This window comes from Tursiops truncatus, chromosome 2 (assembly GCF_011762595.2).
Source record: "Tursiops truncatus isolate mTurTru1 chromosome 2, mTurTru1.mat.Y, whole genome shotgun sequence".
NCBI classification, from domain to species: domain Eukaryota; kingdom Metazoa; phylum Chordata; class Mammalia; order Artiodactyla; family Delphinidae; genus Tursiops; species Tursiops truncatus.
In genome coordinates, this window is record NC_047035.1 from 56372719 (window position 1) to 56516897 (window position 144179).

A 144179-nucleotide genomic window follows, 5' to 3' on the forward strand; every position below is an offset into this window, starting at 1 on the left:
TTAAATTGTCTTTTAAACACTAATTTAACTATGTCAAGATTCTGATATTCAGGTTTTCATATTATTCTAGCTCTTGTATTTTTTAAAATATTTTAACTTTGACCCAAAATATGTATAGGAGGGAATTTAGTTAATCTGTTTAATGTAACTTCCTTGAGAGAGGGCCTTTTCTGATTTTTGGTTTTTCTCTAATCTTGTCATATTGTGATAAGGTGATATCATCTACACGTACAACTTTTCTTTATTCATTTTAGTTTACAGCCTAATATATGATCAATTTTCATGAATATTCCTTTGCCACTAAAAAGTTTTATTCTTTTTTTCATTTGTGTTATCGATGTCTGCCTATTTATTTTGTGATTTAGCTTCTTTATATTCTTACTTAAATATCTTTAATTTTTTAGTTCATCTGTCATTTACTGAGAGGAAATTGAAGTCTACTATTATAGTATTTGTCTACTCCAACTCCTGCATTTTTTGCTTTTTAATATTTGTTATTATTAACCTGAAAACATATTAATTAATTATATATTTTTAATAAACTGTTCTCCTAAGCATCATAAAGTAATAAACACCTTTCTGAGTCAGAAGCTCTCAGTGTATGGCCCAACAGTCTGTGTTTTAATACTCTTCTGGCAATTTCAATGTAAAATAAAGTTTGCAAATCACAGCCTTAAGGAATTGCCCTTGTTGGCATGGTTAAAATTGGCCCCCTGCCTTATCCAAATTCAAGCTTAGAGTTAATGGCAAATACCCAATGTACAGCAAAAGTAGATTGTCTTCAATCTGGAGAGCATCCCCAAAGTGCACACACTATCTACTGCTTATAATCCAATGGTTCAACCTTATACGGTCATATCTAGTTAACTAAAGGGAGACTTACTGATATGGACTGAATGTTTGTATCCCCTCCAGATTCATATGGGAAGCCCTAACTCCCAATGTGATGGTATTTGGAGATGGGCTTTTGTGAGGTAATTAGAGTTAGATGAGGTCATAAGGATGGCGCCCTGACCCCATGGATTAATGTTCTTTCAAGAAGAGACACTAGAGAGCTTGCTCTTTTTCCATGTGCACAAAGAAGAGCTCACGTAAAGACATAGTGAGGATGTGGCCATCTGCCAGCTAGGAAGAGATTCCTCACCAGGAACTGATTCAGCTCTGCCTTGATTTTTTTTTTTTTTTAAATACGTCTTTACTGGAGTATAATTGCTTCACAATACCGTGTTAGTTTCTGTTGCACAACAAAGCAAAGCAGCCATATGCATACACATGTCCATATATCCCCTCCCTTTTGAGCTTCCCTCCCATCCTCCCTATCCCACCCCTCTAGGTCATCTCAAATCACCGAGCTGATCTCCCTGTGCTATGCTGCTGCTTCCCACCAGCCAACTATTTCACATTTGGTAGTGTATATACATCGATGCTACTCTCACTTCGCCCCAGCTTTGCCCTCCCACCCCATGTCCTCAAGTCCATTCTCTATGTCTACCTCTTTATTCCTGCTCTGCAACTAGGTTCATCTGCCTTGATCTTAACTTCCCAGTCTTCAGAATTGTGAGAAAATTTTGTTATTTAAATCACCCAACCTGTGATATTTTGGTATGGCAAACTGAGTTAACCAATAGACTTAGAAACGTAGAATCTGGTTAGACTTGTGGCTAGGCAGAGTCACTGTGTGTGACTACACACCTTGGCCAACATTGCATATAATCTGTAGTCTTAAAATTAACACTATTCAAGTTATACACCACAGTTGCCCTGTGGTAGGAATAAGATGATAACTGATCTGAGGAAACAACTAGTGGTCCACAACAATTAGTTACGGTATATTTTAGTGTCTTTTTTCTTCTAAATATGCAAACATATTCATATATATGTACATATATACACACACACATGCACATATGTTCTTGACTTTATAGATCTAAATAATACCTTTCAAACTAAAGAGTAATGGTGAGGAAAGCAACATGGACAGTTTTCTGACCTCATTTCCCATCAATCTCCAGCTTGTTCACTCTGCTCCAGGCATACCAGCCCCTTGTGGCTTCTCAAGGAGTTCAGGGATGCACCTACCTTAGGATTTTTGTTTTCCTTGGTTTCATTGTCAGAATGCCACTCTTGCAATTATCTGCTTGGAAAATTCACTCACTTCCTTGGTGTCTATGCTCCTGTCTCACCTACTTCATCACACTGCCAGCCAACCTTATCCTGATATATTGACCTTGTTTTATATATTACTTCTTGCTTTCTTACATAGTACATCATTTATATATTTATTATCTTTCCAGCTTCTCTCTGTCTTATCAACTCCATCACAATAAGGGTATTTGTCAGTTTTGTTTCCTGATGTATCTTAAGTTGCTCAAACAATGCCTGTCATAGGATCTCAGCAATTGTCTGGTAAATAAAATATTTGTTGAGTGAAATAAATTCACTTTTTTCTGAGCTCATTCACTCATACATTTAAAATCTCTATGACTTTACTATTTTTTCTTGAGTTCTTATGTTTCTGCTTTATGCTGGTGATTCATAGGGATGGTGACTGTATTAAGCATATGATTTTACTTCTCCATTTTCATCAACATGTAACAAAATATTTTTAGTAACTATTTTTTGTCTATTTTCTTAAAAGTTGTCTTCCCTTGTAATATCTTTGTACTGCCTGTCTGAACACTCATTGTCGAAGGAGGGGAACATTCCTTAGGTTATATATTTGTAGGAATTCCACGTAGGAAAATGATTAGAATCAATAGTATCAAGGTTACTTGTTATTTATTTATTTATTTTTGCCTCAGGATTTTGAAGGTAAATTTGTTTATCATTTCGTCTCACCAGTCAAAGAGGATAACAACTCTACCCCTCTGACATGGAGACAGGCTTCAGCCTGAATACGTGGCCTTCCTGCATGATTCCTTTGCCTCCTGTTTCTAAGACGCAAACTGGTTCCAGAGAAGTTCATGATGCTATATGCCATTGTCTTTCCCTGATAAACAAAAGAGATTCACTGTAGATTTGGCCATCACCTTTAAAAAGCCTATTTTTCTGATTACTTCTGAGATTGATTGCCATAATTCTTTCTGTTTCCTAGAACAATCACTACTATTTGAAGCTTATTGCATTTGGCTGTGTTTCTACTCACTTTTTAATATTTTTTCAGGGCCATTTAGCTGTGTCTGAATTTTTCTGTAAATGAAAGTTACATCTCTATTTCTCATTTTCTTATTACTTTTACACGTTTTCTGAGGAAAAACTGCTTTCTTCAAATCATAGTATTTCTAGCTTCCTGAGTTGAAAAATATAATTCATTTAATCTAAAACTTTCTTATTCTTTTTTCTAAGCACCTGTATTTAATTGTTTTTATTTAAGTACTGCTTTAGTGGCATCCTATAATATTGATACACAACAAACAGATTTTAAATCAGTTCTAAATAGTGTATTAGTTTTCTATTTGCTGCAGTAACACGTTACCATAAACTGGATGGCTTAAAACAACACAGATTTATTCTCTTACATTTCTGGATGTCAGAAATCCCATACCTTTCTCACTAGGTTAAGATCAATTGTCTGCAAAATTTTATTCCCTTTTGGAGGCTGTAGGGGAAAATTCCTTTCCTTGCTTTTTCCAGCTTCCAGAAGCTACCCATATTCCTTGGGTTTTGGCCTCCTTCCTACATTTTTAAAGCCAGCAAAATAGCATCCCTGTTTCCATTGTCACATCTCTTTCACTGACTCTGACTCCTTTTCTGCCACCCTCTTCCATTATTAAGGACACTTATGATTACATTGGGGCCACCTAGGTAATCCAGGATAATGTCCATATTTTAAGGTCAGCTGTTTAGCAAACTTAATTTTATTGGCAACCTTAATTCCCCTTTGCCATGTAATTTAAAGTAGTCACAAGTTATGAACTTTAGGAATTAGGCATTGTGGAGAGGAGGGGCAGCATTATTCTGCCTAGAACAATAATTTATTGTTTTAGTTGGACTTGACATATCATGCATGTCTTTAGGCATATACTTTCAGTTTATAAGCATATAGTATTTTGCTGAATACAAAATTTAAAAACTCAAAATTAATGCAAAAAGTTCATAATGAACAACTGTAAAGTGAAAAGTATAAAAATTTGAAATAAGGACAGAGGGTTTGTTTTATTACCTCAAATTATTGTGCATTAGTAACAATCTTTTCAATAATCCTGTACTTCTGGATTTATGAGGGTTGACAATGACTAGAGAATGGATTGGGCAGCATGGGGCTTTGTATATCATAATGTTTTCTGATTAGCCAGTATTAGTTCACTTTTTCCTCTTGGTCAAACTGTAGAGAACATTTTGCTAAGTGTATATCAGGGCACCCTTTTTCCTTTTGCCTCAGGCACTAATAAGGCTTGACATGGTCCTGTCCTGCTATCTCACCCCCAGGCCTGAGTGGGGGCTATGTGTTGCAATGTCTGTTTGCTTTTTAGTCCTCTTTCAAAAATGAGAAGAACCTTCTCATACCACTTTTATCCTACCCTCCATCCCTTGATTTCAAAAAATGAGAGTAGATCTTATTTCTTATCCTCACTAAATTTCTGCATGCTTCTGTAATGAAAGCAAAGCAGAAGTGGCTTTAGCACTGATCACTGTGGTATATTCTGATGTCTGGAAATATACATCTTGATTTGGAGCCCATCTCTGTCATTTAATTTTCTATTTTTATAAACTTTATGAACCATTTCTATATGTTTGGAAGAGGAGACACATGAAGAATGAGGACTTACTGAGTTACTTTGATCAATAGTCCATATTTTTAACACGTGGTGAAACTGCATTCTAGATAGATTATAGTTTTTGTAATGAAGATGCCAGTGATGATATATCATGTCACATCTTTTACTTCTCATACATGTTTTTACTTAGGCTTCTGCTTACTAGAAGCTAATTAGAAATTACAAAGAAATAATACTAAAGCACATGTAACTAGGGCAATTTGCTATATCTCTGACTGTCCTTCTATTAGCAAGAATTGAATACTTTTACAAGGTTATTTTCCCCCTTGTGGTAGTTGATCTGATTATACAAACCTATAAAGGAAAATGTTATTTATTAGGTGTACATTTCTTTCTACTTTCCTCCTGCAGTGTGGTTCCTGAAGTAGAGCAACACTGGCATAGCTTTTCTATTATAAGAAACTATTCATATATTTGGTTCTTTTCTCAGTTTGTTGTAAAAGACTGAAAAGTAGCTTCTTCCATTTCAAATATTTTCCTTAAATTGAAAAAGTTAAAATGACAATGTTTATCTTAGTTGTGCCTTAAATTAATATTTAACAGTTCATTAAATGCAAAATAGTTTGAAACATATATCATGCATATATATGAAAATCTTTTAGTGTAAGTTCATGGAAAATATGTTTACTTTTGTTATTTTTAAGTTTAGAAAAAGTGATAGTCTGAAGAAACAAGGCAATTTCTAAGTGATGTATAGTCTAAAAATACCATTTTGGCCATTTTGGTAAATGTAGCTTGGTGTTTAATTTTTTGTTTTAAGACAAGAAAGATTGTCTAAGTTTATAGACATTAAGAATGCCAATTTCCTACAAAGAAAACTGAAGGAAAGTTATTAAATTTTAAATAAGAATAGAAAAAAATATGATTAGCACTGTTAATATTCATTTTTACCCGTCATATTATGACAGCTGTGATCCTTAAAAGCACTTCACCATGGATTGTGGTACTGCATGTTTTTTAGGTTAAGCTATAACTCAAGTGCAGTTAGCATTCTAAAGAATACACATTTTCATCAGAGAGTCCATATTCTGCAGGACGTGCTTCTGTTTTTTTTACCATGATCAGTGCTTTCTTAATTAGCATGGTGAATTTGAGAAATGGGTTTTAATGGTGCAAATAGTGAACTGTTAATGAGCATGTTGAATATTAGAAATGAGCTCTCATTTGTAAAGTCAGTGAAAAATGCAGTTTGGGTAGATTATTTTAGAGATACTCCCTGCCCTTGGCTGAACAGACGATACAGCAGTAAAACCTATCCCTATTACCCTTATAGATGATATCCTAGGCTAACCTCTGAATGGCCCTGTGCCAGCCTTGAACTTGATAATTCTAGATGCCTGATTCTTGTTAAGAGAGTAGTGAAACTCTGCCTTTGGAATTTTGGTGTGTCTGCTTTGAGTGAACATTTACATAGGTAGTTCTCTAAATACCTGAAAGGACAGGAAGCTGGGACTTGGTTGAGGTTTAATGAAGAGGTTGCAGGAAGTACTTTAGTGATTGCCTGCTAGTAAATGTTCAATTAATTAAATGTATGATTATTGGCAGAATAGTCTGAGACTCACTTTCACTAAAAATTTTTAGAGGGAAATAGCTAATTCTAAAGATCCTCAAAAATTTTCTGTGGCTGTAATATTAGCACACACACAAAAAAGTAAAGTTGTGTAAGACAATATTGGCTCAGGTCAGTTCACTATGTGACAACTTTTATTTATTTCATAAACATATATTCATTATTTATCATTAGTACGAAAGGCTGAGAATAGGTTGAGGTAGATAAACCTGACAAAGTTTAAAAGAAAACATAAACTTTTTCAAATGTTGATCATGAAAGTAGATGTATTCCATTTGCCTTTAGGCATATGTATCAATGTGTATTATTTTAGAACCTGTTTGATACAAAATAAAAACAAGCATTAATTATTAATGATGATGCAGTTACATAAAACTTTCATCCCTGTGTCATAAGTTTTATGTAGTAATATTGACCTACAATGTTAATTTTGATTTTTCATGGCTAATATTGTATGCTTTTAATTATACTTTTAGCATTTGTTTACAAACAATTGATAACAAAAAACTGGTCTTTCAGAAAAATTGAGAAAACTTTTGAAATGTTGAAAATGAAATTTGGAAATTTAAAATCTTGATTCACTTATCATAGACCCTGCTTCATATGTCATCTGAATATATGTGGTTCTGTTATTCTTGCAATTTGATTTGATCTATACTATTCTCTTCTTCAACCTCATTATTCAAGAGCATATCAACTTGACATATAATTATTACCCTAATCCAACTGGTAAGTGCAAAATCTTTGCACAGTGCTTTTCATTTAATGAACACGTAGATACATTGTGTGAGTCGCATTAAAAACCAAATGTTTATCCCATTGTAAAATTTTAAGTTTGTCTACAGAAATTTAAGAACAGCTTTAATCCATATTCCTGTTCGTTCTTTCTACTGTTTTTCCTATCATTAAGAAAAATTTAAAAATTTATTTAAGGACATGTTCTAACAATTCCTTTATGAACATAATTTCAATGGAATCTCCTCAAATTAAAAGATCATTTTCTCATTAAGTCATTAGCTAAATGCAGGTATTTTCTGGAAACACACTAAGTAAAAGAAACAAAAACAAGACTGGCAACAAGGCTGGAATAAGTCCTTGCCTTCCCAAATTCTACCCTTTGAATATGTGAAGTTAATTTAACCTATTTAACATATTATGTATCTGGAAAATGGCTATAGTTGTAAGTTTTAAATGATATAATGCATATGAAGCATTAAGGACATTGTTTGGCATTCAAGTAGAGCCCTCAATATCCATTATCTGTTTCTTTTAGGCATTTTACTGTTACATCAAAACCTCTTCCTCTATATGTATTTATTTGTATTTATCCCTGAGTGAAAGACCCCAGGAGGGTACACTGTGAGCATATTGACTTTGATAATGTTCAAATTATTATCTTTACTGAGGTATAATTTACATACTTCCGACTCACTTATTAGTATACAATGTTGAGTTTTGACAGGTTCACATATTTGTATAACTATCACCACAAAGAAGATATTGAACCCTGCATCATCCCCAGAAATTCTCCATGTCTCTTTGTAATCAATACCTCCCCATCCAATTGCAGTCCCTAAAAACACTATTCTGTTTTCTATTCCTATAGTTATGACATTGCCATGAGGCCACATACATACAAATGTGTAGTATGTAGCCTTTTGAATCTGCTTCTTTCATTTAGTGAAATAAATTTGAGATTATCTGTACTGTGCATAGCACTAGTTGTTACTTTTATTACTGAGGAGTATTTTCCTGTGTGAGAAAAACAAATTTTGTCTCTTCACCAGTTGGAAGACTTTAGGTAGTTTCCCATCATTAATGATCATGAATAAACCTGTTATACATATGTAACAAGTTGAACATAAGTTTTAATACCATGACAGCAGTTTGAGAGAAAGAGGGAAAAATGTGTGTTTCATTCTGCTTTATTGTCTTTGTTATGTAAGAACTCTGAGAATATTTCAGTGGGTTACTCATATTAAGGAAGAGAAGTCTCAAAATCAAGGCATCACAGCCTATGCATTCATTTCTTTTGATTCAAATATTTAAAGAATAAGGAGGGCAGGAACAGTTGAATATTTGACAAACTGAACCAAATGGAATTAAAAAGAACTGAATTATCTTTCTGCACATTTTAATTAATTCATAACTACTGATTTTATTAGGAGACATATGTTGATGTAAGTATCACCAAACCATCACTCGTGAAGATCATTGCCTGCCATTTTTCACAAGAAGTTTCAACCTTATACATAAAATGTTTACACATAACAGACAGAACCAGCATTACCACAATATACATCAGTATTTATAGTCACAATACGGACATAAATGTCAACATCTATCAAATAATGATAATTAGATATCTATGTGAATATCATTTTGCTTGTATTTCCTTCTATTATTAGACATTCTAAATAATCAGCTAATTATAAAATAATAAATGGGACAGACAGAATGCCCCCAATTTCTCCTAGTTATAAATTAAGGAAAATACAGTCACGATAATGCTGTATACTAACAGAAAAGAAATAGCTGTTCATGAATAGTATCATATTCTGCCAGTGGGCTAGGAAGGCAATGGGATTACAGTATTAGATAGCTAAAACTTCTACTCTGATGAAAGACAGTTCAGAAATATTACCTCTGTTATAAAACTTCAAATTCTGTTAGATTTCTTATGGTTCAGGTTTTATGATAGGAAAAAATAATATGAACTGTAATATACTTTTGACTTTGGGAAGAGAAAGAAGGTAGAACATGGCACAGAGTAAAAGTGGCTTTCATATTTCTTCAGAGAAGCTGTACGCTATGAAAATCTGTGATATAAAGGACTAGATGATAAAGAACCCAGCTTTTATTAAAAGGAAGTAAAACTATTTCAAAGGTTTGGAGCAATCCAAAAAATATTAAATTTGATTTGAGAATTTTTTCATGTCCTTCCTATAGTACGCTTTACCACTTCTTAAATAACTGCAAGAGGTGAGTTGAGTCATTTTCTTTCTTTTTTCCTTTGATGAGGTTACTGTCCACAGCTTGACAAAGTTCAAACCTTGCCACTGTCAAGAGAAGGGCAAAACTTAAGCACTAATGGAGCTGCTCCTCTTGCCAACATGGAGAAGGCTCTGGTAAACAAAATATCCCTGCAAGGGATCTCCCAAAAGCCAATTGGTTGGCGTTATGCTTGTATTTCTCCCACAAAATTGGCAATTGAAATGCAGATTGAAAAAAAAAATAGTCCTAAAAGTCACCATCAACTTAAAAGCTGTTTTAAATATCCTTTTCAAATTATATAACGTATCATAAAGTTCTAAGTCTCATATACCCGGAACATTTAGCAAAACAGAAATCACTTTGCCAAGAAAAGCTTTTCTCAGTTTGTTCTGAATACGAAAAAGGAATATTTTAAGATGAAATTCTAAGGAGACAGTAAGTTATAATTTAAAGTGAAGTTTCATTTAACTCTTTATTAGTCTCATCTGATGGCATGGGATTAACTTGGATGTGATAAGGTATGATAGATTGCACCTGAAACTGTTCCTAATCTTAAATCTTAAAATGCAAGGAAGGGGATATTAATTCAGTTTTACCAAAGTTAGAAATTTTAACATGCTAAACATTTAAATTCATCATAATTCAAATACTAAAATACAAAACAAAGTTATGAACATGTATTTTGTAAAAAAATGTATGTTCAACTTTAGTACTGTACTCAACACACATAAACCTCAGGCATTTGAAGAAAGAAGTAGCTATATCACTTTCTAAGTAATAGTTAAAATTGTTTTTCAAATGCACACATTTGAAAACCATAGTTGTAATACATTACAGTAATTTTCTCTTATCACCAGTCCATGAATCCACAATGTTCCCTAAATATATTTGTGTGTTTCAATTCATTTAAGAGCATATTTCCTTTATGACCATAATGTTCTTATTTTTACTTTAAGTATCCTTAAACTATAATATTTTGGACCACAGCTGTCATCTAGTTTATAGTTTCTTATTATTTTGCTTATACATAAGAAACACCATATACTGGTATTGAATATAAAGTGCATTATCCCCATGAAACAGCATCCAAGAAACATTGGAGAAATGGGCCTCAACATAAGGTTACTGTTTGCTGATGTTTATCTCAAATTGTGTACCCCATTGATAATCCTCATTTTTCTGTCCTTGTCTCAAACCTAGGCCCTAACTTTTGCTGATTTAAGTTCTCCTGAATTCTGGAGTTGTAGTGGATAATATCTCTTTTCCACTGATTTTTCCTGGACATGATATCTTTACATGATAGCTAGTTATGACAGCTTAACCACCTGTTTGGCTCTGTCCTGTTGGACTTCTAGGTAAATTTTTTCAGGACTCTAGTGACAACAGATGGCAATGTCAGGGGAAAGCTGTGGAGAGGATATTTGGCACTAAATTGATTAATCTTTGGGATTTTGCTTAATTCAGCTCAATTTCCCCAAACTTAAGTAAAACAAACAGAAAAAACCCTTTAATTACAGTTGATTTATGGAGCTTGATGCACAAGTGAAACAGTAACATTTAAGATTTTTGTGTTCTGATTTGTTGAGAAGTATATGTTGTTCTTTAAAGAGATGGATTAAAAATTGTTCTATAATAAATCTACATTCCAGAAGGCCCCTATTCAGATTTATACTGTGTTATTAATATGATATCCAGAATGTTCCCTTAAAGCATTATCTGAGCTGTATTAATGTACAGATCTGTCAATTAAACTGTTACAAATACTAAAAACTAAAACCTAGGATATTTTTTTTGCCTTTTGTAAAGTCTCTATTTTAGTAAAATAAATTGATTTAAAAGTTAGTGAATATTTTTGAAATTCTATTTGGGAAAATATTTACATAAAGGATAGCCAATATAAGGCAATAGTTTTATAACAGTTCTAAAGATATATGTTTAATAAAACCACTGCAATGTTTGACCTGTAGTTTGCTGTAACAGTAACTGTATAACTCTGAGTATCTGTAAATTCTGAATCATTGTATTAAATTTTGTTCTCCTTCATACATAATTTAATCACAATAAGGAATATTAGGGCAGCTTGGGGCTACAGGAAATTCAAGCAAACTAATAAATTTGATATTTCATGAAGATTCGTATTGTAACAATTTGCAGGGCAAGATAAATAGAAGTTGAAAGAGACAGAGGAGATAAGTAGACAAGATATGCTCTTATCACACAAATCCAGAAATAAATTGATAGCATTTTAATTTTGACTTCGATTTCAGTATTTTCACATAACAATATACTGACTCTCCACATTTTTCTCCATAGTTTTCATGAATCAGACTTCTGCTTAGGACCTCTCTAATTTTCTTGCTCACTGTTTAAGTTCAGAATTGCTTACAGCTCATGTTTCCTTCCTTTACTTTAAAATTCTCCTCCAGGCTATTTTTTTGGTAAAAAGTCAACACCACTTATGTCTTAACTCCATAATTGCCAAGTTTTATTCTTACATTCTGAATATAGTAGTTCCTTCTCAAATCACAAAAGAGAAAGGCTTTGAATGTTGCATTTCTTGTGGACTTGGGTAATCATGCTTAATGATGAAGACCCAAAATGACAGCCCAAAGCAGGCTATCTCTCTATAGCATAATGGAAAGTACAATACAATACAATATTTTTTATTTTACATTAGATTCAGATTGGACATTTGATTATAGATTTTAGTGGCACTTAAAACATTAAAGGAGCCATGTGAGGAAAAGTGTATTAATCTACATAGAAATACAAAACTAGACACTGCCCTCTCTATGACTTATAGAACCAAGAGTGGGCACATGTACCTCAAAAAGGTTGATCATGTTCTCCCAAGTCAGGATTTATAATTGGGATTCAAAGATGTTAGTCAGATTCTATGGGTCACAAACGAGAGAGTTGTGAACTCTGGAGGTGTAGGATGGCTATCTTCTGCCACAAACCCAGAAAAAAGAAACCTTTTTGAAGAAATAAAAAAATAAAGAAGGCATATAAACAAAACAGGAGGTGGAGGGTGGGATATGTCATAGAGGTGTAGAGGGAGTGAGGAATTTTGGGACTTAACTTTTTTTTTTTACAAGTTTCTGTTTTCAGATCTTAATTTTTTCTGACTGTGTCTCCTCACTTAGGGTTCCATAGAATATCCTTGCCTCCTTTTGATAAATTATACCTTTCCTATTTTTCCTGCTTACATTCGTGTAGTTATAAACTTGAAACCAAAAGATCCTTGATTAAAGCCTCAGGCTGTCAGACACACAGATGCCAGCAGAGGCCATTGTTCCTGGGATGGCCAGGTGCTATACAGTCCAGAAAAATGAATCAACCAGGAAGTTCAGTTTCCAGCTTCAAGGCAGGAAAATTGAATGCTGTGAGCCATGAGCAAAGCTAAGGCTAAGATTCAGGGCGAACAAATCAGGTTGGAGTCCAAAGGGAAGAATCCCAGAGAATTTCTGAAGTGGCTTATTTTACAGGGTTACTGTGAAGTCGGGGAAACAATATACATAAAAGTGCTTTCTCCAGAATAAAGGATTATCTAGTTCAGTAGTTTTAGGGCACAGATTCTACAAACTCCTTGAGTTTAAAGCTTGGTTCTGCTGCTTTCTGGCTGGATGACCTGTAATCAGTTAAATTCTCTTTGTCTTAGTTCCTTTAATCTGAAAATTGGAAATGAGAAAGATCTTTCCTATTTCATAGGATTACTTTGTTGATCAAATGAGTTAGTACATGTAAAGCACTTAGAACAGCTCCGGGGACTTGGTAAGTGCTGTTGAGTCTATGTAAGTGTTTGCTGTTATTATTAGTGTTTGTAGAACTACATTGCTGGCCTTCTCTGACACACAGACGTTTTGATACTTGATATATAAATAACTATGGCATTCTATACAGAGGCTTTAGGTGCTTGACCGGGCACAAACACAGTTACTCCTCAAAAGAATAATACCAACAATTACAAACTTCTGTTTAAAGTAAAACAGCCAGTTATAGTTTCTTCCCTGAATGTGGTTTATGTGACTGCTGTTTGTTAAAGATGATAACTGACACACTGAGAAATGTAAAGATAGAAAATATTGTGATTCTTACAAAAACATCTTCAGCAAACTATGTTCCCAGTTTCTTTCCAGCAGAGCATTGTGTGGTGTGTGAGTTTAAACTTAATGAAGTGGTTGAATCCCTTTGTATTTACCTTTGACATCAGACCTTCATATTACATTAGATAGTTGTCCAAGACGGGTAAAGAATGTCTGGAACATTTTTATGGCAGTTATTTAGCCATTCTTGGCTAACACTGCCTTATGTAACTAATGACACAAATATACGTACATTAAATCAGAACCTCCAACATATAAATGAATCTTTTAATTTAGCAGTAATTTTCTTTAAGGCAATATCAAGGTAATCTTTGTTATAAAAATAATAAATAAAAATTTCCTTTGTTATACCGGTTTGTGAGAAAGTACAAGTCTACCATCCTTCGATCACAGTGATGGAAGAAGAATTACTGCTTTCTTTTCTCCGTAGGTCTGGTAATAGCACCTCAGTATATAGTTGACTCTCACTGTTCATGGTAGCTACATTCTATAATGTCACCATGAACACTGAATTAGCAAATACTGAACTACTGTACTTAGGGAAAATACTGGGTTAGATTCTTGTAAGCCTCTGGTCACAACATTTTCATCAACCAAAATTCCACATGTGTTACACAGATTCACTTAACAAAGTCCTAATAAAATAAGCTAGATTCATCAGCATTAAAAATCTGTTCTTCCATGTAACCTTCTTCTATATAACATTTAGCAGGCATTTAAAAAAATCATTTTGTAGTCTCCCTATCTACAGCATCTGCCCAGCCTACAGGTTTATTTTGTGCACAAAGTTGCCTTTTGAAACGTAAGAATCAGCGAGCATTGACCAAGAAGGGGCATTTTTTTGACCTTTGGTAATGTGACTGTGTATTTTTTGGCCTTCAATCCCACGACAGTACTGTTCAGTATACTTTTTTATAGTTGCCATTTCTTGAATTCACAAATTTAGTAGCTTTTCTATCTTTTCCAGAGCTTCATCATGCACTATAGATGTTGCTTTAACACTTTACAAAGTGGATTTATGTACATATTGGTGAATTTTCTCTTTCTGGATGTGCATATTATTGGTTCATTAACATCAAACTCACTAAAACTCATGCCTGAACGAAGCTTGTCTAACACTTGTATTTCTCCCTAGGGCACCCTTGTGTTTAAGAACATTAGATAGCACTTCCTCACTATGTCTGGAAGCCATTATAAAAAGCAAAAGCAAAATTTTCCCTTCTAATGGCAATAATAGCAATAATATACACTATCTGTAGTAAGATATTCATTTAGCTGTCTACAGTACTTGCAAATTATATTCTCAGATGAATTTCTGGCTCAGAGTATTTTAAATTGCAAATGTACCTCCCATGACAAACACAACCACAGCCACAAAATCTCTGTGTATTTCATTTTTCTGTGGAATATTTACAGCTGGCTGGCATAACATATATTTCACTCATTTGCGTGTTATGTGGTTGATATTTTTAAAGTCAGGTTTATGGAAGTATAAATTGCATACTCTTTGTATCTATACCATTCACTGATTTTTGATAAGGTGCACAATTACATAACCACCACCACCATTATAAAAATACAGAATATTTTGATTATTTCAAAACTTACCCTTTGATCCTATTAATCTTACATCAAGTTTCTGGCCACTTCTCAGAAGTTCCTATATAATTTTGACTTTTAATGACTATCATTTAAATGGCATCAAACAGCATTTAGACTTCCTTGTTCATTCTTTCAGCATATTATTTTTTTGAAATTCATGAATATTCTTGCACATATTTACAGTTCACTTGATTTTATTGCTGAATAAAATCCTATTTTATAGATGTATCACATTATATTTATTTGTTCACCAGTTGATGAACATTTGAATTAATCCATTGTTCATTTTTATAAATAAAGCTGCAATAGGCATTCTGTGTAACCAGATATTTTTATTCTTCCCTGGTAGAAAACAGAAAAAAGTAATTGTTGTTTCTTAAATAATTAAAAATAGAATTATCATATTTCCAGCAATTCCACTTCTGGTAGACATATATTGTACATTAAGTACATTAAATTAATGTGCAAATTATATATCTGTATATAACATTTTTTGCAATTTTAATTTTACGCTCTTCAAAACCTTGCCTCTTTCCCGGTGACTAAAGTAGTACTTGCCATATAGTAGATATGTACATTTATTTGTTAAATGAGTAAATGAATTAATATATGAGTTAATGAATGATCTTGCAGTTTCCTAACTTTTTAAATGAACTTCTGTTAATTTATATACACATAATTAGAAAGAGCTTGATTTTCTTGACAAAATGTGTGGATCGTTGAAGATTTAATTTCATTGATTAATACCAGTTACCAATTAATATAACAAATCATTTTTCTTAAATACTTTCTAAAGATAAAATGGAATTAAATAAAACCTTAATCTAGAATTAATTTGCTTTTTTCTATAACTTTTATAAGAAGATTTTTTTTTTTTTTCTAACAAGAATTGGATAAATTTTCATCAGCTTTAGGTTTTTGTAACCTCTGGAGAAGTAACCATGTAACTCCAAAGTACTAGTTTATAAATAAAAAGATTATTTCTCTAGAGTTAATTAAAACGTGAGAAGCGGGCTTCCCAGGTGGTGCAGTGGTTGAGAGTCCGCCTGCCGATGCAGGGGAAACGGGTTCGTGCCCCGGTCCGGGAAGATCCCACATGCCGCGGAGCGGCTGGGCCCGTGAGCCATGCCCACTGAGCTTGCGTGTCCGGAGCCTGTGCTCCGCAACGGGAGAGGCCGCAACAGTGAGAGGCCCGCGTACCGTGGGAAGAAAAAAAAAACAAAAAAAACACGTGAGAAGCTAAAATATAGGAAGTGCAGAATCTGGAACACATGTGATAAAGTCCTCGATGGAACAAACATGAGATGCAGAAGGATACGAAGGAAAAGCAGTGTATATTTTAGTGAAATTGACTCTATTGCCATTGGTTTATAAAACTAGTTCATAATATACTTATCAAAGTCATATTCCAAATTGTAATATGAAAAGTTTAAGATTAACTTTTTCCTTCATATCTCCCTGTCTCATACATCATCTAAGGTAAAATAATTTCTAATATCAAACCTGAACTCCCAAATTTCTTTCCCGTTATACCCCCCATTTTTGAAGAATAATATATACTCACCTTTTGGATTCAATTTCAATTCATATCAATGTAAATATAGTTTCCTTAACATTTTTGGTATCCTGAACCTCCAGAAACCCGACCTATTTCCAGAACTAAATAAGAGAACACAAAGCTACTTGAGTTAAGTAGATAAAAATCATTGGGATATGGATAGTTTGCTCTGTCTAGTCCCCTCTCATTTCTCACCCTCTCAACTCTTGTATTTCTCTGCTACCCATATTAATGTTGACAGCCTCTTCCATCTATTTTGTTACTACCTTTCTTTGCATTTCAAAATACTACACATCTATCTACATAGCTTCGATAGAAAGATGCTTTGAGCATTTGCTTAGCTGAATCTAGTTATGTTAAAAAAAAATACAAACCCTTTTCAGTACTAGCAGTTGAACTATGTATTCCATATGATTTTCTAGTAATATTGGGATTATGACACCATTTTCTGGAAGCAAGACCTTGCTCATATACTTTCCTGAGGAAAAATAAATAGGATACTATAACATAACTGATAGGGAAAAAGACAAAAATATAGTACAGTGCACAAAAAATAGAGAAAAAAAGGGAGAATGTTCTACAGAAAGATGTTAAGAAAAATCAGGAAAAACTCAAACTACTATACATGTTGTAGGGGAGAAAAAGACAGTGAAGAAAGGTGAATAGTATAAGAAATAGCAAGAACTGATCTGTTTTTATTGTAATAAACAAGTTGTTTGGTTATATACAAACTGCCTGTTTCCTTTTCATACATTAGCAGAAAAGCTATAACTCCATATAATTCCTTTATATTATTTTGCATTAATCAGTAATTTTCATTACAAATATGGATAGAGTTCTTCTTAACATAGAAGACATTATATAATTTGTTGCACAATGTTTATAATTCTATTAAGTTTTAAAAGCAAAGACCAATTTAAAAAACCATGTTTAGTAACTTTTATCATATGTATATATGCTATATGGATGTATTCATAATTTATAAACATGAATGAATATAAAGAGAGCGGAATGCTTTCTTCCAATTTATTTACATTGGAACTCCAATAGGAAAATGGTAGCTACTTAGTTTAGAATCTTGCCGCTTTTCCTAGAACCCACTCAGATAAAATAAAATAATGGAGGAAAAGTGTTAATTTTCAATTACCTAAAAAAAATAAATATAAAATTTTAAAAATGAATAAATAACTCCCAGAAAACCATAATTAGCTGCTGTTTAAAAACAGCAGTAGCTTAAAGCAGCAGAGCTATATATGAAGCCACTTGATACAGTTTTGGTGGGAAGAACATAGAAGAATGGTGATTTGAGATACAACCTATTAGGAGCAGATCACTAAAAAACACAGCAAAAAATAACTTTCCAGAAGAAGTCTCCACCTGCAGCAAGAAATACTTTGAGTAGATCTACAGTTAAACTAAGAGCTAAGCACTTGGGGAGATTGAGAAAGAAGAGACATAAGGTACCACAGAGTGTTCAGAGTCATCACTTCAAAGTCATCACTTTAAGGACCAGAGGAGTTAGTTCTCTTTGTGGAGGAAGCTGGTAAAGGAAAGATGTATTATAGGCCTCATGAGAGAAGCCATTCAGAATAAGGTAAGCTTTTCATAGGCGTAAAAGTTGTGACCAGATATAGGTACAATATACCAAAATAATCTGTCAAGGTAATCATAATGGAGTGCGTTCTTGAGCTAAAATACTAGAAAGTCAAACCTTTCACAAGAAGACAGAATATATGTTAGCCATTCTTTTGAAAAAGCATAAACAGAGAAAGTACCAAGCAAATGTCACAAGCTTATGGAAATTGTAACCAAAAATTCCACCATGAAATTAAAACCAACAAACTTATGAAGCAACCAGAGCTATGAAGAAAGCCCACATATCAGACACAGGAACTTAAGGAGATAGTCAAACAATAGGTGACAATGCCACACATAGGAAATAGCAGACCTTAGAATAAAGATGGAAGAAAGAGACAAAGCCTTTTGATTTCATATTTAATTTAATTTATTTATTTTATTTATTTATTTATTTTTTTGCGGTACACGGGCCTCTCACTGTTGTGGCCTTTCCCACTGCAGAACACAGGCTCCGGACGTGCAGGCCCAGTGGCCATGGCTCACGGGCCCAGCCGCTCCGCAGCATGTGGGATCTTCCCGGACCGGGGCACGAACCCGTGTCCCCTGCATTGGCAGGCGGACTGTCAACCACTGCGCCACCAGGGAAGCCCTTATTTTAATTTTTAAAAATTTTTTTTATTGAAGTATAGTTGATTTACAATATTGTGTTAGTTTCAAGTGTACAGCATAGTGATTCAGATATATGTATATATATATATTTTTTCACATTCTTTTCCCTTATTACAAAATATTCAGTATAGTTCTTTGTTATATACTAGGTCCTTGTTTGTTATCTATTTTGTATATAGTAGTTATAAAGTTTTTTTTTAAAATGAAGACTAGATTAGAAGACATAGGAAGAGCACACACAAGAGAAAGCACTATAAGAAACAGAGATAATAGGAATGAGAAAAATGAAGAAAATAAGGTAAAAATAAGAGTTTTTTAAAGTATGTTGGAGAGGACACAAGCATAGGAAATCTGTCTTGTACATAGTTGGAGCCCTTAAAAAACAGAAGAGAACAAATGGAAAAATAAAATATCTAGGGCTTCTGGAAAAGAAGAACAATTATGAAATATTTGGACTACCACGTATCCAGGCATATAAGAAAGATACAGTAATTTACATGGTTTGGTATTGGTACGACAGCAAACAAATAAATCAATGAAATAGAATAGAAAGTCCAGAGAGACCAACGGATATATAGTCACCTTATTTTGTTTTGTTCTTTCTGAGATTTATCAAATTTTAATCTACCTGCAACAAAACTAACCCTTTTAGTGTACACTCTGGGTTTTGATAAGCATATACAGTCTAATAACCAACACAAAATCAAGATATATAGAAGTTCCATCACCCACAAAAATAAACTCATGCCTCTTTGTAGTCAACCCCTGCCCAATTGCCAGTCTCTGGAAAACACTAATCTATTTTTAATCCTTATAATTTTGCCTGTTTCAGAAGTTCTTATAAATAGAACTATATAGTATGTAGCTTTGTGAGTCTGGATTCTTTCACTTAGCATAATGCTTTGAGATTCATTCATGCTGTAGCATGTATTGTCAGTTTATTACTTTTTTAGTGCTAATTAGAATTTCATTGTATGAATGTATCACTGTTTATACATTCACCAGGTGAAGAAAATTTGGATTATTTACAGTTTTATAAATTATATACTAAGACACTATCATTATTAGTTTACATATTTTTATTTGAACGTTTTCCTTTCTCTTCAATAAATACTAGGACTAAGGTGATTATGTTTAACTTAAAAATAAATGATTAAAAACCAAAAAAATAACCAAAGCTGGGGCTTCCCTGGTGGCGCAGTAGTTAAGAATCTGCCTGCCAATGCAGGGTACATGGGTACGATCCCTGGTCTGGGAAGATCCACATGCTGCAGAGCAGTTAAGCCCAGGTGCCACAACTACTGAGTCTTCACTCTAGAGCCTGCAAGCCACAACTACTGAGCCCACATGCCACAACTACTGAAGCCCGCGTGCCTAGAGCCAGTGCTCCGGAACAAGAGAAGCCACTGCAATGAGAAGCCCGCACACCGCAACGAAGAATAGCCCCCACATGCCACAACTAGAGAAAGCCCGCGTGCCGCAACAAAGACCCAATGCAGCCAGAAACAATAAATAAAATAAATTTATTAAAAAAAAAGAATAAAGTTGTTGAAAACAAAAACTGGTAGCCAGTATATATAAAGAAAACTTACAAACCAATGTAAGTGAGCAACTCAGTTTCCGAAAAAAAAAAAAAAAAAAGGCAAATGATTTAAATATAGTCTTCAACAAAGAAAATAATACATATGAAAAGTGAGCACATGTGTAAGTGATCATCATTAATCATTAGAGAAAAATGAAGTAAAACAATAAAATATCACTATACACAGCTATTGGAATTTCTGATGTTAAAAAGACCGAGAGTGTTAAATGATTATGAGGATATCAACAACTTCATCTCTCATACATTGCTGTTTGAAATATAAAGTTGTACAGTCACTTCGGAAAACATTTGGGAAGCTTCTTATATAATTAAACATACACTTACCATATAAATTCTCTTGAATCAATTGATTATACATTTTATATATTTTGAATATATATTTTAAATAATATCATTTATTATAGAAGAAAATATGATGAAGTTATCAGTAATAAATCTGGCAAAATGTGCAAAACCCATGTTTAAGTGATAAATACATAAAGAAGGTAATTTTATTGCTAGAAACTCAAAATTACAAAGTTGTAAATTCCTCTTAAGTTAATCCATAGTTTTAGTGCAATTGTTATCAGTATACCTACAATTTTTTCTAGGTACTAGAATGTGAATTTTAAATAACTCAAGATAAGCTAAAATGCATCTGAGGGAGAAAGCTTTGGAGAAATTGCCCTACCACATATCAAGACTCACTAAAATATTGTAGAATTACAGACATTTGTGGATTCTCACAGAGGAGACAAATTTACCAATTTAATAGAGAACAAACCAAGAGGAATTAACATTTACCAAAACTTTATTTATGACAAATGTATTACAGTTCACTCAGTAGAGAGTTCAGTACATAGTCAGTAAATAACACTGGGGTAATTAGTTTACCATATAGAGGATCTTGCCTGAAAACTAGGCAAAAATTTTTAGATGGATTAAATAATTAAAATTAAAGGTCAAGATTTTAAAGCTCTTAATAGACTATAAGGAAAAATAACATTTTAACTGTAGGTAGGACAATTATTTAAATAAGAAATAAAATATATTATCTATAAAATAAGATAAATTTAAATTCAGATGAAATCAATAATTTCTGCCCATCAAAGATCACCTAAAGTGTGATAAAATGCAAATTAAAATTAGAAAAAGATATTTTTAAGACATAGATTAGCTTTCTGAATTCACAAAGATATACAAATCACTAAGAAAAAAAGAGAGACTTAAATAAAATGCCCATTTAGGGGAAAATGAATGACTAAATTGTGTTATTTTAATAAGATGAAAGTCTGTATAGCACTAAGAAAAAATGGATTCTAGTTATATGAATCAACAGTAATGTTTTTGAAAAACATAATGTCAAGAGAAGAAGGTATTTTTATGACTTCATACATAACACAGAACTCAAAAAACAAGAAAATATAAACAAAATATTGTTTGAAGATATATACACGTGATGAAATTAAAAATATAAAAAGTAAAGTATGGGTTAATCACAACATTCAGATTAGCGGTAAGCTCATGAGTTTGGGGAAATTTAACGGTGAAGTAATGAGGAAAATATGTAGATTAATGATATTTGTGGTATTCCATTTCATGGAGTTATTTTTTTAGATGTTTATTTTATTATTATACTTTATAACTTATATACATTTGTAAAATGATTAAATGGAATGTTTTAAGTATCATGCTGACAGTGTTGACTTCATATCATCCTTAGCTAAAATATCAAGATTCAATATTTACTTGCAGCATGTCATTGCTAACACTAGTAGATTATACAAAATCTGTATTACAAGTAATCTTTTTGATAATGTTGAATGCTTTATCTCACACTTTTGAGATTTCAGTTTAGATTGTCATTATTTATAATCCCATAATATTTCTGAGAAGAGCACATGAAGGAGTTAGCACTATCAGCTCTGTTGGGTTTTTGTGTGTGTGTTTGTTATTTCCCCTTGTGCCAGCATCATCATTACATTCAGACCTCAGTTTCTAAACAGGACTCTGTTTAATCTACTTATCTATCATATGAGAGTAAATATAAGTATTCTAGGTAATAGACCCTATAGTCAATTTAAGCAGTTTTATGGAAAGTGAAGAAACAGGTAAAGGTTCCACTGCAATGTCCAGTTTGTATATCTTTCACGCTACTTTCAGGTCATTTCAAATGTCAGAGCTACCATGGAACCATCTGTTACTATTTATTAATGAGTTAATTTTGATAAAGTTATTGCTTTTCTTATTTCTCAGATAACAGATAAAGATAAAAAAATAAAATCTCCAACATTTTATTCCTACCGCCAAGTGAATCATCTTGAGCACCCTATCTTAGAGGACACTGATGTAGCAGACTAAGCTCTTTTATTTATCAGAATATTTTCATAGGTGATTTTCTCTGTCTTCATTTCTTCTCCTTTCTGACTCCATCTCAGTTTTCAGGACTGAGGATGAATATCAATTCTGTCACAACCTTGCTCAGATTTACCCATCTAGGTATCCACTAAGATAGTAAGTTTTGAGTACCATCTCTGAATAAGCCATCTTCACAGATAATAGAGATATTTTAAATGTTACGAAAGAGCAGTTTTTAGTCTAGTGCATTGGTTGATACCACTTGTCTTTCCAGTAACAGTCGAAGCCTAGCCTTACAGAAAGCTGAGAATTTGGGACATATTCTCACTAATGCATTTTTTTAGCTTATAATAAATATAAATATGTAGGGGAATGGCTTGAGAAAATATTAAACATTAAGCTTTAAATTTCTCTTGAATATTCATAGGAAAGGATTTAAAAGCCAGATTCCTTGAATACTGTTCACACAATAATTTTATTTACATTGTCTCTGAAACATGAGCAAAATATTCCACATACTGTGAGATCCATGTGAGCAGTGACCATGTTCCTTTTACATTCTCATCATTGTAACTGCAAAATCTAAACAGGGCTTCATATATAGAATATTCTCAAATTTTCTTGAATGATTTAGTGAATAAATTATTTGAATAAATGAATTAAAACAATATTCAACTGAAAAGAAACCTGAGCTTGTACAGTATTTACAATAGATAGGGTTAATTAAACAAATAATTTTTTGTGTGAGAAGAATTGAACCACAAATATTTTGAAATCCCCAATAATTTTCTTGCTATAGGGAATACTTTATAAATACAAAATTAATGGAAAACAAAGGGCAGTTTTTAGTAATTTATATACTGCTAGGACTTATACATAAAAGACTCACATAGGAAGTATATACTCTGATGTAGTGGTTTTCACAAATAAAATAGTTATTTTACAGCTTACTATAATAGTCTAATAACAATATTTACCTTTTATAATTTTACATCCTTTCCTAAAATATGATGTTTTCATTTGCTGATTGCCATAAGGCTGCAATTATGGAATCAGAGCTACTGTTTAATTCATAGTCATTAACTGTATCATCACCAAAACCAAATTTGATTCTAGGCAATTAATAAGTTATTGCTGAATTAATTGATTCTATCCAAACAGAAATAAACTATCTTGAATTACTTCATATTCTTCCTGGTCCCTGAAAAGTCTACATTAAATAGATTTTTATTCCTTCTTTTCTTGTGATTTTCTTCCATTCTTTTCTGCTTCTGTTTCAAAATACTCAGCTTACTAACTTCAGCTTGAAATTAATATATTAGAATATTCAACTTTTTTCAGGGATTATTTGTTTTATTCAGGCAATATTCAAGGAATACTATGCATGAGAGTATTCAATGTGCTTAATAGTTCCATTGGGAAGTACCAAGTTAAGGTCTTATTTAAACATTGCAATAATTATATTTTGGTATCTCTGCAGTTAATGGTCACTTTAGAAGTCAGGTCACAATTTTTCTATCATGAAAATAAAATGTAATTGCAAGGAGTAAAATAGCCAAAAAGATGAAACAGTTAGAGCTGGCAGTTAATAGAGATAAATATTCCTTTATACTTTATTCAGCATGAAAGTATTTATCCAGTTCATTAGAAAAATTGTCAATTCTTATGACATAGTAGGATATAGATATGCTTTTCAATTGCTTTTATTTCAAATTAAAAAATCTAAAATTATTGCCATTATTGCAATTTGCCACTCATGAAATAATGCAATTTTTTCTTTTTCTCTCCTTATTTTTATTCTTCCTTTTCTTCCCTCCCTTTCTCTTTTACTCTGAATTACCTCATAGAGTCAGAGAAGTATACCTCATGAAGTCACCTCCTATAGTGACTTGCCTCAAGAAACATCCCATGTTAAATATCTGAAATGATCAAGTAGTTTCTTAAACTTTTCAATGAGTTTCTTAATCAAATATACTTATTAAGTCTTATATTCAAACCAAAGTAAGAAGCGATGAGGATGTTCATTGAATACTTTGTCATCCCAGCATCAATTTTAGCCCACCCATGTTACAGAAGTTTTGAGATCAGATTGTATTAAGCCATACCATTGATTTGAAGCTAGGCACTGGCTTTTCTAAAACATTGATTGTCAGTATGACGCAATACTTCACCACCATCTACCACTTCATCATGAGTGTCAGATTTGGGGTCCCTTTCTTAGAAGAGGTCATGCTTGGCTTAATGCTCTGTTACCATCTTGAAATTCTTAATGCTATTTTAACATAGAGCGTGTATTTTCATCTTGCACTAGGCCTTGAAAATAACATAGCCCCTGAAGATGTTTAGAACGTGTACTCATATTTGGCTTTCACAATGACCAAAGGTTGCTAGTGATGTTCAAAACCCAGAAAGCAGAGATGCTAAATGTTCTGAAATGCACCACTTCAAATGCTAAAAGCATATAGAGAAACACTAGTGTAAACCAATCAGGATAATCCCCGTAGTCTTTGCAAAATTGATTGGGTTGCACAAGAAATGTATGGCTAAACCGACAAGATCGTGGCATATCTTTACCAGATTGACAGAGTCACAGCATGTGCAAGGAATGAATCTTTGTATTTATGCTTAATAATGCTGGGATTTGTTACCTTTTCTCTCTCTCTCAAGCTAAGCAATAAGGTATTTAGCGTCAGTGGCTACACACACACAGAGCAGAGCTTATGAATGGAAGATGACTGAGCTGAGAAGAACAAAGGGGGGAAAAAAAAAGAGGCATGACCCAGATTCAGACACCTAACACCTAACATTTTTTGGTGTAATATGAGCAACTTTAATATATGCTGAATATGTCTTCTGGCTCCCTGTATTCAAATATTCCTTACTATTAGAATTTAATACCAGGAGTACAGTTTTCAAAGAAAGAAACACTAACAGGAAAACTAGCTGATCTGAAGATGTGGAACAGGGAACATTGACATCACCACTGCATAGGGTTAGAACTTTGGCAGTCATGGTTATGTAATGGAGTAATAGTTTGTTACTGTTTCCTGTTGTCCCATACAGTTGCAACCCATGTTGACTCTTTCTGTAACATTAGAGCACTTTGTTGAAGATATTCAAGGTTTGAATTTCCTCTGGCCTTCAATAATTTCTTAGATATAGACCTGAATAAAGTCAGCAAATATGTTTAAATCAATCAGTAGAATAGTCATTCCTCTCGTTAACAATGGCTTAAATCAATAGAAACTTATTTCTCAGTCTCTTAATATCTGATGCAATTTGTGTGACCCTCCTTGACTTATTACTGGATTGTCTGGAACATTTGTTCCCTAAAGACTGTGTGCCAGAGGAAAGAGGAAGGGATGAGGCACACATATATTATGCAAATTTACATAGTGCTAGGATGAAATTTTCTTACAAACATCTTAGAAATATATATCTTTTATTGACTATTTCAACTTCTAGGAGTCTAATGTAGACATTCACTAAATATGTGGAAACAAAAAGATTTATAAATTTTCAGTTATGATATTAATTGAAATAATTATATAAAATCCAAATATTCAGAAACAAGGAAATGATTAAAGAAATTAAGCCCCAAACAATTGCTTTATATAGTTTTTAAAATACTTTACTTTACCTTTAATAATTTATGAAAATGTTTTAAACACATTAATATTTTTCAAAAGGCAAATGGACTTCTAATTAAGATAGCAAAGAAAGTAAGAATGACTCACTCATAAGTAAATCATAAATAAATAAATGATAGGTGGACATATGACTAGAGATAGATAGAAAAATATATCGATGAGGATAGTAATAGGTAGGTAGATAGATAGATAGATTTATCTCTAATTTTTTTCTTTAAATTTTAGAGCTCAATTGATATGAATACAGAATATGGTTTAGTCATCTACCAGAGGCACTGTGAAAATTCTACAACAAATATGCAAAATATGTACAAGAGAAAAGAAGGCTGCTTTTGTAAATACAAATCATACCCTCCAAGGAAAATGGAGATTCCCTAGAAAATAACTGAAGGGGACACACACTATTAAATATCTGACCCTGAGATTTAAGGATTTAAATATTGCTAATATCAGTCCTTACTAATTTTCTATAAATCCATTCATGTATTTCTGGAAATGTTCCCATTATATAACTCTATATCATGCAATTCATTGTATATAAGTCATTAATGTGTATATATTTAAATGTATACGTGTGTTGGTATGTGTATTTTTTCTAAATCCACAGCTCCCACAGTACAGACCTCTTTAAGAGTATTTGATGTTATTTTCAAATAATATTTAACTTAAAAACATCATTATGTCTTGTGTATTTCGGTATGTCTTTTATCTGTATTCATGAAAAAAACTCTTGATTGGCAGCCAACTTTGCTAATGATTACAAATATCTGGTTCTCCTTTTTTTTCCTATGCAGACGGATACTCCCCAGCCCCCTTGACAATTACATGGGGACAACTGATTCTTTCTGACCAAGGAAATATGTTGGACGTAATATGTATCTTTGTCAGTCTTAAACTTTGAAAAATCCCTGTGGGGTACTCTAGGTTCTTCTACTATAAACATAGAGGCTGGACTTCCCTGGTGGCACAGTGTTTAAGAATCCGCCTGCCAATGCAGGGGACACGGGTTCGAGCCCTGGTCTGGTAAGATCCCACATGCTGCAAAGCAGCTAAGCCCGGGCACCACAACAAAGAGTAGCCTGCACTCGCCACAACTAGAGAAAGCCCACGTGCAGCAATGAAGACCCAATGCAGCCAAAAATAAAATTAATTAATTAATTTTTTAAAAAAAGAGGTGACATTTTAAAAAATAAAATAAATAAACATAGAGGCCTTATGGCTGAACATAGATGGCTAAACCATTATCAATACAAAATGCACAATAAGTAATGGTATGAGATTGATTATTTTCTTTTCCAACTACCGTAGAACAGCACAGTAATTCAAAATGATTTTTTAGCACCCACATAATAGTAGGTCAAGCTCTGTCAAAATTGTTTCAAGATTGTCCCTTTCATTTCCCCTCTTTTTCTCCTCCATAGATACTGATCATGTTATTGAAATTATTGTTTGCTCTCCAGTTGTGTCCTCATCTCTCAATCTTTCCTATATACCACTGTCAAAATGAACACTGATGTTAAACTGTTTGTCCCATACTCAAAAACTTTTAGGGCTCCTTATTGACTATAGTATATAATTCAAATCCTCAAGTATTCATGACCTTCTCAGTATGACTCCAACCTACATTTCCATTCTTATAATATTAGCTTTACTTCCTCCATGTCCAGCCATCATAATGTTTATTTGAACCACACAAGAACTGTCATATTATTGGAAATTGCTTTGCACTAATAAAATTTCTAACCTTGTTATTATTTTACCCAAGATGCTCTTGTCTCTCTGCTTTATCAGTTATAATTCTCATATTCAATCAATTGCCACCTCTTTGTTAACTTTCCAAGGCCTCTCCTTCCTCTCTAAAAATCAGTTTAAAGGATGTTCCTGGTAGTCTGTATATTTAAGAGGTGTACATAGTTGAAAGGAGAGCAAAAAGTAAGATTCCATTTTTAGATTATGTTGAAAGATAAAATTTCTGAACTATTTTAAATAATACAGTAGATTACTGAGACAAAGATTAATTTTGTGTATAAATTCAATATGTAGAAAGATATAGAGTGAAGAAATTCTAACAAAAATAAAGACTGTGACCAGACCCTCAATGGTAGGATAAAATAATGGCTTGGATTTATTATATAACAAGAGAAGGCTTTATCATAACTTCCAATATTGTATTACAAAAAATAAGTTAAACATTGAAAATTTAAAGATAAAATTATTTCAGGAGTATATTTATAATGAAAAATACTCTGTATAATATAAGCCTCTCTGAATGGGAGCAATAAGTCTTTATGCTTGAAAGAATCCTTACTACATTAAAAGCTGAGAGATTAAGGGAATATAAATATTTTACTTGTTTTTAACAATCATTTCAGATCCTGTGCTCCTAGGACATTGTTTGTCATAATATGGGAGGTGGCATGAAATATAAAAGAATTTGGCTATAAGAAAAATAAAATTTGGTATAATTTCCAGTTTAGCAGCTTTTTTACTTGGTAATTACCTACCTGTGTTTTTTTTTTTTTTTTCCAAGTACCACATTTCACACCGAGTAGTCCTATAACACTGCAAAATTTCAAGTAGCTTTACTTTTACAACTCTTTATTTCAGAGTCCTTTTTGACTGTCTTAACAGTCCTTACAAGCTTTGTAATGCTTTTAAAGAAAACAAAAACAACAACTTTGGAATCACTTTAAGGAAATTGCTTATTCTTAAAATAATGCAGACCTTTGAATCTGCTCTTTAAAAAAAGAGACAAATATTTTTGATATAATAAAATGCCTACAAAATTGAATGTAGGTTTATATTGTTAGAAAAAATACACTTATGGGCATTTCATCCAAGATAGTGAAAGGAAAGTTCATGGAAAAGTTTTCCAAAATAGAAAACACATTAACAGCTTGCATTGCTCACAGGCACTCGATGACACTTCCTAGAGTATTGCTTTGTAGTCTTTGTCAAAATGTTTGGATACTGGTGAAAATAGTTCAGTTGTTTGTGGGAAAACTTCTTTTGTTCCCATTGAACAAGTTTACACCAGTGAAATAGGTGAAGATAATTGTAATGTAACATAAGAATATTGCTTTCTTACTCTAGTTTATTGATCCAAGGTAATTACATAATGCAGATTCTTAGCTTAAAATATATAAAGTGGCGAAGGTGAATAGAAATGCTAAGATTTCAAAAGTCATTCCCTCTATTTATTTCACATACCTAATGTTGTATAAAGGCGTATCCTTGATTCACAACTAATTTCAGGCACAAGCACCAGTGTATCATAGTTTGAACTAGTAAGAAGAAAACATACATGTCATTAAATTGGTATGTAGAAATGAGATGTTAGAAAAAATATGACCTGTTTTAATACTACATTGATATTTAATTCCTCTATAAGTAGTTAAATGTAGAAATGTCATGCATAGTTTATTTTCAACATAGATATTTCTATGTAATTTCATCCCACTATTGAAAACTGTAAACAGTTATTTCTACTAGGAAAATAATGGTGTTTATTATTTCCATAGGAAAAGCCATATGCTGAATGATATCCAGGGAGCAAAGAAATAAAGACAGTGCTTTGACAATAGTTTAGGCCTGTATTCTCCTTTCTGAAATGACATGATTACACCCTACCTTCTTTAGTTTCAAAATCCTTGGTACATTGCTCAAAACTTTCAATGGTAGACCACAATTTTATTTTCCATCCTCATGACTTGTAATCACAATATACAACATATATTCAAACACAGTGTTTGAATCAAAATAATTTATCTAAACCAATATGTGTTGAGCATCTACTATGTACAGCATACCTGGGAGTACAAAGTAAAGAAGACATCTTTATATATACAGAGACATATCTAATAGACAGACATCTACTCCACCTCCAAATGATTATTATAAAATTATATGTGTTATAATGAAAATATATTTTAAAACCCAGTAGGAGTATAAAAAAACAGTACCCTAAATTAATTGTTGAAATTTATGCAATACTTCACAAAAGAGATAGGATTTAAATTGAGACTTGAAGTAGAAGTGGAAATTTCTGAGGCATAGGAACAGCTAGTGTATTGAGGAGGGATTCCCATGAAGCACAGATGCTTATACAATGACTTGATAGTATCAAAAAGTCCCATATTCTCAAACTGCTGGAGCATGCACTGCACTTGAGGGGCACATTGGAAGGATTAGTCTGGATAGGAAGATTAAAACAAATACATCTACTATTTATTCAATAAACTTTATATTCATGAACACTAATATAATTGACTTCTACTCTTCTCTGGCCAAACTTTCTTAAAACATGCAAAGCTAATTCCTATCTCAAGAACTTTGCATTTGTAATCTGCATCTGAACTGTTCTTACACCAGATTATCATGTCTGGCTCTTTGTCAGTATTCATGTCTCTCACACGACATATCTTCTCTAGCTTCCCACTGACAATCATTTTAAATTACACTAATTTTTTACATTTTCTTAAGAATCTCTTCAACAACAGATATTGTTCAGTGATTTGTGTATGTGTTTATGTCCTCTTCTCTCTAAAATATATGCTTAGTGTTAGCAGATGACTAGTTCACCTCCTTGTCTCCAGTACTTGTCATGTATACTAGGAAGGCAAAAGCTTCCATTGAAGACATCTTGAACAAAATAAAACCAATATTTTCAGTTGAATTTTTAAGAGAATAAAATTTACTTTTTAATAATTTTTATTATAAGAATAAATTAAATGAGAATAAATTTAAAAATTAAACACGTCATTTTTGATCATTCAATAAGTCTTTATTTTTAATCCATAAACAGCATAAAAGGACTTCAGCTAGTGTTTACTAAAATGAACAATGTAATACATAATCATTAAAATATAATAAAATAAAAATATGAATTAATTGAAGATTTTTGAGATACTTTAAAACATTTTAACTAATTTTCAGGGCAAAATTAAAACACAGCTCTAACAAGCTTTTAATTTTCCAATATGTGTTAACATTTTTATTTTATTATATATGAGTAATCATGTCTGATACTATTTTACACATAAAGAATTATCAGGAAATTGAAATTCAGAACAAAAATATATTTTCTTCCTTATGCTGATTTAAATAATAAAATCACAGGAAAACATTTATTCCATGTATGTTCTTTCTTCCATCTATTAACATATGTGTTGATTAGGAAGATTTTACATTTTTTACTTTTAAGTAAGATTTGTGTATATTAAATATGCATGGTAACAGTCTCAAAAATTGTGGTAAGAACTCCTGTAGTTGAAAAAGAAAAAAAAAGAACTCCTGTAGAAATCAATGATCTTTTTTACAATTTACAGAAAGAATAAGAGGCCACGTTTTCCTTGAGTGTTAAACTTAGCTGAAGAAATAAATACAACATCATTATATCAAAATGTCATATAAAATTGTGAGAATAAATTTTAACATGTGTTGAAATATCAGACAAAGAAGATTTATACATTTAAACATCTATTAGGTTAATTCACACAGAAATAATATAAACACTACAAATTCAAAACAGAAAGGAACTACATGAATATGATGGTGGTGATAAATGAGACCTATATACTCAGCATCGTTCTGAAAACTGCTTTTTTACAATAGGCATTTTTACAACACTTCTTTTCTATCTGGGTACAATGAGGGATTTGAGTAATTCAAAAAATCAGAATTCCAAATGCTTCTACTGATAAACCCAATACAGTCCAGCTGATTCTGTATGGTTATAAAAGGGAAATTTGTAACATAACAATGAGTTTTATTAGCATACATTCCTCTGTTTTATCCACCATATACTAAATGATCTAATATGATAGGCAATTATTACAAATCTGCTTTTCCTTTTGTATATCTCACCACAGGGCTTTGAATTTACAATATCTAGGCTCTGGGCAGGATCATGAAGTTATCTTATTCATTCCTTTGCCTTAGATGAATGTTCACTTAGATCATTTCCATGAAAAAGAGAAAGATACGTTATCACATATCTACTCATTGCTTTACCCCTTATTAGCCCCTATCTCAGTTCACTCTTTTTGCTTTATAAACAAAATCCATTACCCACCAATTTCTGATGTTTCTTCTATTTTTCCCATTTAATAAATTCTGTTTTACCCTTTTTATGTGAAAACATTGATAAAAGCAATAAACCCCACACTGTTTCTCTTCTTTTAACTCAAGTTGTCACTGCCATCTTTCATACAAATAATAACTATAGTCATTATGATTCAACAACACTGTCCCATTGTGGTAGTTATAAAAACATTAACAAAGGAAATCATAGATTATTAGATTCATAGTTAGTGTTTAGATAGGTAGAATAGTTATTTTATTTTTCTCCAAATTGATTGATTAGGCACTTTGTAGTTGAATTAGAGCCTAGTCACATTATTTCTCTATAAATGTCATTTTGTTTAGAGAATTATTTTTAAAAGGCTTTTTTTATAATTAAAAATAGACAAAACAACAAAGCAAGCCCTATTATTCTTACAAGTCCTGGAATAAAATAATGTTTAGTAGGGGCTTCCCTGGTGGTGCAGTGGTTGAGAGTCCGCCTGCCGATGCAGGGGACGCGAGTTCATGCCCCCGTCCAGGAAGATCCCACATGCCGCAGAGTGGCTGGGCCCGTGAGCTATGGCCGCTGAGCCTGCGCGTCTGGAGCCTGTGCTCCGGCAACGGGAGAGGCCACAGCAGTGAGAGGCCCGCGTACCGCAAAAAAAAAAAAAAAAAGTGTTTAGCATATAATTACAAATAAATGATTTTTTGTTATAATTTGTATGTATTTTTTCAATATTTACTGATTAATAGTTCAATCAGAAAATTAAAATTATTAAATTAATAAGAATTATTGCCTTTTAAAATGTTTTCAAAATTCCATTGTCAGGTCATTTTCTGTGCTCTTTTCATAAGTCATATTATGCAATAACCCTGTGAGGTAGGTGTTCTTATTATTTTGCAGATGAGGAAACTGAGGAAAAAGAATTAAAGAATTTGCCACAAATCTCCCAATGTACAGGTGACAAAAGCTTGACTCAAACCCAAGTAAACTGTGTACAGAATCTAAACATAAAAACTGGGCAGCAGTGGGGACCACTGGTCAGTTGTAATTTTTAAGCACAATTTTTCTCAAATACTCAAAAAAAATTGGCATTTTTAAGAAAGTGATGACTGTTGTCCTGTGCCATTCTTTCTATAAAAATATGCTTGATCATTAAAGAATTGAGAACATAAACTGGGAGTATAGGCAATTATTGATGAAAAATATGGCAATTACAAATTATAATTTTGAGTTAATTGTCTTTGGTAGTTTTCTTTTTTTTTTTTCACAGCCGTGTGGTCAAGTAAGGCACCTAGGAGACCCCTCCCCACAAAGCGCCCCTGGCTACCTTCCAGCCACACCTTTGGTTGTTTTCTAGTTGAGACAATTATCCATGTTTCTAATGCAGAACTTAGTGTGTATATGTATCACATAATATAAGAGGATTTTCATCAGATTTTCTTAGATTCTAAATAAAACATAATAGCCTTGAAGAATCATGTTTGGTCAAAATTGATTTGAGTACATCTCTGAAATGATCAAGCCAGTTTTGTTTCTGGGAAAATATTAGCTAATTTAGTTATGTAATGGAAAGTGTTGATGGAGTAAAAAGAGAAAACTAAGACATTAAATATTTTATATTTTCCTAAAGGTAAGAAAGAAATTTAGTCTGAGAAAGAATGGTTAAGATAGACTGCAGACAAGTTACATTTTAATTTTTTCGGTATTTAAAGGATAGAAAATCAACTTAAAATTATTAGAAACTATGTTAAGCAGTAGGAAGGACACAGATATTTGCACCTTTAAAATGATCTCTGTAAGTAGCTTGAGATACCTAAAAATCAAATATAGAATAGATATGGAGTTCTTGGTTAGATTTTTGTCTTAACCTTTTCTAATGGAAACAGTTTTTCCCTCCCTCTGGCATGTGTTTTGTCTTGATGAATTAATCTTTTTTCAACAAATACTAGTTCAGTTCCCATAAGATTTTAGGTATAATATTAGGCACTATGATAGTATACATAATTTTTGCTCTCATGGAGCTCACAAACTGGTTGAGAAGTTATAAAAGAGGTAATGACTGACTGCAATAGAAGTATAAAACATACATACATACATAGGTCAGTCTAGAAATATCAAATAAACTTCTTTAGAAGCCATATCTGGCTAAGTTTATAAGTATCTATAGTAGTTAGCCAAGTAAAGATGGAGACTAAGGATAAGTATGCTCCAAAAGGGGAAAAATAGAACTAACCCTCTTTGAGGGACAAGGCACTGATAGTGACTACAAGTAATTTTTATTCCCAGCTCTATTGAAGTATAATTGACATAAAATTGTTTAAACTTTGAGTGTTCACGGTAATCATTTGCTATGCATATACATTGTACAATGATCACCACAATCATGTTAACACATCTGTTACCTCCCATAGTTAATTGTGTCTGTGGCGAGAATTCTTAAGATCTACTCTCTCAGAAAATTTGCAAGTATAAAATACAGTATTAGTAACTATAGTTACTATCTGTTTATTACATCCTCAGAACTTATTCATCTTATAACTGAAATTTTGTACCTTTTGGACAACATCTCCTCATTTCCCACTCTCCCCAGGTCTTGGCAACTACCACTCTATTTCTGTTAAGTTCAACAATTTTTTTCTTAGATTCCATGTATAAGTGATACAATTTTTTTCTTAGATTCCATGTATAAGTGAAGTGTCTGTCTTTATCAGGCTATTTCACTTACATAATGCCCTCCAGGTCCATGCATGTTGTTGCAAATAACAAGATTTTTTCTTTCTCATGGCTAAATAAGATTCTTGTATAGATATAGATATATTGATCTATATACATATATATATATATGTAGAAATATTTATTTATTTATTCATCCAGTGAAGAACATGTAGGTTGTTTCCATATCTTTGCTATTGTGAATAGTACTACAATGAAAGTAAAAGTGCAGATACCTCTTTGAGATACTGATTTTGTTTCCTTTTTTTTAATTTAAAAACTTTATTGGAGTATAATTGCTTTACAATGGTGTATTAGTTTCTGCTTTATAACAAAGTGAATCAGCTAAACATATATATATATATATATATATATATATATATCCCCATATCTACTCCCTCTTGTGTATCCCTCCCACCCACCCTACCCCAACCCTCTAGGTGGTCACAAAGCACCGAGCTGATCTCCCTGTGCTATGCAGCTGCTTCCCACTAGCTATCTATTTTACATTTGGTACTGTATATAAGTCCATGCCACTCTCTCACTTTGTCCAAGCATAGCCTTCCCCCTCCCCATGTCCTCAAGTCTACTCTCTACACCTGTGTCTTTATTCCTGTCCTGCCCCTAGGTTCTTCAGAACCTTTTTCTTCTTATTTTTTTTTTTAAGATTCCATATATATGTGTTAGCATATGATATTTGTTTTTCTCTTTCTGACTTACTTAACTCTGTGTGACAGACTCTAGGTCCATCCACCTCACTACAAATAACTCAATTTCCTATCTTTTTATGGCTGAGACATATTCCATTGTATATATGTGCCACATCTTCTATATATGTGTCCATCTGTCAGTGGACACTTAGGTTGCTTCCATGTCCTGGCTATTGTAAATAGAGCTGCAGTGAACATTGTAGTACATGACTCTTTGAATTATGGTTTTCTCAGGGTATATGTGCAGTAGTGGGATTGCTGCATCATATGTTAGCTCAATTTTAATTCTTAAGGAACCTTCATACTGTTCTCCATGATGGCTGTATCAATTTACATTCTCACCAACAGTGCAAGAGGGTTCCCTTTTCTCCACACCCTTTCCAGAATTTATTGTTTGTAGATTTTTTGATGATGACCATTCTGACTGGTGTGAGGTTGTACCTTGCTGTAGTTTTGACTTGCATTTCTCTAATGATTAGTGATGTTGAGCATCCTTTCATGTGTTTGTTGACAATCTGTATATCTTGTTTGGAGAAACATCTATTTAGGTCTTCTGCCCATTTTTGGATTGGATTGTTTGTTTTTTTGATATTGAGCTGCATGAGCTGCTTGTATATTTTGGAGATTAATCCTTTGTCAGTTGCTTCATTTGCAAACATTTTCTCCCATTCTGAGGGTTTTCTTTTCATCTTCTTTATGGTTTCCTTTGCTGTTCAAAAGGTTTTAAGTTTCATTAGGTCCCATTTGTTTATTTTAGTTTTTATTTTCATTACTCTAGGAGCTGGGTCAAAAAGAATCTTGCTGTGATATATGTCATAGAGTGTTCTGCCTGTTTTCCTCTAAGTGTTTTACAGTGTCTGGCCTTACATTTAGGTCTTTAATCCATTTTGAGTTTATTTTTGTGTATGGTGTTAGGGAGTGTTCTAATTTCATTCATTTACATGTAGCTGTCCAGTTTTCCCAGCACCACTTATTGAAGAGGCTGTCTTTTCTCCATTGTATGTTCTTGCATCCTTTATCAAAAATAAGGTGCCCATTTGTGTATGGGTTTATCTCTGGGCTTTCTGTCCTGTTCCATTGATCTATATTTCTGTTTTAGTGCCAGTACCGTACTGCCTTGATTACTGTAGCTTTGTAGTATAGTCTGAAGTCAGGGAGCCTGATTCCTCCAGCTCCGTTTTTCTTTCTCAAGATTGCTTTGGCTATTCAGGGTCTTATGTGTTTCCATAAAAATTGTGAAATTTTTTGTTCTAGTTCTGTTAAAAATGCCAGTGGTAGATTGATAGGGATTGCATTGAATCTTCAGATTGCTTTGGGTAGTAGAGTCATTTTCACAATGTTGATTCTTCGCATCCAAGACCATGGTATATCTCTCCATTTGTTGTATCATCTTTAATTTCTTTCATCAGTGTCTTATAGTTTCCTGCAGACAGGTCTTTTGTCTCCGTAGGTAGGTTTATTCCTGGATATTTTATTCTTTTTGTTTCAATGGTAAATGGGAGTGTTTTCTTAATTTCACTTTCAGATTTTTCATCATTAGTGTATAGGAATGCAAGAGATTTCAGTGCATTAATTTTGTATCTTGCTACTTTACCAATTCATTGATTAGCTCTAGTAGTTTTCTGGTAGCATCTTTAGGTTTCTATATGTATAGTATCATGTCATCTGCAAACAGTGATAGCTTTACTTCTTCTTTTCCAATTTGGATTTTTTAATTTCTTTTTCTTCTCTGATTGCTGTGGCTAAAACTTCCAAAACTATGTTGGGTAATAGTGGTGAGAGTGGACAACCTTTTCTTGTTCATGATCTTAGAGGAAATGATTTCAGTTTTCCACCCCTGAGAACGATGTTGGCTGTTGGTTTGTAATATATGGCCTTCATAATGTTGAGGTAAGTTCTCTCTATGCCTACTTTCTGGATGGTTTTATCCATAAATGGGTATTGTATTTTGTCAAAAGCTTTACTGCATCTGTTGAGATGATCATATGTTTTTTTCTTTCAGTTTGTTAATATGGTGTATCATATTTATTGATTTGTGTATATTGAAGAATCCTTGCATTCCTCCAGCAAACCGCACTTGATCATGGTGTATGATCCTTTTAATGTGCTGTTGGTTTCTGTTTGCTAGTATTTTGTTGAGGATTTTTGCGTCTATGTTCATCAGTGATATTGACCTGTAGTTTTCTTTCTTTGTGACATCTTTTTATCTGTTTATGGTATCAGTGTGATGGTGGCGTTTTAGAATGAGTTTGGGAGTGTTCCTCACTCTACTATATTTTGGAAGAGTTTGAGAAGGATTGGTGTTATCTCTTCTTTAAATGTTTGATAGAATTCGCCTGTGAAGCCATCTGTTCCTGGGCTTTTGTTTGTTGGAAGATTTTTAATCACAGTCTTAATGTCAGTGCTTGTGATTGGTCTGTTTATATTTTCTGTTTCTTCCTGGTTCAGTCCCGGAAGGTTGTGCTCTACTAAGAATTTGTCCATCTATCCAGGTTTTCTGTTTTATTCGCATACAGTTGCTTGTAGTAATCTCTCATGATCCTTTGTATTTCTGCTGTGTCAGTTGTTACTTCTCCTTTTTCATTTCTAATTCTGTTGATTTGCGTCTTCTCCCTTTTTTTCTTGATGAGTCTGGCTAATGCTCTATCAATTTTGTTTACCTTCACAAAGAACCAGCTTTTACTTTCATTGATCTTTGCTATTGTTTCCTTCATTTCTTTTTCATTTAATTCTGATCTGATATTTATTCTTCCATTCTGCTAACTTTAGGGTTTTTTTGTTCTTCTTTCTCTAATTGCTTTAGGTGTAAGGTTAAGTTGTTTATGTGAGGTGTTTCTTGTTTCTTGAAGTAGGATTGTATTGCTATAAACTTCCCTCCTAGAACTGCTTTTGCTGCATCCCGTAGCTTTTGGGGCATCATGTTTTCATTGTCATTTTTCCTAGGTAATTTTTGATTTCCTCTTTGATTTCTTCAGTGACCTCTTGGTTATTAAGTAGTGTATTGTTTAGCCTCCATATGTTTGTAGTTTTTACAGATTTTTTCCTGTAATAGATATCTAATGCCATAGCGTTGTGGTCAGAAAAGATACTTGATATGATTTCAATTTTCCTAAATTCACCAAGGCTTGATTTGTGACCCAAGGTATGATCTATCCTGGAGAGTGTTCCATGAACCCTTGAGAAGATAGTGTATTCTCCTGTTTTTGGATGGAATGTCCTATAAATATCAATTAAGTCCATCTTGTGTAAAGTATCATTTAAAGCTTGTGTTTCCTTATTTATTTTCATTTTGGATGATATGTCCATTGATGAAAGTGGGGTGTTAGAGTCCCCTACTATGATTGTGTTACAGTTATGGCTTTTAGCATTTGCCTTATATATTGAGGTGCTCCTATGTTGGGTGCATAAATATTTACAATTATCATATCTTCTTCTTGGATTGATCCCTTGATCATTATGTAGTGTCCTTCTTTGTCTCTTATATTAGTCTTTGTTTTAAAGTCTCTTTTGTCTGATATGAGAATTGCTACTCCAGCTTTCTTTTGATTTCCATTTGCATGGAATATCTTTTTCCAGCCCCTCACTTTCAGTCTGTATGTGTCCCTAGGTCTGAAGTGGGTCTCTTGTAGACAGCATATATATGGGTCTTGTTTTTGTATCCATTCATCAGTCTATGTCTTTTGGTTGGAGCATTTAATCCATTTATATTTAAGGCAGTTATCATTATTACCTATTACCTACCATTTCTTTAATTGTTTTGGGTTTGTTATTGTAGGTCTTTTCCTTGTCTTGTGTTTCCTCTCCAGAGAAGTTCCTGTATCATTTGTTGTAAAGCTGGTTTGGTGGTGCTGATTCTCTTAGCTTTTTGCTTGTCTGTAAAGGTTTTGATTTCTCCTTGGAATCTGAATGAGATCCTTGCTGGGTAGGGGAATCTTGATGGTAGGTTTTTCCCTCTCATAACTTTAAATATGTCCTGCCACTCCCTTCTGGCCTGCAGACTTTCTGCTCAAAGATCAGCTGTTAACCTTAGGGGGATTCCCCTGTATATTACTTTTTGTTTTATTTTTTGTTTTTTCATTGCTGCTTTTAATATTTTTTCTTTGTATTTAATGTTTGATAGTTTGATTAATATGTGTCTTGACATGTTTCTCCTTGGATTTATACTCTATGGGACTCTCTGCACTTCCTGGACTTGACTGACTATTTCCTTTCCCATATTAGGGAAGTTTTCAACTATAATCTCTTCAAATATTTTCTCAGTCCCTTTCTTTTTCTCTTCTTCTTCTAGACCCCTATAATTCGAATGTTGGCATATTTAATGTTATCTCAGGAGTCTCTGAGACTGTCCTCATTTCTTTTCATTCTTTTTTCTTTATTCTCCCCTATGGGAGTTATTTCCACTATTTTATCTTCCAGGTCATTGATCCATTCTTCTGTCTCAGTTATTCTGCTATTGATTCCTTCTAGAGAAATTTTAATTTCATTTATTGTTCTGTTCATCATTGTTTGCTCTTTAGTTCTTCTATGGCCTTGTTAAACGTTTCTTGTATTTTCTCCATTCTATTTCCAAGATTTTGGATCATCCTTGCTATCATTACTCTGAATTTTTTTTCAGGTAGACTGCCTATTTCCTCTTTGTGTTTTTGATCTGGTGGGTTTTTACCTTATTTCTTCATCTGCTGTGTGTTTCTCTGTCTTCTCATTTTGCTTGACTTACTGTGTTTGGGGGTCTCCTTTTCGCAGGCTGTAAGTTCATACCTCCTGTTTTTTTTTGGTGTCTGGCCCTGGTGGCTAAGATTGGTTCAGTGTGTTGTGTATGCTTCCTGCTGGAGGGGACTAGTGCATTTTTTCTGGTGGATGAGGCTGGATCTTGTCTTTCTGATGGGCCGGACCGCATCTGGTGGTGTGTTTTCGGGTGTCCGTGACCTTACTATGATTTTAGGCCGCCTCTGTGCTAATGTGTGGGGTTGTGTGCCTGTCTTGCTAGTTGTTTGGCATAGGGTGTCCACCACTGTAGCTTGCTGGTCATTGAGTGGAGCTGGGTCTTAGTGTTGAGATGGAGATCTCTGGGAGAGTTTTCGCCATTTGTTATTATATGGAGCTGGGAGGTCTCTGGTGGACCAATGCCCTGAACTCAGCTCTCCCACCTCAGAGGAACTGGCCTGATGCCCGGCTGGAGTACCAAGACCCTGTCAGCCACACAGCTCAGAAGATAAGGGAGAAAAAAGAAAGAAATAAAGAAAATAAATAAAATAAATTTATTAAAATAAAAAATTATTGAAAACTAAAACATTAAAAATAATTAAATAAAGAAACAAAAAAGAAAGAAAGAAGAGAGCAACCAAACTAAAAAACAAATCCACCAATGATAACAAGTGCTAAAAACTACAGAAAAAAACCCAAAATTCAAAATGGACAGACAGAACCCTAGGATAAATTGTAAAAGCAAAGCTATACAGACAAAATCACACAAAGAAGCATACACATACACACTCACAAAAAGAGAAAAAGGAAAAAAAAAAAAATATATATATATATATATAAATATTTAAAAAAAGGAAGAGAGCAACAAAATCAATAAACAAATCTACGAATGAAAATAAACTCTAAATATTAAACTAAGATAAACATAAAACCAGAAACAAATTAGATTCAGAAAGCACACCCCAAGTCTACAGTTGCTCCCAATGTCCACCTCCTCAATTTTGGGATGATTCTTTGTCTATTCAGCTATTCCACAGATGCAGGGTACATCAAGTTGATTGTGGAGATTTAATCCGCTGCTCCTGAGGCTGCTGGGAGAAATTTCTCCTTCTCTTCTTTGTTCACACAGCTCCTGGGGTTCAGCTTTGAATTGGCCCAGCCTCTGCATGTAGGTCGCCTGAGGGCCTCTCTTCTCGCCCGGACAGGACGGGGTTAAAGGAGCATGTGATTAGGGGGCTCTGGCTCACTCAGGCTGGTGGAGGGAGGGGTATGGAATGTGGGGTGAGCCTGCAGCGGCAGAGGCCAGCATGATGTTGCACCAGCTTGAGGCACACCGTGTGTTCTCCCAGGGAAGTTGTCCCTGGATCCCGGGAACCTGGCAGTGGCAGGCTGCACAGGCTCCCAGGAGGCGAGGTGTGGATAGTGACCTGTGCTTGCACACAGGATTCTTAGTGGCTGCTGCAGCAGCCTTAGCATTTCATGACTGTCTCTGGGGTCCGTGCTGATAGCCACGGCTCTCTGGAGCTCATTTAGATGGTGCTCTGAATCCCCTCTCCTTGCGCACCCTGAAACAATGGTCACTTGCCTCTTAGGGAGTTCCAGACTTTTTCCCGGACTCCCTAACATCTAGCTCTGGCACACTAACCCCCTTCAGGCTGTGTTCATGCAGCCAACCCCAATCCTCTCCCTGGGATCTGACCTCTGAAGCCAGAGCCTTAGCTCCCAGCCCCTACCCGCCCCGGTGGGTGAGAGACAAGCCTCTCAGGCTGGTGAGTGCTAGTCGGCACCTATCCTCTGTGTGGGAATCTCTCTGCTTTGCCCTCTGCACCCGTATTGCTGCGCTGTCCTCTGTGGCTCTAAAGCTTCCCCCCCGCCAACTCCTGTCTCCACCAGTGAAGGGTCTTCCTAGTGTGTGGAAACTTTTGCTCCTTCACAGCTCCCTCCCAGAGGTGCAGATCCCATCCCTATTCTTTTGTTTCTGCTTTTTCTTTTTTCTTTTGCCCTGCCCAGGTACATGAGGAGCTTTTTGCCTTTTGGGAAGTCTGAGGTCTTCTGCCAGCGTCTGTAGGTGTTCTGTAGGAGTTGTTCCACATGTAGATGTATTTCTGGTGTATTTGTGGGGAAGAAGATGATCTCCACGTCTTACTCCTCTGCCATCTTAAAGGTCTCTCTGTTTCCTTTTGAGAAATACCTAGAAGTGGGATTGCTGGATGACATGGTAGTTCTAGTTTCAATTTTCTGAGGATCCTCCATACTGTTTTCCATAATGGTTGTACCAGTTTACATTCCTACCATCAGTGTAAAAGGATTTCTTTTTCCTGGCCCTCACCAACACTTACCTTATGTCTTTTGGATAATAGACATCCTAACATATGTGAGGTAATATCTCATTGTGATTTTGAGTTGCATTTCCCTGATGACTAGTGATACTGAGCTCCTCTTCATGTACCTATTTGCTATTTGTATGCTCTTTGGAGAACTGTTCAGGTACTTTGTCAATTTTTAAATTGGATTATTATTATTATTTTTGCTATGAAGTTCTATGGGTTCCTTATATTTTTTTAATATCAACCCTTTTATATATATGTTTTGCAAATATTTTCTCCCATTCTGTAGGTTGCCTTTGCATTTTCTTCATTGCTTCTTTTGCTCTGCAGAAGCTTTTTAATTTGCTGTAGTCCTACTTGTATATTTTTGTTTTGGCTGCCTATGTTTTTGGAATCATATCCAAAAAATAAATTTTAAAGATCAATTTCAAGGGGCTTTTTCCTTATACTTTTTTTTCCCCTAGGATTTTTATTTTTATTGATTTTTATTGATTTTTATTGTCATATATATGCCTTTAATTTATTTTGAATTAACTTTGTGAATGGTGTAAGATAAGGGTCCAGTTTCATTCTTTTGCATGCTGATATCCAGTTTTCTCATCACATTTATGGAAGAAACTATCCTTTCCTCATTGTGTGTTTTTGGCACTCCTGTCAAAGCCTAGATGACTCTGTATGCGTGGGTTTACTGATGAGCTCTCTATTCTGCTCTATTGGTCTATCTTTTTTTAATGCCAGCACCATACTGTTTTGATTACTATAGCTTTGTAATATAGTTTGAAATCAGGAAGTGCGATGCTTTCAGCTTTTTTCTTCTTTCCTAAGTATACTTTGGCTACTCAGGGTCTTTTGTGGTTCCATATGAGTTTTAGGATTTTTTTCCCATTTATGTGAAAAGTGGCATTGGAACATTGACGGGGATTGCATTGAACTGAATATGTAGATTTCTTTGGGTAGTCTGGACATTTTTACAACATTTATTCTCCCAATCCAAGAACATGGTGTACATTTCCATTTGTGTCTTCTACGATTGTTTTTCATTAATATCTTATAGTTTTCAGCATACAGATTTTTCACCTCTTTGCTTAAATTTACTTCTAAGTATTTTACTGTTTTTGATGCCATTGTAAATGGGTTTGTAATTTAGGCTGACTGAAACATATAGTATAAGAAGAGAAGATGTGAGATGATACAGTAGATGTGAAACATCTGTATCATAGAGGTACTTATAGTCATTACCAAATAGATTCAATTGATATTGAATAAATCAGAAACATTGAAGAATTTTAACAAGGTTTAATAATAATCATTCTTGTATTATATTCCAATCTGGAAGTAGTATGGAAGATAGAATCGTATGAGAAAGTGTTAAAAAGGATTATTCAGGAGTCTGGAAGATCATTTAGGAGGCTCACATGCTAATACTAGTGAGAGAGGATCTAATGTCGCTAATTTGGAAATGGATTGAAAAAGATTAGTTGGATTCCGGTGATAATGAGGTGTAAAAATAAAAGAGAGGTATCATCACCTACACGTTTTTTAAGAGGGATTGAGGAGTCATTTTTAACTACCAGGTTTCTAGATTGGACAAAAGTGTGAATTGTGTTTTCCCCATTCCCATTCTTCCCAATGCTATGTAAGTTTTAATTTGTTCATTTTAGAAATGAACTAAAATGTGGGATATGAAGTGGAAGGTTTAGTAGGCAAATGGAATGTAGATCTGAAGTTTAGAAGAGGAATTGGACTGGGGACATAAACTTCAGAGACAGTCACCCATAGGAGGTTGAATACAAGGGCACTAATAAATTATTCCATGACCAGAGTGAAAGAAATGAGGAACAAAGGGATAATGTCAGAGGCCTTAAATTTAAAGAATAAGTGGGGAAAGAGTAAATCACAGAAGAAGAGAATATGTAGTAACTAGAATAGCAGGGGCACCCCCTCACAAAAATATTTTGAAAACTAAAGTAAAATTATAATGAGAAGGTAGGAATTGACAGTATAAATTGATGCAATGAAGTCAAATGAAATAATAACTGCAAAACTGTTCATTTAATTTAATATAGAGAGGGCTGTTATTCATTTAGGAAAGGCTAAATTTTTTAGTTATATGGAACATTTATTGTAGTAGACAGAGAAATGGAAATAGAAATTATTGTAGTAGAACAGAAATGGAAATGGGTACTTTGGACTATTTTTGCAGAGGAAATGGCTGAAAGTAGTACATGGAGAACACAAGAAGTTATTGGAATTTGAAAGTAGGCTGGTGTAAATACAGACATACTGCGGTTGTGGGAAGCAGGAGAAAGCTGATAATTTCAAATAATCATTATAGAAAATTATGGAGGATGGTAGGTAGGGGCAACATAAAGCTTTCCTAGGTAACCTTAAGGCTCAGCTGAAATAGAAAAGCACGCATGTAGGAGTAATACGGCACTAATATGCAAGGTTGAGTTCATTTATTTATTCTCGTTTCTTCCATGATTACTTAGTATTCTCAGTGCACATTCTAAAGTCAGAGAAAAATGGTAATTTAGTAATGGAAGTATGTTGGGTATGTATGGAGGCAGGAGTTGGAACGGAGCAATCTGCTCCTCATAATATCTAGCTACAATACCAGCTTTTCTTTTGTACTTCAAGTTACTGTTATTAAAACACCAAATAGATAGCTAGGAGCCTTATTTTCAGTCTTGACGGGGAAAATCGGATTTTTAGACAACTTTGTCAGGCAAATATGCAGCTACTCCAACAATCCTATTTTTTCTTCCACAAGAAAATACAAGTAGGTGCAGTAATTAAAAAAAAAAAAAAGTCTCCCAGGTAATTTTGACAAAAGATTTTCATATCTCTTAAAATCCCCACCTGTATTCTAAGAAGGGATGACCATAAAGAAGCAATGGAGACTGGGATTTCAAAGCTATGCAGCAATGGAGACTAACTGGAATTTCTGGAGACTGGAATTTACAAGTTTTTGAGAATCATGCCTAATCTCACAGATTCTGATGAGAATTTTCACCATTCTGGGGATTGAATCACCAACGTTTTCCATACCAAGTAGTCACCTTTTGAATTAAGGAAATTCCTTGGCCAGGGAAAAGATACACACACACATAAACATATATACAGGCATGTGTACAATGCATTTTGCTAACATCATGTTTACTTTTCTCTGTGTAATTATTTGTTTCTTTGAAAGGGTAAAATTCAATGATCATCATTTTTCTTTCTCTATTTTTAAATGTCCTGCTTAAATATTGGACTTTATAACACCATGGAGGTTGAGTAAAATTAAAAAGTAATGCAAATCTGTCTTGTCTATGAAGACTCCTCTGATTTCCCTATTGTTTCTCTATTGTTTCCCCTTCTCACATATGTCACAGCACTCTTTTATACTTCTCTTTTAGTACATCTTATGTTGTATGCTGTAATTACTTGTGAACATGTAGTTGACAGTGTTGTAGGTTATACAGCGTCTTTGTAAACATGGAAATTTGGGGATAAGGTCTATTTTGGGTTTAAAATTTAGAAATAATAGGTAATGAGTCAAACCAAAACATGCAGAATAACATTAGAGACATACAATCCAACAAGTTTGAGATTCTACAGTAAACAAACTATGACAAAAACCTAACTTTAAGAATTGCATTAATCAGAGTGAGAATGTTGATCAGAAATGGAAATACAATAAAAATTATCAAAGTAGTGAGGCAGAGACTAGATTGATAGAAGCACCTCTTAGGGAATAGGAATCTCTGGCCCAAGGGCTCTCTTGATTGGAAATATTACATTTCTGGACATATGTTCATCGAGTTGATTTAGCCAGATACTGGTAAGCGTGTAAATTATAGAGCAAAATCTTCTAATTTTGATTTTATGTTCAGTGAGCAATCTTCTATTTATAACTTAGTTTTCCACACATGATATGATTTCATAGAGAAAATATTTAGAAGAGAAATTTAATTTCTGCTTCTTTGCCAATTATATTTTACTATTCAATTAGTAAATTATTTGTATTTATTATTCTTGTAAGTATGGGTCATATAATCCTGTCCCTGATGACTTCCCAGCAGCATTCTGACAAGCTGTACTTTTATATCTGCAAAAACAAGATGAATGCCCTTGAAATATTTTCGGAGACAATCATTTGGCTTTTCCTAAAAACTCTCTGAAATCATTGTGGGCCATACATTTATTCCAATATCAGTCTCTCTGAATTTGTTTATGTTTCATCTCTTGTAATACAGTTGCCAGCTACTTGAAAGTACAGCTAGTTTCTTATTCACTTTGGATTCATTCATTCTCCTATTCAATAAATATTATTTGAAGGCTTACTATATTCCAGACGTTCTTCTGGATTAGCTGTGAATCAAAACACAACAAAACAAAAATCTTTGCCCTCAAGAGCATACACTATAGTGTATGTCATATACACCAGTGGTCCCCAACCTTTTGGGCACCAGGGACTAGTTTCGTGAAAGACAATTTTTCCACAGACGGGGCGGGAAGGGGAGATGGTTCAGGCAGTAATGCGAGCCATGGGGAGCGAACGGCAGATGAAGCTTAGCTTGCTTGCCTGCCGCTCAGCTTCTGCTGTGTTGCCCGGTTCCTAACAGGTCGTGGAGCGGTTACCGGTTCGCAGCCTGAGGGTTGGGGACTCCTGATATACACTCTATATAATAGACATATTTAACATATAAGTGATTTACTAGGTTAGGAGATGAAAGTAAGAGAAGGAAGACAGTAATTATTTCATTTTATAAGGTGGAAAATCAATAGGTGTTTCCTCTAATTGATGGATCATGGAACAAGAAATTGAGGTGCAAGTATATTATTTAAAATTACAGAGGCATAGAACTTATAGTTTCAGCTCTGACACTTAAAGAGTCACTCTCATTTTTACAACCAGAAAATAAAAATGAACAAATAAAAAGATGAAACTCAGTGGTTTTTCTTGAATTTATCTAATAGCTGATGTTGCAGGACAAACTGCCACCTAAAAATCTGGAGAAACAAAATCTGGAGAAACAGAGGACTTTGTTAGTCACTGCCAAAATCAGCTAACCTGCAGCAGAAGGAACTGGAAATGTGAACTGTTGGGCTTATTTAAATGCTAATTTTGATAATTTGCTGGAGGCTAAGTGTAGAGTGACATAAGACTAAAACATTTTCTAAGAACCACAGTCTAAGGGAGGCCCCCACTTTCACAGAGTTTTACCTCCAAGAACCTCACCAAGTTCTCACAGTGAACAGCCAAGAAATATCCTCTGTTAGCTCTGGCATGGGAGGGGAAATAAATAGTTGAGAAACACAATACACCAAGAGCATTTTCCATTTAAAAAGGACTATGCTTTAGGGGAAAAGACTTTACCAGAGCCTTATCCAACCTGGGATTAGGCACTGTCTTGACTCTAGGCCTTCCCCAACAGGTTTTCTGTCTCACCTAAGGAAAGGGGAGCTAAGAAGCACTGGTAAAAGTCACAGCCCAGGGACACAGGCCCATTAAACACTAAAATTTAATCATAAGCTCACTGAATGCTTTCTTTGCACCACACCTTACCAGCATTCCAGCAAAGCCCCAGTATTATAAAAATAAGATGTAGCTGAAAGAGGTGCATGGCAGATTCTACCTAAGGACAAGTTCTTAAGGAAGCACAAAGACAACAGGAGATACAAGAAAAAGGACATTAGAGGAATTTAAATGCTCTGGCTACAGAAAACATTAAACATAGCTCAACTCCTACCCAAAATAACATAAAACCTCACACTACAGGCCTATTAACTTTAGTCCCTATTATCCAATATTTCCTTTCTGAGTTAAAGCAAAAAATTACAAAGCATACTAAAATGCAAGAAAAAAATTTGAAGAGACAAAGCAAATATTAGAATGAGACCTAGATAAGACACAGATTTTGGGTCTCTGTAAAGTGTAAAATAATCAGGATGAAAATGTTAAGAGCTCTAATGAAAAAAGAGATACTGTGCAAGAACAGATAGGTAATGTAATTGGAGAGATGGGCACTCTGAGAAAGAATCAAAAGGAAAAACTAAAAAATCAGAAACAAGTGTAACAGAAATGAACATCTTTGATGGATCACTGGTAAGATGGACCCAGCTGAATCAGTGAGCTTGCACATAAAGGAATAAAAAGTTCCCAGGTGGAAGGCAAAAAAAAAAAAAAAAAAAAAAAAAAAGAAAAAAAAAGAGCTATGAAGTTACAAAGAAGTTCGTCACCCTGATTTCCATTTAGTCATTCAGCAAACATTTATTAACTACTTATTATGTGTCAGGTCATTTTTCAGCATTTAAGCGAGTTAAAATAGTGACATGGTTGCTACCTTTGAAAATCTTAATTTCTAGAGTGACAGGGAAAAAATAAGTGTAAAATCTACATCTCAGATAGGTCTAAGCACCTCTTAAAAAGAGAAAATATACCTAGTCGTTAAGATCAGGGTAGCTTTTCCTGAAGCATAATAATTAAAATAGCCACGACTGACTCTTTACTATTTATCTGGTACCTATTCTGCATTCTTAGCCCTTACCATGTATTATTAATTCATTCAATACTCACAATCATTTTATGAGGAAAATAGCATGAATTCCCCATGTTACAGATTAAGAAACCAAGGCACAAAATGTTTGAGTAATCCGCCAAAGGCTCCACCAGATTATATGCTGGAGCTGGGATTCTAACTCAGTCTTGGATGTTATGCCCTAGTATCTGTTAAGGAAGTGATGTTTGACCTGATTATCGAAAGGTGCTTTATTGAAAAATAGAGCTTTACTAAGTGGAGTAGAAAGGTTGACCTAGTTCTGGTTTTCTAAACAAGAGGAGACAGTATGTACAAAGGACCTCACAGAGAGGGGAACAGATCAAGCAGAGTTCCTGGGCCATACTAAAGATGTTGTTCTTTATTGAAAGGACAGTGGGGAAATGGTGTGGAGTTTTAAGCATGGAAATTATATCATTACATTTGCATTTGAAATAAAACACTTTTGGTTTTCAGAGGATAAGTGGTGTGGAAGAAGCCACAGGGATGGCTTTGAGAAATGAAGAAATTCATGGTGAGAATTACAGACTGTTACAAAACACAAAAAAGCAAACTTCTCTTCTGGCTTGCCTTCCTATAGTGTACAGACAAGCAACCTAAATACTATTGGGCTAGCCAAAAAGTACCTTCAGTTTTTAAGTAAAAATAAAAGACACATTTTTTCTTTTCACCAAGAGCTTTATTGAACAATGTATTCACCCTTTTTTCCACTACCTTCTGCCATTTTTCAGGCAACTTCATAATTCCGTCATTGCAAAACTTTTTATCTTTTTTAGCAAAGAACTGTTCCAAGTGCCTTTTACAGTCTTCCAAGGAATTGAAATTTTTTCCTTTAAAAGAATTTTGTAAAGACGGAAATAAATGGAAATCCAAAGATGCAATGTCTGGTGAATACAGCGGATGAATCAGAAGTTCTCAACCAAGTTGTAACAGTTTTTGCCAGGTCATCAAAGAAACAGGCGGTCTTGCTTTATCCTGATGGAAGATTATGCGTTTTCTGTTGACTAATTCTGGATGCTTTTCGTCGAGTGCTGCTTTCAGTTGGTCTCATTAAGAACAGTACTTGTTGGAATTCATCATTTGGTTTTCCAGAAGGATCTCATAATAGAGGACTCCCTTCCAACCCCACCATATACACAACATCACCTTCTTTAGGTGAAGACAGGCCTTTGGTGTGCTTGTTGGTGGTTCATTTCTCTTGCCCCACGATCTCTTCCATTCCACATTATTGTACAGTATCCACTTTTGAGCACCTGTCACAATTTGTTTTACAAACGGAACATCTTCATTACGTTTAAGTAGAGAATCACATGCGGAAATACGGTCAAGGATTTTTTCGCTTAACTTATGTAGAACCCAAACATCAAAGCGATTAATATAACCAAGCTGGTGCAAATGATTTTCGACACTTGATTTGGATATTTTGAGTATGTCGGCTATCTTCTGCATGGTATAACATTGATTGTTCTCAATCAATGTGTCAGTTTGATCGCTATCAACTTCAACTGGTCTGTCCAACTCTGGAGCAGCGTCCAGTGAGAAATCTCCAGCACGAAACTTCGCAAACCACTTTTGACCTGTTCGATCAGTCACAACACCTTCTCCATACACTGCACAAACCTTTTTTGAGTTTCAGTTGTTTTTACCTTTCTTGAAATAATAAAGCATAATAGGCTGAAAATGTTGCTTTTTTTCTTTCATCTTTAATATTAAAATGGCTACACAAAAATTCACCAATTTTGGTAAGTCTTTTTTTAAATTCACACTGATGTGACAGCTGTCACATGCAATCTAAGAAATTGTTTCAAATGAAATTAAAGACAAATAAGTGCTACTAGAGCCATCTAACTGAAAAAGACAAACAAAACTTTTGGCCAACGCAATACATTCCTCATGTTTACTTGCATTTAGGGTTCTTGTGATCAAATTTGCGTGAAGCAGATGTACTTGTGAGAAACTTGAATGGATGGTAGAATAATAATTTTTTTTTCAGCCTTGTATGATTCCACAGAATATGACTCTGGGTGGGGGGTGTTAGCTATAATCGGACTCCTTGCAGTGCAGTAAGGCAGCTTTGTGAGGAGTAGAAGCAATGTGTCAGTATACTCAGTTTGCTAAATTCTCAGGAGTAGTATTGTCCCATTGATTCTTTGGCAACAATAAGTCAGTGTTTTTATGCACAGATATATCTTAGGATCAGCAAACAACTGCGGATCTTAGGTTCATTAGTACGTTAGGTTTGATGGTATCCCCTTACTGGGAGCCCATCTACATTTTATTCTGTTAGTTTAACCCAGTAACTGATTACTATGCCTCATGTGGACTAATGTCTATCCAAATTTAGTACATTGATTTGGAAATTCACACACTGATTTAGAGAAAATTGTTGTTTGAAATGCATTACTGACTTCTCCTAGATGTGTCTCAGTCTTCTGATATCATTAGTCCATTAATTCTTCTTCTTGGTCTTTGTTGTTTAGTAGGTTCCTCAACATGAAAATCAAAGCTCTACTCTTAGATATTGGAAGCATGCAATTAAATGTGCATAGATAACCATACTGAGGACTCCACAAAGCACCATTACAACATTTTTGAATAATCTAACGTTTACTTAAGTATTTGCAATTTATACATTATATTTTAGTACTTTATATTATTCCTTTTTGACAATATATTATCTTTTAAGCACATACATGTGTTTCAGTGTTATAAATAGATATTACGGAAGCATTATCAATATATACAATTTTATCCTTTTTTGAGTTTCTACATTTAAAATGTAACTGTCGGGGCCATATTTTACCTACGTTCTCATCATGATCACATTCACTAACTGAAGTCACTGAGCTCATAAAAGCATCTAAAAATATGGAAAGAATTATAAGGAAAAAAATATACATATATACACATGTATGTAAACACACATACATCACCTTGAACATAGTAAGAACTCAACACACATTTGTTGGTGGATAAAGTGAAGTTGTGAAGTAATAAATTGTTAATTAGTGCCTGCAGAAAAATAATGATAGACTCCAGAGCATATATATGTATATTTTCAAAATATTGATGGTACATACATTTTTAAGTCTAGCTTTATTTTACCTCAGTATTTTAATATTTCTTTGCATACAGTTTAAATAAAGTTATGTAATTAATTACTAAAAGATGCAAAATATGTAAAATACATATGTAAGAAAATTTCCAAAATATTAGAATGCATAATAACTAATATATTTAGTTTTATATTCAATTATATTCCTTTTAAAATATATCACTTGTAGAGATATAAATGCATTGTGTTTTAGAAAGAAATGTTTCTATAGAAAATAAATTAATAAGCCTTTGGAAATGTTGCCAAGTCAAAATGTTTAAACTTTTTGTTGACTCTAGCAAAGTTTTGATCAGGCTTTCTGGAGTTATTGAAAATGCCTGAATTGAAACACTTAATGCTTTTTATAATCAGAGGGCAAACAATGGGATGAAAAAGGCAAAATAAAAATCATGAGGTTTTGTCCTATTTTGTTATTTTTTTCCATTATATAAAATTCATTAGCAAAGTTTTTCAAACAAATTCCACAATATATGCTATATATACAAATAAGATTAAATTTGTATATACCTCATAAATTTCAATGTGTTTATTTTCATGATGGGTACTTTGCAACAAAAAAATTAAATGTAAATTACTATTAATTTGTATTTCATACAATAAGAAAATGAATTATGCAGCTTATCTGAGCAGATAACAAAGGCTACAGTTTATAACTATGAAAACATCACATGAACCATAATTTTAATAATACTGTGTGGCAGAGACCACTTTGGGGACTTCAAATATGTTTTAAAATACCTTGTCATTTATACCCAGTATGGTTCTACAAGAGGTTTTTTTGATTTATTATTTGTTTGTTTCATTTAATCAGATTCTCAGATACTGGCGGGTATATGATTAAGAATGTTAAAACTGCTTAAAATAGGAATTGCTGATGTTTAAAGAAAAAAAAACCTGGAGGAAAATGTGAAATGGGACAAGCTCTTTCAGTACCCTGGTATCTCCTTTAGTTTTTCTGTCTCAGGCATCAGTGCCCTTGGGCTGCTGCCCAGCTCTCCAGGATACTCAACTTCAGACATACTAAAGCTTTCCATCACAATAATTATTTTTTCTCCAGCTTAGTTTATACAAACTATGTTTGTCACATACCCTATTAACTTTGGGTTTCTGTTTCCTAATAGTGAACTGAGATACATTCTTTAAGCCAGAAATATTTCTTAATTCTCTACTAACTGATAGACTGATAGCTCCTACATATGGCCATAATAAATATAAATAGACCTCAAATAAATGGATAAAACTAATATTAATTGGCATCATGTTAAGAATTGAACAACACCAGTAAAGCACAAAATGCACACACATATTCTTCTAATTATTTTTAAAATTAGTTTTTCCACACTTTTCATATATATGAAATTATTACTTTCATTTAGAAAAAATGCTTAGTGTTTTATAACAATTGGAATTTCCTATGGCATAGATTAAATAATAAATATATGAAGGAAAGTACTTTCAATACAAAATAAAACTGAACTTTTAGAATTTAATCCTTTTATGGGTGTTTTGTTGTTTTGTTTTTTGTTCTCTTTTCATAGCTTATTTCTTATTTGAGAAACAGGAATATTTTGTATTTGAACATTTTCCTTTTTATGTGTGTTCTAACAGTCTCAACTTTTTAAATGTTTGACATAACATATACAGAGAGAATGAAATAGTCAAATATATTCTTACAGATGAGATAATTATTTTGTCAGATCAGATTAGGTTTTCCTTTCCTCTGCTTTTTATTTTTATAAAAATTCCTTAGATGGAGGGCATATTCAAATTAAAAAGTAATATATTAAAAAATCTTTAGATGATTGGAGTATTAATGTGAATAACAGTTCTTTTAATCATGTAGTGATCACCCAGGGATGAAATCTTACTTTTATCATGAGTTCCAAGGAAACATGCTACAAGTAAATACTCCTATCTGAATAGCAAGTTCACACCAGTCGGAATCCCAATGGCTTTTCACCTGAAAAATGTGGCTTCCAAGGGGGAAAAAAGTTAATGACAATGTAATTTATTTTTCTAAATACTTCCTTACATTTTTAAATATGTGAGTGTAATTCGGGTACATTTTTTTCTTCCTTAGATAATTTTTATTTTTGACTTATGTTTCTTCAAAATTTTAAAGGCAAGGAAAATACCTGTTTTTGTTCCTTGAGATTTTCACAATAAATTTCTATTCTCACTCAGTGTAATATGGCTTGGCAAAACTGAATACAGTGCTATACACAAAATATATAAATTAAGCAGTAGTTGGCTGTGAAATGTAGCTATTATTCAAGATCAAGGGCACTGGGAAAAATAGTCTGTGTTTTCCTTCATTGGTTGTAAAAGATCATTTTTCATTTCATACTACATTGAAGGGACTGACTTAAAAAATAATGTTTATTGTTTTTTCTCACAAAAGAAAGATAAAGTGTCATATAGCTCATTTCTAGGACGTTATCTAGTTTCTTATAAAGATCTTGCTGTAAGTTTCTAGGTAAGAATAATCTCATATACCTATCTCAAAACATTTCAATCACAACCTTTTTTTGTGGTCAAATGCTCACACATGGTAAAATTAAAAGAATAATTGGAAACTTTTATTAAGTAACAATTTATAAATTTTTTTTGGAATTGAGTCAGGAACCATCAAAAGGAGTTGCTATGAGGGAAGTGTTAAGGGAAAGAAACTGTTGCCAGAGATCAGCAAGACCTTTAGTCAGGGCAGAGGGACTACCTGATATCAGCTATGACCTTCATTTGAAAAATGCTGACAGTGGCCAATAATGCTAGTCAAAGAAGCATAAAGACAAACAGATAATACTTTGACTTCATTTTCTCGTCTGGTCATCTGACCTAATGAAAATGGACATGGAGGTCAGGCTGATTTACTGCATGAAGGGCAGGATCCAAAACCCAAGTACCGCAAAAATGTGACAAATGGATCTAGAATGGGAAAAGGAGGAAATACAACACAGCACTTTATATGCTGTTGCAGTTTTAAACACAATTAAATGTTACTTACAAGTTGGGCAAAAAACACACAAGGCATTTCTTTTTCTAACCGTAAAGGAATAACTAGAACTGAAATTGCCTCCTGCTATTAAGTAGACAACTTTATGAAATACACACATGTTTCGTTTTAGACATTTGACCACAGGAAGAGAATGCCTGTGATCTGTAAGGGAAGAGACTGAATGATGTGAGCTGTATTACTACTTGGCATTCTGCTTTAAGTCATTATGTATACCACAGTACAAGGAATGAGACTCATAACAGAGGATAGCAATTGCAACTGATTGAGTCAACTGGAATTTGCTGGTTAAAGTAATAAAGATGAAGTAGTGATGAACTTAGAGAAAATTTAAAAACAATGAATTAATGACCCACAGGACACTATCAAGCAATCAAAAATATGTGCAATTGGAAGAGAAAAAAATAAATGAATATGATCAAATGTTTTCAAAATTTTATGAAAAAATAAACCCACAGATACAAGATACTCAAAAAATCTAAGGATAAATCCAAAGAAAACCATAGAAAATCACATTAAATTCAAATTGCTGGACTTCTAGTTACATGTAACTAGATCCTATGTGTAAAAATGTTGGAAGTTGTCACTCCCACCCTTAAAAAAAGGAAATGCTGAACAACTTTAAAGTAATGACTTTTCTTCCACCCATCAGAGAACTGGGGTTTCAGGGCAAACTACCACACTGAAATCTGGAGAGTCAGGTTACTTACTAGGTGGATCCAGAGTCACAGCCCAGATCCACTTACCTGGAACAGAAGCAGCTGAAGGCATAAACTGGTAGGAATACTTAAGTGGTGATTTTGGTGACTTGCTGGAAGCTGAGTGTAGACCAGAATGAGAATGACAGACTACTTGGGGCCACAGTCTTGGAGACCCTACACTTTTGTGGATTTTACCTCCAGGAACCACATCAGGTCTCACAGAGCTGGAAAAGGTCTCCCATGTTTATAGCAGAAAGATGGGCAGAATAGTCATTGTAAAATATTTCAGAGCATTTTGTATAACCAGCAGCTACTTTTCAAGGGAAAACTTCACCAGAATCTTATCCCATCTGGGGAAAGGATATTTCTCCCACTCTGCTTCCTCTAGCTTTCTTTTTACACCTAGGGATGGGGGGAAAACTAAGAAACGCTTGTGAAGGTCATACCCAAGAAACACAGGCACATTGAAAGACAGATTTAATCATGCAATTTTAGAGTGAATGCCCATTCTCAATCTTCACCACCACATCAACAAGGCTCCAGTATAATAACAATGAATTATGGCTACAAGATAAAAGACACGAGCACTCTTTGTGGAGAAGTATTTAGGAAGCCCAAAGTCAACAAGGGAGATACAAACAATGACAGATGAATATGAAGCCTTTGACATCTACAGTTACAGCAAACATTAAACACAGCCCAACTCCTCAACAGATTAAAATAAAACCTCTCACTAAAAGACTGTGTACCTCAGTTCCTATACATCCCATCTTGTTTTTAACAGAAAATCGTGAGGAATGTTAAAAGGCAAGAAAAATCACAGTCTGAAGAGACAAAGCAAGTATCAGAATGAGACTCAGATATGGCAAAGATGTTGGAATTATCATACAGGAAATTTAACATTACTATGATTAATATATTAAGGACCCTAAAGTAAAATGTCAAGAGCATGCAAGCACAGATGGGGAATGTAAGCAGAGAGATAGATAAGCAGAGAGATAGAAACTCTAAGATAAGGATAAAGAAAAATGCTAGAAAAAAAAAAAACTGAAACAAAAATGAAAAGCACCTTAGATGGGCACATCAGTGTACTAAAAATTGCCAAAGAAAGAGGAGTAAGCTTGATGAAAGGTCAATAGAAATTTCTCCTGCTGAAATGTGAAAAGAGAATGCAAAAAACAAAACAGGACATCAAAGTACAGTGTGACAATTTAAACAGGTGTAACATATACATAGTTAGAATACCAAAATAGAAGAGAGAGAAACTGGAGCACAAGAAATATTTGAGGTAATAATAGCCAAAATTCTTCAAAGTTAATACACACCAAACCTTGGATCCAGGAAGCTCAAATAACACCAAGCAGACTAAAAGCAAAACAAAACAAAACACTACTCATAGGAATACTATATCCAAACTGAAATAAAATCCAGACAGAGAAAGTATTGTAGTGGGCTTCTTGTCAGTAACTGCAGCAAAGATGTTTTTAAAAAAAGAAAACACTAGAATTATATATCTATTGAAATTATACTTCAGAAATGAAGAAGAAATAAATATACTCTCAAGAAACAAAAATTGAGGGAATTCTTCTGCAGATTTGCCTGTGAAAATATTAAAAGACATTTTTCAGACAGAAATAATATACAACAGATACCTAGATTTATATGAATTTTGTCACATAGGAGAAGGAAAACATTGGGGTAAAATAAATCTTTTTCTTTTCTTATTCTTCATATATCTAAAAGTAACCATTTAAGCAATAATAGTAAAAACTTACTGGGTTATTATACCATAGGAGTAAGTGAAGTGAATGATAGTAATATCATTCATAAAGATTGAAGGAAGGATTAGAGAATGTTCTCTTATACAGTATTGCTACTACATCTGTCTATTTCTTTCAGTTCTTGAAGAACTGGCCATTCTAGGGTTTAGGCCAGAATTATCCAAGATATACATGGAGCATCTTTCAGTGCCAGAAAGTAAGGAAGTGCTAAAAAATAAAATCAATGACAGTATGTCAAAGAGACACAGGAGCTCCCAATGGCCAAAGCTGGAACAATTTGAGTAAGAAATTAAATATATTAATATTGCATTATAAACCTTTAAGTATAAAATATATATCCATATTGTTTTGCCCACCCTTAAGAAACTTTTGCACACCCTGAAGAGATATTCAAAAATTTAAATTTATTTTGGATGTTGCAACTGATGATACAGGCCAAAAGCATATGAAACAGTTTGTGACTGTTTCATATGCTTACATAATAGAGACTGTCTGGGGAGATCAGGGCAGGCCTCTCAAGCAGATCCAAAATAGCTTGTGAGAACCAGATAAGGAGACTGGCTCTGGGCTTTTATTGTGGTTAGGGGATGGGGTCCACTGAGGGTTTGGGGCTGTGGACTGGGGCTTGCAAGATTTGAATCTTCCAACTGAGCCAAAAAAGAGTACCTGGGCTTTCTTAACAGCTCCCCCTTGTGGGGGAAGGGAGCACAAGGAGAAGGGGAGGGGGTGACTTTAACGCTATCAGCAGTCACACATCAAAAAATGAAATCAGGGCTTCCCTGGTGGCGCAGTGGTTGAGAGTCCGCCTGCCGATGCAGGGGACACAGGTTCATGCCCCGGTTCGGGAAGATCCCACATGCCACGGAGCGGCTAGGCCCGTGAGCCATGGCCGCTGAGCCTGCGCGTCTGGAGCCTGTGCTCCGCAACGGGAGAGCAGTGAGAGGCCCGCGTACCGTAAAAAAAAATGAAGGAGAAGAGACAAATCTACTGTGTACAAGAATTCCAAATACTCTTGAAGATACTTCACCTCCAAGGATGTAGAGCATAATTCCCCACTCCTTAAGGGGAGAAGAAAGTGTGGAATTTCTTCCAAAGACTGTATAGTATGGCAAGGGAGAAAAAAGAGAACCTTTACTGTAGAAAACTTTAGTATTACTTTAGGTCTGTGATTAAGTTGAACATGAAGAGTGGAAAGTCATATTGATAATATGCACCTTTGATATGAGTTGAACAGAGCAGCATTTTGCTTCTGTGGTCTTTCTCCCTACAATAACCCCAATCAAGTCATGAGAATAATATCAGACAAAACCCAATCGAGGGGAATTCTGCAAAACACAAGCACGCCTCAAAACTGTCAAATTTATTGAAAGATGGAAGGAATGTCTAAGAAACTGTCACAGTCAAGAGGAGCCGAGGGAGACGATGGTTAATCATGGTGTCCTGGATGGGATTCTGGAACATGAAAAGGACCTTAGGTAAAATTTTGAATATTTTAATAATGCTTGAACATTAGTTAATAATGACATGTTGATATTGGCTCATTAATTGTAACCAATATACCATACTATCATAAAATATTAATAATAAGGGAAACTGGGTATGGGGTATAAGGAAACTGTATTTTCTAAATTTTTATGTAAATACATAAGTTTTGAAATGAAAAAGTTCATTTAAATAAACACCAGAGTTCTAAAAACTTGTGATAAGGAGAAAATCTTAAAATGACTAAAGAATAAAGACGTTACTTATTGTACTATTCATCTCTAGAAGTTCCATACTTTAATCTGTCATCTCCCATTATTTATGCATTTCACAATAAATACTTGAACATATTTACAGTAGCTCTTTTAAGGTCTTTATGTGTGCTAATTCCATGTGCACATTTCATTGTATCATATCTGTGCTTGTTTCTATTGACTGTCTTTTCTCCTGGGAAAGCAAGACATATTTCCTGTATTGTCACATTTTCCTGAATTGGATGCTGGATATTATAAATTTCACATTTTTGAGAGCTGTATTTTATTATCTTAAGAATTCTCAGATCCGTTATTTGGAGATCAAATGAATCCTTTGAAGTTGGCCTTTTAGGCAGTATTAAGGCAGTTACAAATTGCTCTAAGGTTAAGTGTTGTAGAATGTCCTCAGTGATTAACAAGGACTCCCCACTTAGGCTGGTTGAACATTAAAGGTCTCTAGTCCTGTGTGGTATCTGGATATTTTTAAGCAGATAGATTTCCAATTGATTCCATGACTCCAGTGGAGTTTCATCCTAAGTATACACGGCTTGGTATTTAGCCATAGACTCAAGAGAAACACTACACAGATTACTGGAGTATTTTCACTACATAGCTCTTTTCTGTCCTGCACGTAGTCCTTTATATTCCAGAACTTCAGACATCTAGAACTCTAATTCTTTCTATTCAAATCACCAAGAGTACTAACTTTTGCTTGGACCCTCTACTATGCACTGCATTACTAATTGTGAATACTGGAAGAAATTTGGATCAATCATGAAATTGACATCATTTGTTTTATTATTATCCCATATCAGGGATCATAATCTTATGCAACCTATTGTTTAAATTCAAAACAACCAAAAAACAAAAAACAGTTGCCTTGTGTATTGTGTACAGTGTTCTTTCTGTTTATACCTGGAGGACAATATAACTAGTGCTAGTTTTAGTACTATGGATGAGAGCAGAAATCCATCTGATTATGCTTTATTCAATATTCATAAAAATTATAGACTGAACTCTTCATTTGCTTTTAAAATTTCATTTTCATACTTCTTGAGAGATTTGGTCACAACTTCTTCAAGTGTTATAATAGAGGAGTAACTAATCAGTTGTAAATTCTTTATTTCCCACAATGAACTTTTTAATATATCTTACATTCTCAGAATAAATTATGTTGTTATTGACGTATTGCCATCTTTAATATTGTCCAATTTGTGTTACTAATGTTATGTTTAAGATTGCTGTATCTATATTCATGAGAGAAATTTGGAAACTTCTTTCCTCTGAAGTCCCTTTACAGTTTTTATACCAGTGTTACTCAGGCCACATAAATTGGCTGGGTATGTGTTCGTTCTTTTTTTTTTTTTGACATCTTTATTGGAGTATAATTGCTTTACAATGGTGTGTTAGTTTCTGCTTTATAACAAAGTGAATCAGGTATACATATACACATGTTCCCATATCTCTTCCCTCTTGCGTCTCCCTCCCTCCCTCCCTCCCTATCTCACCCGTCTAGGTGGTCACAAAGCACTGAGCTGATCTCCCTGTGCTATGTGGCTGCTTCCCACTATCTATTCTACTTTTGGTAGTGTATATATGTCCATGCCACTCTCTCACTTTGTCACAGCCTACCCTTCCCCCTCCCCACATCCTCAAGTCCATTCTCTAGTAGGTCTATGTCTCTATTCCCGTCTTACCCCTAGGTTCTTCATGACCTTTTTTTTTTTTCTTAGCTTCCATATATATGTGTTAGCATACAGTATTTGTTTTACTCTTTCTGACTTACTTCACTCTGTATGACAGACTCTAGGTCCATCCACCTCACTACAAATAGCTCAATTTCTTTTCTTTTTATGGCTAATAGTCCATTGTATATATGTGCCACATCTTCTTTATCCATTCATCTGATAATGGAAACTTAGGTTGTTTCGAACTCCAGGGTATTGTAAATAAAGGTGCAATGAACATTTGGGTACATGACTCTTTTTGAATTATGGTTTTCTCAGGGTATATGCCCAGTAGTGGGATTGCTGGGTCATATGGTAGTTCTATTTGTAGTTTTTTTTTTTTTTTTTTTTTTTTGTGTTGTCTATTCAAATTTGGGGAACGTAAAACCATTCTTTTTTTTTTTTATTCTGCCACTTTCTGTTCTTTATTTTTATTTTTATTTTTTTTTAACATCTTTATTGGAGTATAATTGCTTTACAATGGTATGTTAGTTTCAGCTTCACAACAAAATGAATCAGTTAAATATATACATATATTCCCATATCTCTTCCCGCTTGCGTCTCCCTCCCTCCCACCCTCCCTATCCCACCCCTCCAGGCGGTCACAAAGCACCGAGCTGATCTCCCTGTGCTATGCGGCTGCTTCCCACTAGCTATCTACCTTACGTTTGGTAGTGTATATATGTCCATGCCTCTTTATCGCTTTGTCACCGTTTACCCTTCCCCCTCCCCATAGCCTCAAGTCCATTCTCTAGTAAGTCTGTGTCTTTATTCCTGTTTCACCCCTAGGTTTTTCATGACATTTTTTTTTCTTAAATTCCATATATATGTGTTAGCATATGGTATTTGTCTCTCTCTTTCTGACTTACTTCACTCTGTATGACAGACTCTAGGTCTATCCACCTCATTACAAATAGCTCAATTTTGTCTCTTTTTATGGCTGAGTAATATTCCATTGTATATATGTGCCACATCTTCTTTATCCATTCATCCGATGATACACTTAGGTTGTTTCCATCTCTGGGCTATTGTAAATAGAGCTGCAATGAACATTTTGGTACATAACTCTTTTTGAATTATGGTTTTCTCAGGGTATATGCCCAGTAGTGGGATTGCTGGGTCATATGGTAGTTCTATTTGTAGTTTTTTAAGGAACCTCCATACTGTTCTCCATAGTGGCTGTATCAAGTTACATTCCCACCAGCAGTGCAAGAGTGTTCCCTTTTCTCCACACCCTCTCCAGCATTTATTGTTTCTAGATTTTTTGATGATGGCCATTCTGACTGGTATGAGATGATATCTCATCGTAGTTTTGATTTGCATTTCTCTAATGATTAATGGTGTTGAGCATTCTTTCATGTGTTTGTTGGCAATCTATATATCTTCTTTGGAGAAATGTCTATTTAGGTCTTCTGCCAATTTTTGGATTGGGTTTTTTGTTTTTTTGTTATTGAGCTGCATGAGCTGCTTATAAATTTTGCAGATTAATCCTTTGTCAGTTGCTTCATTTGAAAATACTTTCTCCCATTCTGAGGGTTCTCTTTTGGTCTTGTTTATGGTTTCTTTTTCTGTGCAAAAGCTTGTAAGTTTCATTAGGTTCCATTTGTTTATTTTTGTTTTTATTTCCATTTCTCTAGGAGGTGGGTCAAAAAGGGTCTTGCTTTAATTTATGTGATAGAGTGTTCTGCCTATGTTGTCCTCCAAGAGGTTGATAGTTTCTGGCCTTAAATTTAGGTCTTTAATCCATTTTGAGTTTATTTTTGTGTATGGTGTTAGGGAACATTCTAATCTCAAACTTTTACATGTACCTGTCCAGTTTTCCCAGCACCACTTATTGAAGGGACTGTCTTTTCTCCACTGTATATTCTTGCCTCCTTTATCAAAGGTAAGGTGACCATATGTGTTTGGTTTTATCTCTGGGCTTTCTATCCTGTTCCATTGATCTATGTTTCTGTTTTAGTGCCAGTACCATACTGTCTTCATTACTGTAGCTTTGTAGTATAGTCTGAAGTCAGGGAGCCTGATTCCTCCAGCTCCATTTTTCATCCTCAAGATTGCTTTGGCTATTCAGGGTCTTTTGTGTTTCCATACAAATTGTGAAATTTTTTGTTCTAGTTCTGTGAAAAATGCCAGTGATAGTTTGATAGGGATTGCATTGAATCTGTAGATTGCTTTGGGTAGTAGAGTCATTTTCACAATGTTGATTCTTTGCATCCAAGAACATGGTACATCTTTCCGTCTATTTGTATCATCGTTAATTTCTTTCATCAGCATCTTATAATTTTCTGCACACAGGTCTTTTGTCTCCTTAGGTAGGTTTATTCCTAGATATTTTATTCTTTCTGTTACAGTGGTAAATGGGAGTGTTTTCTTAATTTCACTTTCAGATTTTTCATCATTAGTGTATAGGAATGCCAGAGATTTCTATGCATTAAGTTTGTATCCTGCTACTTTACCAAATGCATTGATTAGCTCTAGTAGTTTTCTGGTAGCATCTTTAGGATTCTCTATGTATAGTATCATGTCATATGCAAACAGTGACAGCTTTACTTCTTCCTTTCCAATATGGATTCCTTTTATTTATTTTTCTTCTCTGATTGCTGTGGCTAAAACTTCCAAAACTATGTTGAATAAGAGTGGTGAGAGTGGGCAACCTTGTCTGGTTCCTGATCTTAGTGGAAATGTTTTCAGTTTTTCACCATTGAGGACGATGTTGGCTGTGGGTTTGTCATATATGGCCTTTATTAAGTTGAGGAAAGTTCCCTCTATGCCTACTTTCTGCAGGGTTTTTATCATAAATAGGTGTTGAATTTTGTTGAAAGCTTTCTCTGCATCTATTCAGATGATCATATGGTTTTTCTACTTCAATTTGTTAATATGGTGTATCACGTTGATTGATTTGTGTATATTGAAGAATCCTTGAATTTCTGGAATAAACCCCACTTTATCATAGTGTATGATCCTTTTCATGTGTTGTTGGATTCTGTTTGCTAGTATTTTGTTGAGGATTTTTGCATCTATGTTCATCAGTGATATTGGCCTGTAGTTTTCTTTCTTTGTGACATGTTTGTCTGTTTTTGGTATCAGGGTGATGGTGGCCTCATAGAAGGAGTTTGGGAGTGTTCCTCCCTCTGCTTTACTTTGGAAGAGTTTGAGAAGGATAGATGTTAGCTCTTCTCTAAATGTTTTATAGAATTTACCTGTGAAGCCATCTGGTCCTGGACTTTTGTGTGTTGGAAGATTTTTAATCACAGTTTCAATTTCAGTGCTTGTGATTGGTATGTTCATATTTTCTATTTCTTCCTGATTTAGTCTTGGCAGGTTGTGCATTTCTAAGAATTTGTCCATTTCTTCCAGGTTGTCCATTTTATTGCCATAGAGTTGCTTGTAGTAATCTGTCATGATCTTTTGTATTTCTGCAGTGTGAGTTGTTACTTCTCCTTTTTCATTTCTAATTCTATTGATTTGAGTCTTCTCCCTTTTTTTCTTGATGAGCCTGGCTAATGGTATATCAATTTTGTTTAACTTCTCAAAGAACCAGCTTTTAGTTTTATTGATCTTTGCTATCGTTTCCTTCATTTCTTTTTCATTTATTTCTGTGTTCTTTCTTGAATTTTTTCCCTTTAAGTATGTGTAAAATATTGAGGTTATTTATTTCTTACGTATCTGGAATAATTTTAAGTGAAATCATCTGGATCTGGATTTTCTTTTTAGAAAGTATTTAATAATGGATGTGATTTTTTTCATACCTTTACTTATTCAGTGTAGCAGATATTGTGCTGTGTCAGCCAGTTTCCCCTCATGACAGAATGACACAACTGCCTTATGTGCTCTGTCAACCCTTAGCTGTCAGCCCTCTTACGATATTACCCGCAGCTAAAGAGAACTGCTTCTCTCAATCTCATCCCTTCTTCCCAAGGGCAGCCTGGATTTAATGCCTGTTCAATGCCTGATCTATTGCCCCAACTAGAACAAGTGTGTAGCACAATCCCTACTGCAGAACTCCCTTAGCTGTTGGCTAAGGACTTGTGACTATGTCTCTTCCTGCCCAATTTTGCTTTCTTCTTTCTCAGCACAGATGTTGTTGGTCCCAGCATAACTGTGCAAAACTTGTCCTGCCCACTAATGTCCACCTCTGAGTCTTCTTTCTGAGGTAACTGAAGTCCAGATGTGAGTATCCCAGTGGTCTGAGAAAGTAGATACTAAAACGGGATTTTGGATCTGTACCACTTGTTGCTTTGTGGTGATAAGGACTATATCACTGGTAGTAGGTCAATTACTCATAGTCCTTGGCATAAAATAAGAATTCAATTGTTAAAACTCTCATTTATAGTGAGATGAGTTGTTATATTAATGGAAGCAATTGCACTAGTAAATCTATGTGATTTAAATAATGAGGGAAGTAGTAATTACAAGCCCAATAGAATAGCATGGTCATTGCTAGGGTCATCTGGTGTACTACAGAAAAATTTAAAAGGGCTGAAGTTGATTACTCATTAAGTAGACTAAATGTGAAAGCCAAAGGGTCCCCTTGGTCACATAAAAAATATCTTATTTCCTGCAGCCAAAATACAGAGAAGCCTTGAGCACCCATACCAGGACTTAACCATAAGAATAGCAAAGTTCTAAAGAGGTCTAAATTTTTCAAACTAGTCAAGACACGTATTTCAACTATATATGTCCAGGGCTAGGAAACAATGAAACCATAATACATGGGATGAGGAAATTTAGGATGTTTCACTTGAAAACCTTGAATCTCCATAATTCTATGAAACTTCTGTGCCTGCAGAAGTAATCTTTCTCCCTAGGTAAAGACAGCAAAACCCCTTGCTTTAAGATGATTCAGGAGCATCTCTCCTGCTAGGAAAAAAAAAAAAAAAAATTGTGACTGTGTCCCTTTCTCCACATCTGAACTCTAGACCAATAACTTAAGGGTTAGTCACATCATAATCCATCCAGGAAAGTGCTGGACCTGCTAAGGTACGAAAGGGAATATATCCTGAAGTTAATGCAAGACCAGCATCAGCCATGATACTATGCATGGGACTGGATAATGAAAGTCCCAGATCAAGGGGAGTGGAATATAAAGTTGGGCGATTAAGAGTTTACTGATATGGGGGCCTTCTCCTCAGATTCAGAATTTAACAAATGGGCAAGAGCCCTAAGAAATGATATGAACATCCTGCCGGAATGGCTCCTAGGAACTTGGAGAAAGTGATGAAATTTCAACAGTAAGGAAGGAATACCCGAATTGCTGTCTGTCAATGGCAGTGAAAGGAGGAATGGGAAAGTCAGAGAACTGGTCATGGATATACAATGTAAGGCTGGAAATCCCACAAATAACTGTGCTCTATAGGGGCCTATAGAGAATATTCTGTTTACTAAAACAATAAAGAATGTACTTGACAGGGGCTCCAGAATCACTATCAAGGTAAATGAGGCTTTCATCTGTAGGCCAGGGCTGACAGTAGGAGTCACCTTTGGAGAAATATAGAGCTGGGCTCGGTGATAACAATGGAGATGATGGGATTCTCCATAACAGAGGTCAGTTGACACAACTATCACCAAGAATTTGGGTGAAATCATAAAAATAAGTTTCCAAACCAAAGAAGCCAGAAGATTTTGAGCCACAGAACTGTGGAAATTATTTAAAAAACAATTCTAGTAAATAGAACCTTTTTTTCCCTGCTGTCTTGCCTTCTTTTGGATTAATGTTATTTAATATTATTATATTTTCCAGTTACTAATTTAATCATTATACATTCTTACACAAGTCTTTTGGTGGTTACAGTAGAAATTACAGCCTTCAATTACTGTTTTATTGAAGTCAAGTATTTGTTTTTTTGTTACTTTTTATGGTAAAATACACATAACATAATATTTATCATTATCTATTTTTAGATGTACAATTCAGTGGCACTGAATACATTCACAAAGTTGTATAACCAGTACCATTATCTGGATCCATAGTTTTCATCATACTCAATGTAAACTCTGTACCCCTTAAACAATAACTCCCCTTTCCTTCCTCCTCCAACCCCTGTTAACCTCTAGTCTACTTTCTGTCTAAATGAATTTGCCTGTTGTAGGAATTGCATATAAGTGAAATACAATATCTGTTCTTTTGTGTCTGGCTTATTTCACTTAGCATAATGTTTTCAAGGCTTTTTATATTGTAGCCTATAACAAAATTTTATTCCTTTTTATGGCTAAGTAATCCCATTGTATTGATCCATTCATCTGTTGATGGACACTTCCGCCTTTTGGCTATTGTGAATGATGCCACTAAGAACATGGGTGTACAAATACCCTTTGAAGTCCTTGATTTCATTTCTTTTGTATGTACACCTATAAATGATTCATCACTGGGTCATATATTAGTTCTATGTTTAACTTTTTGAGGAACTGCCAAACTCTTTTCCATAGGGGCTGCACCATTTCTTGTGTAATGCATGAGAGTTCTGATTTCTGTGCCTTTTTGTCAGCACTTGTTTGTAGTTTGTTGTTGTTTGTTTGTTTTGTTTCATTATTGTAGTCATCCTAGTAAGTGAAGTAGTATCTCATTGTGGTTTTCTTTCCATTTTCCTAGTGATTAATGATGTTGGGCATCTTTTGATGTGTTTATTAGCCAGTAGTATATCTTTTTTGGCGAATGTCTATTCAAATCCTTTGCAAATTTTTGATTTAAGTTGTTTTTTTGTTGTTGAGTTATAAGAATTATTTATATATTCTGGATATTAATCCCTGATTGGATATATGATTTGCAGACCTTTACTCCTGTGCGTAGGTTGTCCTTTCACTGTCTTGATAGTATCCTTTAATGCACAAAGGTCTTAATTTTGATAGTGTCCAATTTGTCTGTATTTTTTTAATTTGTTGCCTTGCTTTTGGTGCCAAATCTATTAAATTGTTGTGAAATCCAATCTCACGAAGATTTTCCCTGATATTTTCTTCTAAACGTTTTATAGTTTTAGCTCTTAAATTTAGGTATTTGACCTATTTTGAGTTAAATTTTGCATATGGTATTAAGGGTCCAACTTCATTATTTTGTGAGAGGGTACCCAGTTTTTTGTCACCATTGTTGAAAAGAACTGCCCTTTTCCCATTGAATTCATGTCATCATCAAAAATCATTTGACCATATATATACAAGGGTTTATTTCTGGGTTCTCTATTCTATTTCATTGGTTTTGATATGTTTATATGGTATTGTCCTTATGTCAGTACCATACTTTCTTTAAAAATGATCTGTCTATTGCCAAATTTTCATTATAAATCATTTACTATCTTTGTAATGAGAAAAAATGCAAAATAAGTAAACATAAAAACAACTCTTCTTTGACCCATTTCTTCATCTAGATTCTGTCCTTTTCTTGCTTTCCCTTTATAGTCACTCCCCTCAATTGGATATTCTACTCTTAACCTCTCAATACTTTTAATAATGTTTGCAAAAAGCTTCTATTAATAAAAAAATAAAGGAAAAATTTAAAAAACAGGTACCTGATATGCAGGCATTCACAAAAATGGGAATGCAACTAGCCAGTAAATCAAGTAACTGATATTCAGTATTACTAGAATTTAGAGAAGTGCACATTAAAAATTTAGAAATAAGCTAATCTTACAATCTGGCAGAAACTTAAAGTAATATGCTGGTAAGGTGTAAAGTAAAGAAACACTTATTTGTCCCTAGGAATGTGTGAATTACTGCTACTACTTGGAACCAAAATGGCAGAGTCATTAAATTAAAGCATATAACATTTACTCCTCAATCACAATTTTGGCGATCTTTCCTACATAATTAACATTGTTAGCATGTAAGGGCAAAATTTTCTTGATGTCAGTTAAAAGAAATAAATCCTCATTTTTAAATTAATGTATATTTATATATTAATATAGTATATAAAGTTATATTAACTTTAAAAGTATTTTCCCTTTGGGAAAAGTTAGTCTCTTTATGTAAGCACTTTACCAATGATAATTTATATATGTGATAACGATTCTGAGAAGAACAGAAATGACACTAAACTACATCAGTGTTCAGAGGCCCTTAAACTAAAACCATAAAAGATTTGGTGTGCTATTTATTCATTCATTTGGCAGATAGTACTACAAAAATTGAACATAAAGGAAAAACAAATATGTTAATATTTCTTAAAGCTGTTGAGTGCTGACAGTTCTCAGATAAGACATTTATGCAGTTTCCATTTATTTTGAAGATAAGAAAATTAAGCTGAAAACCTTTAAATATAACTCAGCTTAAAAATTTCAGCAGGCGGGCTTCCCTGGTGGTGCAGTGGTTGAGAGTCCGCCTGCCAATGCAGGGGACACGGGTTCGTGCCCCGGTCCGGGAAGATCCCACATGCCGCGGAGTGGCTGGGCCTGTGAGCCATGGCCGCTGAGCCTGTGCGTCTGGAGCCTGTGCTCCGCAACGGGAGAGGTCACAACAGTGAGAGGCCTGTGTACCGCCAAAAAAAAAAAAAAAAAAAAAAATTCAGCAGGAATGACTTTGCCTACTTATCAAATTGATGCAAGAGATATTTGTATTTTTCATATGATGTTATTACATGAATACATACATGTTATTTGTAGATATATTTATGTAATTTTAATATATAATAACTAAAACAGAAGCTAAATAGAAACTAAAGAGAAATGTTATCATTAATAAATAATAAAATTTATTTATTTAGAATGTACTCCATACAGAAGAAGGTATGCATATGTAATCAAGAAAAAATAAGCCATTTGATGTAGAAAAATAAACAATAGTCAGCAACTTAAAACAATAAGAAAAATCTTCAAAGGATGTTTATTAATTAGCAAATTTTGTTGAAACACACTCTGTTCAGAAAATATGTGTAACAATATTGTCTGCACGACAAAGTAAAAAATAGAAATGACCCGAGCAAAAATTGGGGTGTGTAGTGACTTAAGCTAGGAAACGCAAGGAAAAAGGCAACTTTTAATGGAAAAATATAGATAGTTTTGCACAGGAAAAGATCGAGGTGTTAAAAAGGTATTAACTAATTTTCTGTTTCAGTACTGATATGTGAAGAACTTGGCAGTTATCACTACCATCCTTCCAATTAAAAAAAGAAAAAATCAGAAAAACTGGAGATCAACTACTTTCTTGGACCCATGAGGCTTGTGGTCTCAGGGCAAATGGCCACTTTGCATTCTGGAGGAACAGGTATGTTCATTCAGTCACAGCCAATATCTGTTTAACTGAAGCACAAATGGCTAGAACTATAAACTTATATGAACATTTAAATGGTAATTTTGACACATAGCCAAAGGCTGGGTGTGGGGTAGCATGAGTGTGAGAAATTCATGTGGTCCAAGGTCTTAGGCACACCCCAAGACTTTCCCTGCTTTTACCTACAGAAACATTACCACATTCTCAAAGTGAAGTTCCAAGAAAATATACCCTTAGGACTCTGGCAGCAGGAGGAGGAAAAATAACCATTGTGAAACAAGCACACCATCATTTTTATGGCAAAGGCCTACTCTCTGAGGGGTAAGGAACTTGTCAGAGTGCAATTCTGAAACTTATCCCACCTGGAGAAAGGGGATTTTTCCCTGTTCCATCCTTCTCTAGCCTTTCTGTCTCATCTTTGGGAAAAACAAAATTAAAAATCATAGTCAAAAAGGACTGGGGTTTCGTGGAAATAGAATGCAAATATTCCTACAGGGAAGCAAACCAAGATATTTCCTGCAGAAACACAGAGTTGTGAAAATCACAAGTCTGACGCACAGGTCCACTAAAACACTGACATTAAGTCAGAAGGCTATAGTATTCTCCCCCATCCCCTGCACCTTACTACCACAAAGGTCACAAGTATAAGTAAAGAGGATTGTAGCTGAAAGAGATATAAAACACAGGTTCTCTCTGTTCTGGAGTACAGTCAGTAGGGGAGACAAAAAAAAGAACACTAGAAGAATTTAGATTCTTATACCTAAAGTTGGTATTCTTATACCAACAAATGTTAGGCACAGCTGAATTCCTAGCTAGATTAATGTGAATCTTCACATTATAGGCCTATTCACCCTAGTTCCAATTGTCTGATATGTGTTGAACTTTCAACAAAAAATGTAAAACATGCAAGAAAAATAAACAACAAAAAATAAAATGCAGTCTGAAGATACAAAGCAATAATCAGAAACAGACTCAGAGGTGTAACATAGATGTTGGAATAATCAGATAGGAAATAAAATAATTATGATTAACATGTTAAGATCTCTATGGCAAATGATACAATGTCCAAGAACAGATGGGTGATGTAAACAGGAAGATGGACACTCTATGAAAGTATAAAAAAGAAATGGTAGAAAAGAAGATTGGCTTTGATGGGCTCATCATTAGACTCAGTACAGTGAGGATACAATCAGTAAATGTGAAAATAGATCAATGGAAACTTATCAATATGAAAAAAAATGGAAAAGAGAATGGAGAAAAGAAAAAACAAAAAACAGAGTATCCAACAACAAGGGGAAAATGTTGTTTAAAGTGCAAGTAATTGGAATACAAAAGAAGACAGAGAGAGAGAGAGAGAATGGAGTAGAAGAAATATTTGAGATAATAATGGCCAAGAAGTTTCCAAAATCAATGACAAATATCAAGCAATAGATACAGAAAACTCAGAGAACATCTAACAGGATAAATACAAAAAACTATCAACCAAAGAATGTTTGAAATGGAAAAGGAGTTATCTGATCCCAAGAACATCAGATAATTCTGAGAGAATAATATGAACAGCTATATGTCCGCAGATTTGATTATTTCTTAAAAAAAAAAATCATTAGAAACTCACACAAGGAAAAATAAACTGCATAACCCTGTAATTATTAAAGAAATAAAATAAATAACTTAAAACCTTCCGAAAAGGAAAGAATCAGACTCTGATGGTTCGCTGAAGTCTACCAACTTTTGAAGAAGAAATTATACTGATTCTCTACTTTGTCTCCCTGAATATAGAAGCAGAATGAACACTCATTCAATATTAACTCATTCAATATAAGGTTAGCATCACAACCCTACCAAACCTAGATAAATACAAGAAAAAAATTACAGAACAGTATCTTTCATGAACAAAAAGGCAAAAATCCTCAATAAATATTTTCAAATAAAATCCAAAAATAAATGAAAAAAAGGTGGAAGTGGTTCCAAGTATATGAGGATGGTAGAATATTTGAAGCTAATCAATGTAATTAACCATGTAAACCGACTAAAGAAGAAAAATCATATGATCATATCAATTAAAGCAGAAAAAGCATTTAACAAAATCCAACACTCATTCATGATAAAAACTCTCAGCAAACTATGACTAGATGGAAACCTAATTAACTAAAGAATATCAATAAAAACCTATAGCTAATACCATACTGAATGCATTTTCCCTGAGATCAGGAAAAATCCAGGGATATTCTATTCCTAGTCTCTATTATCCTGGAAATCTTAGCTAGTACAATAAGGAAAAAATAAAATGAAAATGAAATGAAAGATATACTGATTGTATAGGAAAAATCAAAACTGCCTTTATTTGTAGATGACATGACTGTCTTTGTAAAAAAAAAACCCTAAAAATCTATAAAGGAACCCATGGAACTAAGAAGCAAATATATCAAGTCACAAAAAAAAAAAAAAAAAAAAAATATATCAAGTCACAGAATATGAGGTCAATATAAAAAAGTTTATTGATATCCTGTATATAAGAAGTGAACAACTGGAATTTGCAATTAAAAATCAGTACCTTTTACAATAGCACAAAATGTAAATACTTAGGTGTAAATCTGACAAAATAGGTACAGGGTGTACCTTTACAAATAGGTGTATTATTTTCCTATTGTTGCTATAACAAATGATTGCATTTTGTGGCTTAAACAATACAAATGTATTCTCTTACTCTTCTGGAGGTCAGAAGTCTAAAATCAAAGTATTGGTAAGAGTGCATTTCTTCTGGTGCTTCAGGGAAGAATTCATTTCCTTGGATTTTTCATCTTCTAGAGGCTTCCTGTATTCCTTGGCTGTGGCCTTTTCCTCATATCACTCTAACCTGTTGCTTCCACTGTTTCATCTACTATTCAATCTGATCCTTTTTCCTTTCTCTAATAAGAACTCTTTTGATTACATTGTGTCCACCATATCCAGGATAATCTTCCCATCTCAAGAGTGCTTTACTTTGTAAGATGACATATTCACAGGATCTGAGGATTAGAACACGAGCATCTTTGGGGGTAGTTACTAAGCCTAACACATCTATATGGAGAACATCACAAAACTCTGGAAAACAAATCTGTGTGTTTTGGGGTTTAGTAATGAGTCTTAGATACAACACCAAAAGCATGATCCATGAAAGAAAAAGAAAAAAAAACCTTAGACTTTAATTAAGTTAAAAAGCTGCTCTGTGGAAGACGTGGTAATATAATAAAAATACAAGTCACAGACTGGCAAAAATGGTTGTAAAACATACTATCTGATTTTAAAAAAAACCTGTATCAAAAATATACAAAGAACCCTTAAATCAACAAAAAATGGGCAGAATATTTGAACAGACACCTCACCCAAGAATATATACAGATAGCAAATAATATATGAAAAGATGCTCAAGAAGTTTTCTTATTAGGGAAATGCAAATGTAAAGTATAGACACATAAAAATGGCAAGAATGCAAAAACTGTCAGTGCCAACTTTTGGCAAGTTTCTGATGCAAAGGGAACTCTCATTCACAGCTGGTGGGAAAGCAAAATGTACAGTCCTTTCAGAAATCTGTTTGGATGTTTTTAATACAGCTAAACATAGTCTTACCATATGATCAAACAATCATGCTCCTAGATGTTAACCCAACATATGTAAAAATACATATGTATACAAACCTGTAAATAAATACTTATAGCAACTTTATTCATAATCATCAAAAATTGGAAGTAACAAGAATATCCTTCACTGGGTGACTGAATTAACAAACTGTCATACATTTATGTAATGGAATACTATTCAGTGATAAAAAGGAGTGATTTATCAAATCATGCAAAAGCATGGATAGAATTTAAGTGCATATTACTAAATTGGATAAGCTAGTCTGAAAAGGCTATATACAGAATGATTTCATTTATATGACATTTTAGAAAAGGTTAAATATAGAGTCACTAAACAAATCAGCAATTACCAGTGACTTGGAGGAAGAGTAGGGTTGAATACAGGAAGCACAGGCAATTTTTTAGGGGCATAAAATTATTTTGTATGATGCTGTAATGGGGGGGTACAGACACCATGCAATTGTCAAAACTCCTAGAACTTTACTATACAAAGAGTGGACATTAATATATGCAAACAAAATCATTTAGGGGATCAGCTAATCCCAGTGTGGAATTCAGAATGTGACAAAATAATACCTGTTACAAATAAGGAAAAAGTTTGGGGAAAACAAAAGTCCTAACTTAAGTGACTTTGGAAGTGTGGGGCGTGGGGGCGGGGATGTAAGACTAAATTTAAAATGAACTCTATAGAAGGAATGTACTCTAGTTGATAAAGTTGTTTACCACAAACGTGGGTCGAACAATTATGAGACCACTGTACATGCTTAGTGAAATTGAACAATTAAGTAAATGGATGGCAGGTGGTGAGAGATTGTATCTCACTGTTGGAAAGGGGGGTTAGAGACAAGCAAAAGGAGTCTAAATGATCCATGTGGTACTGGATTAGAGTTGGAGAATTCACTAGTACTTTATGGATAGCTTAATATAGATAGAAATTGATACATATAGAAAATTTTTAGATGTGTGTATATATATATATGGGTGTGCACACATATATTTCCTTGCTCTGCTGGATGAACGTATATGGAAGCAATGATACCACAATAGTAATGGGTTAACTAGTATCCCGTTTTTAGTTCCAAATACTATTGTCCAATAAAAATATTCAGGACTTTTTGAAAAATGGCTGATTCTAGCACCCTGTCAGGTAATATACATGATGAGCCTGGAGTATCATGTAGTACCAGAAAGTAAGATAATACTCAAACAAATGAACAAACAAAAAGAAAATACAAAAACAAATTTTAGAAATGGACTTACATTAAAGGGACAGAGGAGCCAGATGAAATAGATACCAATGGTCAAAGCTGTGATAATTTGAGCAACACCATAAAGTAGTACTAGATTATAATCCAACATTTAAAGTAAATACAGTTGACCCTTGAGCAACACAAGTTTGAACTGTGAGGGTCCACTTATACACAGATTCTTTTCAATAGTAAATAGTGCAGGACTGCATGCTCCTCGGTTGTTTGAGTCTGAGGATGCAGAGGAACCACGTATAAGGAGGGCTAACTATAAAGTTATATTAGGATTTTTGGCCACATAGAGGGTCAGTGCCCTTAACCCTTGTATTGTTTGAGGGTCAGCTGTATTCATGAATCCATGTAGTATTAATAACTGATTGGATTGATAAATAATAGGGGAGAATAGATACATCTGCTCTAGAGGAAAAATTCCAAATAATCTATGCAGAAATCCTCCACTCAAGGAAGGAGAATATAACTCTCCACTCCTTAAGTATGTGCTATGTATAATAACTTCCTTCCAAAGAGTACAGTATGGAAAGAGGTTGGAAAGGAATAACTTTACAGGGGACAAAGCTAACAGTACTTCAGCCATGTGATCAAGCTCAACATAGAGTGATAAGTCATTTAGATAGTAGTATCCTAAGTATGATGTGATGAGAATGACACTGTACCTCTGTGTCTCCCTCATCAAACTTCGTTAACCCAGTCTAACCACCTGAAAAACATAGATATGTTAATTACTTAGGAGTGGTTAGTGCTCTATATGCTGATGAGACAACCAATATATGCTCCTGAACCTTAGCTATAAAACATCTCCTCTTGGAGTTGGTTCTGGATTCTAAAGCATGCAAATTGTCCTTTAATCAGTAATAGAATAATAGAAAAATAGCTGATTTAATAATTTAGTCTATAAAACGTTGTGCTGATAAAAGGGCATTAAAAGAAAATTGATAATCCAGGAATCCAAGGGTGAATATTTCACTAAAAATCCTAGATGTATACTTGCATTCAGGATTGATTACTAGAATCCTACTTAACTGTTTCGCTTTAAATCAATACCCACATAATTATCTTTATTTTAAATTTATTTGACTGTATGTTTCCTTCTCCTTTCCATGGTTGAATGCCTAAAAAGCTGTTGAGGCAGACTACTAAAATTGTTTTACAAGTTTCTTCATAGTCAACTTTTGGAAACAGGGTATTTGTTGGAGAAAGGAGAAAAAAGAATAGATTGAACCACAATTATAGAAAGGTCCCCAAATCAACCACGTAATTTATAAGCTGCTTTGTAAATAACCTGCTTCACAATAAGTATTAAAACCATCAGCTGTTAGTTTGAATTTAAATTAATAAAATATTTCTAAAAGCTTATGACAAAAACAAATTTGGGGATGATATATAGTTTTTACTTTCATGGAAATAAAGTGAAAAAATATATTTACAGAAGATAATGGCTAGAAGTATCATACAAAAGAAAAATTGGGGTCTTTTTCATGATTGTATTCCTAGTGTTTAGTGTAAAATGTGTTTTTTAATTATTAAACACTCAGCAAGTATTCTTCAAATGAGTTATTATTCCAAACACTTTGTCCTATACTTTTATTACATTTAATATATCTTTAAATATTATAATATTTGTATTTATTTCCATCATCTCTACTAGCTTATTCTTTGGGCTTTTTAAGTAGGTAACAAAATCAGAAGTATGCCTTTAAGAAAACAATTATTTAATAAATATTACAGGGACTTCCCTGGCGGCACAGTTTTTGAATCCGCCTGCCAATGCAGGGGACACAGGTTCGAGTCCTGGTCCGGGAAGATCCCACGTGCTGCAGAGCAGCTAAGCCTGTGTGCCACAACTGCTGAGCCTGTGCTCTAGAGCCCATGGGCCACAACTACTGAAGCCCGTGCGCCTAGAGCCTGTGCTCGCAACAAGAGAAGCCACCACAATGAGAAGCCCACTCACTGCAACGAAGAGTAGCCCCCACTCCTGGCAACTAGAGAAAGCCCGCACGCACTAACAAAGACCCAAGGCAGCCAAAATCAAATACATAATTACCTGGGATACATCTTAAAAAAACGTAGATTCTACAGGTCTAAAATGAGGATTAGAAATCTGCATTTTAAATAGGCTTCCCTGATCATTCTTAGGCTCAATAAAAAACTTGAGAGCCAATGCTAGGGGATATAGATTCACATTTAGCCCTGGGGTATCTTAAAGAAGCTAGGTACACTATTACATAATACTGCATTAGAGATTTTAGCTCTCTGATAATGAAGCTGAAGTTCACCAATTAATGCGGGCCCTGAATTACTGAGAATCAAAAGATCAAAATATCTCTGGATATTAATGGATTTATAAAAACCACATTGTTGTTGAGTCATACCTGTGATAGGCTGAGAGTTTTTGGCATTCTTCGCTGTCCTTTGTATGCCAGTAGTATAAACAAAAGTATATTAAATCTGTCACTTTCTCCTAAACCATTTTGATTATGACTTGCCGCCTTCAACCTCTTCCTTATGCAATATTGCCTGCATACCTGCCTTTTGACGTTAAGGGACTGCTTTTATCGTATCACTTATTTGTTTAAAATTCCATTAATGGTTCATTGGTAATTCCAGAATCAAGTTTTAAAGGCATATAAGGTCTCCTCCATAGATTCCTTTATTCCCCCTTCCATTATGATCTCCCTTTTTTTTTTTACTGAAATGCTGTGGTGAGCATGTGTCTTTAAAAATCTTAATTCACAATTCTGAAGCTGGAATATCCAATCTTCACCTCCCAGCTTTTCACAATTATAGTTGTCCGTTAGGGTTCACAACAAATCTCACTTTTACCTTGAAGTCTTAATCTCTTTCCTTATGCATGGGACTGTCCCTTCTCTTAAATCTCCTATGGCTTCTGTTAACTTTTATTCACTTAGTATTTTTCATTTATTGCTTTTATCATATTTTTTCATGGTTGTATGTGATTTCTCCAGTTGTATTGATTAAATACATACAGACATATATACATACATAGGTGGGGGGGTGTCCACACATACATATACTCCAGGGGCCATAGATCATCCTTAGCAGATATTGAAGTAATGGAATTGTTTTCTTTGCCTTCTATGTGATGGAATTAAAGTAATGGTAAAGAGGTAGGGCTACTTTATTGCTAAGGGTACTTTTTCTCATTACATTCACAACAGAAAGTACCTTGTTTTATTCACTATTCATAAGATGAAGGTGTGTAAACTGACTTCTCTATCAGTTTGAAACTTTATATAATGCCTCTATGTGCTAATTGTTTTAAATGGTTAAAGAGAACAATTATATAATGTTGCTTAATGTGAAAAATGTTATCAAGTGGAATAAAGACTATTTGATGTTAAAGAAAATCAATTTGGGGGAATTTAATTGAAAACAAAACTACAAGTATTTTGAAGCCATTCTTTATCATGTGTTTCTTAACCATGATCTATGGAGTCAATTTTATTTAATTCTTGAGACCTGTATAAAAGGAAACCCTGTTTTTTCCCAACTCTGAGTATACTAAAATTAAAGAAGATACATTTAAGGACATTTTCCTCAATGTAAAGAAAGTATTTGCTAAAGTAAAATTCTCTTTCACATTAAGTTGCGGATACATAGTTGATATACCTTTCTGCTTATGCACTGTGAATGTTAAATCCACATCCTAAATTTAAAATATTTGTAAGTCCTTCATGAGACTATTTGTAAATGTTTTACATACTACAGTCTTGATTAAACATTCAATATTATATATAAAAAAATAAATATTACACTTTATAATAATTATCTTTATAATTATCTTTATAATAAAGTATTTATATTATGATGAACAGTACACAAATATATGTAGAAAAGCAGCAAATATGATAATGATTTAAAGCACAATTTTCAATTAGTTTTTCTCAGACATTTTGAAATGCTTCTGTATACTAAAAATTTTTCTTTTATGTGTTAACCACAAGTTAGTTGGTATCATTAGACTTCCCTTGACATTTGCTACCTCTGATGAATTTAGCCTTTGATTTGAAAACCAGCTTTCTTAGATTTTTCAGCCTATTTTTCTTTCAATCTAATGTGAGTCTGCCTATTTCAAAATATACTTTGTTTTCTATTTCTACATAATAAACTTAACTAAGAGATTAGTTTTACTATCCTCATGCTTTTTTTTTTGGTATATATAGAATTTAGCATAAATAAGAATAGGGCATGTTTCTGAACAACTTCCTTATAAGCACTATTCTACTTTTATTGAGATTCTTAAAAAGGGTCCATGTTTTTGTTTCATAGTATTATATATTTTCATAATTCCTTATGCACGTGTATTTATAGTTATCTTTAAACATAATGTAAGCTTCTAATTGATGGTGTGAAATTTCCAAAAGAATATCATCCAAGGTATTTTCTTTAGGCAGATATTAACATTTCTGGACTAATTTCCAGTTGAGATAAACACATTGCTTAATAATGTATTGGATGCATCTTTATTCCTGTCCTGCCCCAAAGACGCTGACGTAGAGAATGTACTTGAGGACACAGGGACGGGGAAGGGTAAACTGGGACGAAGTGAGAGAGTGGCATGGACATATATACACTACCAAATGTAAAATAGGTAGCTAGTGGGAAGCAGCCACAAAGCACAGGGAGATCAGCTCCATGCTTTGTGACCACCTAGAAGGTTGGGATAGGGAGGATGGGAGGGAGACGCAAGAGGGAAGAGATATGGGGTTATATGTATATGTATAGCTGCTTCACTTTGTTATAAAGCAGAAACTAACACACCATTGTAAAGCAATTATACTCCAATAAAGGTGTTAAAAAAAAGTTACTGAATACTTTGTGGGCCTCTCCGAGGGCCATTTTGTCTGTTCCTTCTTCCATCAGATGACTCTCAATGTATATACTTAAAGGCAGTTGCTTTCCTACTACTACCTTCCTCCTACTTTGTTCCCATCATAGATTTTGGAGTAGTACTACCTGTTCTTCAGGGAGAAACAGAAAGGGCCTTGAAAATTTGGGCTTAAAGAGAGTCCTTCCTCTCTTTATCTATGTGCTATAGCCTCCCCAATAAAAATAAATAAATAAATAAAACTTTCTCTGCTAAAAAAAATAATGTATTGGAGTTGAATCATACATTTTGAAAAACATTAGAGGTTTCATTGGTTTATATTTTATTTATATATGTAACAGCTTATAAGTATTATTTTTGTCATACCAGCTTTTGTTTAGATTCATACAATGAGAATTTAAAGGAAAACAGAACATACTTCTCTTAAAAGTTGAATAGGTAAGTTTCTATTCTTATTGGACTATGTAATATAAACAGAAAATGAAATCTGAAATGGAGTCAGAAGCCAGCTTACTGCATATTATGTCTTGGATGAATAAAAACAAAATATAATAGGTTTTAATAGCATCGCCATGGTTTACATCTCCAATATTAATTTAGTCTATATTTTCAAAATAGTGATAGTATGGAATATAGCATTTTAAATTCTCATCAATTTTTGTCTCTATCTTTGCAATTGTGGTATAAAATACCTAGTATGGAAAATAAAATCTCCCACAAATATTCAAACAAGGATTTCAAAGTGCAATGTAAGGTATATTCTCTTTGGTAAGTCCTAGTGAATTACACTATTGTTTGAGTCTTATAATAGTCTAAGTATTTCTTTTCTGAACAGATAACAGATGATTTTTAACTTCCTTCTAGGAAAGTACTTTTTTTGGTAAATGTGTCAAGATATGCTTATACTAGCAAAGCTATCGGTTTGTAATAAAAAATGTTCTATTATTCACTGAATTCTTAACTGTGTGAATTCAGAATTTCTAATGTAATTCATAATAGTACTTTCTTGCCAATGTATATTCTTAAATTTTACCAGAAAAATTGCTATCTACAATACTGTAGAATATATGACTTTTCCAGCTTTATATCCTGCTTATCAGGCTCCAAAGAGATAGGAGTTTGCTTGTGACCAAGCCCAAACAATCATGACCTAGACGTTTTACCTGAAAAATGCCTACATATCCCTCTGTCCTCATTTCTACCACTATAGTTCCTTTCTCTAATGACTATTGCCTAAATTCTCACCTGGTTTCTCTAGTCTTAATCTTGTACCTTTCAAACCATTTTCTACACAACATTTTGGATTCTGTTTTTAAATTACAAACCAATACATGTCACTTCTTGATTAATCTTCTTTTATTGCTTCTCATCATGCTTATAATAAAACTCAAATTCTTTACTATGATACATGATGTTATAGAGGATCTGAGGAAGCTACACCACATAACCTTCTATTTAAATACTTTTTTTCACCTCTTTTTTTGGCCAGGAGAAAACAGTGAAAGAATAGAATGGTTAAATGTATTGGCAAGTGAATAGTTATAGTGCTGACCTAGGTAATATGAACTGGAGCTAAGTACTTCATTACTTGCGTGTAAAGTCCGTATGGTGATGGATGTTTGAAATGGAGATTTTGGAGGTGGTACAGATATTGCTGATTATGAGGTCTAAGGTGACAAGATGTAAGTGGTTTTTGAGGTGGAATAGAGGAAGAGATGGTTGGATCTGAGGAGGCTGAGGTACTAAGAGGCCAGGCTACTAAATGAATCATGTATGTGAAATTGTTTATCTCAAGAACAATGATATGAACATTGATGGAGGGAGGACAGTGAGCCAGGTAGACAAATATCTGGATGTTCAGAAATGATAAGAACAAGCAGAGCTTACTGGCAGTATTGTAAAAAGAGGTGTTTTGTTTGTTTGTTCTTTTAAAGAAGGATAATAAAAATGGTTCAAAAGTAGAACAAGAAGCAGTAAATTTATATCCAGACTCCTGGCATATGGTGTATTGAACAAAACAAAATCTCTTCTTGAGAGGGCAGCATAGGACAACAGTTTCCTCAGGTAAATTTTGAAGTCCCATTAAAGCATGGATGTGAAGGGAACTCGGAGAAGAAGCTGAAAATATCAGCATTTTGCTGATTAAAACTTAAATTTCTGTAGGCTAGGTGGAATAGTTTTGTGTTCAGTAACAAAGAATGGTTAGAGTGATTATCAGATGAAAATAATATTGTGAGGATAAGGATATATTTTAAGTGGTTGATATGAAAGTTCCTATTCTGATGAAGATTGAGATAAAGAAGGGATGCATGCATAATGGAATCAGTCTACATGACTATTAGAGGAATAAAAAGTTCTTAAAAATTAATATTACTTTTTAATTAACTGGGATAATTTGGCAGATCTCCAATCCTATGTACAGGTATGTTGGTCAGGAGAATGCATATAATTTTTCTCTGTATTTCTTCTTTGTCTTACTTATGCCTTCTCCATGAAATCATGGTTATAAGAAGGCAAAAAAAAAAAATTTACTTTCACCTACTTTCACTCTCGAGCCCCAGTTATTGTTGAGTACAACTGAAGAATGGAGATGGTTAAGGCAAATTCCCTCTGAATCACCCACAATAAATAAAACATCTTATTTCAAAACTAAAACTGAAAGAGTGCCTTTGGTCCCAACAATGTTAAGATATTGTTCATGAAACAGTTCAAGAGTTATTTTATTATAATTCTATAGACATAGAGAGGAAGACTATGTTCTTCCTTTTTCTCTTTAATTTTTGTTTGATAAATTTAATTTAAGGAATTATAATTAAATTCATGGTTCTAAAAAAAACGTTTCAAGTAGTTATTGATGAGTAACTTAAGTCATGCTTGAGTTGGTTTTCTACATTTGAAAACCCAAAGACCATATAAATGGAGACAATCCAAATTAGAAAGCATTACTACTAATAGCATGATGTGAGACAGGGAACAGTTAAGAAATGTACAATCCTACTTAGCAATATAAAACCAGGTAAATGTTATGGACAGAATGCATATGTCTCCCAAAAGTCATCTGTTGAAGTCCTAGCCTGCAGGGTGGCTGTATTTGGAGTAAGGGCATAATTAATATTAAATGAGTTAATAAGGGTGGGGCTCTTATCTGATAGAATTAGTTTATTACAAGAAGAAATATCAGAGAGTTCTCTCTCTTGCTCTGCACCCAAAGAGAAGGAAAAGGCACATGACAACATGGCTGAAGGGCATCTGTCTGCAAGATAGGAAGACAGCTGTCACCAGAAACCAACTCTGCTGGACCTTGACCTGGGACTTGCACCTTCCAGAACTGTTGGGAAATAAATTTTTGTTATTTACACCATGCATTTTGCTATGATGCCCCAAGCAAACTAATATAGTATAATATGTAACTTTAGATATATTAACTCACACATGTCATTAATCTATGCTTACATACATATATGTTTAGTATCTTAGTAAATTATGTACCTATTTTTAAAACATAAACAGGATGTATCTCAGAATTAAGTTACCATCAGAAAAAAACTTCTCTGATACTTACGAATCAGAACACATATCAACAAATTACTATCTTTTTTGGAGGATCTATAAAAAGTATTCATATTGAGGTTATTCTAAATTTTTAAGTAAATGAGCTATTTCGTAGTTTCTCTCTGTAGATATTGAAGTCAAGGGAAATGCTATCAAAATGGAAGTCATGTAAAATGTTAACAATAGCTTCACAAAGAAACATGTATTGAAGGAACAAGAGAACATTTTCCAAATATATTACAATTTAGTTTAAAGTATACTCTGATGGATTTCACATAATCATTTGGTGAGTCTCTTTAACATGTTAATGTACACTGTTATTTTTTAAATTTTACTTTATTTGATCAATTTTGCAAGGATAGAAATCTACAGATAGGATTCAGTGCGCTGATAAGGATAAGAAGATGAGAAGACAATTGTCAGATAACTTTACAGGAAAATCAGCTAGGGCTGAGATGAGAATTTCTTCTTAAAGAAGATGGATGCTTCACTTTTATCTTCAGAGAAGTAAAGGACAGAAACCGCATAAAGTAACCGCACATTTACTTCATGAATAGCAGAATTGTTAGATGGAACTTGGTAAAATAGCACTTAAAAACATGTATATGCATTCCTTATGATAATAGATGTGAAAATACCTCACATAAACACTGATTTTAAACTCTTCTTAACTAGAAAATAGATGTGTAATTCCACAACCTAAATAATAATTAATGGAAAAATACTAGAATATGGTCTACCATGAGTCTCAGTCCACTGAGGTTCTGAAGGTCCTAGCTGAGTAAACAGTTCAGACAAACAACATCTGAAAAATTAAAGTTACATTATCCCTATTTAAAAGGACATTATTATCTGCATAGTTATCCCAAGTGAATCAATAACTAGATAAACCAGTATAAACATACAGTAAATTGACATAAAATTAATGTATTTCTAAAATAAGCAATAACCAGTTTGAAACTAAAATTTAAGACTAGATTTCATAGATTATTAAAAATATGAAATAGAGTACCAAATAACTATGGTGGAATTTCAGAAGAAAACTGTAATATTGTTCTCACATCATACATAAAACAACGGAAAATAGAGAAATGTGCCATGTTTCTGAAAGGAGAAAAAACTACTAATTATACACACACACACACACACAAAATCTGTGAAAATTTAAGCATTAGTTGTCGTTTCTAAATTCTGGAGAAGTAAATAAAGATTTTGGGGTGAGATGAAGTGGTTAGCTCTATCACCTTGTTTTTATATCTACTGTCCTAAATTATTCTGAAATAATAAAGGATGATAGCTTGGATTGAAAGCCTGTCCCCACCACACACTAAAACATGTTTAATAGCTCTAATACCAAAATAAGCACGCATACCAGAAAAGAACAGAAAAACAAAATATTTTAAATGTACAAATCTTTATAAATGTATACTGTGCAAATATTACTGTTTTTTGAACCAACTTTTTTTGAGGTATAGTTGATTTAAAATATTATATTACTTTTAGGTGTACAAAACAGTGACTCAAAATGTTTATGTACTCTACTCCATTTAACATGATTATAAACTATTGGCTATATTCCCTGTGCTGTACAACATATATTTTAGCTTATTTATTTTAGGTATAGTAGTTTGGACCTTTTTTTTCTTTCCTTTTCTTTTTTTATAACATCTTTATTGGAGTATAATTGCTTTACAATGGTGTGTTAGTTTCTGCTTTAAAACAAAGTGAAACAGTCATACATATATCCCGATATCCCCTCCTGCTTGTATCTCCCTCCGACCCACCCTCCCTATCCTATCTCTCTAGGTGGTCATAAAGCACCAAGCTGATCTCCCTGTGCTATGTGGCTTCTTCCCACTAGCTATCTATTTTACGTTTACTAGTGTATATATGTCCATGGCACTATCTAACTTCGTCCCAGCTTACCCTTACCCCTCCCTGTGTCCTCAGGTCCATTCTGTATGTCTGCGTCTTTACTCCTGTCCTGTCCTAGATTCTTCAGAACCATTTTTTTTCCCCTTAGGTTCCATATATATGTGTTAGAATATGGTATTTGTTTTTCTCTTTCTGGCTTACTTCAGTCTAAATGACAGACTCTATGTCCATGCACCTCACTACAAATAACTCAATTTCGTTTCCTTTTATGGCTGAATAGTATTCCATTGTATATATGTGCCACATCTTCTTTATCCATTCATCTGTTGATGGACACCTAGGTTGCTTCCATGTCCTGGCTATTGTAAATAGAGCTGCAAAGAACATTGTGGTACATGACTCTTTTTGAATTATGGTTTTCTCAGGGTATACGCCCAGTAGTGGAATTGCTGGGTTATATGGTAATTATATTTTTATTTTTCTAATGAACCTCCATACTGTTCTCCATAGTGGCTGTATCATTCCCATCAACAGTGCAAGAGTGTTCCCTTTTCTCCAGACTCTCTCCAGCATTTATTGTTTCTAGGTTTTTTGATGATGGCCATTCTGACTGATGTGAGGTGATAACTCATTGCAGTTTTGATGTACACTTCTCTAATGATTAGTGATGTTGAGCATGCTTTCATGTGTTTCTTGGCAATCTGTATATCTTCTTTGGAGAAATGTCTATTTAGGTCTTCTGCCCATTTTTGGATTGGGTTTTTTGTTTCTTTGATACTGAGCTGCATGAGCTGCTTGTAAATTTTGGAGATTAATCCATTGTCAGTTCCTTCATTTGAAAATATTTTCTCCCATTCGAGGGTTGTCTTTTGATCTTGTTTATGGTTTCCTTTGCTGTGCAAAACCTTTTAAGTTTACCTAGATCCCATTTGTTTATTTTTGTTTTTATTTCCATTTCTCTAGGGGTTGGCTCAAAAAGGATCTTGCTGTGATTTATGTCATAGAATGTTCTGCCTATGTTTTCCTCTAAAAGTTTTATAGTGTCTGGCCTTACAATTAGGTCTTTAATCCATTAAGAGTTTATTTTTGTGTATGGTGTTAAGGAGTGTTCTAATTTCATTACTTTATATGTAGCTGTCCAGTTTTCGAAGCAGCACTTAATTGAAGAGGTTGTCTTGTCTCCATTGTATATTCTTGCCTCCTTTATCAAAAATAAGGTGATGATATGTGTGTGGGTTTATCTTTGTGCTTTTCTATCCTGTTCCATTGATCTATATTTCTGTTTTGGTGCCAGTACCATACTGTCTTGATTACTGTAGCTTTGTACTAGAGTCTGAAGTCAGGGAACCTGATTCCTCCAGCTCCATTTTTCTTTCTCAAGGTTCCTTTGGCTATTCAGGGTATTTTATGTTTCCATAGAAGGTGTGAAATGTTTTGTTCTAGTTCTGTGGAAAATGCCATTGGTGGTTTCGTAGGGGTTGCATTGAATCTGTAGATTGCTTTGAGTAGTATAGTCATTTTCACAATGTTGATTCTTCCAATCCAAGACCATGGTATATCTCTCCATCTGTTTGTATCATCTTTAATTTCTTTCCTCAGTGTCTTATAGTTTTTTGCATACAGGTCTTTTGTCTCCTTAGGTAGGTTTATTCCTAGGTATTTTATTCTTTTTGTTGCAGTGGTAAATGGGAGTGTTCCCTTAATTTCTCTTTCAGATTTTTCATCATTAGTGTATAAGAATGCAGGAGATTTCTGTGCAGTAATTTTGTATCCTGCTAATTTACCAGATTCATTGATTAGCTCTGGTAGTTTTCTGGTAGCATCTTTAGGATTCTCTTTGTAAAGTATCAAGCTATCTGCAGACAGTGACAGTTTTACTTCTACTTTTCCCATTTGGATTCCTTTTATTTCTTTTCCTTCTCTGATTGCTGTGGCTAAAACTTCCAAAACTATGTTGAATAAGAGTGGTGAGAGTGGACCACTTGTCTTGTTCCTGATCTTAGTGAAAATGGTTTCAGTTTTTCACCATTGAGAATGATGTTGGCTGAGGGTTTGTCATATATGGACTTTATTATGTTAAGTTCCCTCTGTGCCTACTTTCTGGAGAGTGTTTACCATAAATGGGTGTTGAATTTTGTCAAAAGCTTTTCTGCATCTATTGAGATGGTCATATGGTTTTTCTCCTTCAATTTGTTAATATGGTGTATCACATTGATTGATTTGCATATATTGAAGAATCCTTGCATTCCTGGGATAAACCCTACTTGATCATGGTGTATGATCCTTTTAATGTGCTGTTTGCTAATATTCTATTGAGGATTTTTGCATCTATGTTCATCAGTGATATTGGCCTATAGTATTCGTTCTTTGTGACATCTTTGTCTGGTTTTGGTATCAGGGTGTTGGTGACCTCATAGAATGAGTTTGGAAGTATTCCTCCCTCTGCTATATATTGGAAGAGTTTAAGAAGGATAGGTGTTAGCTCTTCTCTAAATGTTTCATAGAATTCGCCTGTGAAGCCGTCTGGTCCTGGGCTTTTGTTTGTTGGAAGATTTTTAATCACAGTCTCAATTTCAGTGCTTTTGATTGGTCTGTTTCTATTTTCTATTTCTTCCTGGTTCATTTTCAGAAGGTTATGCATTTCTAAGAATTTGACCATTTCTTCCAGGTTGTCCGTTTTATTGGCATATGTGTTCTTGTAGTGATCTCTCATGATCCTTTGTCTTTCTGCAGTGTCAGTTGTTACTTCTTTTTCGTTTCTAATTCTATTGATTTGAGTCTTCTCCCTTCTTTTCTTGATGAGTCTGGCTAATGGTTTATCAATTTTGTTTATCTTCTCAAAAAACCAGCTTTTGGTTTTATTGATCTTTGCTATTGGTTCCTTCATTTCTTTTTCATTTATTTCTGATCTGATCTTCATGATTTCTTTCCTTCTGCTAAGTTTGGGGTTTTTTTGTTCATAGTTCTCTAATTGCTTTAGGTGTAAGTTTAGGTTGTTTATTTGAGATTTTTCTTGTTTCTTGAGGTAGGAATGTATTACTATAAACATCCTGCTTAGAACTGCTTTTGCTGCATCCCATAGGTTTTGGGTGGTTGTGTTTTCAATGTTATTTGTTTCTAGGCATTTTTTCATTTCCTCTCTGATCTCTTCAGTGATCCCTTCGTTATTAAGTAGTGTATTGTTTAGCCTCCATGTGTTTTTGTTTTGTTTTGTTTTACAGGTATTTTCCTGTAATGGATATCTAGTCTCATAACATTGTGGTCAGAAAAGATAGTTCATACTATTTCAACTTTCTTAAATTTATCAAGGTTTTATTTGTGATGCAATATATGATCTATCCTGGAGAATGTTCCATGAGCACTTGAGAAGAAAGTATATTCTGTTGTTTTTGGATGGATGTCCTATAAATATCAATTAAGTCCATTCTGTTTAATATATCATTTAAAGCTTGTGTTTCCTTATTTATTTTCATTTTGGATGATCTGCCCATTGGTGAAAGTGGGGTGTTAAAGGTCCCTGTTATGATCGTGTTACTGTCGTCTTCCCCTTTTATGGCTGTTAGCATTTGCCTTATGTATTGAGGTGCTCCCATATTGGGTTCATAAATATTTACAATTGCTATATCTTCTTCTTGGATTGATCCTTTGATCATCATTTAGTGTCCTTCTTTGTCTCTTGTAATAGTCTTTATTTTAAAGTCTCTTTTGTCTGATATGAGAATTGCTACTCCAGCTTTCTTTTGATTTCCATTTGCATGGAATATCTTTTTCCATCCCCTCAGTTTCAGTCTGTATATGTCCCTAGGTCTGAAGTGGGTCTCTTGTAGACAGCATATATATGGGTCTTGTTTTTTGTATCCATTTAGCCAGCCTATGTCTTTTTTTTGGAGCATTTAATCCATTACATTTAAGGTAATTATAGATATGTATGTTCCTCTTACCACTTTATTAATTGTTTTTGGTTTGTTATTGGAGGTCTTTTCCTTCTCCTGTGTTTCCTTCCTAGAGAAGTTCTTTAGCATTTGTTGTAAAGCTGGTTTGGTGGTGCTGAATTCTCTTAGCTTTTGCTTGTCTGTAAAGGTTTTAATTTATCTGTCAAATCTGAATGAGATCCTTGCTGGATAGAGTAATCTTGGTGGTAGGTTTTTCCCTTTCATCACTTTAAGTATGTCTTGCCACTCCCTTCTGGCTTGCAGAGTTTCTTCTAAAAGATCAGCTGTTAACCTTATGGGGCTTCCCCTGTATGTTTTTTGTTGCTTTTCCCTTGCTCCTTTTAATATTTTTTCTTTGTATTTAATTTTTGATAGTTTGATTAATATGTGTCTTGGCATGTTTCTCCTTGGATTTATTCTGTATGGGACTCTCTGTGCTTCCTAGACTTTATTGACTATTTCCTTTCCCATATTAGGGAAGCTTTCGACTATAATCTCTTCAAATATTTTCTCAATCCCTTTCTTTTTCTCTTCTTCTTCTGGGACCCCTATAATTCGAATGTTGGTGCGTTTAATTTTGTCCCAGATGTCTCTGATACTGTCCTCAGTTCTTTTCATTCTTTTTTCTTTATTCTGCTCTGCAGTAGTTATTTGCACTATTTTTTCTTCCAGGTGACTTATCCATTCTCTGACTCAGTTATTCTGCTATTCATTCCTTCTAGAAAATTTTTAATTTCATTTATTGTGTTGTTCATCATTGTTTGTTTGCTCTTTAGTTCTTCTATGTCCTTGTTAAACGTTTCTTGTATTTTCTCCATTCTATTTCCAAGATTTTGGATATCTTTACTATCAATACTCTGAATTTCTTTTCAGGTAGATTGCCTATTTCCTCTTCATTTGTTTGATTTGGTGGGGTTTTACCTTGCTCCTTCATCTGTGTTTCTCTGTCTCCTCATTTTGCTTAATTTAATGTGTTTGGGGTCTCCTTTCACAGGCTGCAGGTTCATAGTTCCCATTGTTTTTGATGTCTGCTCCCAGTGGCTAAGGTTTTTTTCAGTGGGTTCTGTAGGCTTGCTGGTGGATAGGACTAGTTCCTGTTTTCTGGTGGATGCGGCTGGACCTTGTCTTTCTGGTCAGCAGGACCACGTCCAGTGGTGTGTTTGGGGATGTCTTTGACCTTATTATGATTTTTAGCAGCCTCTCTGCTAATGTGTAGGGTTGTGTTTCTGTCTTACTAACTGTTTGGCATAGGGTGTCCAGCACTGTAGCTTGCTGGTCATTGAGTGGAGCTGGGTCTTAGAGTTGAGATGGAGATCTCTGGGAGATTTTTGCCGTTTGATACTACATGGAACTGGGAGGTCTTGGGTGCACCAATGTCTTGAAGTTGGCTCTCCCACCTCAAGAGGCACAAAAGAGGCCTGATAACCGGCCGGAACACCAAGACCCTGTCAACCACACGGCCAGATACATGGGAAGTTTCTTGCATTTTGGGAAGTCTGACGCCTTCTGCCAGCGTTCAGTAGGTGTTCTGTAGGAGTTGTTCCACATGTAGATGAATTTCTGATGTATTTGTGGGGAGGAAGGTGATCTCCACGTCTTGCTCCTCTGCCATCTTGAATGTCTCCTAGTTTGGACCTTTTTATGCCCTACTCCTATCTTGCTCCTTCTGACTTCCTGAATACCACTGGTAACCACTAGTTTGTGTGTATATCTGTGAGTCTTTTTCTGTTTTGTTTATTTATTTATTTATTATTTATTAGATTATATTGAATATAAGTGATTACAGAGTATTTGTTTTTCTCTGACTTATTTCACTAAGCAGTATATACTCCAGGCCCATACATGTTGTTGCAAATGGCAAAATTTTATTATTTTTTATGACCAAGTATACTTCATTATATATATATTCCATATCTTCTTTATCCATTTTTTTGTTGATCAACTCTTAGGTTTGCTTCCATATCTTGGGAATTGTAAACAATGCTGCTGTGAACATTGGGGTACATGTATATTTTCAAATTAGTCTTTTCATTTACTTAGAAATACACACAGGACTGGAATTGCTGGATCATATGGTACTACTATATTTAGTTTTCTGAGGAACCTCCATACTGTTTGCCATAATGGCTATACCAGTTTAAATTTCCTCTGGCAGTGTACAAGGGTTCCCTTTTCTCCACATTCTTGTGCACATTTGTGGTCTTTTTGATGAAAGCCATTCTGACAAGTGTAAGGCAGTAGCTCATTTTGGTTTTGACTTGCATTTCCCTGATGATCCGCAATGTTGAGCTTCTTTCATGTGCTTGCTGTCCATCTACATGTCTTCTTTGCAAAAATGTCTGTTGAGGTCTTTCACCTAATCTTTAATCCAATTGTTCTTTCTGTTGTTGTTGTTGCTGGGTTTTTTTATTATTATTATTGAGTTGTATCAGCTGTTTACCTATTTTTGATAATAACCCCTTTCAGTGATATCATTTGCAAATATTTTCTCTCAATCAGTAGGTTGTCTTTTCATCTTGTCAGTGGTTTCCTTTGCTGTGCAAAAGCTTTTATGTTTAATGAGGTCCCATTTGTTTATTTGTTTTTTTCCTTTTTTGTCTTTTGCCTTAGGAGACAAATCCAAAAAATTTTCTACAATTTATGTCAAACAGTGTTCTGCCTATGTTTTCTTCTAGGAGTTTTATGGTTTCCAGTCTTACATTTAGGTCTTTAATTCATTTTGCTTTTATTTTTCTACATGGTGTGAGAAAATGTTCTAATCTTATTCTTTTACATGTAGCTGTCCAGTTTTCCCAGCACCAGTTATTGAAGAGACTGTCTTTTCCCCATTTTACATTCTTGCCAACTTTATTGTAGATTAATTGACCTTAAGTGTGTGAGTTTATTTCTGGGCTGTCTATTCTGTTCTGTTTATTTATATTTCTGTTTTTGTGCTAGTACCATACTGTTTTGATTATTGTAGCTTTGTAGTATAGTTGGAAGTCAGAGAGCATGATTCCTCCAGCTCTGCTCTTGTTTCTCAAGAATGCTTCAGCTATTCAGGGTCTTTTGTGTTTCCATGCAAATTTTAAAAGTATTTGTTCTAGCATGAAAAATGCCATTGGTATTTTGATAAGGGTTGCATTTAATCTCTAGCTTGCCTTGTGGACTGTCATCATTTTAACAAAATTAATTCTTCCAATCCATGAGCATGATATATCTTTCAATCTGTTTGTGTCATCTTCAATTTGTTTCATCAGTGTCTTACCTCCTTAGTTAGATTTATTGGTAGGTATTTGATTATCTTTGAAATGATTGTAAATGGGGTTGTTTTCTTACTTTCTCTTTTTGATATCTTGTGGTTAGTGTATAGAAGTTCACCAGATTTCTGTGTAATAATTTTGTATCCTGCAACTTTGCCAAATTCATTTATGAGCTCTAGTAGCTTTTTGGTGACATCTTTAAAATTGTGTATGTATAGTATCATGTCATCTGTAAACAGCTGCAGTTTTACTTTTTCCTTTCCAATTTGGATTCATTTTATTTCTTTTTCTTGTCTGATTGCTGTGTCTAGGACTTCCAATACTATGTTTAATAAAAGTGGAGAGAGTGACTCTCCTTGTCTTGTTCCTGATCTTAGAGAAAATGCTTTCAACTTTTCATCGTTGAGTAGATTTTTATCTATGCTTTCAACTTTTCATCGTTGAGTAGATTTTTATCTATGCTTTCAACTTTTAATCATTGAGTAGATTTTTATCTATTGGTTTATCATATATGACCTCTATTATGTTGAGGTATGTTCTTTCTATATTTTCTTTGTGGAGAATTATTATTATAAATAGATGCTGAATTTTGTCAAAAGCTTTTTCTATATCTTTGAGATGACCATATGATTTTTATTCAATTTGTTAATATGTTGTATAACTTTGATTGATTTGCACATATTGAACCATCCTTGCATCCCTGGGATAAAATCCCATTTGATCATGGTATGTGATCATTTTAATGTATTAACAAACATTTAGTTTGTTGATGTTTTGTTGGGGATTTTTGCGTCTATCAATATGTTATTAGTGATATTGGCCTGTAATTTTCTTTTTTTGTGATATCTTTGCTTTTGGTATCAGAGTTATGCTGGCCTTGTAGAATGGATTCTGAAGCATTCCTTACTCTGCAGTTATTTTGGAGTATTTTGAGAAGGATAGATGTTAACTCTTCTTTAGATGTTTGGTAGAATTCAGCTGTGAAGCCATTAGGTCCTGACTTTGTTGTTGTTGGGAGTTCTTTTATTACTGATTCAATTTCACTACAGGTAGTGGTCTGTTCATGTTTTTTATTTCTTTCAGATTCAATCTTGGGAGACTTTACACTTCTAGAAATTTGTCCATTTCTCTTGGTTGTCCATTTTATTGGTGTATAGTTGTTTGTAGTAATCTCTTATGAGCCTTTGTATTTCTGTGGTGTTGGTTGTAATTTCTTTTTCATGTCTGATTTTATTGATTTGGGCCCTGTCTCTTCTTTTCTTCATGAGTCAGGCTAATGGTTTATCAATTTTGTTTATCTTTTCAAAGAACCAGCTCTTTGTTTCATTAATATTTTCTATTGTTTTTTGAGTCTGTTTCTTATTTATTTCTGCTCTTATCTTCATGATTTCTTTCCTTCATTAACTTTGAGTTTTATTATACTGGTTCACATTTTAAAATATATATTATATATAATGCCATTGGACAAAGGGAGAACTATTAACATTGCCTTTAGATATAAAATAATTGTTTAAAAATCAAATTTATGTACATTATTTATTACAGATATAAATAAGGAGTGAGAACTTAGACAGAACTTAATATCACATTAAAAAATAAGTGTGAAATGTCCATAAACATGCAAATGTATAAAAATTAAATATAAGAAAAAAAGTTAAAAGTTGAATATATGTTTTGTCTTGTAATTTAAGTCTTATCAATTTAATAGCAAATAAAGAAATTACAATACCTATGGAATGTCTTACATTAATATAAATATATATAGACTATATATGTACATATACACATACACCTATATTTAGACACATTATTTGTGGTATTTTTCTGGTAAATCTCTGAATTAATATAAGATATTCTATATATAAATATACAAATATAGTATTTGAGAGTACAAAATATCATATGTATATATATATATATATATATACACATACACACACACACACAAACATTTTAAAAACAGGAAACATTCAACTAGTATTACAAGTAGTTACTGTGATTTATATATTTTTTTATTTTTTTATTTTTTTATTTATTTTTTTTTTTGCGGTACGCAGGCCTTTCACTGTTGTGGCCTCTCCCGTTGCGGAGCACAGGCTCCGGACGCGCAGGCTCAGCGGCCATGGCTCACGGGCCTAGCCGCTCCGTGGCATGTGGGATCTTCCCAGACCGGGGCACGAACCCGTGTCCCCTGCATCGGCAGGCAGACTCTCAACCACTGCGCTACCAGGGAAGCCCATTTTATATATTATATGTAATTTTATATTTCCTCCTATTCCAATATATAAGTAGATAGTTTACGTGAATATAGGTTTCCCAAAAGAAAAACATGTGAAAAACATTCATAATATTAGTGAGTTCAAAATGCAAGCAGGGGCTTCCCTGGTGGTGCAGTGGTTAAGGATCCACCTGCCAGTGCAGGGGTCACGGGTTCAAGCCCTGGTCCAGAAAGATCCCACATGCCGCGTAGCAATTAAGCCCGCAAGCCACAACTACTGAAGCCCGCGTGAGTAGAGCCCATCTCTGCAACAAGAGAAGCCATAGCAATGAGAAGCCCTCACACCATAACAAAGAGTAGTCCCTGCTCCCACAACTAAAGAAAGCCCGCACACAGCAGTGAAGACCAGCACAGCCAAAAATAAATAAAAATAAAATAAAAAACAACAAAAAACAAAATGCAAGCAAAACTTTAATAAAATGCTAAACAATATTTAGCATTCAACATAGAGAATAATTGAGGTTTAAGTGATAACTGTACTTTTATAAACTGCTGTTTGGAGTATAAATTGCTACTAATTGTTTGTGCTATTTTTTCCCAAATAATAATCTAAATTTGTAAATAGTCCAAAAGTCTTATATTTATTTTTCACAAAATGACTATCTCTCACTTTGAAGAATAAATCTATTGGTATAAAAATTATTTGAAATGTAATATCTACAAATTATAGCCCTTTACCTTTGAAAATTTTAAAGAGAGATACACTTAATTGGAAGAGAAAACATTTCAATAGATTTAAGGAACGTGTCTCTTTTCCAATTAATAGAAATTAGGGTTCTTGGAGAAATAGGTGATTCTATTGCTGGGGCAGGGAAAATACATCATGAACCTGCTCTGGTAGCAGAAAGTACAGAAGTGCTCAAAACATATTGAGGACATTTCAGAAGGACATAAAAGTCAACTTGAGGAGGTTCCCATTGGTATAATAGTTTGAGTAACTAAATGAATAGTGTTAATAATTAATTCTATAGCACGTTAGATTAAAAAGAAAAACCAAGAACTACATGTCCATACCTATACAAAAATATAAATACCTAAGTAGATAAGAAGGAAAGTAGATAAAAACAGAGAGAGACAGACAGAGAGTAGATAGGTGACACGAAACACACAGACAGGTAATAGATGTAGATAGTGGTAAGAAAGGAAAAATATTGTTTACAATCAAATTTTTGCACTGTTTTGCAATAATTATAATAATATTGTTTTAGAGATTAATTAACAGATGCTAAAATAATTTGCTGCCAGATCCGTGGGGAACAGCTATTAACACAATTTAAACATCTCTCTAAATAGATTCTATATCGATCACAAAGGTTAAACTCTACCTTTTCCATGGAGTAATCTGAACTTTATTGGATCAAAATTATTTTAATCAAGTGATCAGATTTAATTTTACCAATAATGAGACAAACTAATAGCTCATGCCTCTTGGTGTGACCACTGATAAAGGCAATATATCGATTATGTAATATTACTGCCAAGAATGTATAATCTGAAACTCTTCATGAAGAAACAATAAGTTAAACCCAAATTGAGGGTTATGAAATTCATTGCTTACGAATGCTAAAGTCTGGAAAGACAAGGGAAGAATGAACAGCTCCAAATTAAATGAGACTAAAAAGTTATTACAACTAAATGCAATGTTTTATTATGAATCAGGGAAGGAAAAAAAAGTGTTACAAAGGGGACTATTATTATGAATGGTGAGGTTGATTCTGTACTATATGTTAGATAAAGCTATTGTGTTGATGTTTTATTCACTGACTTTTAAAATCTACTAAGATTATTAAGTGAAATATTAGGAAAGATCTGCTGAAATAGGTTAGTGATCATGATATCTGCGACTTAGTCTCAAATAGTTTGGCAAAGACTACACACATAAACACAGACACAAACCTAAAATTCAAAGCAGCTATGCTATATTAATGTAAAAATAAATATCATGTAAACACGTATATAATGTAATGTACCATCAGATAATTATGTAATGCTTTGTATATTAATATATGTTAATATATTATTACATTAATATATATCTCCTGTGGTGTAAGTTATGTACCGAATTTTATAATGTTATATACTTTATTTATAAATAAATATAGAAACAAATATGACAACTTATAATCTTAGGTTAAAAACATACAATATTTTATCATAATATTCTTTCAGATTTTCTGCTGATATGAAAGGATTATTTTCAAAATATTTTATAAATAGGTCAGGAGAGAAAAGGAAGAGTTGAATTATAAGTGGAATATTGATGAAGATTTCAGCTTTTGTATAAGTTTTGTTATCTTCAAGTTTTCTGAAATATTTACATATTACTTTATTAAAATAGTTTTATGAAAGGAATAGTTTCTCTCTTTTTATCATGCCTAAATTACAAGTCTGTTTCTATGCATCATCAAATTTCCATAAAAGTAATGTTATATGCAGTTTCAAATTCCTTATTTTCTGTTGTCTCTTCATCCCACTGCACTCTGGGTTCTGCCTTACATATTCTGCTTAAAATGCTCTCACTAGTTCTTATAAGTGACCTCCTATCACTTCACCCAAATTGCTTTCCTAGTTGCTATAGTAATTTCAGACGCACTTTCCTCCATCAAATCATATGACTTGTATTGGATAAAATAAACATATTTCAGAGAAAAGAAAATTAGGGGAGGCAATTTGATGATATATAAATATATGTGAATATTATACATATATACCTATATGTATGTATATAACATATGTATGCATAAACTATAGTGTCAAATATTTTGAATTTAGAAAACAATTTAATGAACTTAATTACTGATATTAAATAATTACCAGAAGAGAGTAAATCATCTTTTGTATTTATAAGGTATATTATACATTTTCGAGCAAAATATAAGCCAGTAAATTTTGTTTAACATTTTAAATGAGCAAAAGCAATTAGAAGGTAGTTTCAGAATGTGGATTTGTTGTGCTTCCCAATTACAAGAGACAGTTTTATTAGTCAGGAAAAAGCAGGGAAAATAATATTACGGAAGAAACTTTTAGTTTTCAGCCATGAATTTGCTGTAAAAAATTTGGTGTATCCTTAACATCTATTCTTAAAAGCTAGATCTATGTTTGCCAACATTTAATTTAAATGATATCTAGACTACTATATGATTTTTTATTATATATACCATTAATTAATATATTTAACATAAATAATAATTGATTGTCTTTTATTGGAAGTTATGCAAAGTTCTGATGTGGATATTCAAAATTGAAAAAAAATGTTAAAGTCCACTATATTTGCTATTTCTCCTTTGACTATGAAACTTTGCCAAAAGTATTTTATATTTTATCACAATGCAAATGAAAAACTAAAAATATATAGCAGCTGCAGAATCACAAATATGTCAAGTAATCATTCCCCTGATTCCAGAAACTATAGTATTATTTATTTGCTATTACCTCCCACTGTATATGTCCATTCTATGAACATGTATTACTTCATGTGGTGGGCCTAATGGAACAATTGTTAAATGTTCTATAATGTCAAATGGGTGAATTTCAATGTTATATTATTAGGGGAAACAGCCTTTGAAGATGTCTCAGAAATGTTAAATAATATTCGGCCTGTATTGGATACATTATGGAGTCTACACATTTCAGCTTTAGAACACTGAATAAGAAATCCAAAGAGTAGTTTTGAACCCCATATGGGCTGCTAATAACAATTTGTTTTATATTCCAAGTTGAAGCCCTGACCTAAACACGACATCTCAAGTTTATTCCACAAGTAGATAGACACAATGGGATATAGTATGTATTCATTTCTTATTCCTGCCATATCTACTTACCACAAGCTCAGTGGTCCCTGATGTCTCTGTTTCCATGCTGGCTGTCATCAGGGGGCTATCCTTAGCACAAAGAGCCTTCTCACCCTTTTTTGTGTTTTGACACTACATCTCAGAGCCTGCAATAATGCATCAAACCTATGTCAAGATAATTATACCTAAAGTCTGTGATGTATTGTTACCAAATATTTTTTATGAAAAATTTGCTGAAGTTACTATGTTTCTACTGTTTGTACATAAATATCAAACAAGGCAAGTGAACGAATTTTTAAATTTTTTATGAAAGTGTTCTTTGTAAAACAAAGGGTGTATATATCATAGAGTATATTTTAGTTAACAAATTAATTTTTTAAAAGTATAACTTCATTCTGCTTCTGGCAAATATGGAGTAACAGGGACAAGATTTACATTCCCACCTGAAAAAAATATATATGAAGCAATAATTTCCAAGATATTAAACATCAGGCAAAGAAGGACATTGATAGCTGAGTCACAGAAAGCAAACAAATCATGGCCATGATTTCATCACTTATGTATTAGATAGTCCAGGCACAGCCAAGAAATCATCCTGAGTTGAAGAGATGTTTCTGAGAACCTTGGGGAGGCCAAGAAGATAGAGCTTGCATGGGAGAGTAATAGGAGGAAAGAGTGGTGCATAGAGAATCCTTTAGAATTCTGAATGTGTTCCCTCCTTCTTGATTTTAGTTAATTAATTATCAGTGTATGTATGTAAAGAAATCACTCAAGGCAGGGGATAGAACTATCTGAAAGGATTAGAGTAAATAATCTGTAGAGCTTACTCAGTGCTGGGAATAGTTACTGATCTCAGCAGCCTGATGAAAATCCTCTTAATTCCTGGGGCATCAGGTGGAATAATGAGCATAGTTTTGTCTCAGCATAAAATTGTTCAGAGTAAATATTGCTCTGATCTCACATAATAAACGTTAAGAACAATACTACCCCCAAAAAAATTAAAATTCGTCCAGAAATAAAACAGGTGACAGAATTAGTATACAAAGACATTAACACAGTTAAAATAAGTTCATTTGTACACTTTTATTCCCACATATAAGCAATATCATATATTTGTCTTTCTCTGTCTGACTTCACTCAGTATGACAATCACTAGGTCCATCCATATTGCAGCAATGGCATTATTTTGTTCTTTTTTTTTTTTTTTGCGGTATGCGGGCTTCTCACTGTTGTGGCCTCTTTCGTTGTGGAACACAGGCTCCGGACGCACAGGCTCAGCGGCCATGGCTCACAGGCCTAGCCACTCCATGGCATGTAGGATCTTCCCATACTGGGTCACGAACTCGTGTCCCCTGCATAGGCAGGCAGACTGTCAACCACTGTGCCACCAGGGAAGCCCTATTTTGTTCTTTTTTATGGCTGAGTAATATGCCATTGTATATATGTACCACATCTTCTTTATCCATTCCTCTGTTGATGGACATTTAGATTGTTTCTATGTCCTGGCTATTGTTAATAGTGCTGCATTGAACATTGGGGTGCATGTATCTTTTCGAATTGTGGTTTTCTCCAGATATGTGCCCAGGAGTGGGATTGCTGGATCATATGGTAGCTCTATTTTTCGTTTTTTAAGGAACCTCGTACTGTTCTCCATAGACGCTGTACCACTTTACATTCCCACTAACAGTATAGGAGGGTTCCCTTTTCTCCACACCCTCTCCAGGATGTATTGTTTATAGACATTTTGATAATGGCAATTCTGACCTGTGTGAGGTGATCTCATTGTATTTTTGATTTCCATTTTGCTGATGATTAGTAATGTTGAGCATATTTTTATGTGCTTTTTGACCATCTGTATGTCTTCTTTGGAGAAATGTCTATTTAGATCTTTGCCCATTTTTTGATTGGGTTGTCTCTGTTTTTTTTTTTTTTTAATTGAGCTGTATGAGCAGTTTGTATTGTATAAATCCCTTGTCAATTGCTTCATTTGCAAATATTTTCTCCCATTCTGAAGTTTGTCTTTTCATTTTGTTTATGGTTTCCTTCACTATGCAAAAGCTTTTAAATTTAATTAGGTCCCATTTGTTTATTTTTGTTTTTATTTTCATTACTCTAGGAGATGAATCATTGAAAAAGATCTTGCTGTGACTTATGCCCAAGAGTGTTCTGCCTATGTTTTCCTCTAAGAATTTTATAATACCCAGCCTAGTTACAGTTGTAAAAAACAAAATTATGGTTACCAGGGGGCAAGGGGGGTGGACAAATTGGAAGATTGGGATTGACATATACACACTACTATATATAAAATAGATGATCAACAGGGACCTACTGTATAGCACAGGGAACTCTACTCAGTACTCTGTAAAGATCTAAATGGGAAAACAATCTACAAAAGAGTGGATATATGTATATGTATAACTGATTCACTTTGCTGTACACCTGAAACTAACACAACATTGTAAATCAAATACTTCAATAAAAATTTTTACAAAATTAATAAAACAGTTAAAATTATCATATTCTATATGACCAAGAGCTAAAGGAAGATTAAATATAGAGTAGGTACATGAATATATTTAAAAGATCTATATCTTACCTTAGAGATAAAAAAATTTTGTTTGATGTGAAAAACAGATATGTAATAAAATTAATTACATATTAGATATTTCAGAGCAAAAGATTAGTGAATCTGACAACATGACAACAAAAACCATACACAATTAAAAATAGAAAAGAAGACTGGAAAAAAAATGAACAGAAATTCAGTGAAATTTGAAGACAAAACATGTAGACTAAGGTTTTGGTAACTGGAGTCACAAAAGAAGGTTGGGGGCTGGAGGAGAAGCAGAAAACATACTAAAGAAAATAATGGCTATATTTTTTCCATATTTGGTGAAATCTTATAACCCATGGATCCATGAGCTCAATAAAATATGAAATAGGGCTTCCCTGGTGGCACAGTGGTTGAGAGTCCGCCTGCTGATGCAGGGGACACGGGTTCATGCCCCGGTCCGGGAAGATCCCACATGCCGTGGAGCGGCTGGGCCCGTGAGCCATGGCCACTGAGCCTGCGCATCCGGAGCCTGTGCTCCACAACGGGAGAGGCCACAGCAGTGAGGGGCCCGCGTACCGCAAAAAAAAAAAAAAAAAAAGACATAAACTAAAGCTAGGCACTTCTTAATCAAATTGCTTATAACTCATAATAAAAATGAAATTTTAAAAGCAACCAGAAAAACAGAAAGACACAAGACACATAGAGGAACAATGAGAATGAAAGAGTGTTTCTTATCAGAAACAACAGAAACCAGAAAACACTGGAGCAATATCTTTAAAGAACTGAAAGGAAGAAACAAAAAGAAGTAAACAAAAAAAGTCAACCTAGAGTTGTATACCCAGACTTTTATAGGTATGCAAATGACAAAATCAGTAACCACCAGTCATTCTATAATTAATTTCTATATGAAAAACATGAAGGAAAATCCTTTAGGCAGAAGGAACATGGTAACATATTGAACTCTGCACCTACAAAAGAAATGAAGAATTTCAGATTGTACTTAAGAGTATCAGTATTAAAGGCTATTTTTTTAAGAATTATCAAAAATCATATAAAATTTAAATTGTCTAAAAACCTAAACTAAAAGCTATAGATTGTTAGATTGGATTCAAAATATGCAACTCTCTACAGAAAATAAGACTTTCACTTTGTAAAAACAAAGAGCTTAAAGTAAAGGATGGATAATGACATACTGATAATAATATTAATCTAAAGAAAACTGATATTAACCAAAAGAAAGCTGAAGAGGCTATATTAACACCCAACAAGTTTTATTTTAGAGAAAAAATATTACCAGAGATAAAAAGTATCATATAATAATAAATAATATGTCAATTCATCAAGTGGATATAACAATTCTAAATAATATGCACATAATGACAGAGCCTCAAATTATGTGAAGCAAACACTGATAGAATTTCAAGGAGAAATACATGAATCCAGTTATATTTAGTTTTCAATACTTCTATTTCAATAATTGTTAGAAAAAGACAGAAAATCAGTAAGAATATAGGATGCATGAAGCTTACTATCGACAAACATGATGTTTATAGGAAAGTTCATTTGTTTATAGTAGAACACATTATTTTCAAGCACAAATGAAACATTTTACCAAGATACACCTAACTGAGGGTAGTAAAACAAGTTTCGGTAAATTTAAAAATAATCGATTCATATAAACTATATTCTTTGAACACAATAGAGATAAATTAAAAATCAATAATAGATATGTATCTTTAAAATTCCCAAATATTTGGAAACTAAATAATATACTTAAAATAGCACATGGGTCAAAGATGAAATACATATATGAGAGAATTTAAAATATTTTGAGTTGAATAAAAATAACATTACAAATCAAAATTTACATTATGCAATTAAATGATCACCTAGGTGAAAATGTGTAGTATTTAACATATAAGAAAAGTGAATTAAAAAAGTCTCATTGGTGACCTTATCTTCTGCCATAATGAACTAGAAATTTAAAGAAAAATAAATTGAATCCAAGTTAAATAGAAAAACAAAATCACAGAAGTCAATGAAGTAGAAAACAAAAAGTGAGTACAGAACATTAATGAAACCAAAACTAGTTCTTTGAGAAGACTGAAAAACTACCTATACATGTACATACATGTTTGTAAAAGTTTGTAAACATAATACATGCACAAACACATTATATATACATTTGTGTGTAAACCTAATATGTAATAAGTGCTTAATAAATACTTATTGAATAAAGAATTGAAATTTTAAAATACTTTAAATCTGATTCAGAATCTTCCAGCTTGTTGTCTCATGATATTCCAGTATATTGTGGGATTCCCTCACTTCTACCTTCATTTTATACTGACATTAGAGAATTGGCCCTCCTGTCCACTGTCACTGATCTTGCATCTTTCCACTGTTTATTCAGACCATATTAGGTCCTTGTTCTGTTTAGGTGCTTCTTCCATGACTATCTCAGAAATATTAATTGTGGATATCCTTGCTATTGCCAGATAAATTCATTATTTCACAGTTTTAGCCTAGCACCAGCCTTCTCATTAGAATGACTTTTCTCTGTAAATTGACAGTTTCCTAAAGTTTCTAATTATTTCCTTACTTATGTCTGATATTTAATATTTTGACTTTATTGAATCTGAGTACTCCTAGGACTCTGTTATGTGAGGCAGGGGACATATGTTTCACCATTTTCCTCAAATTAAATAGCTCATTCTAAGTGGGATGGCTGAAAGAACTAGCACATTAATGTGAAAAACCACTTGTTCTTCTACCACATTTCTCTAGTGGAGCAGTTCATTCCTCAAATAAGGATATGCTTTCACCACTAAACTTCACTAAAGGAATAGATTTTTGCTATTCTCTTAGTTAACATCACAATTATTTTTTTATACTTGTTCTTTACAGAAGCAGTTCCCGACCTTTTTGGCACCAGGGACTGGTTTTGTGGAAGACAATTTTTTCACGGACTGGGGGTGGGGGGATGGTTCAGGTGGTAATGCAAGCAATGGGGAGTGGCAGATGAAGCTTTGCTCCCTTGCCTGCTACTCAGCTCCTGCTGTGAGGCCCAGTTCCTAACAGGCCATGGACTGGTACCTGTCCATGGCCCAGGGTTTGGGGACTCCTGCTTTACAGCACCAACTCCTAAAAACATAAGGTCTAATGTTTAATGAATTGTATTAGGTTTGATAACAGCAGTAGTAACAACAATAGTAATAGTCACTTTATACTCTCTCCTCACAGAATTAAGGTCATGAATATGCATTGCAGTCTTCTTATAATCTGGGATAAACCATTGTCTTCTATACCTTAAAATTTTGTAAAATGGAGAAAAAATGAGGAACGTGAGTTTATATAAGAATATGTTGAAGAAGAAATATGAGATGATATCAGTGATTTGATCTGTAATACAAACACAGCATAATGGGGAGAAAAAACAGTTCCCATAAGATATGTTCTGAACTGGGAAGTGATGAAATTCTACTTTTTTTTTTTTTTCTTCTGTTTCAGCTGGGGAAGAAGTACTCTTTAAGATTTAAATCTGAATCTATTTAAGAGACTAATAAACTAAATTTCCAAACATCAGATATGTATTATTATTTTTAATCATGTATACATATCTTTTGTTTACCCAAAATGTCATTTTTATTAGTGTTGTTAAAACAATAACAACAGCAACAACAAAGGTAAGGCTAGGTTTGGGAAGGTGAGTTTTACATGCAAAACAGAGTCAAATTTGACAAGAAGTTTTTTGGAATTTAACTACTAAGAAAAAAGCTCAGGGATCATGGATTTCAGTGGAAAAACAAGCCTAAGCAAATGGCAACAGAATGAGGCAAAAAAAATATTGATAACATATACTTTACCAAAGAAGATATACAGACATCAATTAAGCATATGAAAAGATTGTGTATTATATGTGTCATCAGTGAAATGCAAATTTCACACTTATTATAATGACCAAAATCCAGAACACTGACAATATCAGATGCTGGTGAGGATGTAGAACAAAAACAATTCCCATTCATTGTTGACGGAAATGCAAAAATGTACAGCCACTTTAGAAAACTATATAACTGGACTAAATATATGAGGCCAATTCTGATTCTTGAAAAAAACTATATTGGATAAAGTAAACCCTATTATTGCTACAGCTATCTGTGCTGAAGTTACTTGCCCACTATGGTAGAGGCGCTTGAGACCAAGTAGAATGGTAAACTCCCAGAGATGAGGTGGTAGAGACTGGAGTTGTGGGCTGCTGGTGGAGCTTGGATTTTAAGGCAAGTTGTCAGGGAAGAGACAGTCCTACACGGATAAGTCTTAGATATCTCTTTGGTGGTTTATCACAAGATCTCAGGCCGGTACTGGCTATATAGGTGGAAGACTGGAGTCTACAAGTCCTAGAAGAGATTCCTGCAGTGGTGTAAGAACTGAGCAGTAACATCAGAGGTCATACAGTGGTGACACTGAAGTTCCTCCTTCTTCTGAGTGTCAAGAATTCACTGAGAATCCCAGACTTTCAGGTAAAATCCCAGTAAAGTCAAGCCTTAGGAGTAAAGACCACTTTATAGACCATAACACTAAATTCAAAACAGGAATAGACTTGTTTGAACAAAAATTGAATGTAAAGGATGAATCAGTAACTTAGAAAATCTAACACCCTTTAAAGGAACATTAGAAAATACAGCTTTCAAACCAAGCATATAAACAAGTTTAGTATAAAATCAGAAATTACTAGATATGCCAAGAAGCAGAAAAATGTGACCCATGACAAAGGAAAAAAAAAGTCGTCAATAGAAATATACTCTGTGATAATTCAGCACTGGTTAGCAGAAAAATATTTATACACATATTGTAAATATATTCAGTAACTTAAAGGAGACATTCATGGTGAGTGAAATGATGAAATATTTCAGGAGAAAAGGAAACTCTTAAAAATAAATTCCAGAACTGAAAAGTCTAATATCTGAAATAGTTTTCCAGATGGGTTTAACAGATTAGACATTCTGAGGGTAAAATGTATTAGTTAAATTGTAGACAGATCAATGGAAATGATTAAATCTTAAGAATAAAGAGAAAAGGGATTGAAAATATGAATAGATTGAATTGAACTCCAGTGACCTATAGAACAACAGCAAGTGAATTAAAATGTAATCCATTATGTTTTAAAATGTAATAGAATTATAATGCATAATAGATTCTCAGAGAAATATGAAAGAGTAATGGTTCACTTACAATAATTAATTTATAAAATAATGCCTTAGCTTTTACAATATTAGGTGGAATAACATCAATTTGCAAATCCAAAATTCTCACTGAAACCCACTCAAAAGAAATGACTTATAGGCATCTCATAGTATATCTGACAGCATTCAAATATAAAGACAAAATATTTAATGAACCAAGAGAAAAATAGGCATATTACACAATGAATGACTTTTTAGTAGAAACAATGAAATTAAAAAGACAAATGGAAGGAAATGCTTAAAATAATGGGGAAAATAAAATTTGTCAACTCAACATAGAAGAGTGATATAAAAACAGTTTTAGATAAAATAAAGCTGAGACATTTTATATTTAGCACACTTGTACCATATTAATTAAAGAAAACTCTTTAGACTGAAAATAAATGACAAAAAAACATGGAAGCTTGGTTCCGAAGAGCAATAAAAGTGGTTAATATTTGAGAAGAGGTTATAGACATCATTCGTTTTTTCAATTACTTTATTTGAAAGAAAACTAACTTTAAAACAAAATTAACAGTACTTTGAGTCATATCTTACAAAAGTAGACATAAAGTATAAGACAACATTGTATTATCCTCTCAGGTATGGAGTTGGTTTTAATGCCAGCCAAGCCTTTGTTAGCACTACTACACAGGGACAAACAGAATTTCTGGTACAGAGGCAAGGAATCTTATATAACGTAGAATTCATCCAGAAGACTGACATCAGAGGAAAGAAGTTCCTTAGTGGATCCATTGGTCATCCAGAATAACTCTTCCTGATATAACAATGGAAACTGCCATAGAAATCAGTTTTGAAATGGCAGCTAAGGAAGAAATTCTTGGAAAAGATGGATTTCATTTTTCAATATGCACTATGCATTATAGGTACATTGTGCTATGTAAATACACATGTGTCTGGAAAACAAGGGGAGGAATTCTTATTGACCTGCTGGGATTACAATGTTGGAAGCTCTGATTTCCAAAGTTAGCATGTATTTGCCAGTGGATACAAAAAGCATTCCATTGAATTACAAGCTATAGCTTCCATCTGGGCACATTGGACTTGTATCCAGGGACCAGTAGTTGAAAGAGGAGTCACCATTTTGATGGACATAATTGACCCTGATCAGCAGGAGGTTATAGGCTATTTACACACAAAGTGAGATGAAGGAATATGAGTGGGAGCTAGACAGTTTCACTTGCACTACTTTTGTATCTCTTTCATCTAATTTTAACTTTGATTCTACAGGTATAGCAAATGTGGATTGAGATTACCAAATGAGATCAAAGTCTCAGACTCTAGAAATGAGGGTTTAGGTCACATCAACAGCCAATACCTTCCAAGCTGATAACCAGGGGGAGGGAAATTTAGAATGGATGATGCAGAAGACAGTCATAAGTATCAAATGCTGAGAACAGTTGCAACAAAAGGGCTATAATTATCCTCATTTGTTTCCCTCTTCTAAATTTCTCCTCAGAGAGATAGCTCCACAGGAAGTATTGATGAGTTCCTCCATGAATCTGTGTAGAAAGGGGTGGACTTTATTGACCATCGAATGTGCCCTACTCAGGTCTTTTTTAAAAAGAACCTACTTCAAATAATGTTGATACTGGAGTCCACCGACATCTAGCCAGATTATTTTCCATTGAATTCATTGAAAAGTTGACAGCATATATGATTGTGAATATATTTGAGAAAAGCAAGTATAGAGAAAATAACAGGTTAAGTAGCTATGGAGCTCCTATAACCCATTCAGTCAGGAAGTGATTAATATCCACTACAGGTCGGTGGGTGTAGTAATGAAGAATAAAGTGTGCATCTAGTTTATCAATGACTTAGAAAGAAAGCAAATTAAATGTGGGGAAGTGTTCATTGAAGTGCCTATTGCAACATCATAAATACTACCAAAATGTGCAAATACTATCATGTTTTAAAACATAGAAAGGTGACAGAGGGTCCATATCTGAGAAAAATGAAGATATGGAATAAATTTAGGAAACAAAATTTTGGGGTTATAAATGACTGTAAAAGTTCAAGGAAAATAAATAATACTCATCAATATACAAAGTTTTGATAAACTATAACATAATGGAAAGTGAATTAAAGTCTCCTAAACCTGATTATTACTAATAATGGCAGGATTGTGTTGTGTTTGGTGTGCAACAGAGGAGTAAGGTTGGGGTAGAAAGAAAAGCACATAAAACGGTATAGTGATTTATCTTTATCAACACCTAGGAAGACAGCAGATTACAAATAGCTAGCTCATATTGCAAGCAATTTAAACAATTCCCTAAATATAATAGCAGCAAGATGAGTTTGTTTGAAACCTCAATTCAAAGATGAAATATGTAGACAATCTATCACAATTATTTATGTCACAATCGTCTTTTATGTTGACATATGCTGAAGACCTGTTCCCTAAAGTGATCATTCTGAACAAAATACTTCAGAGTCAGCCAAAAATAAATGTACCTGCACTGAGTATTAAGTAATATATTCCTTCCAAAATGGCTTTTGAATTGGGAAATAGTAGAGCAAGAGAATTAGCTAGCAGTTTGGCCTCTTGGGTCTGAAATTTTCTTTCAACTTATGTAATTTAACCACTTAACCTCTGAACTTGTCTTACCTCGTTTGTAAGATGGAAATAATAACCCTGCCCTGAAAGCATTTGAAAACTAAAGGTTTCATCATAATTAATGTTATTCATTTTAATATTGTTGAATTAATGCAGCATGCCACTTAAAATAACATTATATTGAATTTTACCTAATTAAATTTGGCTAGGAAAATAACACAATTTAGTATGTAAAATTATCCTTTCAAACTGACAGAAGAGCATGTCCGTTATAAGAGTCTCTTGGTCTGAATCTGAGGCATGCATGAAATATGTTATATTCATAATATATATCTGTATATATAGTTATGTGTTATATATACAAATGTGTGTTGAAATTAAATATGGAATGAATTAAAATGTACACAAATGTATAAGAATACTATCAATATGAATACTAAAAAACCTGAGCTGTCAGAGGAAAACAATTAAAAGTACCTTTAAATATTATTTTTATGCCATTAGTAAGAGTACTGAGTTAGGTATAATTGCATTTGGGTAAGTTAAAAAAACAAGTATGATGTTTGGGACTTAACCTCTGATAAGTTTCCTCACCAGAAAAATAAAATGATGAATATTTGCTTCAGGAACAAGGGAATGACATAGCATCTGAAAGCTTCAAAGACTGATGTGTAGTTGGCAATCAAAAAAGTTAGCTTCTTTTACCTCATGTTAACTTAAGGAAACGTAAAGATGGAAAGTTTTTAAAGGTTATAATGAACTTCACCAAGAAGATGAATTACCTTATATTATCTTTTAGCAATAAGGATCTACAAATACTTAGAAAGAAAATTATTCACTGTAGGAGGAATTGCTTTAGAATAGTAATTATCAATGCTCTTAGACTTTATAAAACCACATAGTGCGGTGGGGATGTGGATTTTTTCACCATGTACCATACCTCTTCTCTCCTGCCTTTTTCTTACCATCTTATCCATCTTACCTACTTACCACCGTGCTTCACTGCCATCTGGAAAATTTTTTGACCAATCAGGGTATTACATGCTTTGTTTTACTGCTTTGGAATAAGAGTCAACTCCTCCTCCAAAAAATAGAGACTTTTCACCTTCCAATTGATAAGTTTCAGAGACAGCTCTCGAAGCGAAGGTGTTTCCTTTCTCTCTCTCTCTTTTTTACACCATTCTTTTTTAAACCATTTCTTTTTTTTTTTATTGAAGTATAGTTGATTTACAATGTTGTGTTAGCTTCAGATGTACAGCAAAGTGATTCAGATATATATATATATATATTCTTTATCAGATTATTTTCCCTTATAGTTTATTACAAAATATTGAGTATAGTTTCCTGTGCTATACAGTAGATCCTTGTTGGTTATCTATTTTATATATAGTAGTGTGTATACGTTAACCCCAAACTCCTAATTTATCCCTCCCCCACCTTTCCCCTTAGGTGACTAAAAATTTGTTTTCTTTGTCTGTGGGTCTATTTCTGTTTTGTATATAAGTTCATTTGTATCATTTTCTTTTAGATTCCACGTATAAACAATATCATATTATATTTATCTTTGTCTGGATAATTACTTCACTTAGTATGATAATCTCTAGTTGCATCCATATTGCTGCAAATGGCATTATTTCATTCTTTTTTATGGCTGAGTAATATTCCATTGTATAAGTATACTACGTCTTCTTTATCCTTTCATCTGTTATGGACATTTAGGTTGATTCCATGTCTTGGCTATTGTAAATAGTGCTGCAGTGAACATTGGAGTGCATGTATCTTTCCAAATTATGTTTCTTTTCCAGCTATGGAAACACAAAACACCCTGAATAGCCAAAGCAATCTTAAAAAAGAAACATGGAGCTGGAGGAGTCAGGCTGCCTGAGTTTAAACTATACTACAAAGCTGCAGTAATCAAGACAATATGGTACTGGCACAAAACAAAAATATAGATCAATGGAACAGGATAGAAAACCCAGAAATAAACCTATGTACATATGGGCAATTAATCTATGGCAAAAGAGGCATGATTATACAATGGAGAAAAGACAGCCTCTTCAATAAGTCATGCTGGGAAAACTGAACAGTGACCTGTAAAAGAATGAATTAGAACATTCTCTAACACCATACAAAAAATAAACTCAAAATGGATTAAAGACGTAAATGTAAGACCAGATACTATAAAACTCCTAGAGGAAAGCATAGGCAAAACACTCTGACATAAATCACAGCAATATATTTTTGGATCCATCTCCTAGAGTAATGGAAGTAAAAACAAAAATAAACAAATGGGACCTAATTAAACTTAAAAGCTTTTGCACAGCGAAGGAAACCATAAACAAAACAAAAAAATCACCTACAGAATGGGAGAAAATATTTGCCAAACCTGCTACCTACAAGAGATTAATCTCCAAAACATACAAATAGCTCAATATTAAAAAAAGCAAACAACACAATAAAAAATGCTAAGAAGATCAAAATAGGCATTTCTCCATAGAAGACCTACAGATGGCCAAAAGGCACGTGAAAATACACTCTACATTGCTAATTATTAGAGAAATGCAAATCAAAACTGCAATGGGATATCACCTCACACTGGTCAGAATGGCCATCATCAAAAAGTTTTTTTTTTTTTTTTGATGGCTCACATAGCTTATTATTCTCCAAAAATATTTTCTGTATTGAGTAGGTCTATGTCTCTTGACAATATTTGAATTCCCACTACCTGATTAGTTTGGCACTGCCTGTTAGTTGGCAGGTTGGAACAATTTAAGCACCTTACAAATATTACATATTCTCTTGAATGGAAAGGTAAATTCTAAAAAGATCCTTCTTTCTTTTTGTTTTCTTTACTATATTAAAAATAAGGAAATCTAAAGAAAGTATGCTTTATCTCTCTGGTGCCTTAAATAAATCTGAATTTGGCAGTAAATATCTTGATACTTATTGTACATTTAAATAATGCTTTTTTCACACACTAATTTTAATCTACATTAACTTGAAAAGATTTAAATTGGAAGGTCAACTTTAATTTATGGATCACTAAGTGGATCTGACAACTTTGATTACGACATTTAACCTACAAATGGATAACAGAATCAGGGACTAAGATGATAAATGGTTCACTATAAACAAATTACAAATGTTTTCACAACAGTTGTGTTAGAGTGGTATTCCTTGTCTCTTTTGTCAAATTGGAAAACCTTTTTAATTACTTCTGACTTTGTATTATGCTCCATTGTACACAGATGTCAAGAGTGCTCTGATAAAGTTTGGTTTTTTTTTTTTTTTTTTGTGGTACGTGGGCCTCTCACTGTTGTGGCCTCTCCCATTGTGGAGCACAGGCTCAGCGGCCATAGCTCACGGGCCCAGCCACTCCGCGGCATGTGGGATCTTCCCGGACCGGGGCACGAACCCATGTCCCCTGCATCGGCAGGCGGACTCAACCACTGCGCCACCAGGGAAACCCCTAAGTTTGTTTTTAAATATGGCAAAGGAATTGTATGGCAAAGATTTTTAAAGTTCAAATTCTATTTGTTTTAACACACGAATTTTCCTCAACGTATGAGGGGTTTATCAGGATATAACTGGTAAGCCCATCGTACATTGAAAGTATCATAAGTTGAAAATGCATTTGATACACCTAACCTGCTGTACATTATAGCTTAGCCAGCCTACCTTAAACATGCTCAGAACATTTACAGTAGACTACAGCTGGGCAAAATTATCTAACACAAAGCCTATTTTATAATAAAGTGTTGAATAGCTCATGTAACTTATCGAATACTGTACTGAAAGTGAAAAATAGAATGATTGTAGGTATATCAGCTGTTTACCCTGTGATCACATGGCTGGGTGGGAGCTGTGACTCACTTTCACATTGATGAAAGCATCAAAAGAGAGTATTGTAGTGCATATTGCTAGCCCAGGAAAAGATCAATATTCAAAGTATGGTTTCTGTGTAATGCACATTACTTTCAGACCATTGTAAAGATGAAAAATCATAAGACAAAGCGCTGTAAATCAGGGAATGTCTGTATATGCTAAAAAAATAAAATCTTGTCACAGAAAAAGAAATATGTATAAAACAAATTAAACTTGCAATAAAAAAGGCTTCATATAGCGTAACTTATTTTCCTCATTATTGGAAAGCACTTCAACAAACATATTCTTCAATATTTGTCATGCAAAGTGGGTGGAAATAGGCACATCAAGTGTTTCTCACAACTTAATATAATATATTGAGCATGGACTTCCCTGGCGGTCCAGTGGTTAAGACTCTGTGCTTCCAATGCAGGGGGCGCAGGTTTGATCCCTGGTCAGGGAACTAGGATCCCTCATGCCAGGCAGCCAAAAATAATAATAATAATAATATATTGAGCAACCTAAAGCACAATTTTTACATATGGACATCTGATAGCTAAATGTGAAACCTATTAAAATTTATACTAATTATCATAATATCTAGTGTATAAAATACATCTATTGAACTATTAAATGAGGATTTCTAAAATGCATGGGTATGCCCACAGGAAAATTATTTGCTAAAAGAATAATATATGGTCATAATTTATTGGGCTTTATTTTTCAATTATGAAAATAAATAATATATAACATTTTCTAGTAATCATTGCTATATATGCCTATAATATATTCTCTTAAATAAAAATACTTTCTTTTCATGTTGGAACCTGTCAAAAACACGATGTTACTTTGTACATGTAATCCAATACAAATTTAGCCTCTAATTTTCAATGTGGATATTATGTGGGTTTATTTTTTTATTAAGTTAATCCTCAATGGTTGCCTTTTATAATATACAATTTCTAATTTATAATTCTAATTTCTAATGCAAATTTTAATTTAAATCTCTTGTAACCGAGTCCAAGCTCATACTGTTTTCCAGGACAGGGTAATACGTCAAGAGACAAAGTATAGTGGCAAGGAAAAGTGACTTTATTTGGAAAGTCAGTAAACCAAGAAGATGGCACACTCATGTCCTAAAGAACCATCTTCATTTGGGGTAGAATTCAAGCTCTTTTATGCTAGGGATGGGGGAAGCAGGTGGGGGTTAAGATCAGAAATTGATAGACAACTGCAGCTATCTGGGCACCAGCAAGGGTCTGAGGAAGGTTGTGAAAACTCATCGTTCTTGGTCAGTTGACTTCAGCTGACTTGAGTCTGATCATGATGTTCCTATGAATCTTGACTAGACAATCCTTATTTTTGTTCATACTTCCTTATCTCCCCATGGGAGGCAAGTTTCCAGTAAGGAGTCATTTGCTGAAATCTTAAGCTGTAAGCAAAATTCCTTTAGTGGTTAACATGTCCATGTGCAGGGCTAAGCAGAGGTTTATGACTCAGAGATTAGAGCAGCAGAAGAGACAGATACAATATGGAGTCAGAGATGCCAAGCTTCTTCTATGAACAAGAGGCAGGTAGGGGATACAGGGATTGGGGGAGTGGGGGTGGGGGTCGGTCTCCAGGAAAGCCCTGCAGGATCCTCTTGGTTTCACTTTTTCTACAATATCAGCAGTTCTATGTGTTATTTGACAGTTGCATACAATAAATTTATACTTAAAATATGTATACTTCTTAAACGCTTTTGGAGAAATTCTGTTTCAAAATGGAGACATAGGAGCCTCCTGAACTCATCTTCTACCACAGATACATCAAATCTACAGGTACACATAGAGCAATTACCCCTGAAAGAAATCCAGAAACTAGCTGAGTGATTCCTGCACATTGGGCTAAGGAGAAAATCCCCATATTACCTACATCAAAATGGGGCTGACTGCAATCCTAACCAATAACAGTGAACTATCAGAAAGAGAAATTAAGAAGAAAATTCATTTACAGTAGCATCAAAAAGAATAAAATATTTAGGAATAAATTTAACCAAGGAAGTGAAAGATCTGTACACAAAAAGCTATAAAACATTAATGAAATAAATTGAAGAAGACAAAATTAAACAGAAATATAAACTGTACTCATAGATTGGAAGAATGAATATTGTTAAAATGTCCATTTATCCAAAGTGATCTACAGATTCCGTGCAATTCCTATCAAAATTCCAAAGGCATTTTTAACAGAAATAGAAAAAGAAATCCTAAAATTTGTTTGGAATCACAGTAGACCCTGAAGAACCAAAGCAAACCCTAGGAAGAACAAAGCTGGAGGGATCACACTTACTGATTTCAAAATGTGTTACAAAGCTATAATCATCAAAATAATATGGCATTTGTATAAAAGCAGACACTTAGATGAGTAGAACAGAATAGAAAGCCCAGAATTAAACCCATGAATATATGGTAAATTAATTTACAATAAAGGAACCAAGAATATACAGAATTGTTTATTCTGTGTACTATTCTGAATAGTCTCTTAAATGAAAGAATAGTCTCTTAAATAAATGTTGTTGGGAAAACTGAACAGCCATAAGCAAAAGAATGAAACTGGACCCCTATTTCACACTATACACAAAAATCAACTTAACATGGATTAAAGACACAAGTTTAAGACTTGAAGCTGTAAAGCTTCTGGAAGAAAATGTAGGGGGTCTTGGCAATGATTTTTTTTTTTTTTTTTTGATTTTGCACCAAAAGGAAAAACAACAAAAGCAAAAAAAAAACCAAGTAGGACTACATCAAAATAAATTGCTTCTGCACAACAAAGGAAACCATCAACTAAATAAAATGCAACCTACAGAATGGGAGAAAACATTTGCTAATCATATATCTGATAAGGGGTTAATATCCAAAATATATAAAAACTCATGCAATCTAATAGCCAAGAAACAATCCGATTAAAACATGAGCAGAGAAACTGAATAAACGTTTTCCAAAGAAGACATACAAATGGCCAAAAGGTATGTGAAAAGGTGCTCAACATCACTACGGTAATCTTTAAAGAAGTGCAAATCAAAACCGCAGTGACCTCACACTTGTTAGCATGGCTATCATTAAACTAAATACAAGAGATAACAAGTGTTGGTGAGAATGTAGAGAAAGGGAGCCCTTGTACACTGTTGGTGGGGTTGTAAATTGGTGCTGCCACTATAGGAAACAGTATGTACGTTCCTCAAAAAATTAAAAATAGAACCATCATATGATCCAGCTATTCCACTTCTGGTGTATATCCAAAGGGAATGAAAATAGAGTATAGAAGACATGAGTACATTTCCATGTTCATTGCAGCATTGTGCTCTGAGAAATCTTACTCAGCCATGAGAAAGAAGCAAATTTGGCAATTTCCTACAAAGTGGGTGAACCTTGAGGGCTATTATGCTAAGCAAAATAAGTCACCCAGAGAAAGATAAATACTACATCTTAGTTATATATTGAATTTTTTTTTAAAGTCAAACGCTTAGAAACAGAAAGTAGAAAAGTCGTTGCTAAGGGCTGGTGTGGGGGGGAAATAGGAAGAGTTTGATAAAGGGTGTAAACTATTAGTGTCAGACCAATAAGATTTGAGGATATAATGTCTAGCATAGTGATGTAGTTGATAACACTGTATGCTATAATTGAAATTTGCTAGGAAAGTAGAACTTAAATGTTTACACATATATATATATGACATAATAAATATGTAATTACCTAGATGAGAGACACGCTTTCACAATGTATGTGTTTACCAAAGCATTACAATGTGCACTTAAAATGATCTTACAATTTTATTTGTCAGTTATACTTCAATAAAGCTAACAAATTATCCTTTTGTAGTTCAGGAAAACTAAACTCCAATTATGTTATATGTATTGGTGTGCCTGTGTCTAGTAAAAACATTTTTGAATAACAAAAATAACAAAAATTCCTTACTGACAGAAAATATTCCTAAACTAAAAAAATTTATTTTATGGATAGTGTTGGATTTTTTACATGATTAATTATTGATATTTTAAAACTATAATGTTTACATTTATGGTACTTCAGATTATGAGTAAATATATTTATGAAATTAAACATAATTATTAATTAATGGATTTTTAGCTTCATTATTAATTACTTATGGAGAGATAAAGTTTTTAAAATCCATACCTCTATATAGGAAGACTACCTAGTAATTATGTCAGATAACTCAAATTTAATTTAAAAATTCATTGCACTCTCAATCGAAATAATACAATTTCTTAAATGGTATGATAATCTTTTCAAACTCATATGGAAAGAAAAGTACAATAATATCAAAAATTGATAAAAGATAATAATGAAAGATAGATTGAACTAGCAGAATAAATGCATTAGTAACTGAGAAAGGTATAAGAATGAACAATAGACGATTTAAACTGAAAAATTATGTAGAATTATGAAATTAGTTTTGATAAAGATGGCATTTATGATAATGAACTAGTCCCCAATTTTGAAGAAAACAATGTTAGTCACTTACATATAAATATATATATAATATAAAAATATAAAATATAAAAATAGATGTATTCAAAATCACATATATGTAGACTATATATACACACATATTTATAGACTATTTTTCTAGCTTATATTATGTGAGTATATAAAGTTTTCCTAAATCATTTATATACATTTGAACAGCAAGAAAATAGTTTTGTTTTTTTTTTAAACTAAATATTTTTAAGAATCTGCTACGGAGTTTGTTAAAACTGCACAATCTCATATATCACTTCACTGGACCATGCTTTTCTAAGGCTGGGAGCCCAGAGTTCACATATTGTACAAACATCTCTGGTGAATAAAAAGAAAGTGATATAGAGCCCATTTTGAAAACTAAAAACAAAATTAAAAACATTTATTGAAAAAAGGAGTTGCAGAACAATGGGTATTAAAAGATTCTTTGTGTGTATGTGGTTTTTTGTGTATATATTATAAAAATTTATATCCATAAACACATGGGAAAGACATTCAAGACACACACCACAATGTTACTAGCAGTTAGAATGTTTGAGTGGGGGGCTATCATAATTTACTTCTTATATAATTTAAACTGCTTGACACTTTTATGCAAGAAATCTATTCAAGAAATTGTATGTATTTTTCATTACTTGTATTTCTATTTGATCTGTTTATTTTTCTTCCTGAGTTTAAAATATCTAGTTACATGCTCCTGTTAAATCTCACAGTTTAGATAAATAATCAAACAAACAAATCTTATTTTTATAAGATAAGATTATTTCTGTAGCATGAAACAGCAGGTGCTATATAAATTTCACAATGAATCCCTAAGGGCCATGATTTCACAATCATATAGGTCACTGGAGTAAGATTTAAGGCTTAGTATGTAACATCTCAGTATGGATTCAATAATACTATGTGTCTCTAATGGAAAGAAAATAATATAAAATAATGTTTCACATTCTTTCTGTAATTTTTCATAAATGATAACAAATGTTTTATTAGCATTATTTGTGATCTGAACAATGAGGGTAGCAAATGGCCCTGCATTTGATTTCACTGGTATATTATGTAAACCAATGAGGGCGTTTTTGGATGTACACAAGCAGGAAGCAGGCAGATTGAATTTGCTCAAACAACATTTATGTTTGTGAAATGAGACAGCATAATCTAAATAAATGACCTTCCCATGACATTTTAATAATCCAGGAGGAGAATGGTGTGCATCCAAGGGAAAAGGAAATCCCTTTTATAATTGAAAATTTTAAAGGTTCATGGAAATAATGGAAGTTTAAAAGTAGAAACTGGTTTTTTATTAAAAAAAAAAAATGCTGCTCCAAAATTCAATATGCATAGTCATAGTGATGCTGCATGTCCTATTTAAATTAGTTACAGTAGCCTTAGATCACAGTTAGGATCTACAGTTTTATAGTACATATTTTGCTGTAAATTTAAATATAGACAGGGTTAAATTAATTCCAATGAAGATTTCCAAAAGCAACATTACTTTTTACCTAATTATTATATATTCTCATAATTCATATGGAATTCCTTTTATTTGGTAGTGAAATAAAAGTACCATGAGAGTCTTAATTACCCCTTCAAAACACATGAAAACTTTGATACCCTGAAATTCTTGTCTCGGTCTGGTATGTATCTCCCATAGTGACTTGGATGGAAATTCATGAAAACTGAATAATTGTTTGAGATTTCAATTTCTTTCATTTAAATTATAAATGTAACAAATGGACATGATACCAAAAAGTTAATGTGAAGAGTTACAATAAATAGTTGAAATCTCTATTCTTCTACACCTAACTCTGGGTCAACTCAAATATAAGCAGGTTTTTATCTCTTTTTTTACAGTTACACAAATAGAAATAACCTAAACATATTCTTATGCAGTTATATTTTACACTTAACGATGTATCTATTACACATAACAGTACAATTGACTCTTGAACAACACAGGTTTGAACGGCACGGGTTCACTTATAAACAGATCTTTTCAATAAATATATACTACAGTACCACAGGAGCTTCCATTGGTTCAATCTTTGGATGAAGAACTGTTGATACAGAGGGCCGACTGTAAAGTTATATGCAGATTATGACTGATTTGAGGGTTGGTACCCCTACTCCTGAGTTGTTCAAGGGTCAACTATAAATGCATTTTGGACATTTATTAGGCTTTAAATATTTAAGTCATTCCCTTTAAAACTTGCGTAGTATTTTATTGTATAGATACATCATGTTTTACGTATTCTATCATTGATTTAAATTGTTTCCAGATTTGTTTTAGCTATACAAACTATATTGCAAGAAACATATTTCAAAGTACATCTTCGTGGACATATGCATATACATCATTAAGTTAAATTGCTACCAGTAGAATAGGTGAGCCAATGGTTTTGAGTGATGTTGCTAAATTGCCATTTGAAAATAATCTCACTGTCTACTACCATTAATACTATATAGGAGATTCTGTTTCCTTCTCTCCAATCCTAAATCTAAAATCTAATTAGACTGCCTCAATTTGGTGTCCTAGTACCTGTTATTATAAATCATCACACTCAGATCTCTCATACCTCTATAAATATCAACTCAGCTTCATATAGCAGATAGGAACTCTCAATTAATAACTGAGTTTTTAACCATTCATTATATCTGCAACCTGGGACTACAGAAGTGGTTATAGCAGAGGGAATTACAGCCTAGAAAATATGGACAGATAGAGAGGTCAATATAAGTTTAAAGACTCATCAGTCAAATGTTTTGAAATAATATTTAACTGAAAATCTGCTGATAGAAGAAATTAGAGCAATAATTGAGAAAGTTACAGGAAACAGGTTAGTGTGTGCCAAAATTCAAAAGACGTAAAAGATTTATATTTTCATACACAATTCTTAAAATCTAGTACTATAAACTTTATCACCTTTCTCATCAGACTACTTACTCTCTTTTTTTTAATGATTTTTTTAAACATCTTTATTAGAGTAAAATTGCTTTACAATGGTGTGTCAGTTTCTGCTTTATAACAAAGTGAATCAGTTATACATATACATATGTCCCCATATCTCTTCGCTCTTGCATCTCCCTCCCTCCCACCCTCCCTATCCCACCCCTCTAGATGGTCACAAAGCACCGAGCTGATCTCGCTGTGTTATGCAGCTTATATATACTACTTACTCTCTTTTATCTTTCTGCAGTCTAACTCAGTTAAAAATATAAATAAGATCAACAGAGTGACACTGGCAATAGATGTCCAGTAAAAATTTTTGATAAGATTTGATTGCACTGAGCCTCTACTTTGGGACTACCTTGTAAGAGAGCCTGACTGAATACTGTACTATTCAGAGAAGAGACCTCCCCGTCAGTAACTAGAGAAGACACTCTCCATATTCCCTTGACCCTGACTGTGTCCCTGCATGTCAACCCAAAGACTTTCAATTTTAAGTACTTGAAACTCTTTGCTTGATGATTTCTCTGATCATTCCATTGTACTTCCAAGGGCAGTTAATACTCTCCAGGAGAAGGTCTCAACAAATGACTGATACTATTTGGTATATGAATACTTTGGTTCCTTCTAGTGAGATGACTGAATGTACATGTTCCCTCTCAAAGTTCCCCCAGTAGCAGTGTGCTTTGCCGACCATGTGCCCTTTATTGGCTTCATTTTCTTTCCTTTTCACTTGTGGACCCTCAAAAATGGGAATTCAATTTCTTTTGTCAATGTTTTTTTTCTGTGGGTAACTCAAGTGAAGAGAGAAACTTTCCAGGCATTTATCCTACTTATCATATCATAGCCATACCCAAGTAACAAGCAGGATTAACTCTGATTTATAGCACCACAACTGAGTTTCAATCCCATCCTACCTGCATCAAAAATAGAATTTAAACCATATATATATGAAACAAACTTCACTGCAGTCTAAAATAAAGAAATGGGATAATATGGTCACAACAACAGCAGTTAAAATTCTCAGGTTAGGTGTGTTAAATTAAAATGTACGTATCCTTATTTAAAAATCTCCATTTCAATCTTCATTAGGCAATAAAATCAGTAGCCTGCTTTGTTGGGTAGTCATATCCATTTCACCTATAATGTATCATCTACTGGAGAATGTAATTAAATTTGATAGAAATCTTGTTCATTTAGAACGGCCCTCAATCCTTTGCTACGGAGAAAAATCATTAAGTTTAATTGAAGCTATAGCGTCTAATCAGAGATATATGGTGCACCTACGTATGGTTAAAGTAGTAATAGAAACAGAATCTTTCAAGTCAATGTTAACAGGCAATATTATAAAGTAACAGCAAAACAATTTATATAACTTCCTTTTAGAATTTTGAAATTCTGCATAAATATCTATATTCTAAAATAGCTTGATGCCAACGAAGTTTAATAAACTCAGTGTTCAAAATCATGATCAACTATAGTACAAAAAATAATATTTTACTAAATAAAAACATTTTGTTGAAACAGTTCTTCAACCATCTCAAGGCAACTAAAGCCTTCATAAAATAAAATATAAAAGAGATAATTACAGTCCAATATTTAAACATCTTTTCTTTATAATTCAAAGTGCCATTGTAGACTATGGTATTATTAGTAAGAATTTCGATGGGCACAAAACTTACATAGAATAAATTAAGCTTTTGGCTTAATGGTTAAATAAGTTACATTTAAATCTCCACAACGGGGATTTAATAAATAATGTTCTCCACAGGTCATACACTGATATCTACAACTCTTAACATTATAATAGGTAATTATAATGGTATCTATTAACATTTCCTGAAAATAATGTTTTCTGAACAGCTTAGGAAACACTCATCTAATTTTGCCCAAAGATTTTATGATCAATTTATACCAAATAAAAACTTTTCTTTTAGCATGACTGTTCTGCTTATTTCAGTGAACATTATATCAAGTGAACATGTTTTACTTTGAATGAAATTACTGTTTTTAAAGACACTCAAGGGCTACACTAAGAGAACAATGTTTGAATATATGTAGACATCAAAGAGGATAAAATATTGTTCAAATTTCATTTTAATTAAGTGGCTTTTACATAAGAATGCCAATTAGAATCAGAGAATAAGATTGTCTAAATACATCTTTCTGCTCCTTTCTCTGTGACAAGAAGTTTGTGTAGGCATGGACCTGGGTAGGCGTGTGTTAGAACTTCACGCTAGAACAACACAAACTGATTGACTTGCTTAGGTGCTTGCAGAAACTGAGTATCAGTAGAAGAATGGGCCTCAGGAAGGACTGGAGCAAAAGTTCAAAAATGGCATTACTCTCTTCGCTGCTCCAGGGACTATGGTGTGACATTGTACATATAACGGTCAATAAGTAGGCCTCCTTTTTTTGTTCATTTCTGTTTCTATGTTTGCCCTAATTTTCATTCTCTCTTATTCTATCTTCTGACAGCTCTTTCTACTCCTCTTTTCCTCCCCAACCGTTTTTGTCTTCTTTGTTCCTCCCTCCTCTATTTCTTTTTTTTTTTTTTTACATCTTTATTGGAGTATAATTGCTTTACAATGATATGTTAGTTTCTGCTTTATAACAAAGTGAATCAGTTATACATATACATATGTTCTCATATCTGTTCCCTCTTGCGTCTCCCTCCCTCCCACCCTCCCTATCCCAGCCCTCCCAGCGGTCACAAAGCACTGAGCTGATCTCCCTGTGCTATGCGGCTGCTTCCCACTAGCTATCTACCTTACGTTTGTTACTGTATCTATGTCCATGCCTCTCTCTCGCCCTGTCACAGCTCACCCTTCCTCCTCCCAATATCCTCAAGTCCGTTCTCCAATAGGTCTGTGTCTTTATTCCTGTCTTACCCCTAGGTTCTTCATGACATTTTTGTTTTCTTAAATTCCATATATATGTGTTGGCATACGGTATTTGTCTTTCTCTTTCTGACTTACTTCACTCTGTATGACAGACTCTAGGTTTATCCACCTCATTACAAATAGCTCAATTTCGTTTCTTTTTATGGGTGAGTAATATTCCATTGTATATATGTGCCACATCTTCTTTATCCATTCATCCGATGATGGACACTTAGGTTGTTTCCATCTCAGGGCTATTGTAAATTGAGCTGCAATGAACATTTTGCTACATGACTCTTTTTGAATTATGTTTTTCTCAGGGTATATGCCCAGTAGTGGGATTGCTGGGTCATATGGTAGTTCTATTTGTAGTATTTTAAGGAACCTCCATACTGTTCTCCATAGTGGCTGAACCAATTCACATTTCCACCAGAAGTGCAAGAGTGTTCCCTTTTCTCCACACCCTCTCCAGCATTTATTGTTTCTAGATTTTTTGATGATGGCCATTCTGACTGGTGTGAGATGATATCTCATTGTACTTTTGATTTGCATTTCTCTAATAATTAATGATGTTGAGCATTCTTTCATGTGTTTGTTGGCAGTCTTTATATCTTCTTTGGAGAAATGTCTATTTAGGTCTTCTGCCCATTTTTGGATTGGGTTGTTTGTTTTTTTTGTTATTGAGCTGCATGAGCTGCTTATAAATTTTGGAGATTAATCCTTTGTCACTTGCTTCATTTGCAAATATTTTCTCTCATTCTGAGGGTTGTCTTTTGGTCTTGTTTATGGTTTCCTTTGCTGTGCAAAAGCTTTGAAGTTTCATTAGGTCCGATTTGTTTATTTTTGTTTTTATTTCCATTTCTTTAGGAAGTGGGTCAAAAAGGATCTTGCTGTGATTTATGTCATAGAGTGTTCTGCCTAAGTTTTCCTCTAAGAGTTTGAAAGTTTCTGGCCTTACATTTAGGTCTGTAATACATTTTGAGCTTATTTTTGTGTATGGTATTAAGGAGTGGTCTAATCTCATACTTTTACATTTACCTGTCCAGTTTGCCCAGCACCACTTATTGAAAAGGCTGTCCTTTCTCCACTGTATATTCCTGCCTCCTTTATCAAAGATAAGGTGACCATATGTGTGTGGGCTTATCTCTGGGCTTTCTATCCTGTTCCATTGATCTATCTTTCTGTTTTTGTGCCAGTACCATACTGTCTTGATTACTGTAGCTTTGTAGTATAGTCTGAAGTCAGGGAGCCTGATTCCTCCAGCTCCGTTTTTCATTCTCAAGATGTTTTGGCTATTCTGGTCTTTTGTGTTTCCATACAAATTGTGAAATTTTTGTTCTAGTTCTGTGAAAAATGCCAGTGGTAGTTTGATAGGGATTGCACTGAATCTGTAGATTGCTTTGGGTAGTAGAGTCATTTTCACAATGTTGATTCTTTGCATCCATAACATGGTATATCTTTCCATCTATTTGTATCATCTTTAATTTCTTTCATCAGTGTCTTATAGTTTTCTGCTTACAGGTCTTTTGTCTCCTTAGGTAGGTTTATTCCTAGATATTTTATTCTTTTTGCTGCAATGGTAAATGAGAGTGTTTTCTTCATTTCACTTTCAGATATTTCATCATTAGTGTATAGGAATGTAAGAGATTTCTGTGCATTAATTTTGTATCCTGCTACTTTACCAAACTCATTGATTAGCTCGAGTAGTTTTCCGGTAGCATCTTTAGGATTCTCTATGTATAATGTCATCTGCAAACAGTGACTTCTTCTTTTCCGATTTGGATTCCTTTTATTTCCTTTTCTTCTCTGAGTGTTGTGGCTAAAACTTCCAAAACTATGTTGAATAAGAGTGGTGAGAGTGGGCCGCCTTGTCTTGTTCCTGATCTTAGTGGAAATGCTTTCAGTTTTTCACCATTGAGGACAATGTTGGCTGTGGTTTTGTCATATATGGCCTTTATTATGTTTAGGAAAGTTCCCTCTATGCCTACTTTCTGCAGGGTTTTTATCATACATTGGTGTTCAATTTTGTCAAAAGCTTTCTCTGCATCTACTGAGATGATCATATGGTTTTTCTCCTTCAGTTTGTTAATATGGTGTATCACGTTGATTGATTTGCATATATTGAAGAATCCTTGCATTCCTGGAATAAACCCCATTTGATCATGGTGTATGATCCTTTTAATGTGCTGTTGGGTTCTGTTTGCTACTATTTTGTTGAGGATTTTTGCATCTATGTTCATCAGTGATATTGGCCTGTAGTTTTCTTTCTTTGTGACATCTTTGTCTGGTTTTGGTATCAGGGTGATTGTGGCCTCGTAGAATGAGTTTGGGAGTGTTCCTCCCTCTGCTATATATTGGAAGAGTTTGAGAAGGATAGGTGTTAGTTCATCTCTAAATATTTCATAGAATTTGCCTGTGAAGCCGTCTGGTCCTGGGCTTTTGTTTGTTTGAAGATTTTTAATCACAGTTTCAATTTCAGTGCTTGTGATTTGTCTGTCCATATTTTCTATTTCTTCCTGATTCAGTCTTGGCAGGTTGTGCATTTCTAAGAATTTGTCCATTTTTTCCAGGTTGTCCATTTTGTTGTCAAATAGTTGATTGTAGTAATCTGTCATGATCTCTTGTATTTCTGCAGTGTCAGTTGTTACTTCTCCTTTTTCATTTCTAATTCTATTGTTTTGAGTCTTCTCCCTTTTTTTCTTGATGAGCCTAGCTAATGGTTTATCAATTTTGTTTATCTTCTCAAAGAACCAGCTTTTAGTTTTATTGATCATTGCTATCGTTTCCTTCATTTCTTTTTCATTTATTTATGATCTGATCTTTATGATTTCTTTCCTTATGCTAACTTTGGGGTTTTTTTGTTCTTCTTTCTCTAATTGCTTTAGGTGCAAGGTTAGGTTGTTTATTCGAGATGTTTCCTGTTTCTTAAGGTAGGATTGCGTTGCTATAAACTTCCCTCTTAGAACTGCTTTTGCTGCATCCCATAAGTTTTGGGTCGTCGTGTCTCCATTGTCATTTGTTTCTAGGTATTTCTTGATTTCCTCTTTGATTTCTTCAGTGATCACTTCATTATTAACTAGTGTATTGTTTAGCCTCCATGTGTTTGTATTCTTTACAGATCTTTTCCTGTAATTGATATCTAGTCTCATAGCATTGTGGTCAGAAAGGATACTTGATACAATTTCAATTTTCTTAAATTTACCAATGCTTGATTTGTGACCCAAGATATGATTTATCCTGGAGAATGTTCCATGAGCACTTGAGAAGAAAGTATATTCTGTTGTTTTTGGATGGATGTCCTATAAATATCAATTAAGTCCATTCTGTTTAATATATCATTTAAAGCTTATGTTTCCTTATTTATTTTCATTTTGAATGATCTGTCCATTGGTGAAAGTGGGGTGTTAAAGTCCCCTACTATGAATGTGTTACTGTCGATTTCCCCTTTTATGGCTGTTAGTATTTGCCTTATGTATTGAGGTGCTCCTATGTTGTGTGCATAAATGTCTACAATTGTTATATCTTCTTCTTGGATCGATCCCTTGATCATTATGTAGCGTCCTTCTTTGTCTCTTCTAATAGTCTTTATTTTAAAGTCTATTTTGTCTGATATGAGAATTGCTACTCCAGCTTTCTTTTGGTTTCCATTTGCATGGAATACCTTTTTCCATCCCCTTACTTTCAGTCTGTAAGTGTCTCTAAGCCTGAAGTGGGTCTCTTGTAGACAGCATATATATGGGTCCTGTTTTTGTATCCATGCAGCCAATCTGTGTCTTTTGGTGGGAGCATTTAGTCCATTTACATTTAAGTTAATTATTGATATGTATGTTCCTATTACCATTTTCTTAATTGTTTTGGGTTCGTTATTGTAGGTCTTTTCCTTCTCTTGTGTTTCTTACCTAGAGTAGTTCCTTTAGCATTTGTTGTAAAGCTGGTTTCGTGGTGCTGAACTCTCTCAGCTTTTGGTTGTCTGTAAAGGTTTTAATTTCTCCATCAAATCTCAATGAGATACTTGCTAGGTAGAGTAATCTTGGTTGTAGGTTTTTCTCCTTCATCACTTTAAATATGTCCTGCCAGTCCCTTCTGGCTCTCAGAGTTTCTGCTAAATGGTCAGCTGTTAACCTTATGGGGATTCCCTTGTGTGTTATTTGTTGTTTTTCCCTTGCTGCTTTTAATATGCTTTCTTTGTATTTAATTTTTGACAGTTTGATTAATATGTGTCTTGGCGTATTTCTCCTTGGATTTATCCTGTATGGGAGTCTCTGAGCTTCCTGGACTTGATTAACTATTTCCTTTCCCATATTAGGGAAGTTTTCAACTATAATCTCTTCAAATATTTTCTCAGTCCCTTTCTTTTTCTCTTCTTCTTCTGGAACCCCGATAATTCGAATGTTGGTGTGTTTAATGTTGTCCCAGAGGTCTCTGAGACTGTCCTCAGTTCTTTTCATTCCTTTTTCTTTATTCTGGTCTGCAGTAGTTATTTCCACTATTTTATCTTCCAGGTCACTTATCCATTCTTCTGCCTCAGTTATTCTGCTATTGATCCCATCTAGAGTATTTTCAATTTCATTTATTGTGTTGTTCATCATTGCTTGTTTCATCTTTAGTTCTTCTAGCTCCTCGTTAAATGTTTCTTGTATTTTCTCTCTTCTATTTCCAAGATTTTGGATCATCTTTACTATCATTATTCTGAATTCTTTTTCAGGTAGACTGCCTATTTACTCTTCATTTGTTAGGTCTGGTGGGTTTTTATCTTGCTCCTTCATCTGCTGTGTGTTTTTCTGTCTTCTCATTTTGCTTATCTTACTGTGTTTGCAGTCTCCTTTTTGCAGGCTGCAGGTTCGTAGTTCCCATTGTTTTTGGTGTCTGTCCCCAGTGGCTAAGGTTGGTTCAGTGGTTTGTGTAGGATTCCTGGTGGAGGGGACTAGTGCCTGTGTTCTGGTGGATGAGGCTGGATCTTGTCTTTCTGGTGGGCAGGGCCACGTCTGGTTGTGTGTTTTGGGGTGTCTGTGGACTTATTATGATTTTAGGCTGCCTCTCTGCTAATGGTTGGGGTTGTGTTCCTGTCTTGCTAGTTGTTTGGCATAGGGTGTCCAGCACTGTAGCTTGCTGGTCGTTGAATGAAGTTGGGTGTTAGTGTTGAGATGGAGATCTCTGGGAGATTTTTGCCATTTGATATTATGTGGAGCTGGGAGGTCTCTTGTGGACCAGTGTCCTGAAGTTGGCTCTCTCACCTTAGAGGCACAGCACTGACTCCTGGCTGCAGCACCAAGAGCCTTTCATCCACACGGCTCAGAATAAAAGGGAGAAAAAGTAGAAAGGAAGAAAGAAAGAAAGAAAGAAAGAAAGAAAGAAAGAATGGTAGGGAGGGAGCAAGGGAGAGAGGAAGGAAGTAAAAAAAGAAAGAAAGAAATAAGATAAAGTGAAATAAAATAAAGATAAAATATAATAAAATTATTAAAATAAAAAATAATAAGAAAAAAATTTAAAAAAAAATAAACGGATGATAGAACCCTAGGACAAATGGTGGAAGCAAAGCTATACAGAAAAAATCTCACACAGAAGCATACACATACACACTCACAAAAAGAGGAAAAGGGGAAAAAATCATAAATCTTGCTCTCAAAGTCCACCTCCTCAATTTGGGATGATTCGTTGTCTATTCATGTATTCCGCAGAAGCAGGGTACATCAAGTTGATTGTGGAGCTTTAATCCGCTGCTTCTGAGGCTGCTGGGAGAGATTTCCCTTTCTCTTCTTTGTTCTCACAGCTCCCGGGGTTCAGCTTTGGATTTGGCCCCGCCTCTGTGTGTAGGTCACCGGAGGGCGTCTGTTCTTCACTCAGACAGGACAGGGTTAAAGGAGCAGCTGCTCCGGGGACTCTGGCTCACTCAGGCCGGGGGTAGGGAAGGGCACGGAGTATGGGGCGAGCCTGCAGCGGCAGAGGCTGGCATGACGTTGCACCAGCCTGAGGCGCGCCGTGCATTCTCCTGGGGAAGTTGTCCCTGGATCCCGGGATCCTGGCAGTGGCGGCCTGCACAGGCTCCCCGGAAGCGGGGTGTGGATAGTGACCTGTGCTCGCACACAGGCTTCTTGGAGGCGGCGGCAGCAGCCTTAGCGTCTCATGCCCGTCTCGGGTCCACGCTTTTAGCCGTGGCTCGCGCCCGTCTCTGGAGCTCCTTTAAGCAGTGCTCTGAATCCCCTCTCCTCGCGCACCAGGAAACAAAGAGGGCAGAATAAGTCTCTTGCCTCTTTGGCAGATCCAGACTTTTCCCCGGACTCCCTCCCGGCTAGCCGTGGCGCACTAACCCCCTGCAGGCTGTGTTCACGCCGCCAACCCCAGTGCTTTCCCTGCGCTCCGACTGAAGCCTGAACCTCAGCTCCCAGCCCCGCCCGCCCCGGCGGGTGAGCAGACAAGCTTCTGGGGCTGGTGAGTGCCGGTCGGCACCGATCCTCTGTGCGGGAATCTCTCCTCTTTGCCCTCTGCACCCGTTACTGTGCTCTCCTCCGCGGCCCCGAAGCTTTCCCCCTTGGCCACCTGCAGTCTCCGCCTGCGAAGGGGCTTCCTAGTATGTGGAAACCTTTCCTCCTTCACAGCTCCCTCCCACTGGTGCAGGTCTCGTGCCTATCCTTTTGTCTCTGTTTATTCTTTTTTCTTTTGCCCTACGCAGGTACGTGGGGGAGTTTCTTGCCTTTTGGGAGGTCTGAGGTCTTCTGCCAGTGTTCAGTAGGGGTTCTGTAGGAGTTGTTCCACGTGTAGATGTATTACTGGTGTATCTGTGGGAAGGAAGGTGATCTCTGCGTCTTACTCTTCCGCCATCTTCCCTCCCTCCTCTATTTCTACTTTCTATTCTCCTATTATCCTCTTGAGTAGAAAATAGGATTATTGCTGGGCCTGAAGAAGTTACAGATTTGGCCACCCAAAGGAGAATTTTTGAGGATTTCCCCCCAGATAAAGTAACAAAATGTTAGAGGAAGAGAGTGTGTGGCCAGCTTGAGCCGCCCTTCTCTGTAGGCAATCAGTTGTGTCTGGTGTGTAGTATTGAGAGCTGAGGGCTACTGGAGTTTACATTGTAATAAATGATTCTTTTGAAGTAAATATTTAGATGATCAAAGTACTAGGTATAATTACTTGAAAACAGTCAGTGCACCTCCTGTTAGGGTCCATTTTGCGAATAGCAAAGAAAAAAGAAACTTTAACAAAGTATTTTTCTTTCCAGTTCATTCACTGATATAGTTAAGCACAGTATACACCATGAAAACTGTAAAGGTGATAGATTATCTTAAGTATCACACTTTTCCAACATGTACCTTGGCCTCCTGTGTATACCATGGCAATATAGGGTCTTCACTATGTCTACTACACAAAGGTTTGCTACTTGCTAATATAATGACTATGCAGTCATCTAAGAAAACATACCTTTTATTGCTCCAAACCCCTCTTATAGAAAAAGTGTGGAAGAATCTCTTTAGCACATTCCCAGTTAGAACATAGAAATGACTAAGATGTAAATAAAAGCAGTTTTTTCCACCACAAATAATGATTCATCCAATAATATTAATGTAGAAATTTTGAATTGGTATTATAATAGGTATCAATATTTTCAATTATTTTCTAGAATCAGATACCAAGATTGTGAAATAGACTTAATCAGCAATATTAAGTTTACTGGAATATTTTTCTTTTGAAGTATATCTGGAAGGTTTTCTTTACAAATGATTCCAAAAACCTTTGAGCATTCCACACCTCCTAGCTCAAAGCTGAATTAAATTTGTTGCTAAATTAGTGCTTGTTGAATGAAAAATTTTATAAAAAGAAATGGCAAGCTAACGATTTTACAGGAAAAAAAAAACAATTCCTCTGTTGACAATTCCACTTTAGAAGAAAGCTACCATTTTGTGATATTACAGACACTTCCAGGTTAGTCCCCAACAAGGGTCTCTCTGCCCGGTGTTGCTAGCACCAATAGAACAAGACAGGGTTCTGTTTAGGCGCAAAGAAAAACTATTCTTTGATCAGAGAATGGAGAGGTGCAAACACGCCCACTAGAGTCCATGCTCTCGCCAACGTGAGCAGGGCTGCTCTAGAGGGATCTGTCATTGGGGAGGGAGTGGAGTTCTCATGGCAGCTGGCACAGCTGTGTTGGTAAAGGCTCCAGATCACAGTGCAGGTGCAGCGAGTGCGCTCAGTCTGCCGCCGCCATCTTGAATTGCAGTGTTGTGTGTGGCACTTAGCTTGCACAAGCTGAGGTGTCTGCCTAGACGTTTCTCAAGAGGAACTCTGATCTGAAGTGCTGAGTCCAAGGCCTTTGCATGCGGCACCCTATGAGTAAGCAGAACTAGAAAAAGCACAAAGGAAAAGAAAAAAGTTAGACTTTGTTTTATTACCCAGATTCTATTTTTAATTGTTAATGGGCTTTGCTGGTGACAGTGACTCATGCATAAAAAATATCTCTCTTAGAAATTCATCCTAAGTGTGGCATACAGAACAGATTTCTGGCTGTCTGGAGAATTTAGGGAATATTAGCTCATATTGATTGTGAGACAACGGTAGCCCTAGTTACCAAATCAGCTTTTGAGGCTTTGGTGTTTCCTTAGAAAAACATATTCAATTATCAGTCACGCCACACTCAGCTTCTTACTTAAGAAGTATTGTATTATGTTACGCCTGTTTGGATGCACCCCATTGCCTGTGCTCTGAGACTGTCACTTGGAGGTATAGTAACAAAAAAGTCATGTTAACTTTGGAAAGGGCATTCCCAGGTATTAATGTTAACAACCATTATTCTGCAACAACAATTGAAAATTATTACCTCTATTCAGACAGTCATCAATCCCTCGAAAATATACTTTGACACTTGGTTATTACAATTGAAGATGTAAAGATTTAAAAAAAAAAAGAAGACCCGTTAAACTGAATTTTGCTTTTCTCCGGGCAATGGTAAAGTTGAAAATGTTGAAACATATTCTTGAATATAACACATAAAATTCTGAAGACCACTACATTATGAACACTTAGGTTATTATTTATTGTGGCTGAATGCAGCTACATTACATCAGTGTCTTTCAGGTTGATTTACACTTAAATATTTATTGGGAGTTAACCTTGTGTTTATGTTTGCTTCCAAATTAGTATGAAAAATGTCATCTGGTTTAGTATTATAAAAATTCATTTTATTGTAAGTAATTTTTACACTGCTATTTTATTTATAGGACAAGAGTTTCAAAAAGTGCATGTGAAAAACCATCACCTGGGACCCACTTTGCTGATTCTGATCAAATAAGTTAAAGGTGAGGTAAGTTCAAGCTTATGAATAGCACAAACATTTACAGCAGCTACTAATTCATGAAAGATTTTGGAATCATACTGCTTTAAATTTTCATTTAAACTGGAACATTTAAATTTTTTTTTATGTTATATAAAACATTTTATAATTCTTAATGATTATCAATGACCTTTTTGTTTCTTTCAGATTTACACAGTCCATATATCACTATAATCTAGAAGAACTTGAAATTTTAGAGCATAATTTACTCAAATTAATTCCATTGGGTAGAACAGTTGTCCCAGGTGGTATTAGGAATATTAAATATCTGACATTGTAGTGGCATTATTAGTAGTTGAATTCCCACACAGCTCCTTAAAAGACATGTAATACCAATTTTTGTTTGGTTTTTTTTTGGCTGCATTGGGTCTTTGTTGCTATGCCGACTTTCTTTAGATGTCAAGAGCGGGGGCTACTCTTCGTTGTGGTATGTGGGCTTCTCATTGCGGTGGCTTCTCTTGTTGCAGATCATGGGCTCTAGGCATGCGGGCTTCAGTAGTTGCAGCACGTAGGCTCAGTCGTTGTGGTGTGTGGGCTGTAGGGTGTGTGGGCTTCAGTAGTTGTGGCTCACAGGCTCAGTAGTTGTGGCTCGCAGGCTCTAGAGCACAGGCTCAGTAGTTGTGGCGCACAGGCTTAGCTGCTCCGCAGTATGTGGGATCTCCCCAGACCAGGGATCGAACCCGTGTCCCCTGCATTGGCAGGAGGATTCTTAACCACTGTGCCACCAGGGAAGTCCTGTAATACGCTTGTTTCAAAATTACTCTAAAGTGAAGAAAAAATGATGAAATCTTCCCAAATTATTTATAAAAGTAGCATAACAATATCACAGGTAAATATTTATAATAAAGTATGGGGATCTATAGGACAAACTCCACAAAAAATGTGTAAGTTACTCTAAATAAAATGTAAAAATTGAGTAACATAACTAATAATACTAAACCTCCACGAACTTGGGTTTATCCCTGAAATTTAATAGTATCTGTTAGTAAAAAAATTGTTCACTAGTTTATTCCCCCCAAAATTAAAGAAAATAAGGCAAATAGTCATATCCATGAATGTCAAAAAGTAGAAAAGAAAATATAAATAGAGGGAAATAATTTATAAAAGCTTTTGATTTTAAAAAATCAAAAGAAAATTTCATTTCAAATAAAAATACTAAATTTATTTTAATAACATTAGGTAAGAGAGTAATTCTTACCATTAAAATTATTTATGATTGACTTAAAGGTATAATTTCAGACAATAAAATAAAGCACATGGAGAACAGTATGATTTCATTTTATCTATAATAGGTTTTATTTCTGCTGTAAAAGTCTACTCAAATACTCTGAGTATAGATCGGCATTTGAAATGATTTTGTAAAATGTATATTCTATATTGAAATATATTCTATACTGATATAAATGTGTAAAAATCAATAGCTAGTGTTCCTCCATAGCAATAAACACATGGAAATAAAGGGGGAAAAATGCTCTTTCACGATAGTAACAAAATTATGAAATGTCCAGATGTAAGATGCAAAAGAAAGCTATAGCACCATATTGAAGAATATAAAACAAGATGTGAAAATAAAAGCAAAAATACAGTATTCTTGGCTAGGAAGATTTATTTTCTAAAACTGACAATAATCTATATATCGATATTTAAATATAAGTAGTTATGACCAAAACAGAATATTTTATTTTTTAATTGTATACAATAATTTTAAAGTTCATCAGAATAATGAAAGATTTGAAAAAGTTCTGGAAATTATAAATAAGATGGGGGAGTGGAGAGATAATTTCTGTAATGTAGCAGAAATGGTGTGTACATACCAATAGATTATTTAGCTAATCAAGAAATAGATCCAAGTATATATATAAGCTGGTAATATATGAAAACAGTTGTGGAGGAGACCTTCTTAGTTGAGAGATGGATGTACTTGATTATATGACAGTCTTTTTTATGGTTGGAAATTAATGTATGCCGTGTATAAAGCCAAAGCACCAGTGATAGAGTTGGAAAAACTATGTTTGTAATGCACATACCAAGTACCTTTTACAAATTTACAAGGACAAATAAATATATAAACTATCCAATAGGATATTTGAAAAATATATGAATAGGGAATTTTTATAATAATAAATTAAAATGCTGCCAACATGAAAATTTGCTCAAGCATACAGACAATTTGGGAGAAGCAACTTAGAAAAAATAGGTAGCTTTTATGATTATGTTTATGTAAAAAAAAAATTCCTATATAATCTCTCTGTATATATATGAAGGAAGGTGTGGAAGGGTACACTGTGATTTAAATATGATTAGCTCAGGGAGGTGGGGATTGAAGAAGTCAGGGTTTCAGGTGAGATGATTAGCACTCTTACATATTTTGTACTGTATTCATTTAATAGGCATTTATTGAGTCCTGTTATAAGCTGGTTACTCTTCTAGTTGCTAAGAATATGGCAGTGAAAAAAAGATAAAAATTACTGCCATCAGTGATAACTATAACACGGTAAATCATAAAATATATAATTTTAAGCATTCATGCATTATACAGTTGTAATATAAAACATGAGGGGAAGAGTAAACATAAAATTTTATCATAAAATTTAAATAGCAAAATATGTGTCAATTTAAAATGTTTTCATCATTTTCTTTTACCCTGCTGGATAAGCAGTAAAAACTTGTAAAAAAAGAAAAACAAAAAACCACAAAACAGTGTTCATTGCTTCTCAACATTGACCATGGATGATATTTTCCCATAATGTTATTATAAGCTACCCAAAGAGTTTTAGGGTTTTAGTTGCCTGTACAAAGCCAGTGCTGTGTCTTATAACTAATTCTTCTGAATCTTGATTCCTTTAAACTATCATTGCACATTGGCAGTTGAAAACAAGGCTGAAAGCTTAGCAGAAAGTGTTTTGAATTAGGGTTTCTTTGTTATCATAAGAAGATAAAAAGCAAATGAGGATTTGCTTTACTTTTGGTATTCAAAGTTGAAATAAAGGAAAAGAGATTGCACCTCTGTATTTTAATTTACACAGTGTAAAATGTCTTCATAAATTTTTTAAACGATAGGAAGAACTATAATTAAAGACCTACATAAACAAGTTATATTTTTTAATAATATAGAAGTATATATGTCAAATATATTTGTACATAAAAAACACATGCCTTACTCTTTAATAATTGGTAAAATAATACATTTTACAGCTTTGCATAAGAGTGAAACAAGCATTACAATGGTACCGTGCCAGTTCATAGTGTCTTTTCTTTCCTTATGAAATATTATAGGGATGGTTGGAGATTACAAACCTAGGAGTTTCCTTGTCATGTGCTCTCATTCATTTCACTTACCACAGTTCATATTATATATTTGTGTGATATAGTATAGGTAATAGTGGTCTCAACCATTAATCTTTATGTTTGATGAAGGCAAGTTCCTTTTTGTGTTCTGATCAATATTATATCCCTTGCAGCCTACAGTGTCTTGGTAAACACTATTTTTCCCCACTATGAAAGAATGATGTAAACTCTGAGAGAGAAAAGGTTTGGTGACAAGAAATGTTTTTCATTTGCTCTCTCATTTTACTATTCCTAATTCTAAGCGCCTTCAGCTAAGAGAACTTTGTACAAAAAAAAAAAAAAAAAGAGATTTGCAATAAATCTTGGGCTGTTAAAACCAGTTATTTCAGAGGAGATTTACTCATGTGTCTTTTTTGTGCTATATTTGGAAACTTCTTTCTGTTGAAGAGAACGAGTTTCTTTTAAGTGTTAGATCATGTTTCTAATTCAAAATATATTCACATCAGTAGAGAATTACTGAAGAGTAATATATTAATGCAAATTTAATTATGGTAATTGAATGTCATAGTCATTTCTTCTTGCTTTCTAAATAAAGTCAGAAAAGAAAAAAGAGATTAATATTTATTTCTAATGTTCAGTCAATTAATGAATCTATTTTTGTGGCTTGCCAAGATTCACTGTAGGTTTTGAGATTAAATTAGTCTTGAATTTGTAGTACAAATTTGATACAGATGTTGTTTGTACCCTAATGGAAGTTTTAGCTTAATTATATTTATGTGCTTAAGGCCAATCATAGAATGACTTTGTATTCATGTTTTATTATACTTTGAAAACCCATTTTTAATGAGAAAAGTGGAAAAAGGTATGTAGGTCATGGCTAAAACTTAGTAATAGAAATGAGTGACTGGAAAATTAATTGATATAAGTCTATGTATCTCACTTGTGAAGTTTAATTTTTTTCATGTTGAGCATTCTGCTCTCTCAATATAATTATTGTGTATTAATAGACTTATCTTGTCTTTCACAGCAGGAAGCCATACATATCATTTTCAAATATTTCCAACTTGAAATCAAAGCCTAGAATTTCACTGAGATAAACAAAAGTATTTGGAAGCAAAATAACTTCCCTCATTTTATTATTATTTCTACTCACATTTTTGCTATTTATATATGTTATTGCATAGAAAAACAGAATAAGACTGAAAATGTACAAAGATTTATGTATATATTGAGTAGATGTTGCATTCCATAAGTATACTATAAATACAAAAATTGATTCTGGTTTTATATCAGTTATAACATTGGCAAAGATGAAAATATCCCTAAAGTATCCCTATGGACAAGTCTGGAAAATATGGAAGACTATTAAATGCGAAGATATTTAGGTCATGCTATCAGTTTGATAGTAAACCTTACCAAAGGCAAAAAAAAAAAATTGTTTTTGGTATTTGTATTATAATGCTTATATTTTTTGTTTGAAAATAAAACTATCTCTATAGCATCAAATTGAAATTAACACATATTTTATTGGTATTTTTAATAAATCAATAAATGATATAATTTTAGCTATTAATGATATTTGTGAAATGGGTGTTTAATATTACACTTTTAAAATTTGCCTTCGGGTAAATTTATTTATTGACAATAACCATATTCTGAAATAAATTAGAGATTTCTGCTCAGCATTTCGATATAATAGAAGCTACTTTGTGAAAAGAACCTCAGCAATTGGTAGTTTTTATCAAACAGATAAAACACTGGGAATTGAACACATAAAAAACTTGCCTATAAACACAGCCAGGTCAGTTAAGCCAACTAACTAATAGATATATGTGAACTACATGTATAATTTGAACTTTCTAGGAGCCACATTTATCAAAGTAAAAAGAAATAGGTGGGATTAATTTTGAAAGTCTATTTAACACATTATATTCAAAATATTTTAATTTTAGTATTCAACCAATATAACAATTATTAATGTGTTTTACATTCTTTTTTTCTACTCAATCTTTAAAATCTGGTGTGCATTTTATATTTAGAATACATTTAATGCAGATTCTAAATTTCTTGCAGATGTAATTTATCTGTATATAAAATAGTTTGACATATGAAAGCTTTTTCAAACAATTTAAAACTTTTCAAATAATTGAATCATCAGTTTTTAAATTTGTTTAAATTAATTACAGTTGAATGACTTTTAATAAAGTGAGGTCCTCAGTCACACTGGTCATGTTTCAGGCCTTAAGAGTGTGTGTCACTGGTGGCTGCCAAGTAGAACAGTACAGATCTTTAGGATGTAACTATTTTGTTACATAAATGGGATTATTTTTTCCTCCAAGGTGAATTGAAATGCAATCAAAAGTTATTTGTGAAATTTGAAGTGCTATCACTCTAATTAAAACATATTCTATAAATTTTATTTATTTTTAAAAAATTTATTTCCAATTGAATAGCTCATTATTTGTATAAAACTCATGTTATAAGGTACATTTAAGGTTTTAGGTTAACTATACATAATAAAAATTGCAACAGTGTTTCGACAATTGGAGATATTTAAGCCAAGACTTTATTATTCCCTCTGAGACAATTTTATGCAATTCAACTGCCTGTTCCCTTCCAATATTTTATTCAAAAGGTCTACCAAAAAATAAAAAGAAAACTTTTAATGAGATAAAATATAGAATGTGTTTTTTTCATCTGAGAAGGAATCTAACTTTAGTAATCATTACTATTTAGTAATTCCATCTTAAACTTCTCTCTATTTGATGTATAAATCATTCTTCTAGAATTACACATATGTCAAACTTGTAGATCAATATTAGACAATGATAATTTAATTCATGTGTTAAAATATGCAAAAAATATTCATTCCATAGATGATTTTAAATGAAGAATAAATAGAAATTAAAGAAATGCATGCATGGATCATGATATGGTAGACAGGATGTGCAATAAACTTCTGTTTTAGTTTTCTCAATCAGAAACAACGACATTAATCATAGCTTATAAAAAAGTCTGACTATTTCACAGGGACTTTAAATGATTTCACCAATACTTGAAGTTATTCAAAATAATGTGGAATTATGCTAAGTGAAAGAAGCCAGTCACAAAGGATCACGTATTGTATGATTCCATTCATATAAAACATCCAGAATTGGCAAATCTATCCAGACAGAATGTAGATTAGTAGTTTCCTGTGGCTCTGGAAGGAGTAGAGGAAGTGATAAATGGGGAATGACTGGTAATGGGTATGGGATTTTGGCAGGGGGTGGTGTGGTAAAAATGTCCTAAACTTAGATTGTGGTGATGATTACACAACTCTGTAAATATATAAAAAGCACTAAATGTACATTTTAAATGAGTGAATTATATGGTATGTGAGTTAAACCTCAATAAAAGGTGAAAAGGAAAAACACCAAAAAAATAGTTTGGAAAATAATATATTATTCATATTTATGTTGTTAATAGGAACTGACATGTAAATATTACCTCATGTGTTACTTCAAAATTTCATTCAATTTAGCAATATCGATTACATACTCATATTTTTGGAGTTGTGAAATGCATGGAAAAGAGGATTTTGGCAGAAAAAAATACAAAGGTATAAAAGGTCACGTTGGGTAAAGGAAAAATCAAAAGCAGTTATATCTAATCTAGAATTCTAGAATATAGCATCACGTTGGAAGTCTAAGCTTGTTAGTTATTCTTCTGATATTTGGGGCCCTTGGCCAACACGTATCTTCAAACTATGATCAGTATGCAGAAATCACCAATATATTTTGGCTTGAGTTTTGAAACATTAAAATGAGAGGAAATCTATCAAATTAATAAGTTAATAAAACCGAAACTTTAATATGAGTTACTAGTATATACATTTATATACAATAGCGTCCTCAATTTGAAGTAAACCTATTTTAGTAAATTGTCATATTATAAATAGGTCGGCTATGTGTCTGTAACTGTTGTAATAGGAAGACAATTGAATAATGGATGATGTGCTTTATTTCCATATGTTTCTCAGGTGTCAGTCTTGGGACAGAACAATTATTATTAAAAATGAATGAAACTAAAACTGACTTAGTAAAAGAGAATGAGTCTTATTTTATTTTTCAACATAAAAGGGAAATATTTAACACCAAATGTATAGTTCAGGAATTGAGTAATTTTTACTTGACATAAGTAGCTAAAGTAAAATGATCACTTTATCTATTTTGCATAAACATGTAGTACATTAGCATATATAAAAGTCCATTTTTGCTAAGGAGTAGGTGCACTGACAATGTTAATGTATGGAATTTACAGTGGTTATGAAGAAAAATGTTTCTGATTATGCTACCATTATAGAAGAATTTTGCTGGGCAGTTATCACCTGAATGTAGTTACCTTGAGGAATTCAGATTAAATTAGCAAGGTTTGCGTAATTTAATGCAGTTTATATGTTTCTTCTTGATATTGAGATTTAATGACTTAGTAGGAGAGCATCTGAGACTGTGCTGCAAATTACCTGGTGTACGTAGGTTATAGAAAATGCTAAACATGACTTCAGGAAAAAAAAATGTGTTTATTCCTCTTTGTTGTACTTTCCCCAGGTAACTCTTGTTTTCCATCCATTCTAACATAAATGGAAATTTAAAATTTTCAACATATTTACAGTAAAATAAAAATATTCTGGTAGAATATTATTTTTTTTATCTTCATTGCATATTAAACAATAGTTTGGTTTGGAAACACTTTTCAATTGCATGCAAACACATAGTAATCCTAACAATATTCTTGTAAAGTTGACAAAATTCATCATGATACTACTGATAAAAAGTGTGCAATTAGAAATTATACAGGGGTAGGCTTTACCTAAAAAATGAACATATAAAAGCATAAGACTGGATATTATTTTAATTTATATTATTCATATTTGGTTATATATCTTAAAATTCAGTTATAGAAATGTTATTATCATCCAGGTGTTTAGAAAGTCAATTATCCAGATTCTTAGCGTACGAAACTCCCTCAAATACACATCCACATCCATACACACACCTAAACCTTACCTAAAAATACATCAAAACACCTTATTTTAATATTGGTAAGACTGTTTCATTTCTGTTTTAATCTTATATTAGATATTATGTCCTTTTGTTTTAAATGCAATAGAACATAATTAATGACATTCAACTCTCTGTTAAAATTAGTAGAACATTTTAACAACTGTGCCAGAGAATCTAGCAAAATCTTTCCATTTTCAGACTGCCAAGGTTTTGTTTTATTCAGTCTTAAGTCTTGAAATATATAACCATAGAATAAACATTTCATAGTGAAGGAAAGCAGAATATGCCAGCCCAAAACATGCTATTTTGGCATATTGATCATTTTGAGTTAAAGTTACTTGAAAAACAGTCTGTGCAAGGACGCTCTGACCCTTCTTTGTCCTGCTGAAAGCAGGAAATAAATCTTCCATGTGAAAGGTGCCCTTCCTGTACCAAGAAGGTAAAAGGCACCCTTATCACCAGAGACAGGGAATTTAGGGCTGAGAAGATTATAAACTAACCTTGTCACTTCTTTACTGATTTACTACCCCAAGACCAAACCGCTTTGTCTTGTCAGTTCTTCACGTAGGTATTGTTTCTTTTCTAAAAAGTGTAAAATGTACATGTGGACACAGGGCGGGAAGGGAAAGGTAGGACAAAATTGGGAGATTAGAATTGACATGTATACACTAGCATGTGTAATATAGATAGCTAGTGGGAACCTACTGTATAGCACAGGGAGCTCAGCTCCATGTTCTGTGATGACCTAGATGGGTGGGATCAGGGGGAGTGGGAGGGAGGTACAGGAGGGAGGGGATATATGTATACGAATAGCTGATTCACTTCATTGTACAGCAGAAACTAACACAACATTGTAAAGCAACTATACTCCAATTTAAAAAAAAAAAAACTTCCTGCTTTGGATACTTCTTTGAGTCTCATACTTTGGTAGGACTCTAATATGTACAAATTTAAATTTCTTTTTCCTCCTGTTAATGTGGTTTATGTCAATGTAATTATTAGGCCAGCCAAAGAATGTATAAATGTAGAAGGGAAATTTTTTTCATTTCTACAACAGTGACACAAAGGGATTGTTTGTAAAAACCTCTAAGTGCATTACTGATTCGAGTTAGGCTTAAAAACATAGTAATATATTCCATATACCATACACTTGAACCACAACTACAAGAGCAGCTAACCAGGTAGAAAGGTTTTTTCTCACACTACTCTTTCCTTATGTTAGGATTTAATTGGACAGACTGGAAATCCAGTTGTATGTTTCCACTTATCCAAGAATTAATCTTTGAAGTAGTCAAGGTCATTAGCATCAATCCTTTCTTTTTCAATGTTATCATACAATAAAGTCCCTAAAAGCAAAGCACCTGGGCATAGCCATGGGCAGTAGAAGATTGAACCTTTGAGTTTTTATTATTCAACTCATGTGAAGCTTGAAAAGAAGAGAGAGAGAGAGATTCTCAGAGAGAGTGCATGACCGGAAATGTATTCTTCCATTAGTCTGGAAGTCCAAAAGTAATTTTAAAAATCTCCTAGTCATTGGCAATACATGGTGAACAAATTGACCTGGATTTTGTACTCCTGAACTTTATGGTGTAACTATTATTTGCCGAAGTGCTTATAAATTTGCAAGTGTGCAAAGTGCTCCCAAGTTCAAAGTGCAATAAGAACAAATCACTGTGAAACATAGCTTAGACTCCTGAGTTGTGAAAGGTTTCTCTTAGGAAACACTTTTAGAGATGAAATATGGAGACTAAGAGGTAAAAACTGACTCATATTCAATCATGTATATTTATCTTACAGTAAAGTCAATGAGGCAAATGAAATTTTTACATTTGTTCAGCAGGGACACACTAAATGAATGCAGTCTAGTTTCTTTACACTTTTTAAGGAACTGTGCACAATAACACGCCAGCCATTCAAGAAATTATTAAAAATATTTCACCAATAACAAATTAACAGTAAAGTGAAGGTTATTACTCTGCTTGTTAGCAACTAAAATCATAGTCAACCTTGCCATTAACATTTGGGAAAATAAAACAAAAAGAAAAATGCAGTATAAGCACATTAGCTTATTTTTCAGATAGAGAGGCAAAATTATAGCATTCCTAATAATTAATCATTATTACTTTACTCTGTTAAAAGCTATCTAAAAATTAGGTAGAAATGATTACATTAGATTCGATTAGAGAGAAATGATTACATTAAAGTAAAAAGTAAAACAAGATGATTCCTGTAGTGTTCTAAAAGTTTTTACCTATTTTATTAGAGGAAAAAATATAAATATTAATTGGGAATATGATATTTATAATAGTAAAGATGACAGGTAATATTTATGAAAACCGATTGAGAAAAAGTGGTTATTCTAATAAAGACATATAATAAGCTTGCTGAGTGATCGATTAATATGCACAATTAGCAATTAAAAATAGGAAATATCTGAAAATAAATAAATAAAACATATAGAAAACACACAAATACTATGTGGAGTATAAACCTAGTAGGATTTGAACTTTTTGTTAACTTGATAAAAATATTTTAAATGTCATTTGTCATATTAAACCACTGAGTTTTTCCAAGAAACATTGAAAAGAGAAAGATGTAGGTGAATTCAGTTAAGAAGCTAAATAAATTAAAAAACCATGGCAACTAAAATAATTTTTTCTCTAAGTTATAGTTAAAAACTTAATTAGAAAAAGTTACTTAATAAGAAACATTTAAAAAACAAGGATCTAAGCTTCTGGAACCTCTAATAGCTTGAAAAAGATCAACTTAAAT